Source organism: Oncorhynchus tshawytscha, linkage group LG26, assembly GCF_018296145.1.
Source record: "Oncorhynchus tshawytscha isolate Ot180627B linkage group LG26, Otsh_v2.0, whole genome shotgun sequence".
Lineage (NCBI taxonomy): Eukaryota > Metazoa > Chordata > Actinopteri > Salmoniformes > Salmonidae > Oncorhynchus > Oncorhynchus tshawytscha.
In genome coordinates, this window is record NC_056454.1 from 11,869,283 (window position 1) to 12,013,461 (window position 144,179).

Here is a 144,179-nt window from a genome sequence, read left to right on the forward strand (position 1 = left end):
CATTTGAATGCTTCCATGGGTGAAATGCATTATTTTCAATATTCTACGCTAGTCAATTTCATTTTTTCAAAATTTGTGACACCTAAGACCAAGAAGTTACACACACTAAATCCCTTTGATATTTCGGTGGGAAACAATGTGGGAAACAATCCTCCCATCGCTGGCACCCAGCTGAGATGAGATACAATGGAATTGCCCCAAAGCCAGTCCAAAGGGATTTGTCACCCTCGCCCACAATTACTGATGTTGGTGAATCATTACACAAGGAGGCAAGGAGACATTACCCAGTGCTTATTTTAGACTTAGGTTAGATTACTCGTTGGATATTACTGCATTGTCGGAACTAGAAGCACAAGCATTTCGCTACACTCGCATTAACATCTGCTAACCATGTGTATGTGACAAATACAATTTGATTTCATTTGACTCACTACCTTGTCTCCGTGTGACAGGAATCTCTGTGTTTCTTTCTTCGACTCAGACTCAGACTCATGATATGGCCTTTTGAAGTAGTGGGAGAAGGGGATCCAGTGCCAATTAGGTGGAAGGAGTGAACAGGGGAGATGATTGTGTCTGTCTTGCTGCAATTTGGAGCTGTCAGTGGCGATCGAGATCATTGACTACCTCCACCAATCATCAGAGCTCTGCACCAATCAGCAGGTCTATTGCAGGCTCAGACCTGAGGCATTTTTTTTAGCCATAATCAACACCCTGGAGATGCCCTGTCCCTCAACACTAGTCATTGGTTGCGTCCCAAATGGCTCCCTATTCCCCTCAAATTTAACTCTGAACCTCGAAGCCAGTTCCACTGCTTTTTTTCATTGTTCACCTCTCACCGGGGACTGGTTTAGACGTGGGACACCAGTTGGGTGCAATTAATTATTGGGTAGAACAGAGATTACAGCTGGCTCCAGACATCGTAGGGTAAGAGTTGAATACCCCTGCCCTATACTGTATACTGTACAGGGCCCAGTATGTACAGTGGGGAATATGGTGCCATTTGGGAGACATACTGTACATCAGCAGCAGCTGCACATTAAGGCCTGGGAGGGGCACTTTGGTGATTTGATGTACAACACCATGGGCTATAAATAGCTCTCTGAAACCAGACTGGGGATTCACTGTTTCTGGGTGTAAAGGCGTCAGTCATTGATTCCTATTGCTGCAATTCTTCATGGCAATGTTTTTTTTGACAGACAGCCAGGCCGTGAAGCAAGAATCCTTGATGTGCATGGATTCTACATTTTGCTCTGTGTATACCACCATACCATCAGATCCTCCATAAACCACTGTCTCAAAACAGAAAACTGTCAGAGATTCAGGATGAGATGGGATGCTCTCATGCCACGCTCCAGAGTATTGCTGTACTCCAGAGTATAGCTGTAACAATTCAACATGTCATTTAATCAAATCATGATCTACAAGACAACCAATACACAGTACGATTATCTGTAGCTACTATCCTCCTGTTAATGATGATCATCACCACCCTATAATTATGAATTATCACCAAACACATTACAATTATTAGTTGCATTTCTAGCCCGAATCAGTCTTTGTGAATGAAACCATCAAACATGTCGGCAAAAGTATAGTACTACAGACCGTCTGCATCACAGTGTGAGATCCCCCCCACTAGCTCAGTGACATCATTACAGTGGTGCTTCAGCAGACTGAAAATTGTTCTCTGCTGGATATTAAACTGCTCCACAACATTCTCCTGCGAGCGATTCACAGCAACTCATTCATGAAACAATCAAACTGCGCTGAAGGGGAGGTTCAGTATTATATCCAGAAAAACATACGGCCTACTATTGTGATCTAAATTAGACATCTCAACAAAGTCGCCGCATGATTATGTTTTTTGTTGGAGGAATGAGGCTCCTCTAAAATGGTGTGTGTGTGTGTGTGTGCATGCATGTGTGTGTGTGTGTGTGTGTGTGTGTGTGTGTGTGTGTGGATGTGTTTAACTATACTATTATAGTAAACAAACAAATGTGATCAACTGGGGACATTTTGTTAGTCCCCACAAGGTCAAATGCTATTTTCTAGGGGGTGTAAGGTTAAGGTTGGAATTAGGTTTAGGGTTAGGAGTTAGGGTTAGTTTTAGGGTTAGGAGCTAGGCTTAGGGTTAAGTTTAGGGTTAGGGAAAATATGATTTTGAATAGGACTGAATTGTGTGTCCCCACAAGGTTAGTTATACAAGACTGTGTGTGTGTGTGTGCGTGAGAGAGAGAGAGAGAGAGAGAGAGAGAGAGAGAGAGAGAGAGAGAGAGAGAGAGAGAGAGAGAGAGAGAGAGAGAGAGAGAGAGAGAGAGAGAGAGAGAGAGAGAGAGAGAGAGAGAGAGAGTGTGCACGCATGTCTGTGTGAGATGAGGTTAATTCAAGGATTGGACTATAAAGCCACACTAAGACTCGTCAATAGGCAGAAATGAACGTATTATCAAAAGCAATGGAACGTATAATCAAGTAGGTAAACATCTAGGTGTGCTTTTAGTTTCTTTAGTGGAAAGTCAAGTATAGCAGGGGCACTATTCAATCGAAACCGGCACCCGGTAATTGCCGTTTTCCCATTAATTATATTTTTCTCATGACTCATGATCTACAATTTGAATGTGGCTCCTCACCAATTAGTTATTCAGTGGGAGCTTTACACACACACACGCACTTTCAAAGGCAGTTATAAATAGGTGTGGCGTACTACAGCTGCCTTTTCTTTAATCAACCCTGTCTGTTGAGCCAGTACCTTACCTATTCTCAGCCCTACAAGTTACAGATGCATACGCCCCAATTTATAAAGGAAATTACCAAGTATTGCAATCATTCAAATAAATGAAATAAATGTTTAATAATGCAATAAATGATTAGAATACAATACAATTAAATACAGGAAGAGAGAAGATGCTTTGATGAAAGTAACAAAAATGATACAATCTTAAATCCGCTTTAATAACTGGATGATGCTAAACATAGTTTAGGTTAGGTCAGTTTTCACAACTCATAGTCTACCACAAATGTATTCAGGGTAATCTAATCATCCATCTCTATATGACTACTGGCTGACCATTTCAACTAATGGGTAACACTTCATTGGGTTAACTCAACTTCATTGAGTTACTCAGAGTATAGTGTTGAATGTATACTCACATTCAACCAAATTGACACTTATGTATGAGATACTATTAACATTTTTGTGCTTAGAGGATTTTATCTAGGGAAAATGGCAATATCATGAATTTCTCTGTAATGACTGCCCATCAAATGCCTAATGACATATTATTAGTTTTAAAGACCATTTAACAAACAAAATGTCCTATTTGTAATTAATATGTGAGATAGTGGCTGGGGACTTTGGCCGGAGACGCATCCCGTAGGCTATGCTGCCGTCCATCAATCATAACACATCATAATGGGCCATGTCAAATGCAATTCAGTTAACTCTGATGGGTCGCCAGATTGATTTGTCCTCAACCACCAGGCAGGCAGGAAGCATGATTTTGGAGGAAGTAAAACGACTGTAGTCGCTTTTTAGTTTTAACTCTGTCCATATAGCACAGGGACGCAGGTGGCCTATCAGAATGCAGCAGATTGTGCTGTGGCTTCGTCCTCCTTGGTCTGGGTTGACAAGACAAATCATTTTGTGGAGGTGCTGTTTGGTTCCCCCTGGGGAGCTGGGGGTGGTGCTGATGCCCAGATGAGGTGAGCCAGGAGCAGAACAACAGATGCTTTCACTGAGGGGAGAGAAGCCGCACAATGGTCTATACAGGAACAACTTTATAATGCAGACAGAAAATGAGAAAATGTCAGTCACTGCAGTGCAATAAATAATAGTGTGCGTAAAAATTACATGTATTTTAAACCATCTACACCACACAAAAAAATGTATGTTTATATAATGAATGTAAATAATGTGCATATATGCCTATGTCTAAGACAGTAAGACTGTAATAAAAAAACATCAGTCCATCACTTCAGAGAGAATGAATTGACCAAAGCATGATAAGTCCTAGCGGATTAATGCCATACATTTGTCAACTGATCATGTTTAAGGTCCCCAGACAAATGGTGGTCTAAATTCTCATTTTGGTCATAATGCATATCCTACACCCTACGAATAGTTGGGTTGCATTTAGAGTGTATATATTTCCTGAGCATCTGATATGGAACAAACACAGTCAGGCAGGTTTCCATTAAAACCCAGAATGATCAATGGGACCAGGACGTCACACATCAATTGTGGAAAAACCAACCCTTATCATCACATTGGTTTCAGTGGTCTACCATTAGGCTGCAAGACAACAAGGTGCAAATGTCACACATTCTCTTTCAATGTGCCCTGTCAAATGAATGCCATTTGCACACTTTGAATATAATATATAAAAATGTTTAGTTTGCGATATGAGAATAATAAATAATAAAATTTTTAAAATATATATTGGTGTTGAAGAATTGTTATATTTTGAAAGGCTTTGTAATAACAATGACTTCAATACAATTTAGCAGATGCTTTTATCCAACTTAGCCATACATGCATATATTTTACGAATAGGTGGTCCCGGGAAACGAACCCACTACCTTAGCATTACAAGCGCCACGCTCTAACAACTAGCCCTACTGTAGCTCTGATTTTCACAAATTAACAGTGAGAACAGATTGATGGAAATGCTGAATCAATCAAAAGGAAAAAATCTTGAACATAATTAGGGAATTCATTTATTCTAATAAACAAAGCTAGTGTTGTTGTTGTATTGTTATATCTCCAACGTTCATACATTAACCACTCATTATCTACAATTGTTCAATAGGAAACGCGTTAGGCACACTGATCAAATCATTATACTGTCTTGCATGTATGCAAAAAAACATACAATATGCATTTTTCAAACATTCATTTATCCCCATTGCTTTAGCAATATGAGACAGTATTTGAAGTAAAAAACGATTGTCACTTTGACAAAAGGGCTATAACAATTAGAGAGCGTCTAGATATTAAATTACGTGAGTGTTTGTCAAAAAAGTGAGAGCAAATTTCGGCTAATTATTGGAGATGTGCGTGTCTACAGTGTCTAAGTATAGGCCTGTTCTGTCCTACATTTTTGCAAACTGTCGAGAACAGAACAATAGAAACTGGTTCTTATGTGGATACTTGACCATTCATGTATCTCTGTCTCTGTCTCTGCTGTTGGTGAAAAGTGGATTCATCATCTGCGCATCAGTGGTAGGACAAGTCATTTCGACAAAGTCTCCCAAAGCGCCCTTTAGGCTACTAATATGCCCCAATAATGCCTGCTTCTACCTCTTTGGATGGTCTTCTGTCCGTCACCAAAAAGTTGATCATTCCCTCCGACTTGATGAGAAGATTGCAGCCCAAAAAGAAAATACCGAAAACCACCGTGAGCGATAACACGCACATAACTGCTATCTGGACAACTCTCATGAGAAAGAGACTTCTCTCATCCGGAGTCGCCGCCACGAAGCCATTATCAGTCACCACTGATGAAAAGTTACAGCAAAATATATCTTCAGTCTTATTGAAAAGTCCTGCACTGTCCGTTTGATTGAAAGCGGTAGAATTCATCTCCACTTTTCAATTTTCAGTTGGCACAACCAAAAAGAGCCAAAAGAGCACTTGATTTAAAAAAAATCCAGAGAAATTCCCCACAACTGCAGAAAAAGATGGTTAGTGAGTAAACACCTTTAAATCAGGTAGGACTATATTTGTTCTGGTGTCTATCAGTCTGCTTTGGCGTCGCATTACTAGACGTTTCCAAGTTCCCTCTTCACAGCCTCAGTGCATTTATGATGTTACTTACAGCAACCCGTGGTTATTATACCTGGTTGGGTGAAACCATTTCAGAAAGCACAGGAGACTGCTGTTTTCCAAGAGCATACAGCAATAGCGCCGCCATGAGCATGAACCATGCGTAATTGTATGGCTGAAAACCATTTATTAAAAAAAAAATGTAACTAGGCAAGTCAGTTAATAACAAATTCTTATTTACAATGAGGGCCTATCCCGGACGAAGCTGGGCCAATTGTGGGTCGCCCAATCACGGCTGGATGTGATACAGCCTGGATTCGAACCAGGGACTGTAGTGACACCACTGAGATGCAGTGCCTTAGACCGCTGTGGCACTCGGGAGCCCATCTGCAACTACCCATTCCATCCAAAAAGAAAAAGACATGCAATTTGGTGAAAACTTGAAACTTTGGATTACATTTCCAATACCACTATGATTATTTACAATGTAGTTGAGCAAATATTTATTGTTGCCTACCATCACAGTCTTTACCACTGTCGAACCCGCATTCTTAAACTCTAATTTCAGATGTGGGTACAATGTGCTTGAACTAGCTCGCACGACGCGTCGGGTAGTCAGGGTTGTTGCTTTAATTTCGGAATCATTCCATTGGTCCTAATGGACGTGAAGGCCAAACTCTGTCGTCCCCGCACTTTTGGCACGCTAAATCAAGTGCACGTTATATTCAATACTTTTATTGACATCTAGTGGATGTCATGTAGGATATCTAACATTAATGAATTAATTAAATGTATAAATGTAAATGATTTATAAATCATTTAAGGATTATATGCATGCATTTTCGTTTTCCAATTACATCCAAACGCATCAATTCAAATCAAATCAAATAAATCAAATGTTATTTGTCACATGCCCCGAATACAACAGGTGTAGAGGGGTATAGACCTTACAGTGAAATTCTTACTTACAAGCCCTTAACCAACAATGCAGTTTTTAAGAAAAATAATTGTTAAGAAAGTATTTACTAAAATAAACGGAGGTAAAAAAAAAAAAAAAAGAATAATAATAAAAAGAAGCAAATAGAACAATACAAATAATTAAAGGACAACAATAAAATAACAGTAAAGAGGTCATATACAGGGGGAACTGGCATAGAGTCACATGTACATGTAGGTAAAGTTACTATGCATAGAAAATAAAAAGAGAGTAGAAGCAGTGTAAAAAGGGGGGGGGGTAGATAGTCCGGGCAGCCACCTGACCAGCTGTTCAGGAGTCTTACGGGGGGCAGAAGCTGTTAAGAAGCCTTTTGGACCTAGACTTGGCGCTCCGGTACCACTTGCCATGCGGTAGCAGAGAGAACTGTCTATGACTAGGGTGGCTGGAGTCTGGCAATTTTTAGGGCCTTCCTCTGACATCGCCTGGTATAGAGGTCCTGAATGGCAGGAAACTTGGCCCCAGTGATGTACTGGGCTGTACGCACTACCATCTGTAGTGCCTTGTGGCCGGAGGCCGAGCAGTTGCCATATCAGGCGGTGATGCAACAGGTCATGATGCTCACGATGGTCCAGCTGTCAAACTTTTTGAGGATCTGGGGACCCATGCCAAATCTTTTCAGTCTCCTGAGGGGGAATAGGCTTTGTTGTGCCCTCTTCACAACTGTCTTGGTGTGTTTGGACCATGATAGTTCGCTGGTGATGTGGACACCAAGGAACTTGAAGCTCTCAACCTGCTGCACTACAGCCCCATCGATGAGAATGGGGGCTCGCTCTGCCCTCCTTTTCCTGTAGTCCATGATCATCTCATTTGTCTTGATCACATTGAGGGAGAGGTTGTTATCCTGGCACCACACTGCCACGTCTCTGACCTCCTCCCTGTAGGCTGTCTCATTGTTGTTAGTGATCAGGCCAGTCAGCAAACTTAATGATGGTGTTGGAGTCGTGCGTGGCCATGCAGTCATGTGTGAACAGGGAGTACAGGAGGGGACTGAGCACGCACCCCTGAGGGGCCTCCATTTTGAGGATCAGCGTGGCAGATGTGTTGTTACCTACCCTTACCACCTGGGGGGGCGGTCCGTCAGGAAGTCAAGGATCCAGTTGCAGAGGGAGGTGTTTAATCCTAGGGTCCATAGCTTAGTGATGAGCTTTGTGGGTACTATGGTGTTGAACACTGAGCTGTGGTCAATGAATAGAATTCTAAAGTAGGTGTTCCTTTTGTCCAGGTGGTAAAGTGCAGTGTGGAGTGCAATAGAGATTGCGTCATCTGTGAATCTGTTGGGGCGGTATGCAAATTGGAGTGGGTCTAGGGTTTCTGGGATAATGGTGTTGATCAGCCTTTCAAAGCACTTCATGGCTACAGATGTGAGTGCTACGGGTTGACAGCCATTTAGACAGGTTACCTTAGTGTTCTTGGGCAAAGGGACCATTCTGGTCCGAGCTATGCATATCTTTTAATTTATTATTATGCCCAATGTTTGGACAGAACTATAGCTCTAAGACCTAGCCTACTGTACATTTGCTGTATTGATATGAATGCCTAACTTTTAAAATACTTATAAATGTAATGCGTTTCGGAAGCTGAAAGATTACAAAATCTTCCATTATTGGGATAATATAGACATGAACATTATTAGGCATATTTTAGGCTACACCTCTGGCCATCCCTGGCTCGCAACTACCGGTAAATCATCAGTAGATGGCAGTGTTTTATACTATTTGATGTAGAAAAGTGACACCACTGTTTGTGAACAGAGCTGTGCCAAGAAAGTCTAGGTTGCAAAGCTGGCATACTCAACACATTATGTGTATCAGTTCAGTTTTGTTGTGATCATAATCAATGCCAGAATGAGAAATTATTAATTATTCTGGGTAATATTGGTTTGTAATGTACAAAATGTGTTATATTTATCTAGGTTTAACTGGCATATAATAATTAATATTATTATTCATATGGGCTATATTGACCCATTACTCAGGAAGCACCAAACTACAGTCACACAATTTCAACCAACGGGTTATAACTATTTATTCATGATTTACACAGCCTACATTTTTACAAATAATGAACTGTGTAAAAACTACAGTACTTACATTCTCATATAGCCAACATATCATTCATATTAAACTCAAAATTAGGAAGGTGTATGTACAGTATTTGAGTATTGTGCGTAGGCTATTTCCCATGTGATGGACACGGAGAAAAATACATTTACCATACGCCCTTGGTGCTATGAGCATGGCTTTATGATCGACAAGACTTACAACCAACCACGGATGAGAAAAATTACATTTGCCTGTACTGCTTTCACGTTAGATTGTACCAGAACGTATCGCTTGTTCGTCTGCGGTTACCCGGCTATATATGATTCTTTCGGAGAATAGGTGGATCCAAAGACATCATTTGCGCTGCATATCAAATAGAATGCAAGGGAACTCGTTTACAATGTATCGGTACGGGTCGGGTCGTGACTACTGCAATGCATTCTGAAGAGGGACCAGGAGAAACGTTAATAGGTATCACGCAATAACGGTTGCCAACCAGCAACATCATAGGGACGTGAAATTATGCTCTTCGTTCATATATAGGTTTCCTGTCTGCGGGACCTTTGGATTGATTCTTTGATGTAAATAGAATAATATCGAAGTAGCCTAATAGGCCGATCATTTCAAGCAATCAAACATTATTTGTGAATTAGGCTATTAGTGTTGTTAACCCAATGCAACATGTTGTTGGCAGTAGAGACTTCCATCATTGCATTTATTGATTCACAGAATACGTATTTTCTGTAAGTATTGAAGTTTTGTTATTTTTACTGTAGCCTACAAAATTACATTTTATGAATGACGTGTTTTCATCTTTCAGCATTCGTTTGGGACAGTGTTCCATTTATATATTCAGTCTAGACTCTAGACTGTCTATTAGATATTACAAGACATGTGGGTATTCTTGTTTTATTGAATACTAATACATATTTACAACATTTGTTGTAATATTGTTACTAGCATTCCAATTAGAATATCTTAGTCTTGGCAGAGAAAGCAGGCCATAGTTGTAGCCTGGATATAGGCTACACCTTTACTTCTGCAGCGTTTTGAAGTCAATAGCCTACTCATCCATCACAATGACTGGATTATCGTGGAGGTCAGATATCATGGATAAAATGTAGTATTTTACCTCTAGAGATATAGGTGTGACTTAGGGTTGGGGTCCATTCGAAGTCAGGCAATTCAAGAAGTGATTTGAATTTTAAAACCCGAAAATGGAAAAATCTTGAACATACAGCGCTTTTCTTTTTGAGCTTATTGAACAGTAATTGAAAGTAGATGGCCTTCAATTATTTAATTGGAATTTCAGTTTACTTCCTGAATAGACTGCCTTGTATTAACATTGAACCAAACCCTTCAGTGAGGCATTGGTAACAGTAAAGGAGTTGCAGGGCCGGCGCAGAACGAATCAGTTGGATGGACATTTGATTTCTATGGGCAGGCATGTATTCTTCAAGTGACCTCTTATGTGTGGCACATTTTTTTATGGGTGTTATGGTAAAGACTCAAAGCGGCTCTTGAGTTTCAAGTTTGGGGAAGCTTACAATTTATCCTACCATTTATACCTATCTGCATGCCAGTTATGATTATATTCATATGCGCATTTTTGTGGAACAGTTTCATTTCATTAATAACATTTTCCGTTCTCAAAATCATTGTCACGTGGTGAATCATAAAAATCAGAATTAAAATGATACAAATCTGAAGGTTAAAATTCAACTAATGTAAGAGCACCAGCCTCTACCATATTGATATACCCTGATCCATTGGCGACAAAAGAAATGAGCGCCTGGAACTCAGAGATAGCCTATAGCCCAGGCCAATACAGCAGTAGGCCTATAACTTAGTCAACTAAGCAAAATACACAGGCCTAAAGCAGACAAATAAAAACAGTAGAAAATATCCTGATGAAAATGAAGGTTCTTTCAATCGCATTAATCTCTCTACTCCGCCTGTCTTGCCTCCCTTTCTGTCGGTTTTCTTGAGCTAGCCCTATGTGAAGTGCTACATTGTATCAACCAGCCTATTTTTGTTTCTCAGAGTTTCCCGCGCCAGTGAGCTCGGGACAGACAGCTGTTTTTTTTTTACGACGTTCCACTGAATATAAAGAGACTTCATTGACTTACTGTGTGAGTTGAAGAAAACATCCATGAGAAGCAAAGCATATTAGTTATGGACGTGGTGAGTTAATTAAGACAATCAGGAACCAAATCAAAACTCGTAAATTATGGTTATGAATAAACCCTTCAAACAGCATTTCCACTACGAGAATGAGAATGGTAACATTAAATGACTGTCATTAATACATGTATTAACATAAATTAGTGGAACCAAATTATGGAGATTAATGGTACATTTAGTAAGCCTACTGGTGACATATGTAATGGGGAATTGATCAAAAATAAACAATCAAGGGGCAAACAATTCACACAATGAATGCTCAAGAATTGGTGGGAGACAGCTGAGCCAATTCTGGAGAGCTGAGTGCATGCAATCTGGAGAGAGACAGGCCATATCCTCTTCTTCTTGTCTCAACATTTAAAATTAAATTCAAAGACACATTGTCTTCACACATTAGAGATGCTTTTCACTGACAGCAGCAACTCAATAATCAGCTAGCCATATTGCCACGCACACTGCCCAAATTGCATGCTTCCCAAATAGGCATAGACCTATGCACTTGTGATTTGAAACAATACATAGCAAAAAAAACCATTTGTATTTAAAAAAAAAACATCTCTCCAATTTTGATCTTGCCTCATCGTTGTAACTCTTGTAACTCCCCAAGAGGTGAAGGTCAAGTCATGCATTCTCTGAAACATAGCCCGGAAGCCAGCCGAACCAATCTGTCGGTGGAAACACTGTTCACGACTGAGGTCAGCCTGCATGTGCCCAGCCCACCACAAGGAGTCACTAAAGCGCAATGAGCCAAGTAAAGCCCACCCGGCCAAGCCCTCCCCTTACCCAGACGACGCTGGGCCAATTGTGCGCCTCCCTATGGGACTTCCGATCACGGTCGGTTGTGATACAGCCCGGGATTGAACCCTGGTCTGTAGTGACGCCTTTTGCACAGCTGTGGATGCCCCACAGCTTTATAAGAAGCTAATGATCCTCCATGGCTAAATCATGCTCTCTGGTGAAGTATTTTAATGATTTTATTTAGACAGGAGTAATTATATAATTTTGCCTGAAACCAGAGATCTGTGGGCCTACATAATGCCATTCCATTTTCTGCGTTCTGTCCATTATTATGAGCCATTCTCCCCTCAGCAGCCTCCACTGGTGTACATATATCTTATGCCCATAGAAATGCATTGGACTCAGTCTGGACAGATTTTACGAACAGCGCCCCTCTGTCTTACTATAATATATTATGTAGCCCATGTATCTGATGCTGTCTGGCCAGAAAAAGTATGACATGCCATACTGTTTTTGTCCAGACAGCATCAGATACATGGTACAAGATACAAATATTGAGACAGAGGGGCGCTGTTTCGCTCGCTCCGATGTTTTATCTGAGATTGACGCGTCTTTCTGTCGGCGCCCGTCTCTGTCAAATAAATTGTGGGCCAGGCCTCCTAATGCCCACCCATAACACCGGCCCTAAGGAGTGGGTTGGTTCTAAAATAGGTCAACAAGTTACGTCTCACTTAGCCTATTTTTTATGGACAAGGTGTCTTTAGATCAGTTCAGATGTATAAAATAACAGATGAGAGTCAATATGTTCCCTCTAGTCTCTATCTGTTAGTTGCTGAGTGAAACTTTTTATTTAACTAGGCAAGTCAGTTAAGAACAAATTTTTATTTTCAATGACAGCCTAGGAACAGTGGGTTAACTGCCTGTTCAGGGGCAGAACGACAGATTTGTACCTTGTTAGCTCAGGGATTTGAACTTTCAAACTTCCGGTTGCTGCTCCAACGCTCTAACCACTAGGCTACCCTGCCGCCCAAGGAGTGTGTTCTTGGCTTTCCACCATATCACACCCTGTGGGTTGTCTCTCACTTTATAATGGTTTTAATCAATAGTGATACTATATTTACGTTACACCAAGGTTGACCAACCCTCTTCCTAGAGATTTACGGTCCTGTAGGTTTTAAGTACAACTCTAATAAAGCATAGCCTTGTATGATCATGCTGATCTCACGAGATTACATACATGTCTTTGGCTACAATTTCAACTGTTTTACTGAGTTACAGTTCATATAAGGAAATCAGTAAATTGAAATAAATAAATTAGGCCCTAATCTCTGGATTTCACATGACTGGGCAGGGGGCGCAGCCAAGGGTGGGCCTGGGAGAGCATAGGCCCACCCACTGGGGAGCCAGGCCCACCCACTGGGGAACCAGGCCCAACAAATCAGAATGAGTTTTTCCCCACAAAAGGGCTTTATTGAAGACATAAATAACCCTCAGTTTCATCATTTGTCCAGGTGGCTGGTCTCAGATGATCCCGCAAGTGATGAAGCCGGATGTGAAGTCCTGGGCTGGCGTGGTTACACGTAACATGGTTACACGTGGCGTGGTTACACATGGGCTTAATGAAAAATTCTCTGAAATGACGTTGGAGGCGGCTTATGGTAGAGAAATTATCAATAAATTATCTGGCAACAACTCTGGTGGACATCCCTGCAGTCAGCATGCCAATTGCATGCTCCCTCAAAACTTGAGACTTCTATGGTATTGTGTTATGTAACAAAACTGCACATTTCATTAACCCCAGCACCAGCTTTTATTGTACCTTTGTAATGATCATGATATTTAATTAGCTTCTTGATATGCACACCTGTCAGGTGGATGGATTATCTTGGCAAAGGAGAAATGCTCACTTAACAGGGATGTAAACAAATGTGTGCACAAAATTTGAGAGAAATAAGCTTTTTGTGAGTATTTAAAATTACTGGGATATTTTATTTCAGCTCATGAAACCAACACTTCACATGTTGCATTTATATTTTTGTTCAGTGTATATATACGCTCACCAGATCAGGATGCAGGCGTGCGATAGAACAGCAAAATATACTGCAATTATTTTTTACCATGCTGCTCACCTCAGTTTAGTCAACAAAACAAAAACAATTACAAATGCACCTGGGGGCGACCAGTGGCGCTGTTTCACCTTTCGCCAATCTCAGCTTTAACTAGCTGTTTCGGGTATGTTGGATTAGGGTTTGACTGAACCTACAGGACAGTAGAACTCCAGGATAGGGTTTTGGCAGCCCTGCATACACTAAAGAAGTGTTTCCAATAGATATGACACTAGTGTTCCCTCATGTTCTTTAGTAGCACAGCACACCTCTTCCCTTTGTTATTTAAGCTGTCACAGCAACCCATTGGATTGGAGCGATGGACAGATTTAAGAGTATCAGCCCTATAGTCCATCCTGATAATCATTTCCTGTATCCTGAAGGCCCAACGCTGGATGATTTGTGCTGATTTCTCATATTCTGAAAATTGAGAAAGATTGGGCTCAAAGTGCTCTCTGTCATAATTGCTGACATCAGGTCCCTGTACACGAGAGAAGTTCAGTCTGCTTCTGGATTGTACTCAAGTACTTCAGATAACTGTGTTTGTGATCTAAGAATAAACCAGTCAGAAATGGTAGAGAGTATTAGACCTTAATTGACCCTTCGCTAAGCCCCACCCCCCTTGGTTACTGTTGCAACCTCAGACAACAACCTCAGACAACAACAGGAAGCCCAATTCCCCTTTCTAACCACTGGCAAAATCCCCTCACAATGATCTCAAACTGTGTTTTTAATACACAATGAAATTTAACACAGACTACCCCTGGTATGTTGTGGTGGACTGTCATTACAGTTGCTACACAGGAACCTGATAAAATGAAGGTTGTAGTGTGGCTAGCCACTGGATGGCTCTGAATGCACTGTCAGCACGCAGCCAAAGTTACTAACCACTTTTGGAGCTAAATAGTGCTCTTAAATCATATCCCGATGTCGACAGCAGATTAATGTTGTTTTCATAACATTCTAACATACATTTAGAAAAAACAAGTTATATTAACTGGCTAGCTAGCGTTAGCAAGGTTGGGTGGTCAATAAGACTGAGAACTAGCTAGCTAACTAGCTGAGCTAGCAAACAATGTAACAAAAGTATACTTTTGGATTCTAAAAATACTAAATCAACAGTCTCTGCATTTCAGAAATCACAGTAGCAACTACCCCTGTTGCACTGTTCAATTATTTAGTCATTTCAACAACTTGTTTTTGGATGAAAACTCTTTGATTTTGTAATGCCTCAGTGGCTTTGATGTGATTCAAACGTAAACTTGCCAGAGGTTTTGGACTTGATGACAGTTGCTATCCATTCAAGATCTGTGATTGGTTGCCCAAACTTCTGGGGCAAAGCGAATTGTCAATTGCCATTGTTTGAGCAGCCTTGCTTGATGAGTAGAAGCCTATGGATACTGTAACTGTCACAGAGCCTGAGCTGTCAACCGATGTAACACTTTTGGCTCCGTGGGTAAAGCACCAAAGCTCTGGTGAAGTCAATAATGTTTGATGTTGTTTAGAAAAGTGTTTCAGCTGAATTATGTGCTGTAATGAAGGGCTAGTCTAGAGGCGAAAGAAACGCACGCCTATTTAGGCGAGGTGCTGGCTAGCGGAGTAGAACAGTTCAAAAAATGAAAGGAGAGCCGCACACTCTAGTAATGAAGGAGAGACCTTGTTGCAGTACACTGCTCAACAGACAGGAAATATTAATCTGTGCAGATGGTTGGACTAATGACCCAGCCGCTTCAGAGGGGACTGCTATCGTCACCTCCAGCGTAGTTGGTGGCACCAGACCCAAACATAGCACTCGACAGTACCAAGCAGATGGTCGAGGAGGGACGCAGCAGACATGATCAGATTTTTTGTTAGCAGAAATTACCATCAAATTAAATATGGTGAAGGTAGTGTAAGGTTCCATGCCCAGAGTTACTAGGTGTTGGTGTCTTGGATATCAAGCAGAGTCATGGAGTTTTTTAAATACATGATTAGATTTAGATCTGAATACCTTATCACCAAAATCGATACATGGGTATACATTTGTATGGTTTGGGAAAGTCCTTTGCGACTGATGACAACATTGCACACAAGGGAGTCTTTCTTTTTTTGGACTGTCATTCTCAAAGCCTTTTGGGGGTAGTGTCCAACCTTACATAGCCTACACATCTGGTTAAGCTTTGTAGGCCTACTTATGACAGTTCAACCAAAAGTACTTTGACATTTTCAGTAACATACTGTACTTTTGTTTTTGTTTACGGTAACTTAAATGTAACCTGCTGCCAGTAAGTTCTGGCAGCAGGTTACAGACACCCTGGCTTGTTTTTGGATGAGGCAACAGTTAGCCCAGGGCAGGCTAGTCATCTACTGTGATGGACATAGACAGAGAGCAGAGATGATGCTGGTAGTACAAAGACAACACTACACTGCCCTATGCTGCAGGAGAACGATACGGACATGAAATCAGTCAGATGTCGTGGGGAGGAGCCTAGAAGGGTGTTACAAGAATCACCCATTGGCACGGGGCCTTGAGCATATTGGAGAATGCGGGTAAACAAAAACGCAATGATGCGCACGCACGGGCAAACACACATGCAAAAACACACAAACACGCGCATGCTCACACACACACACATACACAGTCTTGTTTCTGTTTACATGTATTATTTTTGCGTGGTTAGATGATCGAGTTTCTAGAAACTTAATGCACTACAGAACAGTCCAATACTAGATTTTGTGTGTAAGATACAAAATATGATAGTCTACTATGTCATTATGGCCTCCTTGCCTCACCAAAATAAAAATGAAAGACTTTGGCATCATAGATATTACTTCTTTACAATAATGCAAATGTTTCAGTCACACAAGCCTTACTGTACATCATTAAATTGGATTGGAGATTGACATTTTTAGAAGGAAAATATAGCATGCTCTATTTGAGTTGTGATCTAATCAATCACTATCTTGCCGGAGTTGTTGTCAGGTAGCTATGTAATCGTTCATATTACGAGTAATGTCTCCATGCTGTTGTCTTCTGACTGACAGCTGCTTCTTATAGACCTGTCTTTTCCTTTGCCATTTGACATGCACACGGTTTCATACAGGCTGAATTGAATGCAGCTTGTTGCCTCTGACTGTAAGCCTATAATTCCAGTCAGAGAAAGTCATATTCCAGAGGAAATGATGGTGTTTTTCATGTTGAATACTAGTGAGGCATTCATTTAATTCCATTGAGATTTCTGTTCCCCACAAACATTCTCATTGGACTGAAATCTATCTGCCTGGTCCAGGCAAAGCAGCCAATAACACCAGAGAGGATAAGCAGACTCTGAGGGAGGAATTAGCTTGCTGCTTTCCTCTGAACTGGAAAAATACAAAGTCATCGTCAACAGCTATGTTCCATACAAAATGTACAGGTAACTTCCCAAATAATGTAAACACTTGTGTAAATGAGGGATACAAAGTATATTGAAAGCAGTTGCTTCCCGTCACGGCTGCTCCTTCTCCCTCCTCTAAGGCACCCAGGCTGCTCGTTATGGCGCAAACCTGTCACCATCATTACGCGAATCTGCGCCTGATCAGACTCACCTGGACTCCATCACCTCCCTGATTACCTTCCCTATATATGTCAATCCCTTTGGTACCTTCCCCAGGCATTATTGTTTCTGTTTCCTGTCTGCGTTTCTTGTTTTGGTCATTAAATGATGCACTCCCTGAACTTGCTATCCAGCGCACTCGTTACACTTCCACACAGGTGTGGCTCCTGAGATAATTAAGCAGTTAACATCCCATCAGGCTTAGGGTCATGTATAAAAATGCTGGTCAGACCATTATTTTGGCTACCATGGCTATGCCCCCATAGGATAACAATGCCCACATCCACAGGGCACGAGTGGTCACTGAATGGTTTGATGAGCAAACGATGTAAACCATATGCCCTGGCTGTCTCAGTCACCAGATCTCAGTCCAACTGAACATTTATGGGAGATTCTGGAGCGGTGCCTGAGACAGCATTTGCTACAACCATCGACAAAACACCAAATGATGGAATTTCTCTGGAAGAATGGCGTTACATCCCTCCAATAGCCACTTGTAGAATCTATGCCAAGGTGCACTGAAGCTGTTCTGGCTCAACACCCTATTAAAACACGCTGTTGGTGTTTCCTTTAATTTGGCAGTTAACTGTACATCTTCAAAGGAAGTAAGCGGTGGAAGCTGTATGGTGGAATCACTAAATTCAACAAGTCTTGTTCACTTCAGTGTCATTGTCCCAATGTTCAATATTAACATTCCATAAGTGAAGTTTACTTTTGTACGGTTGTTAAAGTTCTCTATCTAACCATGTTGTTTGGTTTTGCTCTCATCTCTATGTAGCGGGATGCTGTCTCTGTGTGCCCCACGCTCAATCTCCCCTCCGCTGGTTTGAGTTGCTGCTCTCTGTCAGGGGCCCGCCTGCTGATTCCTCCCCGACACCACGTCACGTAGAGGGCGATGCGGCGGTTTGTCTACTGTAAGGTGGTGCTGACCACTTCGCTGGTCTGGGTGCTGGTGGATGTCTTCCTGTTGCTCTACTTCAGTGAATGTAACAAATGTGACGACAGGAAGGATCGCTCAATGCTGCCTGCTCTGAGAGGTGAGCCCTGAATTGAATAAACTGTATTAATACCACAGGGGGAAATTGGATTTGTCACCAGCAAGACACAACAACAACAATGCATACTTCAGACACACACAGACAGAGCACTGATGGCTGGTGAAACCAGCACAACTCATAACTTCTATAGAAGCCAATGGATTCAATAGAATATACTTTCCTCTGTAGATATGGGTTGGTGGCCCTGCGAAGCAGTCACCATGACAGATTTGGCAACTCCACATGGTAGTCCAATACAAATGAACACTATTCTTGTGTTATTACATTGTTATTACATTTGGGGAAAGTTTAGAGAACAAATACCACAGTAAACTTCAAAGAAAAGCAACGGATTTACTTGTTGAATCTCAGACTGAGTGCAGAATTAAGATACCTTTTTTCCCTTGAGAGTGAAAACCATGGTTAAGTCTCAAATCCCTAGTTCAGGACCGTTTCTAGCATTTTATTTAGCTAATTTCTTGCAGTTCTATACATTTTGCCATGGGATGGTTAGAAAATGTTGCAGTTTAATGCTGAATTCCTGCAGTTCTACACATTTTGACATGGGATGGAGTGGAATTTTTTCAGTTCTAAAGTAAATGTTCTGCCATTCTACACATTTTGCCATGACTTATGCCATGTTCCTATGATATTTGAGTGAGAGTAACTAACAAAATCATTGGGGGCCCCCTGGCTGTCAGGGCCCTTGGGCAGGTGCCTTGCATGTAATTCGGGCCATGATTATTACAAGGTTTAGATAGTAGGGTAGACTAACTTATAAAATGTTAGCTGACATGGACTAATTGAGTGACAGTCAATACCTGACATAACAAGAGGGAAACTGATGAAGCACTACCAAATTTTGAATTTGCTTCGTTGTGTATTCCACTATCCTCACTAACAGTAAGTTGAGGCCCTTACTTCCTGGTTGGGGGTCCCTAGTGGCAGCGGTGCCTTAAGTGTATATTTATGTCACTTGTGCCTAGAAACAGCACTGCCCTAGTTAATCAACCTTATCCACAGGAGTGTCCTTTCCTTCTTTGGCCCAGCATTTCCTTACATGCCCTTTCCAATAAGCAAGTTTACAAATGGCCCGCTAAGCTGCTTTCAAGGTTGGAATGGGGAGAGAAACTCCAAAAAGAAGCTAAAAATCTGTGTGGCCTTCTGGATTCCAGACTAATTTCCATCACAACAGTGCCTGACGTTACATACGATTTACTTATGCTCTTAGTTCAATTTAAATGGTGTTAGCCGATTTGATACATGTGCTCGGCATTGAGTTCTTTTCAGACTCTAAATATATCAGTGTAAGCTTTTGGGGGAATGGATGGCTTAGTCCTTTGCCAGTCTGTCACCCATTCTCTGATTTACTGTTGCTTTAAGAGTCTCCAATGAACATCGTCAAATTGATTTGGTTGGCTAATGGTTTTTGATCCTTGTATCACAATGTTATTTTTATTTAGCTTAGGCCTTTTTTGCCATTCTTAAAGGGATAGTTCACCAATATGTAATTTTATAATTTGATTGAATCCCTTTAACCCAGTACACTTATGACTAGTAGATTGAAATACTACAGTTTCTGTGTAGTATTATATATTTGATATTCCCTCGTTATGTTGAGATCACAACTTATTTATCTCATGATCACGACATAACAAAAGTTGCTTTGTCGTTATCACAAGATAATTATTTCATGATCATGACACAACAAAAGTTGTTCCCTTTCAGTCAGTCAACTTTAGTACAACATACAATGGGGAGTCGCACTCTTGCGACTTTGGTTGAAAGATCTACCATCATGCCTGACAAGGCCAATGAAATCCGCACCTCGCTGGAAGCCCCGCCTTCCACAGTTGATAAGCTCTGATTAATTCCTTCAATTATTCCGCTCTTCCTCTCAGCGTGAACAGGAGTGATTCTTCAACATTCATTCTTCAATTTGCTGTTGCAATGAGTAAGATGTCTAAGAAAACGACCAAGACGACAATGGCTAAGCCGGGTTCGAGATCATGCCCCCAGTCATCGGTTGTCGTGGCATTTACCACGGACTCCAAGTCAAAGTTAAATGAACAGATGCGGTGACTGCCTGGGCGTGGGGTATGCGGTGGCTGCCTGGGCGTGGGGTATGCGGTGGCTGCCTGGGCGTGGGGTATGCGGTGGCTGCCTGGGCGTGGGGTATGCGGTGGCTGCCTGGGCGTGGGGTATGCGGTGGCTGTCTGGGCGTGGGGTATGCGGTGGCTGCCTGGGCGTGGGGTATGCGGTGGCTGCCTGGGCGTGGGGTATGCGGTGGCTGCCTGGGCGTGGGGTATGCGGTGGCTGCCTGGGCGTGGGGTATGCGGTGGCTGCCTGGGCGTGGGGTATGCGGTGGCTGCCTGGGCGTGGGGTATGCGGTGGCTGTCTGGGCGTGGGGTATGCGGTGGCTGCCTGGGCGTGGGGTATGCGGTGGCTGTCTGGGCGTGGGGTATGCGGTGGCTGTCTGGACGTGGGGTATGCGGTGGCTGTCTGGGCGTGGGGTATGCGGTGGCTGTCTGGGCGTGGGGTATGCGGTGGCTGTCTGGGCGTGGGGTATGCGGTGGCTGTCTGGGCGTGGGGTATGTGGTGGCTGCCTGGGCGTGGGGTATGCGGTGGCTGCCTGGGTGTGGGGTATGCGGTGGCTGCCTGGGCGTGGGGTATGCGGTGGCTGCCTGGGCGTGTGTTGTATGCGTTGGCTGCCTGGGCGTGTGGTATGCGGTGGCTGCCTGGGCGTGGGGTATGCGGTGGCTGCCTGGGCGTGGGGTATGCGGTGGCTGCCTGGGCGTGTGTTGTATGCGTTGGCTGCCTGGGCGTGTGGTATGCGGTGGCTGCCAGGGCGTGGGGTATGCGGTGGCTGTCTGGGCGTGGGGTATGTGGTGGCTGCCTGGCTCCTGTGCACTCTGTCGCCAGTTACGGGAGGCTACTCGAGGTGCACACTTCGATGAAAAAGCAGCCCCCCGAGCACTTGGCTGGAGTAACCCCCAGAGCGAGGGTCCTTGGCACGGGTCTGAATGACCAGTGCTCCCCTCCGCAAAAACAGTACTGTGACAACAGTGCCTCCACGTTTGTTAAACGGGGTACTACATCAGCCATTGCCAGAGCCCCCTGTGCCCGTAAAGGAGGGGGGCTTCATGCAGGCTATACAGTTACCCTCGTTCCAGTGCTCACAGGGTTCAAGGAGTATATCAATCTCCCCAGGGTGAGCGTAACAAGGGGGTGCACCTCCCGCATTAGTGGCTCATTACTGGGATTCATTGCTGATTCCTGCCTTTACCTCACTAGTCCCTATGTGATACAGGGATTATGGACGATTAGTTGTTGGAAGCGGAGTCGAGGGAACGAGCAGGGTTAGACATCATCACGCTATTATCCTACATGTAGTCTCTCTGGTTCATATGAGCACCCAAATGAGCTGTCTGTCTCCAGCTCAACACTTTTCATTCCTATGAATAAGATACAATTTCAAAGAGATGGGGTCCATTTTTCAGAGCTGTCTGTCCCATTCCCAGCTAGGTTACAAGGTGCTTTATCGCCAGTACCTATGTACAGGTCGGCAGGGTAACCCCCATGTTAAAAATAAATTCCCTGGGTCGCTGTGGGCGTTCCAATTCATCCCAAAGGTGTTCGATGGGGTTGAGGTCAAGGCTCTGTGCAGGCCAGTCAAGTTCTTTCACACCAATCTTGACAAACCATTTCTGTATGGACCTCACTTTGTGCATGGGGGCATTGTCATGCTGAAACAGGAAAGGGCCTTCCCCAAACGGTTACCACAAAGTTGGAAGCACAGAATCATCTAGAATGTCATTGTACTTTACTGGAACGAAGGGGCCTTGCCTTAACCATGAAAAACAGCCCCACTCCAGTATTCCTCCTCCACCAAACTTTACAGTTGGCATTATGCATTTGGGCAGGTAGCGTTTCCCTGGCATCCGCCAAACCCAGATTCGTCAGTCGGACTGCCAGATGGTGAAGCATAATTCATCACTCCAGAGCACGCGTATCCACTGCTCCAGAGTCCAATGGCGACGAGCTTTACACCACTCCAGCCGACGCATCGCATTGCCCATGGTGATCTTAGGCTTGTGTGCGGCTGCTCGGCCATGGAAACCCATTTCATGAAGCTCCCGATGAACAGTTATTGTGCTGATCCAGAGGCAGTTTGGAACTCAGTAGTGAGTGTTGCAACCGAGGACACTTGGCGGTCCCGTTCTGTGAGCTTGTGTGGCCTACCACTTTGCGGATGAGCTGTTCTTGCTCCTAGATGCTTCCACTTCACAATAACAGCACTTACAGTTGACCAGGGCAGCTCTAGCATGGTAGACATTTTTCAAACTGACTTGTTGGAAAGTTGGCATCCTATGACGGTGCCACATTGAAAGTGACAGCTTTTTAGTAAGGCCATTTTACTGCCAATTTTTGTCTATGGTGATTGTATGGCTGTGTGCTCGATTTTATTCACCTGTCAGCAACGGGTGTGGCTGAAATAGCCAAATCCACTAATTTGAAGCTGTGTCCGCATATGTATGTATAGTGTATCTGCCGTCTCAAGAAGCAGGCAATCTGAGTGGTCCCTATGTCAAAGTCTCGTTGTTGTTGATCAAACCTACTACTGTTGTGTCGTCTGCAAACTTGATGATTGAGTTGGAGGTGTGCATGGCCACGAAGTCATGGGTGAACAGGGAGTACAGGAGAGGGCTGAGCACGCACCCTTATGGGGCCGCAGTGTTGAGAATCAGCAAAGTTGAGAGGTTGTTTCCTACCATCACCATCTGGGGGCGGCCCATCAGGAAGTCCAGGACCCAATCGCACAGGGTGGGGTTGAGACCCAGGGCCTCAAGCTTAATGATGAGTTTGGAGATTGCATCGTCTGCATCGTCTGTGGACCTATTGGGGCGATATGCAAATTGCAGTGGGTCTAGGGTGACACGTAAGGTGGTGATATGATCCTTGATTAGTCTCTCAAAGCACTTCATGATGACAGAAGTGAGTGCTACGGGGCGATAGTCATTCGCTCCAGTTACCTTTGCCTTCTTGGGTACAGGAACAATGGTGGCCATCTTGAAGCATGTGGGGACAACAGACTGGGATAGAGAGAGATTGAATATGTCTGTAAACACAGCAGCCAGCTGGTCTGCGCATGCTCTAAGGACGTGGCTAGGATGCTGTCTGGGCTGGCAGCCTTGCGAGGGTTAACACGTTTATATGTCTTACTCACGTTGGCGCCACTGAGAAGGGAGTCCTTGGTAGCGGGCCGCGTCGGTGGCACTGTATTATCCTCAAAGCAGGCAAAGAAGATGTTTAGTTTGTCTGGAAGCAAGATTTCAATGTCCGTGATGTGGCTGGTTTTCTTTTTGTAGTCTGTGATTGCCTGTAGACCCTGCCACATACGTCTCATGTCTGAGCCATTGAATTGCGACTCCACTTTGTCCCTATACTGACATTTCACTTGTTTGATAATAACTACACTGTTTGTATTCGCAGTCATCTTTCCATGGTTAAATGTGTTGGTTTGCACTTTCTGTTTTGCACGAATGCCACCATCTATCCACAGTTTCTGATTATTTATTTAACCTTTATTTAACTAGGCAAGTCAGTTAAGAACAAATTCTTATTTACAATGACGGCCTACCCCGGTCAAACCCGGACAACAAAGAGCCAATTGTGCGCCACCCTATGGGACTCCCAATCACAGCCGGATGTGATGCAGCCTGTATTCGAACCAGGGACTGCAGTGACGCCTCTTGCACTGAGATGCAGTGTCTTAGACTGCCGCTCCACTCGGGAACCCTAGGGTAGGTTTTAATAGTCACAGTGTGAACAACATCTCCTATGCACTTCCTTATAAACTCACTCACTGAATCAGCGTATAAATCTATATTATTCTCTGAGGTTACCCGGAACATGTCCCAGTCCGCGTGATCAAAACAATCTTGAAGCATGGATTCCGATTGGTCAGACCAGCGTTGAACGGTCCTTGTCATGGGCACATCCTGTTTGAGTTTCTGCCTATAGGAGGGGAGAAGCAAAATGGAGTCCTGGTCAGATTTGCCGAACGTAGGGTGAGGGAGGGCCTTGTATGCATCTCGGAAGTTAGAGTAGCAATGATCCAGTGTTTTGTCAGCCCGAGTACTACAATCGATATGCTGATAGAATTTAGGTAGCCTTGTTCTCAAATTTGCTTTGTTAAAATCCCCAGCTACAATAAATGCAGCCCCGGATATATGGTTTCCAGTTTGCATAGAGAAGTGGAGTTCCTTGAGGGCGGTGGGTCGTGTCGGCTTGGGGAGGATATACAGTGCCTTGCGAAAGTATTCGGCCCCCTTGAACTTTGCGACCTTTTGCCACATTTCAGGCTTCAAACATAAAGATATAAAACTGTATTTTTTTGTGAAGAATCAACAACAAGTGGGACACAATCATGAAGTGGAACGACATTTATTGGATATTTCAAACTTTTTTAACAAATCAAAAACTGAAAAATTGGGAGTGCAAAATTATTCAGCCCCCTTAAGTTAATACTTTGTAGCGCCACCTTTTGCTGCGATTACAGCTGTAAGTTGCTTGGGGTATGTCTCTATCAGTTTTGCACATCGAGAGACTGACATTTTTTCCCATTCCTCCTTGCAAAACAGCTCGAGCTCAGTGAGGTTGGATGGAGAGCATTTGTGAACAGCAGTTTTCAGTTCTTTCCACAGATTCTCGATTGGATTCAGGTCTGGACTTTGACTTGGCCATTCTAACACCTGGATATGTTTATTTTTGAACCATTCCATTGTAGATTTTGCTTTATGTTTTGGATCATTGTCTTGTTGGAAGACAAATCTCCGTCCCAGTCTCAGGTCTTTTGCAGACTCCATCAGGTTTTCTTCCAGAATTGTCCTGTATTTGGCTCCATCCATCTTCCCATCAATTTTAACCATCTTCCCTGTCCCTGCTGAAGAAAAGCAGGCCCAAACCATGATGCTGCCACCACCATGTTTGACAGTGGTGATGATGTGTTCAGGGTGATGAGCTGTGTTGCTTTTACACCAAACATAACGTTTTGCATTGTTGCCAAAAAGTTCAATTTTGGTTTCATCTGACCAGAGCACCTTCTTCCACATGTTTGGTGTGTCTCCCAGGTGGCTTGTGGCAAACTATAAACAACACTTTTTATGGATATCTTTAAGAAATGGCTTTCTTCTTGCTACTCTTCCATAAAGGCCAGATTTGTGCAATATACGACTGATTGTTGTCCTATGGACAGTCTCCCACCTCAGCTGTAGATCTCTGCAGTTCATCCAGAGTGATCATGGGCCTCTTGGCTGCATCTCTGATCAGTCTTCTCCTTGTATGAGCTGAAAGTTTAGAGGGACGGCCAGGTCTTGGTAGATTTGCAGTGGTCTGATACTCCTTCCATTTCAATATTATCGCTTGCACAGTGCTCCTTGGGATGTTTAAAGCTTGGGAAATCTTTTTGTATCCAAATCCGGCTTTAAACTTCTTCACAACAGTATCTCGGACCTGCTTGGTGTGTTCCTTGTTCTTCATGATGCTCTCTGCGCTTTTAACGGACCTCTGAGACTATCACAGTGCAGGTGCATTTATACTGAGACTTGATTACACACAGGTGGATTGTATTTATCATCACTAGTCATTCAGGTCAACATTGGATCATTCAGAGATCCTCACTGAACTTCTGGAGAGAGTTTGCTGCACTGAAAGTAAAGGGGCTGAATAATTTTGCACGCCCAAATTTTCAGTTTTTGATTTGTTAAAAAAGTTTGAAATATCCAATAAATGTCGTTCCACTTCATGATTGTGTCCCATTTGTTGTTGATTCTTCACAAAAAAATACAGTTTTATATCTTTATGTTTGAAGCGTGAAATGTGGCAAAAGGTCGCAAAGTTCAAGGGGGCCGAATACTTTCGCAAGGCACTGTACACCACAGTGAGAATAACCGACGAGAATTCTCGTGGGAGATAATAAGGACGGCATTTGATTGTGAGGTATTCCAGGTCCAGTGAACAGGACTTGAGTTCCTGTATGTTGTTACAATTACACCATGAGTCATTAATCATGAAAAAATACACCCCCACCCTTCTTCCCTGAGAGATGTTTATTCCCGTTGGTGTGACGCACAAAGAATCTCAGTGGCTGTACCAACTGCGACAGCATGTTCCCAGAGAGCCATGCTTCCGTGAAACAGAGTATGTTACAATCCCGGATGTCTGTCTGTAAAGCCACCCTCGCTCTAATTTCGTCTACCTTGTTATCTAGAGACTGGACATTACGAGTAAAATACTCGGAAGTGGTGGGTGGTGTGCGCACCTCTGAAGTCTGACCAGAAGGCCACTCCGTCTACCTCTCCTGTGGCGACATTGTTTTGGTTCAGCCTCTGGAAACAGTTCAAATGCCTTGGGTGGTTCAAACAAAGGATCCACTTCGGGAAAGTCGTATTCCTGGTCATAGTGCTGGTAAGTTGATGTCTCTCTGATATCCAATAGTTCTTCCTAGCTGTATGTAATATTACTTAAGATTTTCTGGGCTAACAATGTAAAAGTTAATATATAAAAAAACTAAATACTGCATAGTTTCCTAAGGACTAGAAGCGAGGCGACCCTCTCTGTCGGTGCCATCTTGCTCCAGACTTCATAAGAAACAAGAAAAAGAGCTGTCTGACTCCATCTCAGTGCATTCTGTTTCTGGGTCTCGAGCTAGACTCAACTCAACTCACTCGCATAGCACGTTTTTCTATCCCCACGGAGCGTGTTTGGGTTCCGGCTCTGCTTAGACAAATTTTGTCTGGGTCACAAAGTGCGTTTTTGCCAGTGCCTATGCCTACTGGGGATGATGATAGTTGTTCCTGTGGGGCTATTGTTGATATGACCTTTCCAGCGCTGAGTGGTAGCCGCTTACCTGAACGCATCTCACAGCCTAAGCCGGTTGCTTCGAGTGTCCCTGTTAAGGCTACGGGCCATGGCCCAGTGTTGGGACCCTCTGCTATTGTTAGGGGGCACCCATGGAATGAGTTGTATCCCGCAAAGTGATCACGACAGCCACATCCCCCCATGGGTGGGGTGCGCTGCACGAAGGCACCTCGATTCGAGGGTATGAACACTGGTGCGGCGCTCACTGAATGTCAATTACCAGGAGTATCTGACGCTCAGGCGCTTCCCCCTGTTTTTGTTGGGCCGGCTTGTGCTGTTAATGTTAGTGAAATGTAGGAATTAATAAATTGGGTACATTTCTTTAAATTGACAATTCTGTGAACTGTCTTGTGCATGTTTTAAATGAACACCTGTTAGCAAAGGTGTCAGTTAGGCCAGCAGCATACCACCCTGCATCCCACTGCTGGCTTGCTTCTGAAGCTAAACTGGTCCTGGTTGGTCTCGGGATGGGAGACCAGATGCTGCTGGAAGTAGTGTTGGAGGATCAGTAGGAGGCACTCTTTCCTCCAGGACATTTCCCTGTGTAGGGTGCTGTCTTTTGGATGGGATGTTAAATGGGTGTCCTGACTCTCTGTGGTCACTAAAGAGCCCATGGCACTTATTGTAAGAGTAGGGGTGTTAACCCTGGTGTCCTGGCTAAATTCCCAATCTGGCCTCATACCATTACGGTCACCTAATCATCCCCAGTTTACAATGGGCTCATTCATCTCCTCTCCCCTTTAATTATTCCCCAGGTCGTTGCTGTAAGTGAGAATGTGTTCTCAGTCGACTTACCTGGTAAAATAAGGGTAAATGAAATAAAACATGGCTTGCAGGGATTAGTAGCCTTGCATTATGTCTACTTTGATGCTAATTAGCATTTTCGGATCAGAGTAAATAGAGCCGAATATATTGATAAAAGTCACCTTTTCCGAGAGAGATTTACATCGTCACGCCAGATTAAGCCTACACGAACCACAGACCTTATTTGAAGTGTTTCTAAAATCTGCTATGTGAAAAATAAATGGTGGGAAAAGGAACCATTTCCCTGTTTGATCGCTAGGTTTGCCTTGCCTGGTTCACCAACTACTTTGCAGACAGAGTTCAGTGTGTCAAATCGGAGGGCATGTTGTCCGGTCCTCTGGCAGGCTCTATGGGGGTGCCACAGGGTTCAATTCTCGGGCCGACTCTTTTCTCTTCATATATCAATGATGTTGCTCTTGCTGCGGGCGATTCCCTGATCCACCTCTACGCAGACGACACCATTCTGTATACTTCTGGCCCTTCCTTGAACACTGTGCTATCTAACCTCCAAACGAGCTTCAATGCTATACAACACTCCTTCCATGGTCTCCAACTGCTCTTCAACGCTAGTAAAACCAAATGCATGCTTTTCAACCGTTCGCTGCCTGCACCCGCACGCCCGACTAGCATCACCACCCTGGATGGTTCCGACCTAGAATATGTGGACATCTATAAGTTCCTAGGTGTCTGGCTAGACTGTAAACTCTCCTTCCAGACTCATATCAAACATCTCCAAACTAAAATCAAATCTAGAGTCGGCTTTCTATTTCGCAACAAAGCCTCCTTCACTCACGCCGCCAAACTTACCCTAGTAAAACTGATTATCCTACCGATCCTCGACTTCGGCGATGTCATCTACAAAATAGCTTCCAATACTCTACTCAGCAAACTGGATGCAGTTTATCACAGTGCCATCCGTTTTGTTACTAAAGCACCTTATACCACCCACTGCGACCTGTATGCTCGAGTCGGCTGGCCCTCGCTACATATTCGTTGACAGACCCACTGGCTCCAGGTCATCTACAAGTCCATGCTAGGTAAAGCTCCGCCTTATCTCAGTTCACTAGTCACGATGGCAACACCCACCCGTAGTACGCGCTCCAGCAGGTGTATCTCACTGATCATCCTCAAAGCCAACACCTCATTTGGCCGCCTTTCCTTCCAGTTCTCTGCTGCCTGTGACTGGAACAAATTGCAAAAATAGTTGAAGTTGGAGACTTATCTCCCTCACCAACTTTAACCTCTTGCACTTAGCCATCCCGGATCCGGGATCGTGAATACAGCCTCAAGCTCATTACCATAACGCAACATTAACTATTCATGAAAATCGCAAATGAAATGAAATAAATATGCTAGCTCTCAAGCTTAGCCTTTTGTTAACAACATTGTCATCTCAGATTTTCAAAATATGCTTCTCAACCATAGGAAAACAAGCATTTGTGTAACAGTATTCATAGCTATTCATAGCTAGCGTAGCATTTAGCATTAGCAATTCAGCAGGAAACATTTCCACAAAAACCAGAAAAGCATTCAAATAAAATCATTTACCTTTGAAGAACTTCAGATGTTTTCAATGAGGAGACTCTGTTAGATAGCAAATGTTCAGTTTTTCCAAAAATAATATTTGTTTAGGAGAAATCGCTCCGTTTGGTGCGTCACGTTTGGCTACCAAAAAAAAAACGAAAATTCAGTCATCTAAACGTCGAACTTTTTTCCAAATTAACTCCATAATATCGACTGAAACATGGCAAACGTTGTTTAGAACCAATACTCAAGGTGTTTTTCACATATCTCTTCAATGATACATCGTTCGTCGAAGTGTGCTTTCCCTCTGAATCCCAGGAGAAAATGCCCACAACTGAAGATTACGCGCTGATTTACACAAAGGACACCAGGCGGACCCGTGGTAAATGTAGTCTCTTATGGCCAATCTTCCAATGATATGCCTACAAATACGTCACAATGCTGCAGACACCTTGGAGAAACGGCACGAAGCTTAAGCTCGTTCATGGCACATTCACAGCCATATAAGGAGACAATGAAAAACAGAGCCTCAGAAATTCTGCTGATTTCCTGTATAAGGTTTCATCTTGGTTTCGCCTGTAACATGAGTTCTGTGGCACCCACAGATAATATCTTTGCAGTTCTGGAAACCTTAGAGTGTTTTCTTTCCAAAACTGCCAATTATATGCATAGTCGAGCATCTTTTCATGACAAAATATTGCGCTTAAAACGGGCACGTTTTTTTATCCAATAATGACATACTGCCCCTAGAGGTTCAAGAGGTCTGAGCAGCTAACCGATCACTGCATACTGTTTTTATTTATTTACTTTTCTGCTCTTTTGCACACCAGTATCTACCTGCAACATGACCATCTGATCATTTATCACTCCAGTGTTAATCTGCTAAATTGTAATTATTAGCCTACCTCCTCATGCCTTTTGCACACAATGTACTGTATATAGATGTTTTTTTCTACTGTGCTATTGACTTGTTTATTGTTTACTCCATGTGTAACTCTGTGTTGTTGTCTGTTCACACTGCTATGCTTTATCTTGGCCAGGTCGCAGTTGTAAATGAGAACTTGTTCTCAACTAGCCTACCTGGTTAAATAAAGGTGAAATAAAAAAATAAAACAAATGAAAAGGTTTTATGGGTATTATGACACCTCCACTGTGGGGCTCTATTGCTGGGGACCAGTGCGCACATGCTTTCACTTTGGGTAAGCATGTCCCTGGTTGCCTCAACTCCGGTGCATATCTTTTATCCAGATGGGACCCTCTCTCTCTGGAGTGGAGGATCTCCCAGGTATGGGCCATTTTCGTCAGTGCCGACGTAGATATTTAGATATTTGATTGGTGGTTGAATGTTCGTGGGCAAGGAATAATTAACTACATCATCTCCACCCCTCAGCCAGTATTCTACAAGAGCTCTGACACAAGGGACAACAGACACACCGGTCTCTACGTTGCAGATGAGCTGAAGGCAGTCATCAATGACCTTGGACCACAGAAGGTATATACACTGGTGACAGACAATGCTGTGAACATGAAGGCTGCTTGGTCCAAAGTGGAGGAGTCCTACCCTCACATCACACCTATTGGCTGTGCTGCTCATGCATTGAATCTGCTCCTCAAGGACATCATGACACTGAAAACAATGGATACACTCTACAAGAGAGCCAAGGAAATGGTTAGCTATGTGAAGGGTTATAGCAGCAATCTACCTCACCAAGCAAAGTAAGAAGAATTAAGAGCACCACATTGAAGCTGCCCAGCAACACCCGTTGGGGGGGTGGTGTCATCATGTTTGACAGTCTCCCAGAGGGGAAGGAGTCTATCCAAGAAATGGCCATATCACAGTCTGTCGAAATGGACAGCCCCATCAAGAGGATCCTCCTGGATGATGTATTTTGAGAGAGAGTGGTAAAGCAGCCTGAATTCTATAGCAGTAGCCATTGCACGGGTTGAGGGAGACAATGCCATCCTGTCTAATGTTCAGACTCTGCTTGCAGATGTAAGAGAAGAAATCCGTACTGCCCTTCCCACTTCACCGTTGCTCCAAGCAGAGGAAACTGCAGTTCTGAAATACATCAAAAAGCGTGAAGACTTCTGCCTGAAGCCCATACATGCCCCAGCGTACATGTTGGACCCCAAGTATGCTGGTAAGAGCATCCTGTCGGGTGCAAAGATCAACAAGGCCTATGGTGTCATCACTACCGTGTCTCGCCACCTTGGTCTGGATGAGGGCAAGGGTCTTGGCTGTCTGTGGAAGTACACTTCCAAGCAAGGGGTTTGGGATGGAGATACAATATGGCAGTCGTGCCAACATATCTCATCAGCCACCTGGTGGAAGGGACTTTATGGATATGAGGCTCTTTCCCCTGTTGCCTCTATCATCCTGCAAATCACACCAACATCAGCCACTTCAGAACGCAACTTGTCCACCTTTGGGAACACACACACACCAGAGCACGCAACAAGCTGACCAATACAAGGGTTGAAAAATTGGTGGCCATCCTGGCAAATTTGAGTTTTTTTTTAGCCTGACAACGAGTCATCCTCAATATTCTCCAAAATGTGCAACCATAGTCAGGAGCCTATAAGACGGCCGCTTTCCAAAGCTGCACCATTCTTTCAAACACAACATATAAAAGTTTCCATTGCGCATGGGATTCAATGAAAGTCTGGTTCATCCTTGGGAGCAATTTCCAAATGCCTTAAGGTACCACGTTCATCTGTGCCAACAATAGTACGCAAGTATAAACACCATGGGACCACGCAGCCGTGATACCACTCAGGAAGGAGAAGTGTTCTGTCTCCTAGAGATGAACGTACTTTGGTGCGAAAAGTGCAAATCAATCTCATAACAACAGCAAAGGACCTTGTGAAGATGCTGGAGGAAATGGGTACAAAAGTATCAATATCCACTGTAAAGAGTCCTATATCGACATAACCTGAAAGGCCGCTCAGCAAGGAAGAAGCCACTGCTCCAAAACCGCCATAAAAAAGCCAGACTATGGTTTGCAACTGCACATGGGAGCAAACATTGTATTTTTTGGAGAAATGTCCTCTGGTCTGATGAAACAAAAATAGAACTGCCATAATGACCATTGTTATGTTTGGAGGAAAAAGGGGGAGCCTTGCAAGCCGAAGAACACCATCCCAACCGTGAAGCACGGAGGTGACAGCATCATGTTGTGGGGGTGCTTTGCTGCAGGAGGGACTGGTGCACTTCAAAAAATAGATGGCATCATGAGGGAAGAAAATGATGTGGATATATTGAAGCAACATCTCAAGACATCAGTCAGGAAGTTAAAGCTTGGTTGCAAATGAGTCTTCCAAATGGACAATGACCCCAAGCATACTTCCAAAGTTGTGGCAAAATGGACAACAAAGTCAAGGTATTGGAGTGGCCATCACAAAGCCCGGACCTCAATCGTGTAGAAAATGTGTTGGCTGAACTGAAAAAGTGTGTGCGAGCAAGGAGGCCTACAAACCTGACTCAGTTACACCAGCTCTGTCAGTTACAAACCTGACTCAGTTACACCAGCTCTGTTATTGTGGAAGGCTAACCAAAACATTTGACCCAAGTTAAACTATTTAAAGGCAATGCTACCAAATACTAATTGAATGTATGTAAGCTTCTGACCCACTGGGAATGTGATGAAAGAAATAAAAGCTGAAATAAATCATTCTCTCTACTATTATTCTGACATTTCACATTCTTAAAATAAAGTGGTGATCCTAACTGACCTAAGACAGGGAATTTTTACTATGATTAAATGTCAGGAGTATTGAAAAACTGAGTTTAAATGTATTTGGCTAAGGTGTATGTAAACTACCGACTTCAACTGTAGGATGAGCGATGTTGAGAAAGTGTAAGCAGTGTAAGTACTAAGCCAGCGGTGTCAAACTAAATTCCTGGAGGGCCATGTGTGTACTGGCTTTTGTTTCTTTCATTTCGTGACCAATTAAAACCTAACAACCAAGTAAGGGGAGTTCCTAACTAATCAATGACCTTAATTCATCAATCAAGTACAAGGGAGGATTGCAAACCCACAGACACTTGGCCCTCCAGGAATTGAATTTGACACCAATTGAGAGTGAGTTCACTGTAAGTGCTATCCCTGAAACAAACAGTAGAAGTGCATTGTTGTACTGTTATGCAGTGGATTTGGGCTTGGGCTCTTGTGATCCCCTGCCCAGTAGGATCTGCACGAATACATGACCTGCCAACTGGGTCAAACAGGGAAGCAGGAGGCAAGGGAGAGAGAGGAAGGACAGGAGGAGGAGGGGAGCTGCCCCAAAAACACAGCGTCTACAAAACATTATGAACACCTGCTCTTTCTATGACGTAGACTGACCAGATGAATGCTATGATCCCTTATTGATGTCACTTGTTAAATCCCCTTCAATCAGTGTAGATGAAAGGGAGGAGACAGGTTAAAGAATGATTTTTAAGCCTTGAGACATGGATTGTGTATGTCGGCCATTCAGAGGGTGAATGGGGAAGAGAAAAGATTTAAGTGCCTTTGAGTATGCTAGGTGCCAGGCGAACCGGTTTGTGTCAAGAATTGCAACGATGCTGGGTTTTTCACACTCAACAGTTTCCTTTGTGTATCAAAAATGGTCCACCACCCAAAGGACATCAAGCCAATGTGGCACAACTGTGAGAAACTTTGAAGTCAACATGGGCCTGCATCCCTGTGGAATGCTTTCAACACCTTGTAGAGTCCATGGCCTGAAGAAGTGAGGACGTTCTTTGGGGGGGTTCATGTTTTTATACTCAGTGTATGACCGAAATCGAAGCCTATTCCCTTTATAGTGTGCACTACTTTTGGCCAAAGCCCTATGGTCCTTGGGGAAAAGTAGTGCACTATATAAGGACTAGGGTGCCATTTGAGATGCTCCCAGTCTCTAACTCACCAAACCTGAACAGGCCAAACTCCCCTTCCACTCTCTTCTGCAAAGTAAATTAAGCATAGAAATGGCTTGAGGATGTGGGGAACTAAACTAAAATAATCAGATAATATAATCAGAGCCGGCTGCAGATCAATGTGATCTCCCACCTGGATTGAGCTTTTGCTCAACGAAGAGCAGCAAACCCTTGCTCGTAAAACTGGATACCTCTGTATCCCGGCAACATCGGTTCCATGAATAGCCTAACTAGGATATTCTATTCGCAACAGACACACTTGCGTCATTAGCGAAGAGAAAGAGCAAGCAGGCCAGCATGAGAGAGGAGAGGCAGGCAGAACCATGCCCATACTGTATGTCTTGGTAGTCTGCAATGCCTTAAATTGTCTTGCATGCCTCGCAAATTCACCAAATTAGCCTACCGTTTGCCTCTTTCTCTCTGGTTTTATTTAAATTACACACCTTTCCCCAGGCCTTTATAGCCATATAGTCTACTTAGGCTATAAAATGTATAAAATGGAAAATAATGTTTTGTGATAACTGCACTATGATTTGAATGTTTTTCTTAACATTAAGGATTGTCATTTAAACATTCACACCCCTAATTCATACTTATTTTTCAATTTAAAATACATATTTAATAACTCACAGAAGTTAGGCTAATTGATCTCCATTATTTATGTCCCCCCCCCCCAAAACTGTAAAGATATGGTTTACAGGAAACAGGATTGATAGAGCACTCTTGTTTTAGCTCAACACTATTGACCATGACTCTACAGACCCATTATATATGAGGGTGAAGACCCTATAATATAATTTCAGACAAAGTCACTGGACAGGACCAGGGCATAAGACCTATCTGGCCTTAGAATAGAGTTACTGTTGTCGTGGCCCATGTCAGGGGATCAGTGATGTGTTTGTTGGGCTGAAGAGCCAGAGAAAGGGAAGATACCAAAGTCTTGTTATTTCTAAGCTCGAGGATACGATTGAGGGTATGCTGCAAAGCAGAATCAGTAAGTTACAGTAGCCAGCTAATTTGCCTAAATATTCTGAAATAGCTTTACATTGTTTACAAAGAAAAGATGGAAATGGGCTTGGTCTAATTGACTCAACAACCAAAAACAGATTAGATTTCTTAATGAACCTGAAAATCTGTAGATATTTTTGGTTGTTTATCAATGTAAGCTGCCTAACTCATTAATTCTGCTTTGTAGTATACCCCTCCGTTCACTTGAACTTGTGAGGAAACTGTGCATGTTTTCATTTAGAAATCACAAGACATTCACCTGAATATTCTCTCTCTCTCTCTCTCTCTCTCTCTCTCTCTCTCTGAATTGTCCCCCATGGAAATCACTCTGCTTGAGATTATTGGAGAGCGGAGCATAAATCCACAGAGGTTATTTACCTTTGGATCATTGTGAAGCGGTGTAGAGCGGTGTGCAACAGATGCAGCTTGGGATGGTGCCGAGTGATCAGATTATGAGCTGATATTTCTTAACAGCAGAGGGCAGCTGTAATAATGTTCTCTCACTCCTCCATCAATGACCGAGAGGAGGGCTAGCCCCAAGTCCCTGGACAAATATGGGATTTTCCAACAGACCTAGATGATACTTGACATTTTAGTCGTTGAGCAGACCTTATCCTCAGCGATTTACAGTTAGTGCATTCATCATGAGTCAGCTAGGTGAGATAACCACATATCAGAGTCATAGTAAGTATATTTTTCCTACATAAAGGGGTTATCAGCAAAGTCTCTGCTAGTAGGAAATGTTATGTACAAACAAAATTCAGGGGGATGGAGGGCAGGGGGCATGACTGTATGGCAAGTGTAGTCAGGGTCGGACTACCGCATTTGGGGCCCCGGGGCACCGACGTTTTTGGGTAAAACGGATAACACATTTTGTGTTGATAAAAAGTGCAGTTTTATAATGCTATTCTACACATTTTGTTATGAGGTTACGACAACATTTTCAGTTTTAAAGCTAATTTCCTGCTATTCTACACATTTTGCCATGAGGCTCAGAAAGAATTGAGCAGTTTTCAAACAAATGTCCTCCAGGGGGACCATAACCTTAAAAAATGTAATTGCTTGGGTGCCCACTGGAGGTTCGGGGGCCCAGGGGCACATGCCCTGTGTGCCTGTTCGGTAATCCGGCCCTGAGAATAGCATGGTTAATGGAAACAGAATACTTGGGGAAGCTGCACCAGTGTCTGACTGATCAGGATTTCATTTGCTGTTTGGGACATTTTAATGGCCTCAGCATTCAAAGCCTGATAATGTGGCCATAATCTCCCACTGATCTGAGGCCAGTCTTTCTCTCTTAGACACACTCTATACCATGGTTCATTTGCTCACGGTTCATGTTTAAGTTCATGGACTTTCCACAGTACTGTATCTTTATTAATAGATACAATAAAATAGATCTAGCTGCATTTAACAGATTTCTTTCATCTTATTCGGTAGCTGGAATTGTATGTGTGACCTTCTGCTCCCATTGAAATAACTGTGAAATCACATCGTGAGTATTAAATATGTAACATTTCTCCCCATTGTATTGCAGCGGTCATATCGCGGACCCACGAGGGCCCAGGGGAGATGGGGAAGGCGGTGGTTATCGCAAAGGACGAGCAGGAGAAAATGAAGGAGCTCTTTAAGATTAACCAGTTCAATCTGATGGCCAGTGACATGATTGCGCTCAACAGGAGTCTGCCGGATGTGAGACTGGACGGGTGAGTGAGCTTGACCTTTTCCCAGACACGCACTCTGAATCGCACTACTGACCTCTTTACTCGGCACGGCACGCACCACCCACTTTAACAACGCTGTAACCTTCCACCGCTACCTCTCAGAAGCTTTGATACCGGTGAGACCAAGTCACTATTATTCTAGTCATAAGCAAGTCACAAGGTCTGAGTCTCAAGTCGAGTCCCAAGTAGAACGGGTCGTGTCTCGAGTCGTGTATTCTGAGAGCAAGTCGAGACAAGTTGAGTCACAAGTTTTTTCCAAGTCAAGTCTCAAGATAAGTAAAACAGAAAAATCTATACGTGCAATGACTTGTTCAACTACTAATCTCTGTCTGGTTTTGAGGCAACCAGGCAGCCCTTTTCATTATTTTGTCTTCAACACATTTTGGTTATGTAATTGTGAAATAGGTACCTTGCAGTCATAGTAAGGGAATTAAATCAGCAAAAGGCAGGTTGACATGCTCAGTGTAGATTTATTTACAGGTCTTGGCAGTGCAATGGTGAAAGCGAAATACCATATAAAATATGAGTAGATTTACCAATTAGGCACCGGCAATAGCCCAAAGGATATAGCCTCATTATCATTATCTTATTCTCATTATCTGTCCTAACTGAACGAACACAGGTAGAGGGCCAAACTGAACAGCATCTGCTGGAGAAACCAAATCAAATCTGTCTAGCAGGACCTCAAACAGGTACATACATGTATTAGTACTTGGCCCCTTCCCAGGACCATACAATTACCCATTACTCAAGTGGCAATTACAACCAATAAACTGGTTCTATAATGTAAAAGGCATTTTCCACATCCATTGATACATTCGTCTTAATCAGACTTACTGATTATTAATGATATTTCCTCACCATTCATACATGGAACGATCATTTTTCTCTTACTCAACGTACTGACTCAGAAAGCGTGGCGCGCAGGCCACGTAGCCTATTTCTATGTGCACTGAGGCGCACACACTCCTATTACGCACAAACAAAATAGAAAAATAGGACACATGCTGCGTTCAAAAATCTCAGACTTCCGATTTCAGTGCGTTCAAGACAACTGGGAACTCGGAACAAAACGAGCTTCGACTGGGAAAAGTAGTTTTGAAGGCTCATGCAAGGCTTTTACTTACCAGAGGATAAAAAAATGTAAATGTATTGTATGAAACAGAAATGTCAAAGTGTTGCAATAAACAGTATGGAAGGGGGGATACCTAGTTAGTTGTACAACTGAATGCCTTCAATGGAAATGTGTCTTCCGCATTTAATCCAACTGAATCAGAGAGGTGCGGGGGGCTACCTTAATCGACATCCACGGCGCCCGGGGATTCAGCTCGGGGATTCGATCCAGCAACCTTTCTGTTACTGGCCAAATGCTCTAACCACTTGGCTACCTGCTGCCCCCATGGGAATGGAATGATGGAACACTACCAATTATTGTAAGATGGAAAATAGATTTACCACATATGCATTTAAACGAGTGAAAGAGTTTGTTCTTAACTGACTTGCCTAGTTAAATTTAGGGTTAAATAAAAATATTAAAAATCAACAGCAAACATTTCAACAAGATGGCACCTATGGTGCATCTACACCAGAGTAATAATAGATTTTTGACATAGCAAAGACCATGATAGTAGTTGTTGTTTGATGCCCCCTTGCTGTTGAGCTGGTAAAGTAAACAGTTAATATTCTTGACCACCACTTCTCTCCCTACCATTTGACATTTTATCTGCACCTGATTCTATAGCTGTACAGCAAATCAGCAATCTGGGCAAGGCTGCGGTTACCATCTTGGGCTGCGTGGTGAGTAATCCAGGGAGACTCTAGTCTGTTGCCGCGTTCACGTGCTAGTCGGAACTAGGAAAATCTGAAATTTCAGACTTGCTAATTAGTTGACCGTGGCATGTGTATAACTACAACCAGTTAGCAAGTCAGAAATGTCAGTTTCCTAGTTCAGACTAGCACGTAAACGCGGCATGTGCCCCAAAATGAGTGACAGAACCTGGCTAGATAATTTCGTTATCAGTTTCAAGCCAAACTCGAGTCCCGAGTCTTGAGGCTTAAAGTCTTGAAGTCCAAGTCAAGTCTGAAGTTATTTTATTTTCAATCAAGTCTTAGGTCATCCAATTTGTGACTCGAGTCCATGTCATGTGACTTGAGTCATCAACTCTGCCCACTTCACATGGCAACATATTCCTGTTATCAAAGGGCTGCCATTTTGGATCTACTTTCTGCCTCTTTTTATTTTACTCGTTGTTTGTTTAGTCTAGAGACTTCAGCAAAATTCAATGAATTCAAGAAAGCACAGCTGACAGCACAATGTTGACAATAACAGCATGGGGTTCCTTTTAATGTTAGGAGCAGCCGCAAGCAGAGGATTAACAGCAATAAGAGACTATCTACCAAATAACTAAGATCCAACAGAACATTTTGATATAGTCCAGAACCAACCAATTTGTTAACTTTGATGAAAAAACCCTTTTAAGTCCTCGGATTCATTCCATGATGCAACATGCTCTAATTCAATGATGGCTGGTGAGGGGGACGAGGGGCCATAGTTTTGCCCGGAATGGAACAGCATCTAACTCAGGGAAACCATGTGTTTGATGTTTTTCCTACCGCGCCATTCGTTCCGTTCCAGCGATTTACTATGAGCTCGTCCTCTGATTTTAAAGTGCCACCAGCCACCACTGCTCTAATTGAAGAATATTAGACTTACTCTTTAGCCGTGTTGGATCCATCACAATCTTCGTGGGTTTACATCAGCCGTGACAGTCTGAATGGGAGAAGGGCTTTGTTTACTGTCACCCAAGACCTACTGGAGCTGGATAATGAAAACCCAAAGAGCAATTTGTGTGAAACATGACCCACATTCGTCTTGAGCAGCTGATCTAGAGGCAGTCTCTCCTGGCGACATCGCCGTGATTCATGTTTATGTATTTCTACAGAGCATTTCTTATCAACTGTTCTTTACAAAGTGCCCTGCGCTGCAGTCCCAAGGTCTCTCATGTTGGAGGAAAACAGGAACATTTTCAATACAACAATATAAATAACGTTGCAGAGAATATAAACATATGCCAATGCTGTCAACATGGTCTGTATGTTTAATATATTGAATGTGTATTGGTGCCTACTGCCTTGACACTCAATTGTATGACTATCCATCATGGGTTTTTTACATTGGATTCAAACTGAGTTGATAAAGACACATGTAAAACACTGCATGCACTCCATTTCACACATCTACCAGGATTGTGCTAAGCACGATGCTTGTAGTCATATCTAATGACAAATTCCACGTAAATACAAACTAGTGTCCCATATTGAAGAATTTGTACAAAATGGAGAGCAAACAAACAATACTGTAGATCTAAATAGTGATTTTATTTCACCCCAAAAGTGCCATGCTGCGTAATTGTACTAATTGCATCTCTACATTTTCCTCAAACGACTCGCCAGTACCCCTTGGAACGTTATAAAAAATCAAAATAAATAAAAAGCTTGACGTTGAAAAAAAACGTGAACTTCTGTGAGAGAGTGCCGTGTGGTGTAGTAGCCAGTTGTGGAGAGAAAGAAGAGGTTTGTTCAGTTGCTAGTAGCTAGCTACCCTGGTGCCCCGTCTGTCCTGTCACCCGTAGTGGGGCGAACAGGATACCCGTGCTTTCCGCTCCACCATATAGGGAATGTCATTTATCTCACTGTAGTCAGAGGTTGTTGCGGGTCTATATATTTGTTGTATTTTTAACTTATTTATGTTGGAGGGATCATACTCAAATGAGCTTTGTGTTATTGTTGATGTCGTTGATGTTAATTGTTGTTATTGGGAATTTTTATTCTGACACCTGTTATTTTTGTTTTATTCGATTGAATATAAGGTTGTTGTCTGACGTTCCCTATATGATCCCTGGTCAAAAGTAGTGCACTATGGAAGGAATAGGGTGCCATTTGAGATATAGCCTGTGTGTGTGGAGCAGCATGCCGATGACCACACCATATAAAGTCTTGTCAATGTTGGTTTTGTTTTTTGAAGCGGTTTGTTGTGTTCCGGTGCTCTAATGTTCAACCACGTATAGTAGGCTATACTGTATGTACAGAAATATCACACAACTATGCTCAGTCTTGATCGAATTCCAATGTAGACAAGCGTCAGGAGTAGCAGCACATTTGATCTCCTTAACCAGAGCTCTCGTTGTCTGTCCATCAGTTGCAAGACCAAGGTGTACACGGACGATCTCCCCAACACCAGTATAGTGATTGTGTTCCACAACGAGGCGTGGAGCACCCTGCTCCGCACCGTCCACAGTGTCATCAACCGCTCGCCACGCCACCTACTGCAGGAGATCCTGCTGGTGGACGACGCCAGTGAGAGAGGTACTGTAGCTGGGTCCAGCCTAAACTTAAACCTTTCGGATGGGATGTTGAAATGGGTGTCCTGACTCTCTGTGGTCACTGAAAGATCCCATGGCATTTATCATAAGAGTAGGGGTTTTAACCCTGGTGTTCTGGCTAAATTCTCAATCTGGCCCTCGTTATGGCCTCCTAATCATCTCCAGATTCCAATTGGCTCATTCATCCCCCCTCCTCTTCTCTGTAACTATTCCACAGGTCATTGCTGTAAATGAGAACGTGTTCTCGGTCAACTTACCTAGTAAAATAAGGGTTAAATAAGTGTCAAATAAATCAAATAAACCCATCAACTCACTAGCTTTACTGGGTTTAAAGGTGCAATCTAGGATTAGTTAATGTAGTTCTTAGTATTGGGTTATAATATAACCAAATAAGGAAGTTCTTCAGGAGTTTGAAGCATGTCCTCTCCTCCTTCTGTCAGACTTCTTGGGAAAGAAGCTGGAGAACTATGGTCGGACCCTGGAGGTTCCCGTGCGGGTCCTGCGGATGGAGCAGCGGACGGGGCTGATCCGGGCCAGGCTGAGGGGGGCTGCGGCCACACGGGGGCAGGTCATCACCTTCCTGGATGCCCACTGTGAGTGCACCACGGGCTGGCTGGAGCCTCTGCTGGCCAGGATCAAAGAGGACCGGTAAGGAGCTCAGTGTCATCACCACCCCTCAATGTAAATGGAACAGGCAGCAATGGAGAGACATGGCGGTGCTGATGCTTGTCACAAATCATCTCCGCGCTGTTCTGCTCTTGCTGCCTCAGTGGGATGCGATTTTCATCTGAAAACTGATCTGATGTTAAAGGGAAAATAATCAAAAGATGTATTTTTGATGTAAGCCGGCATGTTATAGAAAGGGTCCAGACATTTCTTTGTGTGATTTGGCTTGGTTTTGAGAACTTTATCTGCAACGTTATGATCCATGTTGGTCGAGTCGCGCTGTTTCCCCCCTCCCCAATCAGCTGTGCAGGCCAAGCGTGTCCCTACACGGACACAGCCCGCGCAGCATGGCTGGTGAAAGAAACGTCTCGTTCGGAATGACAAGATTTCATGTGTACAACATGTGAAGACCTACATCACTACACTGACAGCGTTTCTGTTTCTAAAAGGACGTATTTGGGTGTTTTTGGAGATTTTGTTAATGCATTTTGCACGCCCTGATACTGCACAACGAGCAATGAGAAAGTGACTGAGGTAAATTGGGGTACAGTATGTTTCTCAAAAGTAAGCCAAATCATTTTTAAAAAAAAGTGTCATGCAGCCATAGCTGAATGGGAGACGTTGCAACTTGTTTTGTCACGACGCTGTCTAGTAGTACATACAGTGGAATGTGATTCCACGGAATAACTTAATGATTGCTATTTTAAGTGACAGCAGGGTTTAAAATCTATTATCTGGTATCTGTGGTAATTGTTATCCTGTAATGGTGGGGTAATTCTAATCCTGTTTCAGGATTGCACTTGCTTGTTCGGTGGGTGAAGGGTTCCTTCCACGGAAAAGGGAGACGTTGCAGGTGATGACTAAAGATGAATGCACCCCCCCCCCCATTATCTCTGAAAACTGGGGTCAGACATTCACCCATTTTGCCTCAGGTGCCAGGCAGAAATTCATATTGTAAAACCAAGGAGATTATATTATAGAGCCATTACACCTTTATGCCCCCTGCACGTTTATTGATGTGTAAAAGGATGTGCAGGAGCATAAAAGTGCACGGAGACTGATTTGATTTAGACCAGGAAGTGAAGTGGATGCTGAGAGAGGGGGATGTGTCGAATGAATCGCCTGCAGCACACAGAGCCTCCCAAATGGCACCCTATTCCCTACGTCAGGGGTTATCAAAACTTTTGGGGCCCGGGGACCCCTTTTGTCATAGCAAATTCATCAGGGACCCCTTCATAATCAGAACACAGCTCGAATGAGATTTTAAAAAAAATAGCTTACAAGGAGTTTTAGTATGACTTCGGCAGTGCATGGCACGAACTAACCAAGTCTCGGCCCTGAGAAGGAACATTTTAAAGGCCGCGTCTTGGCATTGGAGACAAAATGTTGCCCTTTTCAAACTTATTTCCTGCAATTCAACACATTTTGTCATGGGGCAGAGAGAATTTTTGTTGTTGCAGCTTTAAAGATAATATCCTGCATTGACAGTGCATTTCTGTAAAAAAATATTGTAGATTAATACAATTTTATTGTATTACACCCTCTAAAAACTTATACCACATATCCCTTTGCCAAAATGTGTTTAATCTGTTGTCAGTACTATTCATTGAAAGAATGTAATGTAAACAGGAAAAAAACTAAGATTAAAACATACTGTATATATATTTTGGGATCTGGCCGCAGACACCCTGCAGTACCTTATATTGGCCTTGTCAAAAGTAGTGCACTAGGAAATAGGGTGCCATTTGGGATGCAGTTTTGGGTTATCTATCACGTTTCAGGTAAGACCCAAATTTAGACTGTGTTGAAAGTAACAGTGTTCATTACATCAACAGGGGCAGGCAAACGAAAGGTCAAGACAGGCAGAGGTCGATATTCCAGAGTAGTTGGGCAAGGGTACAGGACGGCAGGCAGGCTCAGGGTCATGGGTCGGCAGAGTGGTCAGGCAGGCGGGCTCAGAGTCAGGACAGGCAACGGTCCAAACGAGGAGGGCGAGATAAAGAGAGACTGGGGAAAAGCAGGAGCTGAGACAAAACGCTGGTTATCTTTTCAAACAAGACTAACTGGCAACAGACAAACAGAGAACACATGTATAAATACAAAGAGGATAATGGGGAAGATTGTCTCCACCCCCCTCCAGGTGTTGCCTATCACAAAGAAAGGTGAAACAGATCAGGGCGTGACAGTTATCCATACATTGCCATTGTCAACATAATCTACATGGATATTTTCAATTTCCTTTGACTGTATGTAGCTTCTCACTAATGCAATATGTTACCTCTGGTCATTGCTATTAACCTAATGGATATGTTTATAATGCGTATGGACCAGCCAATGATGGACTAATATTGAAATAATCTCATAATGAAGCCAGGAATAATGCCACCGCTGTAGAAATGCGTGGTCAGCAGTTAGTTAGCTACTTTCATTTTTTCTCTGCGCTCACCTGAAGAAACAACGGTTAGGGGACCATTACCTTTGTAAATTATTTATTCATTTATTATTCATTGCTTGGATGCTGTTGTCTCTGCCAGCCAGCCATTAAACCAATCAGTTTAATATAATCAGATGTGGAATGTTATCAACGGAAATAACACAAAGTTTTAGCGTTTTAGGGAACAAAGGGAATACATTTTGGAGAGTGCATAAGAGTTCTACAAAGGGCTTTCTTCCACTATTTCCTGTAAAACTAACTCTTCTGATTTCTCCATGGTTAGTCTCTCACTGTGTTTCTTGTTAAATTAAAGCCTTATGGTCTCCATGGTTGTTTAGGAGATCTGTGGTGTGTCCTATAATCGATGTGATCAGCGACGAGACGTTTGAATATATGGCAGGCTCAGACATGACCTATGGAGGATTTAACTGGAAGCTGAATTTCCGTTGGTATCCCGTGCCTCAGAGAGAGATGGACAGGCGCAAAGGGGACAGGACACTCCCTCTCAGGTGCACACAAGATACATACCTTCATCTGTGGCCGTGTTGAAATGCATTTCTTTGTACTGAAAGAATTGTCTACGTCCCAAATGGCACCCTATTGACTTTATAGTGCACTACGTTTTGTAAAAGTAGTGCACTACAGTATATAGGGATTCGGGTACCATTTGGGATGCATGCTTTGTTATCACAGTGCTGCCAAGCCAGGGGCTGGTGGATCAGAGTCAGCAAGGAGAGGACAGTAACATTAAAGAACAGTTTATTGAGAATCTCATCAGACAAAACAAATGTTAGCTCTAGCGTTGTCATTTCAGCTGAGAATAGGTTGTTTGAAATGCCTGGGAAGCTGCAGAGTTGACATCATTGATGTGGATTTCTTTAGAAGCATTTTCTTCTGATAACTGCAGCTTTGATGGCTTTCATTTGCAGATAGAAATGGATTGCATTTCTGTCCATTTGTTTTTTTGTTTTATTATTTGATACAGTAGCTATATTTGTAGTTTCATGTTGCAACTAGTTCCATTGTCAAACACGAAAATACTAAAGCAGGACTTAAATGGAGCCGGTGCTGCAAAATATTGACTAAGTTCTCCATCGATCATATTACATTGGACAGAGCAACAACATGGTGTTTACGATGGTGTCACTCAATGCTTCATAAATCTGATTTCTATTATCGTTAAAGGATTATCTCCAAGGCCTAGCTGTGTCTGTTTGCTTTTCTTTAGCAGAATGAAAATGGCAGAGAGTTGTTCAAACAATGAGGGTGGTTTTGCACTGAGATTGTCTGTTCCACGGCATCCATGTCTTTTAACTGGGCCAGTCGAGGTCAGGCTTGTTCGTGTGAAAGAGTAGTTTCCAAAGTGCCCATTCGTTTGATGAAAACATTTAAACAATTGTGCAGCAAGGTGATTTAATCATGCCTTGCTAATCAAACCATAGTTCCTCCCCCCAGAAATTATTATATTAATGTAACATTACTGTATGCCATAGATATTGATTATTTGCGAGCTGACATGTTTCTCAATGTAAGATATGTCTCTTGCAAGATGTATTTCTTTATCCACACTCATAATTTTTCTCCTACAGAACCCCTACAATGGCTGGAGGGTTATTCTCTATTGACCGGACATATTTTGAAGAAATAGGCACATACGATCCAGGGATGGACATTTGGGGCGGAGAGAACTTGGAGATGTCTTTCAGGGTGAGTGATTGATAATAGAGGGCTGAGCTCTGCTTGGTTATTATGACAATGAAAGTGCCATGTGTGTGTGTGCGTACTTGCATGCATGTTTGTTTGTGTGTGTGTGTATTGTGTATGTGTGTGTGACCTCTTGCTGTTGTGTGTGCAGATCTGGCAGTGTGGCGGCTCTCTGGAGATTATCACTTGTTCCCATGTGGGTCACGTGTTCCGAAAGGCCACCCCTTACAGCTTCCCTGGGGGCACGGGTCAAGTCATCAACAAGAACAACAGGCGATTGGCCGAGGTGTGGATGGACGGCTTCAAAGACTTCTTCTATATCATATCACCAGGTACGCTATCACGCCTCCATTTTAATCTGTTGTTGTCTCTCAGCGGGTGGGAATACATATGGACTGGACTGGGAATGCAGACCTGGGTTCAAATAGTATTTGAAATAATTTCAAAAACTTAAGCTGGGTTTAAGCTGGAGTTTCTTGGCGCAATGGAACCAATAGAATTGTTGGAAAATGGTACACCCCACCCACCTGGGACTCCATGCAGACTAAAGCAAATGGTAAAGGGATTTAAAAGATTTCAAATAGAAGTTCAACACAGATCTGATGGAGTGGCAATGCCTATGGCCTCAGTGTAAATCGCTGAGTTCAAAGGATGTACTTTAAGTGTGGAATCAGTCCCTGCCTATCATGTTGGGTATAAGTGGCATGTGGGTAGTTGACATGAGGCCCCTGTTTTTTGTCCATGATGGCAAACACAAATATAACTTCACTTAAATTGGCTAAAATTGTGATATAATAGTAAAATCTTTGAGTAAATTCATGCAGTTTATCATTTGTTTTCTTACGATTTTGAACCAAACGTGGCAATTGTCCAGTGGTGTAACTGTCCCAGGTAAGGTTGTGGAACTTTGAACTTAAGTAATTTAATGAAAAAAATGAACAAAATTCCATTCGCCTACTCTTTTAGCTATAACACAGAAGTTTATTTCAAGAAACAATAGTCTATTCATGATATTTCCAAATAGTTCTGATTGATTACATGTCCCTAAAAGCAATGTCCACTTGGTGTGACCTAATTCTGTGATTAAACAACGAGCCAGCATTTGGGCACCGAGGAGGGTTCTCTTGAAATGAGCACATGGCCTTAACAGATTGTAAGTGTCATCAGAATTTTTTATCAATATATTGCACCTCTGCCATTGCCATAAAGGTGGTCAGTTTCTTAGTCCTTTGGTGTGATGCCTTTTGAATGTATACAGTATACAGTGTCTTCGGAAATTATTCAGATCCCTTGACATTTTTCAACATTTTGTTACATTACAGCCTTATTCTAAAATTGATTAAATTGTTTTTTTTTCCGCCTCATCAATCTACACACAATACCCCATAATGACAAAGAAAAAACTGATTTGTAGACATTTTTGAAAATGTATTAAAAATGCAAAACTGAAATGTCATATTCACATAAGTATTCAGACCCTTTACTCAGTACTTTGTTGAAGCAGAGATTACAGCCTGGAGTCTTGTATATAACGCTACAAGCTTGGCAAACCTGTATTTGTGGAGTTTCTCCCATTCCTTTCTGCATATCCTCTCAAGCTCTGTCAGGTTGGATGGGGAGCATTGCTGCACAGCTATTTTCAGGTCTCTCCAGATATGTTAGATCGGGTTCAATTCCGGGCTCTGGCTGGGCTACTCAAGGACATTCAGAGACTTGTCCCGAAGCCACTCCTGCGTTGTCTTGGCTGTGTGCTTAGGGTCATTGTCCTGTTGGAAGGTGAACCTTCGCCCCAGTCTGAAGTCCTGAGCACTCTGGAGCAGGTTTTCATCAAGGATCTCTCTGTACTTTGCTCCGTTCATCTTTGCCTCAATCCTGACTAGTCTCCCAGTCCCTGCCGCTGAAAAGCATCCCCACAGCATGATGCTGCCACCACCATGCTTCTCCATAGGTATGGTGCCAGGTTTCCTCCAGACGTGACGGCAGGCATTCAGGTCAAAGAGTTCAATCTTGGTTACATCAGACCAGAGAATTTTGTTTCTCATGGTCTGAGATTCTTTAGGTGCCTTTTGGCAAACTCCAAGCGAGCTGTCATTTGCCTTTTACTGGGGAGTGGCTTCTGTCTAGCCATTCTACCATAAAGGCCTGATTTGGTGGAGTGCTAAAGAGATTGTTGTCCTTCTGGGATGTTCTCCGATATCCACAGAGGAACTCTAGAGCTCTGTCAAAGTGACCATCGGGTTCTTGGTCACCTCCCTGACCAAGGCCCTTCTCCCCCGATTGCTCAGTTTGGCCGGGCGGCCAGCTCTAGGAAGAGTCTTAACAAATTTCTTCCATTTAAGAATGATGGAGGCCACTGTGTTCTTGGGACCTTCAATGCTGCAGACATTGATACCCCTGCCTCAACACAATCCTATCTCGGAGCTCTACGTACAATTCCTTTGACCTCATGGCTTGTGGGAACTTTTATAGGCAGGTGTGTGCCTTTCCAAATCATGTCTAATGAATTTAATTTACCACAGGTGGACTCCAGTCAAGTTGTAGAAACATCTAAAGGATGATCAATGGAAACAGGATGCGTCTGAGCTCAATTTCAAGTCTCATAGCAAAGGGTCTGAATACTTATGTAAATAAGGTATTTCTGTAGATTTTTCTATTTAAATACATTTGCAAAAAATTCTAAATATCGTTTTTTCGCATTGTTATTGTGGGGTATTGTGTGTAGATTGCTGAGAAAAAAATCATATTAAATCAATTTTAGAATAAGGCTTTAACGTAACAGAATGTGGAAAAGTCAAGGGGTCTGGATATTTTCAGAAGGCACTGTTTATCCATATTTTTTTATAAAGTACAAAAAGCAATGAAAACATGTTGTGGGGACATCATATAGGTTTACTGTTAACAATAAGGCCCACATTGGACCATACTGCCTGAGATTTCCAACGGTGTGACAGCTTTTTTCCCTTGGTGTGACATGAAGATGTGTCACACCAGAGGAAATAGCGGTCATTCCAGGGGACATAACCCATTAATAAACATACAGTACCAGTCAAAAGTTTGGACACACCTACTCATTCAAGGTTTCTTATTTCTTTTTTACTCTTTTCTACATTAAATGATAGCGAAGACATATCTGTGAAATAACATACATGGTACCATGTAGTAACCAAAACATTGTTAAACGAATGAAAATATATTTTAGATTCTTCAGAATAGCCACTCATCTCCTTGATGACAGCTTTGTACACTCTTTGCGTTCTCTCAACCAGCTTCACCTGGAATGCTTTCACAACAGTCTTGAAGGAATTCCCACACACACTTGTTGGGTGCTTGTCCTTCCCTCTGCCGTCAAACTCATCCCAAACCATCTCAATTGGGTTGAGGTTTGGTGAATGTGGAGGCCAGGTCATCTGATGCAGCACTCCATCACTCTCCTTCTTGGTCAAATAGCCCTTACACAGTCTGGAGGTGTGTTGGGTTATTGTCCTGTTGAAAAACAAATGATGGTCCCGCTAAGCGCAAACCAGATGGGATGGCGTATCGCTACAGAATGCTGTGGTAACCATGCTACCACAAGTGTGCCTTGAATTCTAAATAAATCACCAACAGTGTCACCAGCAAAGCACCATCACACCTCATGGTGGGAACCACACATGCAGCGATCATCTGTTCACCTACTCTCTCACAAAGACACGGCGGTTAGAACCAAAAATCTCAAATTTGGACCAAAGGACAGATTTCCATAGGTCTAATATCCATTGCTCGTGTTTCTTGGCCCTAGCAAATCTCTTCTTCTTATTTGTCTCCTTTAGTTGTAGTTTGCAGCGAAGGCCTGATTCACACAGTGTCCTCTGAACAGCTGATGTTGAGATGTGTCTGTTACTTGAACTCTGTGAAGCATTTATTTTGGCTTCAATTTCTGAGGCTGGTAACTCTAATGAACTTATCCTCTGCAGCAGAGGTAACTCTGGGTCTTCCTTTCCTGTGGTGGTCCTCATGAGAGCCGTTTCATAAGAGTGCTTGATGATTTTTGCGACTGCACTTGAAGAAATGTTCAAAGTTATTGTAATAATTCGGATTGACTGACCTTCGTGTCTTAAAGTAATGATGGACTGTCGTTTCTCTTTGCTTATTTGAGCTGTTCGTGCCATAATATGGACTTGGTCTTTTACCAAATAGGGCTGTCTTCTGTATACCACCCCTAGCTTGTCACAACCCAACTGATCGGCTCAAACACATTAAGAAGGAAAGAAATTCCACAAATGAACTTTTAACAAGGCACACCTGTTAATTGAAATGCATTCCAGGTGACTACCTCATGAAGCTGGTTCAGAGAACGCCAAGAGTGTGCAAAGCTGTCATAAAGGGTGGCTACTATGAAGAATCTCAAATATAAAATTTGTTTAACACTTTTTTGGTTACTACATGATTCCACATGTGTTATTTCATAGTGTTGATGTTTTCACTATTATTCTACAATGTAGAAAATCGTAAAAATAAAGAAAAACCCTTGAATGAGTAGGTGTCCAAACTTTTTTCTGGTACTGTATATCATGACCTTTTTAGACCTATTTTTCATGAAGTAACACTGAATTAGACTATTTGTATCCTCTTGCAATTTTGATACTTTTAAGTGATTCTGAGGTCAATATTTATGTATTCATTCTCCCACGCCTGGTTTCTCACTCTCATCATGTGAACATTGTTCTGGCGACCTCTGGGTCTGTCTCTGCCCTCTAGGGAGGGTCTAGTTATTTTACCTGGCCTAGTGACGATGCAGACACATATTGGGGGCTGGCTGTGGTGCTCCCATTCCTGGTTCTCATCCATCTCCTTAGTCCCTCTATGTCTGTCCTAACATTTTCACTCCTCCTGACTGATGGGCATACGTGATCCACCCTGGGAGGGCCCCCATTAGCCGTGCCTCTTTTGGAGACTGTTCCCCCTCCCCTGCTCTACCTGGTTGATCCTGCCATATTCTTGTCCCAAATATTAAGCCATACTAGTGGGTATGTACACATGGTCGATGCAGTGAAACCGAATGGCTCATTAAATCCAGTTATGGTTTCATGAATCGCTCCAATGTTACTTGGATAACTGTGGCAATTCTAGTGCTAAAATATGCCAACAAGTCCCGACTTTTGGGCACACGTGCATTTATCAGACTCAAAACCCATACAGGTGCTCCGGACCGTGGCACTGGTGTCTCATTCGAATGTCTGCCCTATCATCTTTGGATTGTAGTTTCTGTGCCTACCATGGGTAACGGAGAATCCGAATTTGATTTCCGGAGAGTCTGAGTCTGAGAAACGGCTACCACATACAAGGAAGGCAGCAGGCACACAAATGATCAACTCCTGATTCGCGGAGGTAGTGATGAAAAATTCTGTATTTAACTTTTATTTAACTAGGCAAGTCAGTTAAGAACAAATTCTTATTTACAATGACGGCCTACCAAAAAGCAAAGGGCCTCCTGCTGGGACGGGGGCTGGGATAAAAAAATGATAATACAGGACACTTCAAGTCCGTGTAATTAAAACTAGTACACTTAAAATCCTTTAATGAGGATCCATTGCTGATGTATAGAACTAATGTTAAGAAGCATTTTTAGTCAGAAACTTCTGAAAGTGTCCCATTGATTATGTTTTAACAGTAAAATGTGACTGCCTGTTGTGTATTATCCATCGGCGTGACATAATGTCCTATGGGGTGACGCCAACAAATGCAAGGGAAAAAAGTTTATTTTTATCTAGATTTAGTGAAGTTGCTGTGAATCATACCCAAAATGTAATAGCGAGACACTTAGTTATCATCATTATACAAGGAAATTGTATTTCATGTGAAATGCAAGAATATGATCAATGATTTTTAAAGACATGTCTCTAAATAATGAGTCAAAATATTTTTCTTGTTTATTTTGGAATCATTAAACCTTTATAATATTAACATGAATTGTAATGTCACACCAGCAGGCAAATTCAAGGCACTAATACATGAAATGTTTCATTAAATTGGATATGAACTCAAAATTGAAAGTGGCCATTTAACATTTTGAGTTGTTTAGACATAGTTTATTGTCACTGTTTTTTTCAACCTTAATTTTAAGGGAAATTATTATACCCACGTATTTATGTGGGTTCTGAAAATAGACTGCTCATGTCGTTTTGCATTCACCACATGACTTATTCCCCTGCTTACACACACAGAATATAAAATATTTGCCTATATTGGCTAGTGTAGCCTCCTATGCCAATACTATGCGTGTTAGGCACCATAAGACCTATCATTATGTCTTATAGGAATATCCTCCAGAATCTTCATTCCACAGTCATTTCCTCATTACTGTATGTTCTTCAGGATAGGGTCATTTCTCCTCTGGACTGTACTGTATGCCGTGAGCTCTGTAACTAGATTATATGTAACAAATTGGTTTGAAAGGGAAGCAACCTGTACTGTATCTTGCTCTAATCTACCTCTACTCTGGTTCACGTTTCTTCTCCTCATTGTCTCACTGAGTCTCATGCCTTCACTCTACTGTTCTTTGCGTTCGTCTTCCATTGAGTTTTGATGTTGCTCTTGACGTGCAGGACAAGGCATTTGATCTTTTATTCATACGAAAGCGCTGTACTACTGTGAGTATCTTTCAAGACTGGTGCTTTTCTGAACTTGAGTTCCCATATTCATGCGAGATGTTGTTTATGACATGGGTTGGAGATCTCACGGGAGACTCGGAACAATGCTGTCACCACAGCTCAGTATTCATTTGGCTGCCTGAGCCAAGTAATGTTCTAGGATCCTCAAAAAGTTATACAGCGGCACCATCGAGAGCATCTTGACTGGCTGTATCACCTCTTGGTATGGCAAATGCACCGCCCTCGACCGCAAAGTGCTACAGATGGTGGTGCGAACAGCCCAGTACATCACTGGGGCCGAGCTCTATACCATCCACTACCTCTATATTAGGCGGTGTCAGAGGAAGGCCTGAGAAATTGCAAAATTCTCCAGCCACCCAAGCCGTAGATTGTTCACTCTGCTGCCGTCCAGCAAACGGTACCGGAGCATCGGCTCTTGGACCAAAAGGCTCCGAGACAGCTTCTACCCACAAGCCATAAGACTGCTAAATAGTCCGGGTAACCATTTAATTAAATATCTGCACTGACCCTATCTTGCACTGACTCTATGCACAGTCACAAGACTATACTGTACAATGAGTGTACAAAATATTAGGAACACCTGCTCTTTCAATGAAAAACAAACCAGGTGAATCCAGGTGAAAGCTATGATCCCTTATTGACATACACTCAACGAATTGTATAAGGCCATAAGAAAACAAGAAAATGTTCATCCAGAAGCCACGCTCCTAGTGGCCTAGGACTTTAATGCAGGGAAAATTAAATATTTTTTGTCTAATTTCTACCAGCATGTCACATGTGCAACCAGAGGGGAAAAAAAACTCTAGACCACCTTTACGCCACACACAGAGACGCATGCAAAGCTTTCCCTCGTCCTCCATTTGGCAAATCTGACCATAATTCCATCCTCCTGATTCCCGCATACAAGCAAAAACTAAAGCAGGAAGTAGCAGTAACTCGCTCAATGCTACACTACAGGACTGTTTTGGTAGCACAGACTGGAATCAATGGCATTGAGGAGTATACCACCTGTCACCGGCTTTATCAACATGTGCATCGACGACGTCATCCCCACAGTGACTACGTACATATCCCAACCAGAAGTCATGGATGACAGGCAACATCCGCACCGACCTAAAGGCTAGAGCACTAATCCAAAAGAAATCCCGCTATGCCCTCAGACGAACCATCAAACAGGCAAAGTGTCAATACAGGACTAAGTTTGAATCCTACTACACCGGCTCTGACTCTCGTAGGATGTGACAGGGCTTGCAAATTATTACGGATTACAAAGGGAAACCCAGCCACAAGCTGCCCAGAGCTAACTTCGGGGTGTTCTGGACGACTGTGTGATCACGCTCTCCGTGGCTGATGTAAGCAAGACCTTTTAAACAGGTCAACATTCACAAAGCCACAAGGGTGTGTCTCAAAGCATGCGTGGGCCGACTGGCAATAGGTCAGAGACCTGGCAGTGTGGTGCCAGGACAACAACCTCTCCCTCAATGTGAGCAAGACAAAGGAGCTGGTTGTGGACTACAGGAAAAGGAGGGCCGAACAGGCCCCCATTAACATCGCGAGGGCTGTAGAGGAGCGGGTTGAGAGTTTCAAGTTCCTTGGTGTCAACATCACCAACAAACTATCATGGTCCAAACACACCAAGAGAGGTGTGAAGAGTGCACTACAACACCTTTTCCCCCTCAGGAGATTTGGCATGGGTCCCCAGATCCTCAACGTTCTACAGCTGCACCATCGAGAGCATCACTGCCTAGTATGGCAACTGCTCTGTATCTGACCATAAGGCACTACAGAGGGTAGTGAGTACGGCCCAGTACATCACTGGGGCCAAGCTTTCTGCCATCTAGGACCTCTATACTTGGCGTGTCAGAGGAAGGCCCCAAAAATGGTTAAAGACTCCAGTCACCCAAGTCATAGGCTGTTCTCTCTGCTACCGCACGGCAATTGGTACCGGAGTGCCAAGTCTAGGCCCTAAAGGCTCCTTAACAGCTTCTACCCCCAATCCATAAGACTGCTGAACAATGAATCTAATGGCCACCCGGACTATTTACATTGACACCCCCCCCCCTGTTTTTACACTGCTGTTACTCGCTATTTATTATCTATGCATAGTCACTTTACCCCTACCCACATGTACAAATTACCCCGAATAACTTGCACCCCCACACATTGACTCGGTACCGGTACCCCCTGTATATAGCCTTCTTATTGTTATATAATTTTCTTGTGTTACTTTTTATTACATTTTTTACTTTAGTTTATTTAGTAAATATTTTCTTTACTCTTTTTCTTGAACTGCATTGTTGGTTAAGGGCTTGTAAGTAAGCATTTCACAGTAAGATCTACATCTGTTGTATTCGGCGCATGTGACAAATACAATTTGATATCACTTGTTAAATCCACTTCAATCACAGAAGGATTTTTAAGCCTTGAGACAATTGAGACATGGATTGTGTATGTGTGCCATTCAGAGGGTAAATGGGCAAGACAAAAGATTTAAGTGCCTTTGAATGGGGTATGATACTAGATATGATACTATCATACCCCATTCAAAGGCTCTTATCTATGATAATGATAGATGCCAGGCGCACCGGTTTGTGTGTGTCAAGAACTGCAACGCTCCTGGGTTTCACAGTCGACAGTTTCCTGTGTGTATAATGAATTATCCACCACCCAAAGGACATCCAGCCAACTTGACACAACTGTGGGGAAGCATTGGAGTCAACACGGGCCAGCATCACTGTGGAACGCTTTCGACACCTTGTAATCAATGCCTTGACAAATTGAGGCTGTTCTGAGGGCAAAAGGGGTACAACTCAATATTAGGAAAGTGTTCCTAATGTTTTGTACACAGTGTATATACACACACTCACTCACACACACTACAATGACACTCTCACACATTCATATACACTACATACACACACAACAACATATTCACTTGTCTTTATTATCTATCCTGATGGCTAGTCACTTTACCCTGCCTTCATTTACATACTGTATCTACTTCAAATACCTCATACCCCTGCACATTGATCAAGTCTACACCTGTTGTATTCGGCGCATTTGATAAATAAAATTGTATTTTAAGTGTTTTGCATGGAAGGCAAGGCACCCTTTCTAGGTTTCCAGAATGCTCTTCAGTCTGTCTGCTGAGGGTTAGAGGCAGGCCCAGTACCTAAGTCATTTTTGGAAAAGCATGCTCGCAGTATCCTCTGAAGGCTGCAGCCAGGCAGGCAGTAGAGAGAGAGAGAGAGAGACAGTGCTGAGGCTGTGATAGATGAGCCACCCTGTCTAGTGTAGCCTGGTCGACATTCAGTCTGCCTCTCCAGGATATTAGAGGGGATGATAAGGTCAGAGCAGCTCCACTGTTAGTATGCATTCCAAATTGCACCCTATTCCCTATATTAGGTGTGGGCAAACCTTTTGGTTCTAGGGCCACATCGGGATTTCAAAATTCAAACAAGGGTAGCTCAGATTTGTTTGTCAAAATCAATTTCCGGGCTAGAAAAAGTTATTTGAAAATATGTAGGTCCATTATACATTTCTACAGACTTTCTCCCTAGTTTTAGGCATTCAAGTGTAACCAAAATGTTTGTGGGTATAACTGATGGTGGCTCCCGATGGTGGCTAATATTAAACATGAAGTTAAACTCAGACATATCAGAATTACAAGCAGACTGGCAGCACCATAAGTCCCAGAGTGGTGGGGCAATTGTTTCCCCCTGGGGCCCAGAGTTTTTCCTTATCTGTTAGCCTAACCAGAAAAACTCTGGACCCGATAAGGTATGACAGTGATTAATCAGTTGTAAAATGGTTATATATGGGCTATGATGGGGACCAGTTTTTCCAAATCAGGTCACATGTTTTTTTTTTAATCCTGAAAAAAAATCCTGGCCCTGGGGGGGGATGAAAACTCTCTCAAACTGCAGCAACCTTATACTTGTTTATATTAATTTTATTTAGACTAGATTAAGAGTTGGATTTCCTCTACACAGAGGCAACAACGGATAGACAATAGAACTCACATGGCTGAGCTTGCTTTATGCATGTTTGCATCATGCATGCCTATGCAACTGTAGTTCTAATTAAACATTTACTCACAGTCTATGTCGTCACTATTATGTTGATTGACTTTGAATATAAACCACATTTCATCACATTCACATTTTCTCCTGACACACAAATGGATTATACATTTCCAATTTGTTTACCCTGACCAGATGGACTGGGTGCATAGGCTGTTTGCAGCTGCTATTATTAGTAGCCTACAGTTGATCAGACTGAAAATTCGTCTTGTTTTTATCCCATCTTCAATGGTTAGGTGTAGCCTAAGCTGCTGCAACATTTACAGTTGAAGTCGGAAGTTTACATACACTTAGGTTGGAGTCATTAAAACTTGTTTTTCAACCACTCCACGAATGTCTTGATAACAAACTCTAATTTTTGCAAGTCGGTTAGGACATCTACTTTGTGCATGACACAAGTAATTTTTCCAAAAATTGTTTACAGACAGATTATTTCACTGTATCACATTTCCACTGGGTCAGAAGTTTACATACACTAAGTTGACTGTGCCTTTAAACAGCTTGGAAAATTCCAGAAAATTTATGTCTTGGCTTTAGAAGCTTCTGATAGGCTAATTGACATAATTTGAGTTAATTGGAGGTGTACCTGTGGATGTATTTCAAGGCCTACCTTCAAACTCAGTGCCTCTGTGCTTGACATCATGGGAAAATCAAAAGAAATCAGCAAAGACCTCAGAAAAATAATTGTAGACCTCCACAAGTCTGGTTCATCCTTGGGATCATTTTCCAAACGCCTGAAGGTACCACGTTAATCTGTATAAATACCATGGGACCACGCAGCCGTCATACCGCTCAGGAAGGAGGCGCATTCTGTCTCCTAGAGATTAATGTACCTTGGTGCGAAAAGTGCAAATCAATCTCAGAACAACAGCAAAGGACCTTGTGAAGATGCTGGAGGAAACAGGTACAAAAGTATCTATATCTACAGTAAAACGAGTCCTATATTGACATAACCTGAAAGGCCGCTCAGCAATGAAGAAGCCACTGCTCCAAAACCGCCGTAAAAAAGCCAGACTATGGTTTGCAACTGTACATGGGGACAAAGATTGTACTTTTTGTAGAAATGTCCTCTGGTCTGATGAAACAAAAATAGAACTGTTTGGCCATAATGACCATTGTTATGTTTGGAGGAAAAAGGGGGATGCTTGCAAGCCAAAGAACACCATCCCAACCGTGAAGCACGGGGGTGGCAGCATCATGTTGTGGTGGTGCTTTGCTGTAGGAGAGACTGGTGCACTTCACAAAATAGATGGCAACATGAGGCAGGAAAATGATGTGGTTATTTTGAAGCAACATCTCAAGACATCAGTTAAAGCTTGGTTGCAAATGGGTCTTCCAAATGGACAATGACCCCAAGTATACTTCCAAAGTTGTGGCAAAATGGCTTAAGGACAACAAAGTCAAGGTATTGGAATCAAATCAAATCAAATCAAATTTTATTTGTCACATACACATGGTTAGCAGATGTTAATGCGAGTGTAGCGAAATGCTTGTGCTTCTAGTTCCGACAATGCAGTAATAACGAGCAAGTAATCTAACTAACAATTCCAAAAAAAACTACTGTCATACACAGTGTAAGGGGATAAAGAATATGTACATAAGGATATATGAATGAGTGATGGTACAGAGCAGCATAGGCAAGATACAGTAGATGATATCGAGTACAGTATATACATATGAGATAAGTATGTAAACCAAGTGGCATAGTTAAAGTGGCTAGTGATACATGTATTACATAAGGATGCAGTCGATGATATAGAGTACAGTATCAACGTATGCATATGAGATGAACAATGTAGGGTAAGTAACATTATATAAGGTAGCATTGTTTAAAGTGGCTAGTGATATATTTACATCATTTCCCATCGATTCCCATGATTAAAGTGGCTGGAGTAGAGTCAGTGTCATTGACAGTGTGTTGGCAGTAGCCACTCAATGTTAGTGGTGGCTGTTTAACAGTCTGATGGCCTTGAGATAGAAGCTGTTTTTCAGTCTCTCGGTCCCAGCTTTGATGCACCTGTACTGACCTCGCCTTCTGGATGGCAGCGGGGTGAACAGGCAGTGGCTCGGGTGGTTGATGTCCTTGATGATCTTTATGGCCTTCCTGTAGCATCGGGTGGTGTAGGTGTCCTGGAGGGCAGGTAGTTTGCCCCCGGTGATGCGTTGTGCAGACCTCACTACCCTCTGGAGAGCCTTACGGTTGAGGGCGGTGCAGTTGCCATACCAGGCGGTGATACAGCCCGCCAGGATGCTCTCGATTGTGCATCTGTAGAAGTTTGTGAGTGCTTTTGGTGACAAGCTGAATTTCTTCAGCCTCCTGAGGTTGAAGAGGCGCTGCTGCGCCTTCCTCACGATGCTGTCTGTGTGAGTGGACCAATCCAGTTTGTCTGTGATGTGTATGCCGAGGAACTTAAAACTTGCTACCCTCTCCACTACTGTTCCATCGATGTGGATGGGGGTGTTCCCTCTGCTGTTTCCTGAAGTCCACAATCATCTCCTTAGTTTTGTTGACGTTGAGTGTGAGGTTATTTTCCTGACACCACACTCCGAGGGCCCTCACCTCCTCCCTGTAGGCCGTCTCGTCGTTGTTGGTAATCAAGCCTACCACTGTTGTGTCGTCCGCAAACTTGATGATTGAGTTGGAGGCGTGCATGGCCACGCAGTCGTGGGTGAACAGGGAGTACAGGAGAGGGCTCAGAACGCACCCTTGTGGGGCCCCAGTGTTGAGGATCAGCGGGGAGGAGATGTTGTTGCCTACCCTCACCACCTGGGGGCGGCCCGTCAGGAAGTCCAGTACCCAGTTGCACAGGGGGGGGTCGAGACCCAGGGTCTCGAGCTTGATGACGAGCTTGGAGGGTACTATGGTGTTGAATGCCGAGCTGTAGTCGATGAACAGCATTCTCACATAGGTATTCCTCTTGTCCAGATGGGTTAGGGCAGTGTGCAGTGTGGTTGAGATTGCATCGTCTGTGGACCTATTTGGGCGGTAAGCAAATTGGAGTGGGTCAAGGGTGTCAGGTAGGGTGGAGGTGATATGGTCCTTGACTAGTCTCTCAAAGCACTTCATGATGACGGATGTGAGTGCTACGGGCGGTAGTCGTTTAGCTCAGTTACCTTAGCTTTCTTGGGAACAGGAACAATGGTGGCCCTCTTGAAGCATGTGGGAACAGCAGACTGGTATAGGGATTGATTGAATATGTCCGTGAACACACCGGCTATCACAAAGCCCTGACCTCAATCCTATAGACAATTTGTGGGCAGAACTGAAAAAGTGTGTGCGAGCAAGGAGGCCTACAAACCTGACTCAGTTACACCAGCTCTGTCAGGAGGAAGGGGCCAAAATTCACCCAACTTATTGTGGGAAGCTTGTGGAAGGCTACCCATAACATTTGACCCAAGTTAAACAATTTAAAGGCAACGCTACCAAGTACTAATTACTAACAAATACACCATGACAGCGCAACACACAAGGGGTGGAACAGTGGCAAAGGTACCCTCAGGACCAACAGAATAATATTAGTCTGAGGAGAGATTAAATAGTATTAATACAACAAAATATAATTCAAAGTGAATGTAAACTTCTGACCCACTGGGAATGTGATGAAATAAATAAAAGCTGAAATAAATCATTCTCTCTACTATTATTCTGACATTTCACATTCTTAAAATAAAGTGGTGATCCTAACTGACATAAGACAGGGAACTTTTACTAGGATAAAATGTCAGGAATTGTGAAACTGAGTTTAAAAGTATTTGGCTAAGGTGTATGTAAACGTCCGACTTCAATTGTATGCAATGAGTTGTTGCTTGTGTCTGTCCGGATTGATCATCTTTGCTAAATAAATACTGAAGGAACTTGGAAAGCCTACTTGAGCGCGTGTGAAAAGATGTGTTACATCAACCTCGCTGTAATCTCACTTTTAATGGATGATGCGATGGAAGCTATTAAATCATTCTGAATTGATTTTGACATCCCAGAAAAGACAGTCGAAAGTTCCATATGTTCAGAAAGTAAAGCGTTGTGATGTGCAATTACCTCTGCAAGCTCCTTGTAGTTTCCCTTGTTAGCAGAATGTTCCCTCTTGTCGTGTCCTCTAAAAGCCAATACTTGCATGCCCTAAAATGCAGTGGTGTCGATAAACCACTTGAGAACATCCCTGTTTTTCTTACTTTCTCATTTGAAGACGCAGAGCTTTGTATGTTACATTATCGAATAAGCTTTATCCCAGAAGCTTGAATCTGATGTGGGCATTTACCGTGCATTCGGGAAAGTATTCAGATCCCTTGATTTGTTACAGCCTTATTCTAAAATGGATTAAATTGCCCCCCCTATTTTAAAATGGATTACCCCCCTTTATTCTAAAATGGATTAAATTGTCAAAAACAAGAAACAACAAAACTAACGTGAAGCTGACTAGGGCTATACAGGCCACTAACAAAGTCAACTACCCACAACTAAGGTGGCAAAACAGGCTGCCTAAGTATGATTCCCAATCAGAGACAACGATAGACAACTGTCCCTGATTGAGAACCATACCCGGCCAAAACATAGAAACAGAAAACATAGAAATAAAGAAACTAGAATTCCCACCCTAGTCACACCCTGGCCTAACCAAAATAGAGAATAAAAGCCTCTCTATGGCCAGGGCGTGACAATACCCCATAATGACAAAGCAAAAACAGGTTTTTAGAACATTTTGTCAAAAAACAAACTGAAATTTCACATTTACATAAGTATTCAGACCCTTTACTTTGTACTTTGCTGAAGCACCTTTGGCAGCAATTACAGCCTTGAGTCTTCTTGGGTATGACGCTACAAACTTGGCACACTTGTATTTGGGGAGTTTCTCCCATTCTTTTTTGCTCTCTCAAGCTCTGTCAGGTTGGATGGGGAGCATCACTGCACAGCTATTTTCAGGTTTCTCCAGAGATGTTAGTACGGGCTCTGGCTGGGCCACTCAAGGACATTCAGAGACTTGTACCGAAGCCACTCCTGCGTTGTCTTAGCTGTGTACTTAGGGTCGTTGTCCTGTTGGAAGGTGAACTTTCGCCCTCAGTCTGAGGTCCTGAGCGCTCTGGAGCAGGTTTTTATCAAGGATCTCTCTGTACTTTGCTCCGTTCATCTTTGCCTCAATCCTGACTAGTCCCTGCCTCCGAAAAACATCCCCACAGCATGATGCTGCCCCCACCATGCTTCACCATAGTGAATGTTTCCTCCAGATGTGATGCTTGGCATTCAGTCCAAAGAGTTCAATCTTGGTTTCATCAGACCAGAGAATATTGTTTCTCATGGTCTGAGAGTCCTTTTATAGGTGCCTTTTGGCAAACTCCAAGCGGGCTGTCATGTGCCTTTTACTGAGGAGTGGCTTCCATCTGGCCATTCTACCATAAGGCCGGATTGATGGAGTGCTGCAGAGATGGTTGTCCTTCTGGAAGGTTCTCCCATCTCCATTGAGGAACTCTGGAACTCTGTCAAAGTGATTGTAGGTTTCTTGGTCACCTCCCTGACCAAGGCCCTTCTCCCCCGATTGCTCAGTTTGGCTGGGCGGAAAGCACTAGGAAGAGTCTTGGTGGTTCCATACTTCTTCCATTTAAGAATGATGGAGGCCACTGTGTTCTTGGGGACCGTCAATGCTGCAGACATTTTTTGGTACCCTTCCCCAGATCTATGCCTTGACACAATCCTGTCTCGGAGGTCTACGGACAATTCCTTCGACCTCATAGCTTGGTTTTTGCTCTGACATGTATTATCAACTGTGGGACCTTATATAGGCAGGTGTGTGGCTTTCCAAATCATATCCAATCAATTGAATTTACCACAGATGGACTCCAATCAAGTTTGAGATACATCTCAAGGATGATTAATAGAAACAGGATGCTCCTGAGCTCAATTTCGGTGTCTCATAGAAAAGGGTTTGAATACTTATATAAACAAGGTATTTCTGTTGATCTTATTTTTAATACATTAGCAAAAAATTCTAAAACCATTTTTTCACTTTGTCATTATGATGAGGAAAACATTTAATTTAATCAATTTTAGAATAAGGCTGGAACGTAACAAAAGGTGGAATATTCAATGTGTCTGAATACTTTGCGAATGAACTGTATATGCTCCCATCTTTTGTTTTGCTATTTAGCTAAAAGATCGATGTTCTTCAGGTCACTGTACTCAGACTTTCCTAAAAGCAGGGAAGGCCAGCAATACAGGTGGCTTGATGAAAGGCTCCCTGTTAACCAGTTACCCTTTTGATACCAATTGGTATTGAACGCCCTCACCTTTTCCTCCTTCTTCATGAAACTGATCTCAGGCAGAGGTCGACCCTGCGTTTTAATTCTAACCTTTTGTTTGTTTGTTTTGTTTTAATTGTTTTAATCAATTATTTGATGACAATATATTTAGTATTTAGTATAGTTTTATCTAAAAAAAGTATAATTTTTAAATGTTTTACTATTTTTATTTTTATGAAATTTCACTGAAAAGGATGGTCCTCTCCTTCCTCTGAGGAGCAGCCTCCAGTGGTGTAGACTAGGCAGCCATTAAACATGTAACGATGGATAGGTCCCTCTAGTGTACAGCTTTGGCAGTGCAGTCAGACAATAGATGCCAGAGTACTAACTTCATTGGTGTTTCAGCCACAGCTGCCACACCCACCAATCAAACGTTGTTGCTTGTAAGCGATAAGGGCTCTTGTTGTCTTTAGCTGATATTTCAATGCATGTGTCCCCGTACTTGCACCAGGTGCTGTATGTATCAATCATAAAGTAAAGGGCTAATCTAGGATCAGGTCCCCTCTGTCCATTCATCATAATCTCAAATGTAAAAACTGATCCTAGCTCAAAAACGGATCCACTACTAGTCTGACATGCTCGATACACATGGCTCCGTGGTCTTGGTTTGTGTTGCAGGTGTGGCCCGGGTGGGCTATGGAGACGTGTCCTCTCGTAAGGCCCTGCGTGAAGCTCTGCAGTGCAAACCCTTCTCCTGGTACCTGGAGAACATCTACCCCGACTCTCAGATCCCCAGGCGATACTACTCACTTGGTGAAGTATGAAGCATTTCAGATTCTACAGCCCAATGTACCTCTCATGATTGTGTATGCATCCCAAATGGGACTCTATTCCCTATATAGTGTACTACTTCTAACAAGGGCCCATAGTGAATAGGGTGCCATTTGCCCTACTTCTCTTTAAAGTAAGTCAGGGACGATAACTGGCGTCATCGGTTTAGTTGTTGACCCAAACCCAAGCACGGGCTAGAGTTAGCTAACAACATTCTGGATAACAGGTTAGCATGAGGCAAAGAGGGGAATGTTCTTGATAACATATGCAAATAAAATAGGAAGGCCATGATTGATAGAGAGCCTGTTAAATGATGTGACGGGTTGGGAGTTTGGAGAGGAGGTTGTAATCCCCAAGATTAATTCTGCTGAGGCTCCATGATTTTACAGCCTGCATCCAATGTACTGCAGTAAAAGCTGCCTATGGCAGGGAACTGCAGCAGTGCCCTCAGTCTTCCCTTTCCTGCCCTCCCGTCTGTTCCATGATTAACTCACTCCACAGCACACAGCACACAGCACACATCCCACTTTTCACAGCTCCAGTCATTAGCTTTTATATCATTTAATTATGAACGGTACCATTCCTGCATAGTAAGCACCTTATCCAACACCTAGCACATAGAGCATGCCTCTAGGAGTATATTAGTTAGACATTAGATGGCTCATTGGATTATGGAATCATTAAGTAAGAATTTGGGTTGGGAACATAGATCACAACAGGTCTGATGTATGCAGCCATATGCGTTGCTAAGCAAGGTCCCGCATCATGAGTTACATCGCCGGTGAGCTAATGAGTTTAGATTGCTAGTTTTATTGAATAGTAAATATTGAATTAGATTTGACATCTGGGCAACAGATTTTGTCACCTGGAAATGATGTGCCAGTGTTTGATGAGCGGGACTTCATTTCTTCCACCTCTATAAGCAGTAGCTTTTGTCAGTTGTAAATATGCCAAGTTGGATTGAAGGATGGGAATTATGAGTAAGCATGAATCCAATGTTGAATCTCTCATTTTATTCCTTTCTACCCCTAGATCAGAAATGTTGAAACGAACCAGTGTGTGGACAACATGGGCAGAAAGGAAAACGAGAAAGTTGGCTTCTTCAACTGCCATGGCATGGGTGGGAATCAGGTAAGGAGACTGCAGTAGAGAGCAGAGAGCTATGGACTTTCCCGTATTTCCTATGTTTTCCCAGAAATCCAGTTTGGAATGGAGAGAATTAGCAGTAAATCCAGAATCCTCCAGCCAGGATTTTGGAAAATTACCTGAATTTTGCAACACAAGGAGAGAGCTATGGACGAGTAGATACAGTAAATGTCTTGTTCTCTCTGCTAGGTGTTTTCCTACACAGCTGATAAGGAGATCCGGACAGATGACTTGTGTCTGGACGTGTCTCGTCCCCATGGACCTGTGGTCATGCTGAAGTGTCATCAAATGAAGGGGAATCAGATGTTTGAGTATGATGCAGAGGTAAAGATCAAACTCAAGACTCCTCCTGTACTGTGTGAGTCATGACAGGAGTGCAATAACTTGTGATTATCATATTTTTTGAGATTATGTTATTTAACCTTTATTTAACCTGGCAAGTCAGTTAAGAACAAATTCTTATTTACAATGACGGCCTACCCTGGGCCAAACCCGGACGACGCTGGGCCAATTGTGCGCCGCCCTATTATGGGACTCCCAATCATGGCCGGATGTGAATCAGGGACTGTAGTGATGCCTTTTGCACTGAGATGCAGTGCCTTTAACTGCTGTGCCACTCGGGAGCCCACACAACTTTGCCACACACTGATTGTCCAGAGTAATTTCTGCACTATTACATAGGAAGATTTTTCATGTGAAAATGACACACCTGTACAAATACATCTATAATTCTTCAAAAATGGTTGGATTATTTTAAGCCACCAGATGGTGCTACATGTCAGGAGTCAGGCTTCCTGTCAAATCCTGTACAGTAGCCATCATTCTGTAGCTCAGTGCACATTGCAGCCCATAATTTCCCCCATTTATTCAAATGTTCTTCTCTCATGTAGTATGTTGGCAAGTGGGAATATGATTTTGAGGTAAGCTTTCTGACCTGGCGCTCGTGAATGTCGTCATCTAGTCGACGTAGACAGTGTATAAGTCCTGTCTTTGGTAGGTAGTAGTATCTTGTTCTTAGTGGTTGTAAGGCCTGCGTGTTTTTTTTCTCTCTCAGTAGTCTACAAAGTCCTCTGTGAAATTGTGTTAGTAGTTTATAGGTTTTAATGCTCTGGGGAATGTGACTCGTTAGCCAGACCTGTGGACCGAACAGACTCCACTGTCCAGTTATGAGCCTAATGACATGTCAACTCAGACATAGAGTTGCAAAATTCCAGTAACTTTCCAAAATTCCCTGGCTTTCCAGAAGTCCTGGGTGGAAGATTAATGGAATTCTTGGACATTTTGGGAAAGTTGCTGGAATTTTGCAAGCATATTAGACACTACTGAATGGTCCATGATATTCCAACAGATTTGGTTTTCATTTCAATGATCCAGGACTTGATGAATTGAGTACGCTTCTAGATATCTCCATAATATTTATATCATGCAAATCATCTATGCCAGTACAAGTGCCATTTTGATGTGCATCAGACTTTGAAACAAGCACAGCATACTAGCACAGCATACTAGCACAGCACATACAATAAAGCATATACATTAACACAGGGAAACTGTAGCATACAACAATTGTGTATTCTCAAAGCAGCCTTAATATTAACAATTCATATCGTTATATTTCTTCCACGGGGACATATGAGTCCTTATCCCAAAAAATGTGTGATGGAAAAACACTTTCAGAGTAAAATGAAACAACTAAAACCAGATATAAACAATGTAAAAAATGATGCTATATATTTCTTTTAAAATAATATCATCTTTGAGAACTAACAATCACCAAAATAAAAACTAGACAGTCAGAGAGAATTTAAAGTTCAACAACAATTAACTTTGCATAATAACAAAATATATACTGCTAAATAACACTGCATTAGTGTAACATCTGCTTCCAACTTACACCCTCAAACAAATAGATCCCCTGAACGCAGCTCACTTTCCAGCTCACACTTTCAAACACCTAGATCCCCTGAACGCAGCTCACACTTTCAAACACCTAGATCCCCTGAACGCAGCTCACTCTCCAGATCCCAATCATCTGAATTATAATTACCTGTTCACACACCTGTATGCCATTATCATACACTATTTAGTTCAGTTCTGTGCATCCCATCACTGTGAGGTATTGTTTGTTTTGTGGCACACATCTTTCAGAGCTCTGTGTTTCCCGTGATTTACTCCTCCCGTGTATGATAGTTTTTGCCTGCATCACTAACGGTGCCTATTCCCTGCCTGTACTTTAGCCTATTGGATTTACTGTTATCTACCTATTCCCTGATCTCCTGGACTATGTTACTAGCCTTCTCCCTGCCTGTACTGTTGCCCCTTTGGACCCCTGTGTATGACCTTCTGCCTGCATCTGGACCCAGCTACCTGCCTCCTCCTGTGGTCCTTTGCAATAAACACCTGCTGCGCCCTGCACTTAAACCCAGCTCTCTGTCTCCCCTCATGTTCATTACAATTAGCCATGGCAAAATGCGTAGAATTGCAGAACATTTGCTTTAAAACTGCAACATTTTCTCTCAGCTCCATTGCAGAATATGTCAAATCGCATAAAATGTTCTTTGAAACTGGAACATTCTCTCTCAGCTTAATAGCAAAATGTGTAGAACTGCAGGGAATTGGCATAAAAAATATCTCTACGGGGGCCTCTAAAATGTCCTCTACAATTCAGCCACGCAAACGCCCGATTGCGCCCCCTGCTACCTGCTCCAGTATGGTGTCACCTGTCATTGATTAAGATCTCTCATGTCACTGTCAACTTTGAAAAGCCCCCAGGCTCATCTATTCCTGTACACACCCTGGGAGAGATCCAGGTATTACACTTTATGCTTTAGTTAAATATGTAATATGAAAACATGAATAATTCATGCGTTAGGAAATGTCCCTGACGTATACAGCAGTGTGGTTTCAATGCCTCTGTCAACGGCCTGATTATTTTTAGGAACAGTGTGACAGGCGATACTACTGATCCCAGCCGTGCCATTAACATTTCATATGGTCATCATTTTCAGCATCTGAGAGACAGAGAGAAATACCTGACTTTTACATCATCTCCATATTCCAGGTGGTCAGAGTCTGGGCTTGAAGTGGACTGAAATAGCTGTCGGTAGTCATTTTGGGTACCTATTTATATTTAGGTGCGGGTACTTTGCAATATTTTTAAGCCAATTTTCTTCAAGAGGTACTGGTACTCGAGCAGTAACAAATTCAAGGTGCCGGTACTCAGTACCAGTGTGTAACAGTCCAATTCAAGCACTGGTCAGAGCCATCTCTCTAGTCACCTCCTATTCTCAATCCCTCCCTGCTCTTCCTTTCATAAGACTATAGAATATCAGTGCTGATATAGAATCAGTGCCACCATCCCACCAAGTCCCATCCACTTTTATCAAACTAGGAAATCTGGTTGAAGATTCTGATTGTAGGCAAAGGTGGTTCCATTCTGAGCAACACTCCAACATAGTCCATTTACCCTTTAGATGGGTTGTGTGGCATTGTGTTTTTTTGGAATATAAGTCTACAGTACTGTTGGTGATCTTGTTGTTGGGCCTGTCTGGCCTGAGTCTGGCTCTGTCCTAGCGTTTCTCACTCACTACTTCCATCTCCTCATGTCCATGCATGACATCCTCCATCCGGATGTCCATCCACAGAAGCACACGTTCCTCCACATCATCACCCAGTCGTGTCTGACCATCAGCAGGCTGGAGGATGGCAGCTGGCGCCCCACGGTGGAGTACTGTAATAATAGCCCCCTGCAAGCCTGGGTCCTGAGGAACTTCACCCGGCTGGAGGTGTTTAGGAAGCTGTACTACAGCCCCACTGATTACTTTCTGTAGGGGCTGTCTTCCTGCATGGGCCACCACAGGTCAGTAACTTACTGTACAACCAGACCTTGTGGAGGCCCTAGTGTGCAGTAGTGTAGTGTTCTAGTGTGTAGTGTTCTAATGTGTTGTAGTCTAGTGTGTAGTATGTCGTCTAGTGTGTAGTGTTCTAGTGTGTAGTGTGTAGTGTTCTAGTGTGTGTAGTGTTCTAATGTGTAGTAGTCTAGTGAGTAGTATGTCATCTAGTGTGTAGTGTTCTAGTGTGTAGTATGTTGTCTAGTGTGTAGTGTTCTAGTGTGTAGTATGTCGTCTAGTGTGTAGTGTTCTAGTGTGTAGTGTGTAGTGTTCTAGTGTGTGTAGTGTTCTAGTGTGTGTAGTGTTCTAGTGTGTAGTGTGTAGTGTTCTAGTGTGTGTAGTGTTCTAGTGTGTGTAGTGTTCTAATGTGTAGTAGTCCAGTGAGTAGTATGTCATCTAGTGTGTAGTGTTCTAGTGTGTAGTATGTCATATAGTGTGTAGTGTTCTAGTGTGTAGTGTGTGTGTAGTGTTCTAATGTGTAGTAGTCCAGTGAGTAGTATGTCGTCTAGTGTGTAGTGTTCTAGTGTGTAGTATGTCATATAGTGTGTAGTGTTCTAGTGTGTAGTGTGTGTGTAGTGTTCTAATGTGTAGTAGTCCAGTGAGTAGTATGTCGTCTAGTGTGTAGTGTTCTAGTGTGTAGTATGTCATATAGTGTGTAGTGTTCTAGTGTGTAGTGTGTGTAGTGTTCTAATGTGTAGTAGTCCAGTGAGTAGTATGTCGTCTAGTGGTGGCTGGTGGTCGGAGATATCGGAGGAAGGGTTTATTGTAATGGAATTCCAACCTTTGAAATTAGCCCGTCCTGCTTTATCTCTGCTCACCAGCAACCAATGGTGTAGTTGGCGAGTGTGCAATCGTCTAGTGTGTACTGTCTAGCCTGCAGAGCTGGAGTTGTATGACTGTGGCGGAATATGCGTTCAACTTTGCTTTAGTAAGTAGCTCCTTTACCTCACGGTATGTTTGTGTTCGTTTCCTTTACCTCCACTTTGAGATGTTTTTGGAGCTGCAGCTTGTTGCGATGCTGGACTTTTCCAACGTTAGTAAAAGTCTGCCACGCAAAGAAGTTTCAGTAGCGATTACCAGTGGCCTTTTGATGTGAATGCATAACGACAGGAACACAGAGGCACACCGGGCAATAATAAACGTCCCTCGACAGCTTTAGATGGTGCTGTAAACACGAAGCTATCTGCAAGAAATGTATACAGCCTTCACCAAATTTGATCTCATTTTACATTTATTTTCATACATCAATATTTAATTTTAGATGCGAAAATTCACTGGAGGCCCTCATTGGATGAGAGCTGAGGAGGCGAGGTGGTTTTAGGTTTAGCTGATTATCTATGCGATGGGCAAATTGAAATGGGCTCGCCTTTGTTTACAAGCTCTTTTGAAGTGATCCCTCATTGTGAGCTGTGCTTTCATGGCTCTGGCCTTGGGAAAGTGAGGGCTGCATTTTGAACACACTCCTATGGCCTCATAACAGCTGTGTTCAGCACACAGCGTGTTCTCAGTGTCTGAGGGTTGAATTTTAATCACCACTCATTTCCATTTTACCTATATACATCTACTGAATCGAGTCTGGATGCTCGCTTGCAAGAAGCTACCGGCTTCTGTTTGATATATGAACAGTATTTCTATTTGTCATTCCCTTAACTTTAGCCAGTTACCTCTTTACAGTACCTCTGTAATTCATTGGAGTTTATTTGTCTGTTAAGCAGTTGACGTTTGCCTGGTAAAGAACATATTCATTGCTGTGTGCTCTCCTTTTCGGAATACTGTTGGTTAAATTGGGTGAGTTGCGCTCAGGGTTATTGTTCTTTGTAAACCTGACAGTGCTAGAGCAGCCTGCTGTCAGATGGCCTCATTCCCTGTTCTGTTCCTACCGTAGTCTCTGTCCTTGAGATTAACACTGCACGACGCTCTCTGAACAGACAATATTGGGACCACAATTAGACAGTGGGTGTGTCCCAAATGGCATGCTATTCCCTTTATAATGCATCACTTTTTTACCAAAGCTCTATGGGCCCCAATCAACAGTTGAGCACTATAAAGGCAATAGGGTGCCATTTGGGATACACACTTGGTCAATCTGTACTGAACAGCCACACTATCTAACCGCCGTGGCTCCTTCCAATGGCAGAATGCCAAGAAACACATTTCTATTGAATCTGTTGGTACTGTGTAGATTTTTTGTTACACGCCAGACTCTGTTTTTAAGCGTTGTTAGTGTCAGCACAAACACACATTTAAAAGGGATCCTGCATCTGTCAGCAAGTCAGGTTGCCGCCGACTCTTTGAGACATAGAGGATAAATGTTCCTCACCCTGTGCCGGCTCTTGGAGACCATCTTCATTTAATTAGCAGGTCTCAGCTGTGCACACACACGGCACAGAGCTCATGAGCCACACTCTGGGACTGCAACAGCTGTAATGGGAGTTTTTACTGCCACTGAGGAGCAATGAAATAATTATGAGCAGAGAGGACACGTCCCTCACATGTCTAATATTTTCATTAAATATGGATTGGTTTTCCTACTCTCTTATATTTTCTTCATGCTGTCTTTTCTGCACTGAAGTATGGCAGGATCTTTCAGGGATGGCAAAAATAGCATCTCCATTATTGCCCCAGACATGTTCTTATGATTAATAAATAAGCTTTAGTGTAGTGGAGGTTCATAGGCCTATTTACAGGTACAGGACTATAATGGCAGATACTACAATTTTGGCTTGTTAGTGTAATACTATTTGGACAGCTATAGTTTTGAGGACATAAATACATGAATTTGTTTTATACATTTTAAAAGCAGAACGTTGTATTTTTTTAAACCTTGGCACGAAAACCTGCCTAGGTGGTTGGTTTTACTGTAATGCTCAGGTCATCTCCCCCTCCAGTGAAGTAATGGTGTGTGTGTGTGTGTGTGAGAGAGAGTGAGTGAGTGAGTGAGTGAGAGATGCTCTGTGTGATGCCTTTAAAAAGTATTGATACCCATTTGGCTTATTCCACTTTTTTTGTGTTGCAGCCTGAATTCAAAATTGATGAAATATTTTTTTTCTCACCCATCTACACACAATATCCCATAATGACAAAGTGAAAACAGACATTTTTGAAAATGAAATACAGAAGTAACCATTTACATAAGTAATCACACCCCTGAGTCAATACATGTTAGAATCACCTTGGGCAGTGATTACAGCTGTGGGTCTTTCTGGATAAGGGACAGTACGTTATTTATAATGAGGGATACTGTACCTGGAGAAAATCGTACCTATCTGAAATTAAAATGGGTGACCCTCCCTTCAGTAAAATACATTTTTACCAATGTTCCCGGAACATTTGGAGAAAAAACAAGTGACCTTCCCCTATACCCAAAATAATAATTAAAACATAAAGTGTATAGCAGAGAAAATTCCTACCCTTTACCCTTACTCCAAGGCAGTGGACATTTTAGCATGTGAATCTTGGTGGGGATGAATTCCAGCAAAGCCACTACACAACACTAAACAATACATTAATTGCACTTTCACGGTGCCAAACGGTGCCCATAAACTGTTAGGGCCGACATAAAGCTGTCCCAACAGCAGTTCCAACATCTTACCACTGCTATACCTGGCTATCAGCGGAGCCTTGTCTGGCAGTGAAACAGTTAATTCAACCTCATTTCCTGCCTTTAAAATAAACATACCTGATATGGCTGACTTGCTTAAACAAATGTCGTTTCTATTGACAATTGAGATGTACAAACTATGGCATAAGGGGACGATAATAGGCCATCCAAAATTTTGATTAAGACATTAATGAGGGAGCGACGGCGGACGTAGTCAATGTAACAATTTGTTAAGAACTTTTGAAATGAACAGCGATAGAATTCAGAACATGGACCCTTCTTACAGTGTTCTCCCTGTACACCAAGTCACAACCGTTGGATAAATAAAGGGGGCATATAAGCTGACAATGAAAGCTCTTACAAAAATCAATGATTACATTTCTAAAACAGGTTATAGGCTACATGTGCACAACCAAGTCAGAACAGTCAGACCAGTAGTCAGAACTGTAGGCAAAATAGACCAAATTATTAGGGTGAGGCATATGGTTTACTAACAGCTTACTACACCACATACACTTAGTATTATTTTCTTAGCTACAGTATACATATCTCCCTGGCATATTACATAATTTATGCAGCAGCATACAAGACATTTTTGGACTCACCTTGTTGTGATGTGCTCACTTGAACATGAAGGTGGTCCTTCGTGGGCAAATGTTGTCATCAAAGTCTGGCATTCTCTGGATTTATGGTGCTTTCAAGACAACTGGGAACTGTCTAATCATGATGATGTCATTGATCTTCAGGTTGTAGCTCTAGAAAGTGGCCCGAGTTCCTGATATACAATTCCGAGTTGGATGATATTTGATTGATATTTTTTATTCTATATTTATATTTTATATTCTTCAAATAGGGACTCTCCTTAGTTAGCATACTCTGCTTCCACTGAGCATTCCACTGATGTCAAAACTCGGTCCTCCAGAAAGTGGAGAGCATTAGCAACACTTATGCAGTTCTTCGTGATATCTTTAAAAACTCTGGCCTTTTGTTTTATCTTATTGTCCTCCTGAAATGTGAATTTGTCTCCCAGTGTCTGTTGGAAAGCAGACTGAACCAGGTTTTCCTCTAGGATTTTGCCTGTACTTAGCTCTATTCCATTTGATATTTTTTTACTCCCTAGTCCTTACCGATGACAAGCATACCCATAACATAATGCAGACACCACCATTTTCCCTAAACATAATGCCTTTTGCATTCAAGACATATCAAATGAATCAAATCAAATTTAATTTGTCACATGTGCCGAATACAACAAGTGTAAACCTTACCGTGAAATGCTTACTTACAAGCCCTTAAGCAACAATGCAGTGTGAAGAAAATAAGAGTTAAATAAACTAAAGTAAAACAAATAAAATAACAGTAACAAGGCTATATACAGGGGGTACCAGTACCGAGTCAATGTGCGGAGGTACAGGTTAGTCAAGGTAATAGAGGTGATATGTACATGTAGGTAGTGGTAAATTGACTATGCATAGATAATAAACAGCGAGTAGCAGCAGTGCAAAAAAACTAAAAACTAAAGGGGGGTCAATGCAAATAGTCCGTGTAGCCATTTGATTAATTGTTCTGCAGTCTTATGGCTTGGGGGTAGAAGCTGTTAAGGACCCTTTTGGAACTAGACGTGGCACTCCGGTACTGCTTGCCGTGCGGTAGCAGAGAAAACAGCCTATGACTAGGGTGGCTGGAGTCTTAAAAATAAAAGTGGGCCTTCCTCTGACACCGCCTAGAATAGAGGTCCTGGATGGCAGGAAACTTGGCCCCAGGGATGTACTGGGCCAGATGGCCAGTATCCTCTGTAGCACCTTATGGTCAGATGCCGAACGGTTGCCATACCAGGCAGTGATGCAACCGGTCATGATGCTCTCGTTGGTGCAGCTGTATAACTTTTTTAGGATCTGGGGACCCATGCCAAATCTTCTCAGTCTCCTGAGGGGGAGTAGACATTGTTGTGCCCTCTTCACGACTGTCTTGGTGTGTTTGAACCATGATAGTTTGTCGGTGATGTGGACACTAAGGACCTTGAAGCTCTCGCCTCTCTACATTGCATCCCAATCGATGTGAATGGGGGTGTATTCAGTTGTCCTTTGCCTGTAGACCACGATCAGCTCCTTTGTCTTGCTCACATTGAAGGAGAGATTGTTGAATTATATGCTGTCTCATCATTGTTGGTGATCAGGCCTACCACCGTTGTGTCGTCAGCAAACTTAATGATGGTCGTGCTTGGCCACACAGTCGTGGGTAAACAGGGAGTACAGGAGGGGACTAAGCACGCACCTCTGAGGGGCCCCCGTGTTGAGGATCAACGTGGCAGATGTGTTGTTGCCAACCCTTACCACCTGGGGCGGCCTGTCAGGAAGTCCAAGATCCAGTTGCAGAGGGAGGTGTTTAGTCCCAGGGTCCTTAGCTTATTGATGAGCTTTGTGGGTGCTACAGTGTTAAACACTGAGCTGTAGTCAATGAACACATAGGTTTTCATTTTGTCCAGGTGGGAAAGGGCCGTGTGGAGTAAAATTGAGATTGCATCATCTGTGGATCTGTTGGGGCAGTATGCGAATTAGTGACTAGGGTTTCCGTGATGATGTTGTTGATGTGAGCCATGACCAGCCTTTCAAAGCACTTCATGGACTACAGATGTGAGTGCTATGGGGCGGTAGTCATTTAAGGCAGGTTATCTTGGCGTTCTTGGGCACAGGGACATGTAGGTATTACAGACTCGGCCAGGGAGAGGTTGAAAATGTCAGTGAAGACACTTGCCAGTTGGTCCGCGCATGCTCTGAGTACACATCCCGGTAATCCATCTGGCTCCGCCACCTTGTGAATGTTGACCTGTTTAAAGGTCTTGCTCACATCGGCTGTGGAGAGTGTGATCACAGAGTCATACGGAACAGCTGGTGCTTTTCCTGTTAGATGGTTTGTCTGAGGGTATAGAGAAATTTCATATAAGCGTCCAGATTAGTGTCCCACTCCTTGAAAGCGTCATCTCTAGCCTTTAGCTCAGTGCGGATGTTGCCTGTATTCTACAGCTTCTGGTTGGGATATGTACGTACGGTACCTGTTGAGACGATGTCATCGATGCACATATTGATGAAGCCAGTGACTGATGTTGTATACTCCTCAATGCCATTGGATGAATCACAGTCTGTGCTAGCAAAACAGTCCTTTAGCGTAGCATTCGTCTCATTTGACCACTTCAGTATTGAGCGAGTCACTGGTACTTCCTGCTTTAGTTTTTGCTTGTGAGCAAGAATCAGGAGGATAGAATTATGGTCAGATTTGCCAAATGCAGGGCGAAGGAGAGTTTTGTATGTGTGTCTTTGTGTGAAGTAAAGCTGGTTTTTCTTCTTCTGGTGGCACATGTGATATGCTGGTAGAAATGAGGTAAAACAGATTTAAGTTTGCCTGTGTCGTGACGTGACTTTGATTAATGTGGTGATTTTTATTTATCGAATCAACCAACTATATTTAATTGTTACTTGATTAAATTAATCATGTAACAATTAACTCAATAGGAATTTGGGGCACCACAAAAGAAGTTATCATCTCCCGAATTAAACTCAAGAGGATATTTATAAGATATGTCGATAGCAGTAGTTTATTAATCGTTACCTCATATCAGTCTCATTCTGAACTTCGCAGACTGCTTGAATCTGCAAGAACCCCATCCTTTTCTCATTATTCAGTTCTACACAAATGTATTTAAGGATTTAAGGATTTATTTACTAACTAACTTAATAATAACACAGAACACACATACACATGCAAATGTCCCTAGTGGACTGACAAGATATGACGGCTTATTATACAGAGATGGAAAAGGGGATGGGGAAAAAAGAGAGAGAGGGAAAAAAAGGGACATTTATCGTACAGTTGAGGAACTACGCTCACAGTAACCATAGACCTTACACAAGCCACCACTCATTTGGGTAAGAAATGAAATGTATTTACGTGTAGATGTCTTTGTTCTCTGTTGAAACCAATCAATCCTTCTATGGGGATTGGCTCGATAGGTGTAAGGCTTTGGTTGTCCACCAGAGGTCACAATGTCTTTCTTCTTAGTGATCCGGTCTCCAATGGTGATGATTGTAGTAGGATAGTCATTTAGATTCACTTTTCTCGATGTAAGACAGCTAATCGGATGTACCATTGATTGTCTGAAGTGAGCTTTTCGCCTCTTTTCTTCCTCGGGTAGATAGTCAAGTTTCTAGATCACTTTACATGCACAGCTGTGTGTAAAGTGAATTTCTCTTCTACACCTCGTGTTGAGTTTGAGTTTCCAACAATTTCAACGTGTAGCCACAGCTGCACGCTTTCTGGTCTGGGAGTTTCAAGCATTTGTAACGTTTAGCTCACGCTTCACGTTTGCTGGTCTGATATGTTAATTCTTAGCGAGTCCTTTTAAGCACTCTGGTCGAAAAGGACGGTTCCATCACACTGACATACTCTTCTGACCTCATTCGGGGCGTGGCTTGGTTAATGTGCAAGACACATGAAAACTAGGATCTCGTTAGAAAAATAAAATCACATTCCTATCTTAATTAAAAACAGTTTCATTGTTCTTCATATTTCCTACACAACGTAAAGGATGTAAACCTGACATGCAGTGTGAAAGCTCTTCAAGTTAGAGTATTTTTGTTATACAGTTTTTAATGACATCACAAAATGAACAACAATATGACATGATTATTCTTTAGATCCCCACTGACCATTCCTAACATTCCCATCTTAGAAATATTGTTCCACTATTCACTTTTTGAGCGGGTAACAGTCTCTCTAGACAAAGGCATTCCTTTGGTTGATACTGAAGAGCAGGCAAGAGTTCTCTGCTGCATAAGATTTACGATTGGCGTGAGGTGTCATAAAACCGTCCCAGCCCCCCTCTCCTCTTCTGTGGGATAGAGATGGGTATGGCTCAGCCATTTGCCAAGCTGATCTGAGGCCTTGGATCCTCAACCAGGAGAGTCATGACACCTGCATTGAAGTCCCTGGCCACTAGGAGCACCGCTTCTGGATGAGCATTTTCTTGTTTGCTTATGGCTGTATACAGCTCGTTGAGTGCAGTTTAAGTTCATAAAGTTAACTTCTATGACAAATTTTTTGCAGTTTTACTTTAGTGCGAACAGGATGCATGTTTTGGAATATTTTATTTGGAACAAGCTTCCTTCTTTTCACTCGGTCATTTAGGTTAGTATTGTGGAGTGACTACAATGTTGTTGTTCCATCCTCAGTTCTCTTATCACAGCCATTAAACTGTGTAACTGTTTTAAAGTCACCATTGGCGTCATGGTTAAATCTCTGAGCATTTTCCTTCCTCTCTGGCAACTGAGTATGGAAGAATGCCTGTATCTTTGAAGTGACTGGGTATATTGATACATCTTCCAAAGTGTAATTAATAACTTCACCGTGCTCAAAGGGATATTTAATGTCTGCCTTTTCTCTTTTTACCCTACTAATAGGTGCCCTACTTTGCTAGGCATTGGAAAAACTCCCTGGTCTTTGTGGTTGAATCTGTGTTTGAAATTCACTGCTAGACTGAGGGACCTTACAGATAAATTTATGTGTGGGGTACAGAAATTAGGTAGTCATTCAAAACTCATGTTAAGCTATTGTTGCACACAGAGTGAGTCCATGCAACTTATTATGTGACTTGTTAAGCACATTTTACACTAGAGCTTATTTAGTCTTGCCATAAAAAAAGGGGTAGAATACTTGACTCAAGACATTTCAGCTTTTTAATAAACATTTCTAAAAACATAATTCCACTTTGACATTATGGGGTATTGTGTGTAAACCAGTGACATTTAATCCATTTTAAATTCAATCTGTAACACAACAAAATGTTGGGAAAGTCAAGGGGTGTGAATACTTTCCAAAGGCACTGTAGGTAGAGTAAATGCGAGACACCCTTCTGTGTATTGTTGCATTGAAGGAAGCACAAGCTCAAATATGCACACACATACAAACCATCTTGGTTTGTGCTACCCATTCAAAAAAATAAAGGCTGTATATGGATCTGAAAATGTCCTATACAGCTTCAGGACAAACTTACCTCAAAGCAGTGGCGATGTATTCATGGATGCCAAGGGAAGCCAGGCTTCCCCAAAAAAAGTAATTTAAAAAAGAAATTGGGCTTTCTGTCTTTCATTAAAAAAAGTCAATTCACAAGAGGCTGTATGTATCTCATTGGAGAAAGCATTCGAACGAACAAAACAGCACCCCTCTGTCTCAGTATGTGTAGAGTGTCTATCTGATGCTGTCTGGTCAGAAAGTGTATGGCATTGTTGCCGCTCGTAGCATTGAATGCAAGGGAAGCCAGCGAGCATTTGGCCTCACTTTATAAAAATATATAAAATAATAGCCAATCAGCATTGAGCTAAACTACGTGAGCTCAGCTGTGAATGGTCCTGGCGCACCAAAAAAAAAAAAAATAGTCAAGGGAAGCCAGTTTGGATTTGGTTTAAGACCAATCACATCACAAGCCAAACATCCTTATTGACAGAAAAAAATGGAATTGTTGCATCTTGTTGTGTTGTTGTCCTCATCCCTTTCCTAAATTAACCACCGTTGGAGATAGGAACTTGTGGTTTTACATAAGCCTTCGTACTGCCAATGATTATGATGGCAATTCTGATCCAACCATAAATTCATACATTGTGCCCCTGGCCTGAGAAGATGGAAGTTCAACATGTAGCTAGATGTAGTAGGCTAATGTTAACTAGCTGGCCTGGCGTATCGTTGACCATGAAAAGAAGTTAGGCTAGCGAGCAAGTATTTTAGCCTGGTAGCTTAGGACAACAAAAACTAAAAGCGTGTACTGTATGACAGAGTCATAGACCGTTTAGGCAACATGAAAGAGGAGGATGGCATTACCGTTTCTCTGTAAGTAGGGTGAGTCAACATGTTTTTTCTACTTGCATGCACTCACAACACACACTCACACTCACACTCACACAAAAATCAGTGCCATGGACAGCCACATATTTAGCTTACGTTGATTGGACTGAATAGTTTTTGGTATCTTTTAGTTGTCACTGTCCTAGACTAAGCATAGGTGATTAGATGTTGAAATGTTGAAGTTAAAATGGTGCTGGAGTAGTGGAGGCAGCTCCTGTTTTCTTTACGACTTGCCGTAAACTCTAACTCAATAGCTGTTTAGTAGTCTGAAAATGTCGGAAACATTAACTTGCTTGACCATGCTGTAGGTCATGTAACTGTTTGTTACATGCAATATTTTTTTGGGGGGTGGACTTCCCCGGATAAATGTTGCTCTCCGGTTTTGTAATGAAACAAATGTGTATTATTAGAATTTATTCTGCCACTGCGTCGTCTTATTGTCTCGGCCTTAGGCCTATATATATCACGGTGTTTAAGGTATAGGAACTAACAGATTATAGAGCAAACAACGCAGTTATCACAACACACAGGTTTTATTTAATATGGCTTTTTTTTCTGGATTGGCTTCCCTGGTGATTTTACCCACGCACCGCTACTGCCTCAAAGTCAAAGACAATCATTGCTGCAAAGTCTACGTATGAACCATTTTATATCGTTGAATCAGTGTGTTCTTAGTCATGTGCTGTATTCATTTATTGATTATTACTAAAACCTCATATTACTAATGATTTTTCATTTAACTTGGCGGTAACAATGCTTATGCCTCTCAGTTACACTGCAGGAAAGTGTATTAATTCATTAATTAAATAGATTTTATAAAGCCCTTTTTACATCAGAAGTTGTCGCGCAGTGCTTTACAGTAACCCAGCCTAGACCCCAACGAGCAAAGCAGAGGTAAGAGCACAATGGCCAGGAAAAACTGCCTGGAAGGAAACTCATTGCATTTAATCAAACCCTTAAGCAATAGGAATGGGGAATAAGGATTCTAGCATTCTGTCAACCTATAATACAAAATCAATCCTCATTGGTCTCATTGGTCTCAAGGTGTCACTTGGATTTAGTGTGTACCAGTCGCACATTGTTTTGGAAAACACCTCCTGGGATGTGTGAATGATGTGCCAAAAGAAAAGAAAATAGTCCGTCTTCCTATTAAAAGTTTAGCTATTGATGCCAAACACTCTATTACCTTAAAGTTGCGAGCTCATCTGATTGCTATTCTACTGTACGGTACACAAGGAGGGACAGATTGCAGATTGAGCATTCTCTACTGTACTTCTACAATGGCTCTGCACGACGACTGGTGTCCCAACGCACACAGAGCTGTATCACATGAACACACACACACACACACCTGCATCACCTGACACCGTTCAAGTCGGTCTGATTCCCAACCATTTCCTCCCATCTCCTCTCAGTAGCCTACCTATTGATTTTCAAATCAATTGCCCCTCTCATCAGAATCTGTCCGTGTGAAATTGAGTATGTGAGAAGAACAAGAGAATCAGCCTCATATGCCATGGGCTTACAGGCCAGAACACAAGGTGTAAATGGGGGGAATCCCTCTCTGTTACCAATAGGTCATCTTATGAGAGAAATTGGCCTGAATTTAATTGAAATGGTGATAACAAGAAGAAAACACAACACACAATGAGCTGGAGATTCATAATGGGGAAATCTGTTCTGATGGGTTACACTACTAGTTGGGCTGTTGCCCCCCCCCCCTCACAGACCTACATACTTTTTTGATATCGTTTTACAATGTATGTCATGGCTCTTGGAAAGAGAATTGCAATTTCCGTCCTTAAGAAGTAAAACGCGGCCATAACGGTAAGAATTGGATTCTGCCGTCTGCACTCTGTATGGTCATTATGACAAGAGTAATGACCACCAACGGAGGTATAAACTGGCTAAGTACATTACCTCTGAGAGAGAGTGGCCATAAGTGGTTAATTAAGAGCTTTTATGTCTCCTCTCCTTGCCATTCGTTTTGGGGCTTAGGTATCGACGTGGGGAATACAGGCATCGTTGTGACGGCACTCAAAAGATTGATTTCTACCAAACGAATCCTCCTGAGGTGAAAGTCCTTGGGTACATTCAGGAGCATCTGTTTTTTTTAATCACAACATTTATTTTGAAAGGTTTGACACTTATTTGGCCGAACAGTCTGCATCATTTCAATACCCAGTGATGACGTTTCTGTAAATGAAGTGTAATCCACATACAAGCTGCTGGGGAAGATACTGCAAAATCTGTATGAGTGGGTGGAAAACATCCATTTTAAAATTTGTTGAAGTGGTGCTCATCTGTAATCTAATCTACCCAGAAACCATCTCTCTGGCTGCAGGTGGAGCAGAGGCCAGAATCTCGGCTCATGTTTTGCAGTGCCCATGTGTTTAGTGCGTAACGCTCATTCACCCGTATGTGTGTGTGTGTGTGTGTGTGTGTGCCTGTTTCTGCCTGTCTGCCTGCGCCTCTCTCCCCAGCGGCTGACCTTGCTGCATGTCAACAGTAACCAATGTCTGGACATGCCTACTGAGGAGGACAAGATGGTGCCCACCCTGAGAGACTGCACAGGCAGCCGCTCCCAGCAGTGGCTCCTCCGCAACATGACACTGACGCTCTGATCTGACCCAGGAGTAGGACCTCCACATTCACTCACCACCACACCGGCCCGACTCGCCCCCACCTAAACTGGCCACGACCTCACCTCACTCCACCAGGTGTCTTTTGTCATGCACGTGTTCCTGCCTCCTTCAGCACTCGCGGGTGGGGAAGAAGCAGGCAGGCAGCAGCCTGTAGTATTTTATTATGGGGCTTCTGAGGCTCTGCAAGGGCTTTATCTGAGATGCTGCTCCTCCCATTCAGTCAATATTACACAGTGGTTGCCTAGAGGTTGACCGGCACACTCTCAGCCAGAGCTCTCTGTATGGTTGAATCATCTGGGCGCGTCTGTAGTGACGGTGACTAACACTTTTACACGTGGAGGAAGCTGGAATCAGTGATACTGTATATGTCTGATGGCTATCAGGGCTGGTCATGTGTGAGGTCAGAGTTCAGACTTTAGTACAGCAGAAGCACCAGTAGCAGGATAGCATTTCCTAGACAGAGCGTTGTAGTATGCGTCTGTGGGGCCTCATGGACAATCTACTCTGGCTCTGTACATAAGTGTTTTGTTTAAAGTGCAACCCTGCAAGGTCGATTATTCTGTTCTGTGATATTGGACACCCCCAATTCATATTTATGTCAGAACCACCTGTAAATCTGAGGATGAAGGGTCTAAGGGTAAGGGTTGTTGTCAGTGCCATGCACAGATCTTTCAGGGAGCAGGTGCTCAAAATGAACAAAGCCCCCCACCCAACCCCCTCTCACCCCAAATATAAGACTTTCATAATTCAGATCTCAAAATTAATAACAAACATTTTTGAGCATAGGCCTATTTATTTCAGCAACACACTCACCCATCACAAATTGTAAGCGAGCTAGTTAGCTACAGTGCCTCCGAAAGACATTTGCCATCGGGAAAAGAGGGATGTTGATGATTGATGTAAATCTGCTAGTTAGCTACCTCAATTATTATTTTTTACAAATTGTGATTTATCTTCAATGCTCTTAAATAATAACTACATAATATAATATATATAATCTAACGTGATGTACACTGAGTGTACAAAATATTAGGAACACCTTACTTATATTGAGTTGCACACATTTGGACTCAATTCGCCAGGGCTTGGACTCTACAAGGTGCCGAAAGCGTTCCACACGGACGCTGGCCCATTTTGACTCCATTGCTTCCCACAGTTGTGTCAAGTTGACTGGATGTCCTTTGGGTGGTGGACCATTCCTGATACTCACAGGAAACTGTTGAGCGTGAAAAATCCAGCGACGTTGCAGTTCTTGACACACTCAAACCGGTGCGCCTGGTACCTACTATCATATCACATTCAAAGGCACTTAAATATTTTGTCTTGCCCATTCACCCTTTGAATGGCACACATACACCATCCATGTCTCAATTGTCTCAAGGCTTAAAAATCCTTCTTTAACTTGTCTCCTTCCCTTCATCTACACTCATTGAAGTGGATGTAACAAGTGACCTCGATAAGGGATCATAGCTTTCATCTGGATTCACCTAGTCAGTCTGTCGTGGAAAGAGCAGGTGTTCCTAATATTTTATACACTCAGTGTATTGCTGGCTGGCAAGGTGGTTTGTGTGTATATTTTAGTATATGGTGGTCAGCCAGATTCTATACTACCTGTGTTCAGTACTTCATTTGTCAATCTTGAGGTGCCGGAGCAAAAAGTGAGTGCGAGAGAGAGGGGTGAACAGTGGAACTCTGAAGTACCGGAACTCATGAGAAAAAGAAAAAAAAATTCACCTTTATAATAAAGCATTGCATTACAGAAGTCAAGAGGGGACATATTAATCAAAATAAAGAATTCCCTTCTATGTCGCGATCACTACTTACTTATCTCACGATCACTATATAACAAAAGTTGATTTGTCGAGATCACGAGATAATCGGAAGTACCACGCATCACCCATTCATTTGTTCAGACGCACAATCAGTGGCACCCCCAGAAATTGTTCATAGGGGTGGGTGGCCGGTTGGGGCCACTGAAAATCTTGGGGTGGCACACCAAAACCAAAAGCCGTAACTGAATTTCAGGAATTCTATTATGCTGTTGTAGTATATAGGCTAGTTGGAAACTATGTCAATATTAGAGTTAAGGAATCGCATACTGATATACTTTGGTTTCTTATTTCACAGTTAAATGTTACTATTTATCTGATGCGCATAGACTTATACCAGTACAGTTAACATTTTAAGTTCCACAACAATCCTGTTTTAATGTGTTCTGTATCTGTATATACATGTGCTAGGCGATTGTTCTTCAAATGGGCGAGTTGCCCTTTTCCTTAGAAAGACAAATATACAGCTTTAATTTGAAATCAGTACATTGATTGCAAGGAGCAAAACATTTACTGGGAACAAGCCTACTCAGGTTTAAAAACGCCACAGAGACACCTACAATTATTTTCTATACAGATTTATTTGGCTGTTGCTGTGTCTTTGTTATAAACAAAAATATTAAATGTCCAAAAATGAAAAACAAAAAACATAATTATGGACAACAATATACATTTTACTATAGCCTACTCACAACCTATTCATATCCCTGCTTTATTACGCTACATTATTTTCAATACAGATTTATTTGCCTGTTGCTGTGTCTTTTGGCAAACACATCCACAAAATCCTCAAGATTTATGGCCCTCGCCCTTCTTGACTCTACAACCCCAAATTGCTCAAACCCTCGTCACTCGTTGTATTTCTCAAGACGGTCTTGGAAAACTGTGCTCACATGCTACAGTGCTCACAATGCAAGTGTTATTTTGCAGTTTAAACATATTGTGGAACACCTCCCTAAATGGCTCAAGGAAGACTGTGAGCTCTTAAAACGGGTTGGTGTTTCCAAGCCACTAGTTTGCTTCCTATCAAGAATTCGCTTAAGCTGAGGGATCTCATATTCCAGATCCTCAGTGCTGCAGTTGTATTGTGAGGCAAATGGAAACACTACATTTTTCTCAGAAAATGTGTGACTGCAGAGATTCAAGGCTTGCACCCCTTGCATGATGAAACAATTTTCTTGAGGAAATATTCTCTTCACCTCAGAGAGAAGCACATCAACAATTGGAATGAATGAACCTGCCGGAAATGACTCCTTATCTGTGTTGACCGGACTTTGAAATATTGGAGTGGGAATGTGAGGCCCATCAAGCCTAGAGCTTGGTGTGACCTGACGCCCTGGGATGGCCTGGAGGTGCAACATCCGATGTATCAATGTTCAAGGTGTCAACAAGAGAATCAACAAGGGTAACAGCCGTGCCCAAATTTGAGTTGTGGGGACTGTAAAATGTCTGACAGATGTTTAATCTCACCAAAAACATTGGTGACTGTTACAAGGAGGCCAATAATCTAGATCTATTTGGGCTAATAGACCTCTTGCCTCTACGGCTCTGTCACCATTTCTCTCTTCAGATATTTCTTTCAGTAGTCTGTATGATGGCTGGCAGTCTGTGCCCTCACGGTCTTGCAAGCATTGTACCTACATGCCCACCGTGTCTCTATCAGCCTTTGTAACTCTCTCGGGGCCCCCTGAAACATCTCCCTCTGTACTTCTTGCCACCTTTGTGGCACATATGACCCTGACCCAAAGACATACATTTTCTGCAAAAGAGAAAAGAAACAATATGCTTCAGGGATGCATTTCACACAACTAATACTACAGTTAAGCAATGTGCATTGCAGTGAACATACAAGGCTATTGGGGCCTCTATTTAATGGGTGCTGGCACACCTGTGTTGTTTCCGCTCATGACAGAGGCACCATCATATACTTGCCCTACTAGGTGGTTTCTGTAGTCAAGGCCATACTTCTGCAGTAATTGTACAAATTCCGGTGAAAGTGCTGCAGCATCCAGACGCTCTGCTGCTTCAAAGGTGAGAAAACGTTCACATATTGACCCATTGTAATTGCAATTCGATACTAAGGACATCTGTTCCTTCTTGCTAATGTCTTTGATCTCGTCAACCATAATGCTGAAAGCCTCACTTTGTGCAACTTCACTAATTATTGAGGTGCGGACCATTTCGGACCAGGCAATCAATTATTTTGTTTTGTGTACTATGCCCAAAGTATGTTGTATTTCTTTGACATTTCTTTGATTTCTTTGACTTCATTTTTCTTTTGACTGTGTGATCATGCTTGGCTAGCAGTTCCATAATAGAGAGGGAATGTCCTTTATTCTGACCTTCCGTTTCTTTATGTGCTCTCTGTGTAAAGTTTTGCATAGCTGTGAGGAGCAGGGTTTCTCCAACAGTTTTAAATGTAATCTCTATTTTCCCTCACTACTTTATCATACTCTGCATTTAAGGATGGCTGAGAGAGAGCATTTGATTGCAGTCGACTTTTCATATTCTGCCCATGTTAACATAGCATGTTATTCTGATTGGGCATGGCCTACAAATCCCTCATCTTTGTAAGTTGCTTTTTTCTAATTTCTTAACCCCTCTTCAGATTGTAAACACCGAATCACCTGAGGAGGGGAGACTGAAGTGCCGGCAGGCATAGAAGTAGACAGTCTTTAGTCTGAGAGTATTCCAGCCATTTACAGTGCCTTGTAAAAGTATTCATCCCCCTTGCCGTTTTACCTATTTTGTTGCATTACAACCTGTAATGTAAATACATTTTTATTTGGATTTCATGTAATGGACATACATAAAATAGTCCAAATTGGTGAAGTGAAATGAAAAAAATTACAAAATATAAAACGGAAAAGTGGTGCGTGCATATGTATTCAACCCCTTTGCTATGAAGCCCCTATATAAGGTCTGGTGCAACCAATTACCTCCAGAAGTCACATAGTAAAATAAAGTACACTTGTGTGCAATCTAAGTGTTACATGATCTGTTACATGATCTCAGTATATATACACCTGCTCTGAAAGGCCCCACTAAGCAAGGGGCACCATGAAGACCAAGGAGCTCTCCAAACAGGTCAGGGACAAAGTTGTGAAGAGGTACAGATCAGGGTGGGGTTATAAAAAAAAGTGCCACCCACCAAAATTCATGGACCAGGCAAGGAGGGCATTAATCAGAGAGGCAAAGAGACCAAAGATAACACTGAAGGAGCTGCAAAGCTCCACAGTGGAGATTGGAGTATCTGTCCATAGGACCACTTTAAGCCATACACTCCACAGAGCTGGGCTTTATGGAAGAGTGGCCAGAAAAAAAAACATTGCTTAAAGAAAAAGGTAAGCAAACATGTTTGGTGCTCACCAAAAGGTATGTGGGAGACTCCCCAAATATATGGAAGAAGGTAATCTCGTCAGATGAGAGTAAAGGGAAACGCTATGTCTGGTGCAAACCCAACACCTCTCATCATCCCGAGATCACCATCCCCATGGTGGAGCATGGTGGTGGCAGCATTATGCTGTGGGGATGTTTTTCATCTGCAGGGACTGGGAAACTGATCAGAATTGAAGGAACGATGGATGGTGCTAACTACAGGTTTCAGGTTACAGTCTTCCAGAGATTTGAGAGGTGTTGGGAGGTTCACCTTCCAGCAGGACAATGACCCTAATCATACTGTTAAAGCAACACTTGAGTGGTTTAAGGGGAAACATTGAAATGTCTTGGATTGGCCTAGTTAAAGCCCAGACCTCAATCCAATTTGAGAATCTGTGGTATGACTTAAAGATAGCTGTACACCAGCGGAACCCATCCTACTTGAAGGAGCTGGAGCAGTTTTTCCTTGAAGAATGGGCAAAAATCCCAGCGGCTAGATGTGCCAAGCTTATAGAGACATACCCCAAGAGACTTGCAGCTGTAATTGCTGCAAAAGGTGGCTCTACAAAGTATTGACTTGGGTAGTTATGCACGCTCAAGTTCAGTTTTTTTTGTCTTATTTCTTGTTTGTTCCACAATAAATAAATAAAATTGCATCTTCAAAGTGGTAGACATGTGTAAATTAAATGATACAACCCCCCCAAAAATCCATTTTAATTCCAGGTTGTAAGGCAACAAAATAGCAAAAATGCCAAGGGTGGTGAATACTTTCTCAAGGCACTGTATGCTTACTGTACCACTCTTTCATGAAGCCCCATATGCTATCCCCCCGAAGGGTCCGAGCGAAAAACATCAGATGTGGCTGTTTGGGCCTCTCTGCTCTTGACTGGGATATATCTCGGATGAAACGAGGCAAAATCAGTTAGTCTGATTTTATAACAATAATAATTATAACATGAGAAACTGTTGTTGCTGCCTGTTCTGCACTTTCGTGCCATGCTGCTGTCTGTTGTTCTTCACTGTGCTCTGTCACTGATGCTGCCTGTGCCTGTTCGGCGCTGTCATGTTCTGCCTCTGTTCTGTCATGCTCTCTTGCTGCCTCCACCTGTTCATTGGCTTGCTCAATGATGTTATCATCATCATCTTCGACTGCATCCTCACTAACGTTAACCCTCTGCTGCTGCTCCCCTGTCGGCTGAGTCTCCCCTGTACTACTCTTCTTCTTAAAGAAAGAAGAGATATCTGTGGACTTTTTCATTGTTTGCAAGTTTATATAGCTTACTAGCTACGATTAGTCACTGTAGCTAACGCTATACCAGCCCGTAACGTCAGCTAGCTAGATGCTCTGGCAGTCCTAAGTTCATCAAGTGGTTTGACAATCATTCTAGAAAGCTACGATAACTCTAACTGTAGAGTTAATACTCTCTCTCTATGCTGCAGAGTAACCTTAATGTATAAACTAGCTAGCTAAGCCCCCCCAATACCTAATTTAACTAGCTAACTTAGCTAGCTAACTAACATAAGCCTCAACCATACTGTCCATCTATCATCAATACGTCCACTCCTATTTATAAAGTTTCTCGTGATCTCGACAAAACAACTTTTGTTATGTAGTGATCATGAGAGAAATAAGTTGTGATTCTCGACATAGAGGGAATTGCTTTTTATTCATATGTCCTCTCTGGACATTTCCCTAGTGGCATAGAGCAGTAGAGTAGAGGTGCTTACAGAAGCTGCACACATGGGGAAATTTTTTTAGTAACGTAGTGTCCGAAAACAATTGGGCCTTTTTATAAATGCATGTCATCTATGTAAATTTACATGACTGGAGACTTTGGCAGAATCTTTTTTAATTCCGCACAAATGACCAAAAGACAGGCTACTTTTGACACTGACAAACAGAATCTGAGCTCAATAAAAACAACTTTGTCTTTGTCATCAATAGCCTGGGCCTAGGTGTGTGGAGACACATATATTTACTATATGGGGAGGACATTATAGTCCTAAAAAAGCTTTCCAGTGTCATTGACTCACCCAATGATGCACCGCTCACTCACCGGCAATGGCTGATGCACTCGTGCTAAAAGCTGATCCCTCTCTTGTAAATAATGTTTGCTCAAATGGCCTATTTGCAAGTTAATAAAATGGTGTGGTAGCCTACAGCAGACAGATTTGAGTATTCTCTTTTCAGCAGGAGCCATTTGCTTTCCAGCCTGTGTTTCCCGCAATTGTATATGCTGTTCACAGACAGATTTGCAGCGCGTTCCTGACTGTAGACTATGACTGGGCTACACACAATCCACAGCTAAGCAATTTTTTTTTAAAGTCATTGATCCTTTGTGGCTAAATTATAGGCCTACTCTTGGTGCAGTAGGCTATTCTGAATTATTTCTGAACAGACAGCAGTAATTCTAGAACGTTGCCAAATGTATTTCAATTTATCAGGTGTCCTGCAGCACCTCCAGCACCCTTCCCGTGGCTATGATTCTATGAGGAAATAAATGATGAACTGCTGCTGCATATAAGCCAACCAGACCGAATATTGATGATGATGTAAATCAAGCGATATCAAGTGTTAATCAAATGTTATGCTGCTATGGTGTGGCAGTACTGTCGATATTTAAACTAGATAGCTTGCTACACCCAATCGACTGGTGAGCCGCATCACAAGCCATGCATGTTTGGATACCGGGCGTGCGCAATATCCGTACAGGGTAGTCTGGGTAAAATGCACAACCAGGTGCACGTGAGCTCCGTACAGGGCAGACCAACGGATGGGTGGGGGGTGGCGAACTTGACGACTTGGGGGCAGTGGGTTCAGAACAACAACCACAAGAACTGTATACAAAAAAAAAGAATGAGTGACCACCCAATATTGAGTGGAAGGGCAAAGTCCCAGGGGTCTGACATAGGTATACCCCTACCTGTGCACATGCCTCGTTGTTGTTGATGGGTACATTAAGAGGATGAAAAAAACTCTAAACATTGGAGGTGATACAGAACTCATGTATGGATGCATGTAGCTGCCAAGAAAATCAGCTTGCTTTCCCTCAATAAGTCAAGTGGAGTATTTATCACAGAATGCAGTTATTTCTTTTGACCATTTTTACATAGAAATATTTAGGATTTTTTTTTTCTAATATCATTGTTAGCTCCCCGAAATGTTGGATTATTTATTTGTTCTATTTTATTTGGGATACATTTGTCTGTTTTAAGGTTTGCTTAAATGTATACATCATGTTCATCACTTATATTATCATAGTTTACATCATCATTAGCACGATTCTTTATGGCAAATCTTTTGCCCGATCGAAACAAAGCAAAAATTACCCTAAGACATATAAAGGTAGTGAATTCTTTTAGAATGTTGACTGAATATCAAGTTTCTAGTTGATTGAATTAAGCTAGTGTGAAAATGAGTCATATTTAGTATAAAGATCTCCGAAACATCGAGCATTAGTGAATAAATCAATATGAACGAGGTCAACAGTATAATGGTATATAAACTCATCATATTATTTAACCACTTTACTGTACCATTTTGATCATCAGTCAAACATGTGTATCCTAAATCGTACCCTATTCCCTATATATCACACTACTATTGGCCAGGTCTCATAGTAGTGCACTAATAGGGTGCCATTTGGGACGCACACAAAATGGCTTGATATGGGCAACGTGTTAGCTCCTTTAAGAAAGTGGAACAACTATTTGTTCTTCAATGGATTGTCGACCTGGAGCAGCTGACATGTGTACTGTAAATAACTAACGCTGTCAATCATCATAGTAACTGTACATACAGAACCAGTTATTTTTCTAACATGCTGTAAAACTTGAAAGCCCCATTGAAATGTAAAACGTGGCATGGTTATGTATTTGAAGGCATTGCTGTGCGCTGTTTAGAAACATATCAATGAAATACGTAATGCTTTCTTGGGGTTTATGAGGTTCATCAGCTCTCCCATCAACACAAACCCACAAATGACCTAATGGACATTACTGTACACGAGAGATTATTACTCTGTTTCATTTGTTTTTATGTTGAAACTATATCAATGCTTGAACACTGTCATATCTATGCCTATTGTTTGTTTGGCATTCAGACTCGAATTGAATGAACTTCATATATTTTGACCTACTGTAGGTTATATTTATGTGCATGGTACTACAATAGGAATGTACTACAGATTGTGTTTCAACTTTGAACTGTTACACTGTACATTTATTGTGTGATGCATGTTACCTGTTCGTACATTTTTGTAAAATAAAAAGCAGCAATAAAAAAATGTTTAAAAAAAGGCTAGATGGAATCACGCATTTTGTTATTGGCGATGATGCGTATGAATAAAACTGTGAACAACAATACATTTGTTGTTGATTAAACCTTTGTTGAAACTTTTAAGGCCCCAGTGTGTCTTCCTTCTTATCTCTAATCTACTGGGAATGCATTCACAATGGCATCCTATTCCCTATATAGTGCACCAGATTTGACCAGGGCCTATAGGAATCTAGTTCCTGGTCAAAAGTAGTGCACTATATAGGGAATAGAGTGCCATTTGGGACCCAGCCCCTAATATCTGCTACTAGGAAGCTGGCAGCGCTTTTAACCATGGCTCAATAATAGGCTCATTATACTGTAGGTGTTAGGTCAGGGCTAGGGGTTAGGCTTTGGATGAAGTCCAGATAAGACTGGGGCCGGGACAACAAATCTCTTGACAACAAACGATTTCACACTAATTTGGTTTATAGAGGCCGTTCATGGCTGTATAACTGTCTCAAAGCCCATTTGCATAATTTTTATGTAACATTTCGATGCCACAACTTAATTGCTTTACGGTATATTTCTATTTTCCCCGCCCACATCAGAGAAGGGGAGTTAAAAAAAATAAACATTAGTAAACCTCTCCAAGGCAACCACTCCAGTGTAATTAACGACTCCTCATGGGGCCCAATCGGAGTTAGGCTGAGCAACACTTCAGCACCTCTGCACAGCGGTAGGCAGCAAGGCACTCTGAGGCAGGCACACTAAGCCATCAGCAATCAGCCAGGCTCACACCTTTGGGCAGCTGCAGGGCCTGGACAGACAGATCTGAACATATGGGGATAAGATAGCCACACAGGGACCAGGGCTGCCAGTCCATTACAGGGTGAGATGGTTTAAAATAATGGCCTAATGGAAACGTTATCTGACTGGGCTTGCTGTGGCTCTAAGAGGTAGAGCATTTTTCATTTAACTAGGCAAGTCAGTTAAGAACCAATTCTTATTTTACAATGATGTCCCTCCCCGGCCAAACCCTCCCCTAACCCGGACCAATTGTGCACCGCCCTATGGGACTCCCGATCACAGCCAGTTATGATACAGCCAAGGATCAAACCAGGGTCTGTAGTGATGCCTCTAGCACTGAGATGCAGTGCCTTAGACCGCTGCGCCACTCGGGAGCCACTGCATGATCAGTGCCCCTCACCATGGAGACAGCCATTTTCCGTTTGTCTCCTGTACCATCAGGGAATTACTAACACAGAAAGGATTGCAATTCTGACATGCCTGCTTTGGAAAAGCCTCAATACTCACGATTCATGGACCATTATACACCAACTTCCATGGTTGTGATGATAGAGACATTTCACATCCAGTGTCCTGAATATCATATCAAAATCAAATCAAATGTTATTTGTCTAATGCTACATAAACAACGGGTGTAGACGAACTATGAAATGCTTACTTAGGGGTCCTTTTCCAACAATGTGTAACGCTTGTCGTCGGTGGAAGGAAGAGTGGACCAAAGTGCAGCGTGGAAAGTGTTCATGATCTTTATTTACAAGAAACACACAAACAAAAGTAACAAATCCAAACATGAACGCGAACAGTTCCGTCAGGCACAGACACTAAACAGAAAATAACACCCCACAAAACCCAAATGGAAAATCACAACTTATATATGATCCCCAATCAGAGACAACGATAGACAGCTGCCTCTGATTGGGAACCACACTCGGCAAAACAACAAAGAAATAGAAAACATAGATTTTCCCACACGAGTCACACCCTAACCCAACCAAACATAGAGAATAAATAAGGATCTCTAAGGTCAGGGCGTGACACAATGCAGAGATAAAGAAAAAAGCAAGAAATAGTGACACAAGGAATAAATACACATTGAATAACAAATAAAAATTATGATTAAAAATAACATGGGTATATACAGTACAGGAAGTATGTACCAGTATCGAGTCAATGTGCAGGGGTACGAAGAAAGGGCAGTGTATTAGCTACTACAGCACTCGACTACTAGATTCACCATCCCCTTTCCCACATAGAAATAACTAGATGCTTGCTTCTTTTTATAACAAGTGCCGCTATTCACATGATTCATTTTATTTTCTTCCAAACATCAAGTAGGTGTAATGACTAATGTATGGAAGGACAAATACATCCTTATAATTTAATGTATGGAATGAAGGCCACAGTCCTATACAATGGCTTGCGAAAGTATTCACCCCCCCTTGGCAATTTTCTATTTTGTTGCCTTACAACCTGGAATTAAAATATATATTTTTTGGGGGGGTTTATCATTTGATTTACACAACATGCCTACCACTTTGAAGATGCAAAATAGTTTTTATTGTGGAACAAACAAGAAATAAGACAAAAAAAAACGAAAACTTGAGCGTGCATAACTATTCACCCTGGCCCCCCAAAGTCAATACTTTGTAGAGACACCTTTTGCAGTAATTACAGCTGCTTAGGGTTATTGTCCTGTTGGAAGGTGAAACCCCGTCCCAGTCTTGAATCTCTGGAAGACTGAAACAGGTTTCCATCAAGAATTTCCCTGTATTTAGTGCCATCCATCATTTCTTCAATTCTGACCAGTTTCCCAGTCCCTGCCAATGAAAAACATCCTGGGGATGGTATTCTCGGGGTGGTGAGGGGTGTTAGGTTTGTGCCAGACATAGAGTTTCCCTTGATGACCAAAAAGCTAAATTTTTGTCTCATCTGACCAGAGTACCTTCTTCCATATGTTTGGGGAGTCTCCCACATACCTTTTGGCGAACACCAAATGTGTTTGCTTATTTTTTTACTCAAGCAATGGCTTTTTTCTGGCCACTCGTCCGTAAAGCCCAGCTCTGTGGAGTGTTCGGCTTAAAGTGGTCCTCTGGACAGATACTCTAGTCTCCGCTGTGGAGCTTTGCAGTTCCTTCAGGGTTATCTTTGGTCTCTTTGTTGCCTCTCCAATTAATGCCCTCCTTGCCTGGTCCATGAGTTTTGGTGGGCGGCCCTCTCTTGGCAGGTTTGTTGTGGTGCCATATTCTTTCCATTTTTTAATAATGGATTTAATGGTGCTCCATGGGATGTTCAAAGTTTCTGATATTTTTTTATAACCCAACCCTGATCTGTACTTTTCCACAACTTTGTCCGTGACCTGTTTGGAGAGCTCTTTGGTCTTCATGGTGCCCCTTGCTTAGTGGTGTTGCAGACTCTGGAGCCTTTCACAACAGGTGTATATATACTGAGATCATGTAACAGATCACGTGACACTTAGATTGCACACAGGTGGAGTTTATTTAACTAATTATGTTACTTCTGAAGGTAATTGGTTGCACCAGATCTTATTTAGGGGCTTCATAGCAAAGGAGGGAAATACTGTACATATGCACGCACCACTTTTCCGTTTTACTTTTTTAATTTTTAATTTTAAACAAGTTTTTTTTTTTTCATTTCACTTCACCAATATGGACTATTTTGTGTATGTCAATTACATGAAATCCAAATAAAAAATGCACTTCAATTACAGGTTGTAATGCAACAAAATAGGTAAAACGCCAAGGGGGATGAATACTTTTGCAAGGCACTGTATGTGTTTGTCCTCTCTATCTCCTTGTGTCTGATATATGCTTGATTGTGTGTGGGTCTGCCAGCCTCTCTCTCCCTGCTGGTGCTCGATAAATGGGATTCTATTCAGGCAGAGAAGTGAATCCAATAATGGGGAGAGTAGAGGGATAATCAGTGCCCTGGATGGCCCCTTTCTTCTCACAGAGGACCAGTGGAGGAAGCCTGTCCTTAATTGTTATGGGGACCTGCGCTTCCACTGTGCCCGGAATGAAAAGTAGCTTTAATTAGAGATGGTGAGGCTAGACTCTGTGGGAGACTAGGGAGACTGATCCATTGCCACAGGAGAGGTGTCTCTCTGTAGTAGTACATCAATTAAAATGTACAGAACTTGGCTGCGTCCCAATTCAAATGGCCTATAGGGCTAGTGCCATGGACCCTGGTCAAAAGTAGCACGCTATATAGGGGAATAGGGTTGCCATTTGGGACACAGCTGCTAGATAACCTGCAATTTAAGTGGTTTTGCAATCCTTGGTGCAATCTGGATATTGACATGTTGAATGGAAGTGATCATAACGAGGAGCCTTGTGATCATAGCCATTTTAACAGTAAAACAGTGATTAAGGAATAACCTTGGGATCATAGCCATTTAAACAGTAAAACAGGAGGAGGAGCCTTGTGATAATAGCATTTAAACAGTAAAGCAATGATTAGGCAGTGAAGTCATGCTTCTAACTACAGTTATTGTGTGGTATTCAATCGTCAATCAACAGTGCCCAGTTTTTCAAAAGTTATCTGATCAGATTTTGTCATTCAAATAGGATTAAATTCATAGAAATAAAATTAAAAGAACCGGAGTCCCCATTCAAGAGAATGATGCCAAGGTATATTCATTCTATTTCTATGCATTTAATCCTATCTGACTGCTGAAATCCGAACAGATAACTAAAAAACTGGGCCCAGAAACTGCTACATTAGCAACAAGCCCTGTGCTGATATTGTAGAGAATGACCAAATCCATATACGACGAGCTGTTCCATACACGACTAGCTGTTCCATATATGACTAGCTGTTCCATATATGACTAGCTGTTCCATACACGACTAGCTGTTCCATATAAGATTAGCTGTTCCATATATGACTAGCTGTTCCATATATGACTAGCTGTTCCATATATGACTAGCTGTTCCATATATGACTAGCTGTTCCATATAAGACTAGCTGTTCCATATATGACTAGCTGTTCCATATAAGACTAGCTGTTCCGTATATGACTAGCTGTTCCATATAAGACATCCCTGCAAAATGACTGTTTACTAAAGTATGATTTCCTTTAGTATCATCCAGGGTTTTTTATGTCTTGATACAGTCTTTTTGTATGATAACTGATATATGAAATCGATATATGAAACGTAAAATGTATCTTATTTCAAGATATTTTTCAAGATAGTTTACCTTAGTCGTCACATTAAGATGAAATATATTGAAACAGTTATTGAAATAAAATAAATGACTTGCAAAACAAAATCGTCTGCAAATGATGCTAGATAATTTAGCTTTGGTAAGAAAAAACACACAAGTACCTCAAATGATAAGCTAATTATCCCTCAATATAAGATATGTAGTCTTGCTTAGATATCACTTTTTTGCAGTACAGTAATTATTCACTGTATTCAACAATGCATACTATATATAGCATATTATGCATGATGTTATGTTAATGAAGGATGGATGTTCTATATAACTAAATCCAACTCTCCCAACTCTTGGACATATGTTATTTGATAACCACAATATGTTGACAGCTTCTTGTCTGTCTCAGTTGCTTTATCCATTTGACCCAGTTGTGATGCTCCATGGAATCACTCAGGGATACTATAGTATCCACCACATGCTCTCATGTTACATGACAGAAGAATGTGCGATGGCCTATTATTGCTTCCATATGGAGTGGCCATGGCTACATCCTAATTGGCACCCTATCCCTAGGTAGTGAACTACTTTTGACCCGGGTCCACAGGGCTCTGGTCAAAAGTAGTGCGCTATGGAATAGCGTGACACTCGGGATGGAGACTATGTCCTAGATAATGTTAAAACGCTGTCTTCGCTGAGAAAATCACAGACCATTTTTTTTCATGGATAGAGGATTTTTGATCAACCTTGAGCTCCATTAGGAAATCAATATTGTCCCAACGAAAAACAAGGTTGTATAGTATTTCAAATAGAGGTAAACGGCAATGGTGAGAAACAAGGCTCCAAATCCATCAACCAGCGAATATTAAACCAGCAACACGGCCCATGCAGTGTCCCTGATCGGAGAGATTATGGGGTGAGATGGGAAATTAGAGAATGTCTTGTGAAGTGATTGGCTGTTCTTCCCAAGCGAATGACCTCAAGTGCCATCTCTGCTGATATAAAGTGCACAATAAGTGCATCTCCCCTACGTCTCTCTGATTAGATTATTAAATCAATCCCAGCCCTCCTATCAGGCCTTGCCCAGGCTATTTTTGTTAAATGGGTTACACAAGAACATCAAACTCCCTTCAATCAAACTCTGATGGGAGACGGTATATTGGCCCCAAAAAAATCGAAGTATCTTCAGTAGCAAGAATAACATACCCTCACAGGATTCCTCAATGATGTGAATCTGAAATACCAACCCTGATATCAATCATCTTTTTATATGTGCGATCACAACTAGCGAATGTTTTTCTCCGTCATTCTTGCAATGTGCATTACTCTCAACCCATCACCCATCTAGGATCATCTTGAGACGAGAACAAGTCTGCACATCTTCCAGTTAAGTGCACAATGTTGTACATCTCTACAGCCTTTCAGTGTGTTCTGTGAAAAGACTCGGATCAACCTCTAACCCACATGTTCTAAGTACTTTTGAGTGACGTGCAATGTGAAACTTAAAATTGAAAACGAATCGTGTGAGTGTGAGGGTTCAAGGGACTGCTCACAATTAAAGGGATTATTCAGACAGGCATTTTCAAATTGTTCCTTTGTCACTGATCTAGCCGGGGCCAGGCCATAAATAGCCATGCAATAGCAGACTCCCTTGCACCACAAAGCCAATGCTAGCTGTGTAATTGACTTGCGTTGATTCTGATGTCTGTGTGGTTAGAGTAAATCCTCATCCACGAGCAGATGTTTTATCCTAACACAGTCTGAATTGGACAGAAACAATATGACAGAAGAGGGTAACACTTCACAGTCTTCTTATTCCTGCTAATGATCATCTTACTGTGTATCTATTCTTACACAGTGTAACAAATATCATGATCACTGTTGATACACTGTACAACAACAGTTACACAGTAATAAGAACACAATAGGGTAAAATAGTGACTCAATAAACAAGGACTCACATTTATCCAGTTAGGCCTATGTAGCATGTTGTCTACTAAAAGTGTAGACATAGTCAAGACAGTGTAAGGATGTCTGGCCTAATTTTAGCTGTGTCTGAAAATATAGCAATTAAAAATCTCTAGCTCACAGCACGGAGCAGATGTTGTCCAGCCAAAGCTAATGCTTTGGTCTTTTCACAGAAAAGCATTTAAGTAGCCTATTCCTCATAATGAGGGGAAGAATATGTCACCCCATAGTCATTATAAAACGACTGAATGCTGCAGTTAGCTTGTCTTCTTCTTTTTCTTCTTCAAATCAAATCAATTCAAATCAAATCAAGCTTTATTTATACAGCATATTTCAGACACGGAATGCAACACAATGTGGTTTACAGGGGAGGAAAACGAATCAAAAGCAATGAAAATAAAAGCTGAAATATTTACTACACAACAAACATAAGATAAACAATCTTCTTCATCTTCTACCTTGGTATAATGAAGACATTGGTGGCTGCTGACTAGACTCGAGAGGCTTGAACTATTGCTTCGGACACATGCTGCTATTGTAGGCACATTATAAGTGCACTGACATACAGATCCGGCCCAGTGTTAGCTGTTACAAGTGTTACAGTGGCTTGCGAAAGTATTCACCCCACTTAGCATTTTTCCTATTTTGTTGCCTTGCAACCTGGAATTAAAATAGATTTTTTTTTGGGGGGGGTTGTATCACTTGATTTACACAACATGCCTACCACTATGAAGATACCAAATATTTCTTCAGAACAGGTGTATATATACTGAGATCATGTCACAGATCATGTGACACTTAGATTGCACACAGGTGGACTTTATTTAACTAATTATGTTACTTCTGAAGGTAATTGGTTGCACCAGATCTTATTAAGGGGCTTCATAGCAAAGGGGGTGGATAAATATTCATGCAACACATAACATGTCCGTGACATGAAATCCAAATAAAAATCCAATTAAATGACAGGTTGTAATGCAACAAAATAGGTAAAACACCAAGGGGGATGAATACTTTTGCAAGGCACTGCATGTTGGTGTAAGGCAGCCCCAGGCTCTGTGCTGTTTTTAGAATGTGCTCATTTGTAATATAACGAGGTGTATGGAAAGACGTGTTAACATACTGTACATTCATAGAATGTTTTATACCAGTAATAGTATTTTTGATATCGATATCAATAATTCAATGAATATATGTTAAAATGGCATTCAATTCAAATGGTTAATTTTTCAAAATCAGTGGCGATTTTAGCATGTAAATCTTGGTGGGGCAAAAACAACAATGTCGGATGCATGCCAGCAAAGCCACTACACAACACAACACTAAACAACACATTAATTGCACTATAACGGTGACAAATGGTGCCCACAAACTGTTAGACCCTACATAAAGCTGTCCCAATAGCAGTCGCAACACCTTACCACTGCTACACCTGGCTATCAGCGGAGCCTTGTCTGGCATCGAAACAGTGTATTTAGACTCGTTTACTGCCTTTAAAAAAAATATAGCTGATATGGCTGACTTGCTGAAACAAATGTGGTTTCTACTGACAATTGAGATGTACAAACTATGGCATAAGGGGACGATGAGCGGATAAAAGGCAATCCGTTATTTTGATTAAGACAATGAGCGCGTGACGACGGATGTAGTCAATATAACTATTTGTTCGGCACTTTTGAAATGTACAGCGACAGAATTCAGAACATGGGCTGTTCTTAAAGTGTACTCCCTGTACACCAAGTCAGAACCGTTGGATAAATAAAGGGGCTAAATAAGCAGACAATGAAAACTCTTACAATATTCTATGATTACATTTCTCTAAAATAGGTTATAGGCACCACCAAGTTAGAACAGCAGGCAAAATTAATAGGTGAAAATAGACCAAATTATTATGGTGAGGCACATGGGCTACTAACAGCTTACTAACAACATACTTTCTTAGCTACAGTATACATACAGTGCCTTGCGAAAGTATTCGGCCCCCTTGAACTTTGCGACCTTTTGCCACATTTCAGGCTTCAAACATAAAGATATAAAACTGTATTTTTTTGTGAAGAATCAACAACAAGTGGGACACAATCATGAAGTGGAACGACATTTATTGGATATTTCAATTTTTTTTAACAAATCAAAAACTGAAAAATTGGGCGTGCAAAATTATTCAGCCCCTTTACTTTCAGTGCAGCAAACTCTCTCCAGAAGTTCAGTGAGGATCTCTGAATGATCCAATGTTGACCTAAATGACTAATGATGATAAATACAATCCACCTGTGTGTAATCAAGTCTCCGTATAAATGCACCTGCACTGTGATAGTCTCAGAGGTCCGTTAAAAGCGCAGAGAGCATCATGAAGAACAAGGAACACACCAGGCAGGTCCGAGATACTGTTGTGAAGAAGTTTAAAGCCGGATTTGGATACAAAAAGATTTCCCAAGCTTTAAACATCCCAAGGAGCACTGTGCAAGCGATAATATTGAAATGGAAGGAGTATCAGACCACTGCAAATCTACCAAGACCTGGCCGTCCCTCTAAACTTTCAGCTCATACAAGGAGAAGACTGATCAGAGATGCAGCCAAGAGGCCCATGATCACTCTGGATGAACTGCCACAAGCCACCTGGGAGACACACCAAACATGTGGAATAAGGTGCTCTGGTCAGATGAAATCAAATTGAACTTTTTGGCAACAATGCAAAACGTTATGTTTGGCGTAAAAGCAACACAGCTCATCACCCTGAACACATCATCCCCACTGTCAAACATGGTGGTGGCAGCATCATGGTTTGGGCCTGCTTTTCTTCAGCAGGGACAGCGAAGATGGTTCAAATTGATGGGAAGATGGATGGAGCCAAATACAGGACCATTCTGGAAGAAAACCTGATGGAGTCTGCAAAAGACCTGAGACTGGGACGGAGTTTTGTCTTCCAACAAGACAATGATCCAAAACATAAAGCAAAATCTACAATGGAATGGTTCAAAAATAAACATATCCAGGTGTTAGAATGGCCAAGTCAAAGTCCAGACCTGAATCCAATCGAGAATCTGTGGAAAGAACTGAAAACTGCTGTTCACAAATGCTCTCCATCCAACCTCACTGAGCTCGAGCTGTTTTGCAAGGAGGAATGGGAAAAAATTTCAGTCTCTCGATGTGCAAAACTGATAGAGACATACCCCAAGCGACTTACAGCTGTAATCGCAGCAAAAGGTGCCGCTACAAAGTATTAACTTAAGGGGGCTGAATAATTTTGCAAGCAGAATTTTTCAGTTTTTGAATGGTTAAAAAAGTTTGAAATATCCAATAAATGTTGTTCGACTTCATGATTGTGTCCCACTTGTTGTTGATTTTTCACAAAAAAATACAGTTTTATATCTTTATGTTTGAAGCCTGTAATGTGGCAAAAGGTCGCAAAGTTCAAGGGGGCCGAATACTTTCGCAAGGCACTGTATTTTCTTGGCATATTACATAATTTATGCAGCAGCATAGAATACATTTTTGTGCTGTGCTCACTTGAATAGGAAGGTGGCATGGAGGTCCTTCGTCGGAAAATGTTGTCATCATACTTTGTCATCAAAGACTGGCATTCTCTGGATTTATGGTGCTTTCAAGACAACTGGGAACTCGGGGGGGGGAAAAAGGTTGAATCATAATAAAGTCAGTGATCCTCAGGTTGTAGCTCAAGAAAGAGGCCCGAGTTCCCGATTTACAATTCCGAGTAGGATGAAAGTTCAAAACGTATTTTCCCAGTCGTAGCTTGTTTTTCCCGAGTTCCCAGTTGTCTTGAACTCACTAAAGTCTGATTTTGCAGTTCCGAGTTAACAGTTGTTTTTAGTGCGTCACAAATCATGCTTCATTGACAGCATGGCCAATGTTGAATGTTTATAATTTTAAACTTGGAAAAGAGACCCTTAATCTTAGACAGCCACTCCACTGAATAGCAGGCTAATGATTGCTTTGCAATGCTTGCAGTTAGCCACTGATTCCTTCCAAACCGCTCATTGTTGAATTTGCGATTTCCAACTTGTTGTGTAATGTTATTGTCCAATGGCCGATGAGCACCGATACGTTTTATCTGTAATTTCTCTTCATTATTTCTATTCATATGACAAGGATTAAAACGGATTCTCCAGTTGATTGTCGACTTGAGTCATGATGATGACTGCTAGCTAAGATTTTAAAATTATGTCTAATCAAAGCTAATGTAGATATACCGTGATTTTACGTCATTTTATCTGGCTCCAATGACCTATAGCCTTCTTGGATGGGCACTTCTAATGTAACTCTGTGGCAGCACTCAATGGGCTAGAATTTGAAAGCTCTACCCTTAGACTTGGCCGTGACGTAGTGTCCCCATGAGTGACAGAAAACTGACCCAATTCCGGCGCAACGCTCCGTATTTTCTGCTGGCTTGCCCCACCACCACAGAAAGCACTGAACTAGGCTGAATCACCTGCATTTTGGAGTTGCCTGACTCAAGAAAACAAAAAAGAGATGTTGTATGTTTCTATGCGGCTTTATTAACTCAAATAATCAAGTTTTTTTTGCAAACTCTCAGAGAAATCGGTATACTGCTAGGTTTTACACAGTATAATGAAACAAATAACTACAGTATTAATAAAGACATTTACAAATGATACATTTGTGACATCAATATAAAAAACAATTGTATTCCTCAATACAGCAATATGAGATCTGTATGTAAAACATTTACATTTCACATTTTAGTCAAGAAGATGTTCTTTACCAGAGCGACTTTCCATAAGTGCATTCATCTTTAAGATAGCTAGCTGAGACAAATATCACAGTCAAATATACAGGATATGAACATTCCATTCCAGCTATGTATGAACATTCCATTCCACTTTAACATGGTGTCTCTTTTTCTGAATAGCTTTTCTTTTCCAAAGGGTTGTACAGTATATATGGCAGTTTGGCTCCGTGTGTGGTGGTGCCAGTTTGCATGTGTGCGCATGTGTGTGTGCCTGTGCGAGTCTGTGTGTGCGTGCACTCGTCCGTGTGTGTGTGTGTGTGTGTGTGGGGGGAGTGATATGAGCAGTGCATCAGTTTTGAATAGTGACTTCTGTTCCCTCTATGTTCTCCGTCTCTGGGGAACAATAGTTTGCAATGAGTTTCAGCAGGTGGTGTTGTCTGCATAACCTGTTACTCTTTCCAGATTAGGAAAGATATCCGCAGCTCTTGCGAGGAAGAAAAGCTATCTGGGAATAAAAGTGGAAAGGATGGGGTTGAGGGGGGGTGAGGGTTTGTCAGTGCCTGTTAGTGGAGTTGACTGAGAGTAATAGCGAATGGAAGAGATATCAATCATTGTCTCCCAAGACCAAGTACATGTAGAGATCAGGGCCTCAGGGTATTTGTCATGCACCTCAGAGTATAGTGCTGATCTAGGATCAGGTCCTCCCTGTCCATTATGATATAAAAGGTTCTGAGTCGCTGAATACACTCCCAGGTCTGCTTTCCAGTTAGCTAATAGCTACAGTGTGACTGGAGAGAAAGAGACATTCCACAGAGTTTTTTCATATCCTCATTTATCCTTGTTAAATCCCAGACATTACAGAGGGTTTGTGTGAATCTAAAATGTAAATGAATTCAGTGTATCGTATGTATTATATAACACAATTGTGAAATGGATCCATTTTCTTCTATCAGATAGCACATAAATTCCGCCTGCACTGATCTGTCTCGTATCTCGCAAAAGGTAATGAGATAGCTCAAAAGTACTCTGGCTACAATGGGCTGCCATAACATTTGAAAATATTACCTAGGTGACATCGCCTTATGACCCAAATTTCACCCTCAAATCGTCCAAATTAATATAAATCAAATCAAATCAAATGTTATTTGTCACATACACATGGTTAGCAGATGTTAATGCGAGTGTAGCGAAATGCTTGTGCTTCTAGTTCCGACAATGCAGTAATAACCAACAAGTAATCTAACTAACAATTCCAAAACTACTGTCTTATACACAGTGTAAGGGGATAAAGAATATGTACATAAGGATATATGAATGAGTGATGGTACAGAGCAGCATAGGCAAGATACAGTAGATGATATCGAGTACAGTATATACATATGAGATGAGTATGTAAACAAAGTGGCATAGTTAAAGTGGCTAGTGATACATGTATTACATAAGGATGCAGTCGATGATATAGAGTACAGTATATACGTATGCATATGAGATGAATAATGTAGGGTAAGTAACATTATATAAGGTAGCATTGTTTAAAGTGGCTAGTGATATATTTACATCATTTACCATCAATTCCCATTATTAAAGTGGCTGGAGTTGAGTCAGTTTCATTGTCAGTGTGTTGGCAGCAGCCACTCAATGTTAGTGGTGGCTGTTTAACAGTCTGATGGCCTTGAGATAGAAGCTGTTTTTCAGTCTCTCGGTCCCAGCTTTGATGCACCTGTACTGACCTCGCCTTCTGGATGATAGCGGGGTGAACAGGCAGTGGCTCGGGTGGTTGATGTCCTTGATGATCTTTATGGCCTTCCTGTAACATCGGGTGGTGTAGGTGTCCTGGAGGGCAGGTAGTTTGCCCCCGGTGATGCGTTGTGCAGACCTCACTACCCTCTGGAGAGCCTTACGGTTGAGGGCGGAGCAGTTGCCGTACCAGGCGGTGATACAGCCCGCCAGGATGCTCTCGATTGTGCATCTGTAGAAGTTTGTGAGTGCTTTTGGTGACAAGCCGAATTTCTTCAGCCTCCTGAGGTTGAAGAGGCGCTGCTGCGCCTTCTTCACGATGCTGTCTGTGTGAGTGGACCAATTCAGTTTGTCTGTGATGTGTATGCCGAGGAACTTAAAACTTGCTACCCTCTCTTGCTACTGTTCCATCGATGTGGATAGGGGGGTGTTCCCTCTGCTGTTTCCTGAAGTCCACAATCATCTCCTTAGTTTTGTTGACGTTGAGTGTGAGGTTATTTTCCTGACACCACACTCCGAGGGCCCTCACCTCCTCCCTGTAGGCCGTCTCGTCGTTGTTGGTAATCAAGCCTACCACTGTTGTGTCGTCCGCAAACTTGATGATTGAGTTGAAGGTGTGCGTGGCCACGCAGTCGTGGGTGAACAGGGAGTACAGGAGAGGGCTCAGAACGCACCCTTGTGGGGCCCCAGTGTTGAGGATCAGCGGGGAGGAGATGTTGTTGTCTACCCTCACCACCTGGGGGCGGCCCGTCAGGAAGTCCAGTACCCAGTTGCACAGGGCGGGGTCGAGACCCAGGGTCTCGAGCTTGATGACGAGCTTGGAGGGTACTATGGTGTTGAATGCCGAGCTGTAGTCGATGAACAGCATTCTCACATAGGTATTCCTCTTGTCCAGATGGGTTAGGGCAGTGTGCAGTGTGGTTGAGATTGCATCGTCTGTGGACCTATTTGGGCGGTAAGCAAATTGGAGTGGGTCTAGGGTGTCAGGTAGGGTGGAGGTGATATGGTCCTTGACTAGTCTCTCAAAGCACTTCATGATGACGGATGTGAGTGCTACGGGCGGTAGTCGTTTAGCTCAGTTACCTTAGCTTTCTTGGGAACAGGAACAATGGTGGCCCTCTTGAAGCATGTGGGAACAGCAGACTGGTATAGGGATTGATTGAATATGTCCGTAAACACACCGGCCAGCTGGTCTGCGCATGCTCTGAGGGCGCGGCTGGGGATGCCGTCTGGGCCTGCAGCCTTGCGAGGGTTAACACTTTTAAATGTCTTACTCACCTCGGCTGCAGTTAAGGAGAGACCGCATGTTTTCGTTGCAGGCCGTGTCAGTGGCACTGTATTGTCCTCAAAGCGGGCAAAAAAGTTATTTAGTCTGCCTGGGAGCAAGACATCCTGGTCCGTGACTGGGCTGGATTTCTTCCTGTAGTCCGTGATTGACTGTAGACCCTGCCACATGCCTCTTGTGTCTGAGCCGTTGAATTGAGATTCTACTTTGTCTCTGTACTGACGCTTAGCTTGTTTGATAGCCTTGCGGAGGGAATAGCTGCACTGTTTGTATTCGGTCATGTTACCAGACACCTTGCCCTGATTAAAAGCAGTGGTTCGCGCTTTCAGTTTCACACGAATGCTGCCATCAATCCACTTAGGGAATGTTTTAATCGTTGCTATGGGAACGACATCTTCAACGCACGTTCTAATGAACTCGCACACCGAATCAGCGTATTCGTCAATATTGAATTGGCTTCCTATATCCAATTTTGAAAACAAAAGTCGAATTGAAAACATTATTGTCATTGTTGAATTCGATTTTCATAATAGCAAGCTAGGACAGATGGTTTGGTTAGCTAAACTGACAAATATGTTTGTTTGGTTACCACGGCAACTAATTACTGTAACTATCTTGTAAACTTGGTAGCTACTTCAGTGGATGTTAAACACATTTCTACCGGCAAATGAACACATTTTACATAGACCCTCATTCATTATCCCTAACTTATGCAAAATATTTTCATAACTAACCCAAGAGAGTTCATCTGTGTCGTTTACAGTGTTAGCAAATGAAGCACAGTCAAGAAGAAGCCAAGAAGCCAAGAACAAGATAGTAAGATACTATTGGCACGTTGTAGCATGTATTTGCATATTTCCATTAGGGAACACATCCTCTGTGAAGTGCAAGTATGCACAAACTCAATTCGACCTTGCACTCCTTCTGAACAAGGCAAGTCTTTAAATGTAGTGCACCAGGGCTGCCAACTTTTGAAGAAAGCTTGGAGTGAGATTTGCTATGTGAATTTCATTGCCCCCTGGCACTACCCCTAGACACATATTTATTTATTTTTTCAACTCATTTCTTGCAGTTCTACATATGTTGACATGGCTTAGGCCCATGACCAGGGTGGAACATTAAAAAAATTAAAACTACACCAAGGCTCTGCACAGGACATTTTAATATTAATGGCAGTTGGCAACCAAATCATATATCCTTGTCAATAGACTGATTTCAAGGTAAGGTCACAAACATTTTGTAATTTGGGTGAACTATGTCTTTAAAAATAGGGATGGAAGAAAATTCTGCTTGTTCTCCTTGAGGGTTGGCCACCCATAATCTATGATTCCCAAGTGCTGAGTGTTTGAAAATGTTCTTGTTATAACAATTCATTTCTCAAAAATCTAATGATTATCAATATTCAGCTGGTTTATGACTACTAGTTGAAGATCCTTGTCATCATCTTACTCTACATAGACTAAATATGATGCGTTTATGAGTTGTGAGTCCCCCTAAAATATCAGGAAAAAAATATTTGATTCCTGGAGCATTTAATATCCAATGCTTATTTGTAGGATTTATACAAAACTGTCCATGAATGGCTGCAAATACATAGCGTCATCTAATACATTTTCAAAGACACAAGTATCAGATTTCAAATACAGTGCATTCGGAAAGTATTCAGACCCCTTCCCCCTTTTGTTACGTTAGTCTTTTTCTAAAATAGTTAAATAGAAAGATTTTCCTCATCAATCTACACGGCACAACTTCCGCCTTAAGTCGGCTCCTCAGAAGCTCCGCCCCTGTGCTTTCATCTCGAAGAAGCTCAGCCCGGCGGAGCGGAACTATGATGTGGGGGACCGGGAGCTGTTGGCTGTAGTTAAGGCTTTGAAGGCATGGAGACATTGACTTGAGGGGGCTAAACACCCTTTCCTCATCTGGACTGACCACTGCAACCTGGAGTACATCCGGGCAGCTAGGAGACTGAATCCTCGTCTGGCAGGGTGGGCCATGTCCTACAGACCAGGTTCCCAGAATGTTAAGGCAGACACACTATCCCGGCTGTATGACACAGAGGAGCGGCCCATGGATCAGACTCCCATTCTCCCGGCCTCCTGCCTGGTAGCGCCGGTCGTGTGCGAGCTGGACACGGACATTGAGCGGGCGTTGCATACTGAGCCCGCTCCACTCCAGTGTCCCGTCGGACTTCAGTACATTCTGTCTGCTGTCCGTGACCAGTTGATCTATTGGGCCCACACATCACCCTCCTCTGGTCATCCGGGGATCGGTCGCACGGTGCGCTGTCTGTCTGGGAGGTACTGGTGGCCCACCTTGGCTCGGGACGTGAGGGTTTATGTTTCCTCCTGCTCGGTGTGCTCCCAGTGTAAGGCTCCTAGACACCTGCCCAGAGGTAAGCTACATCCCTTACCCGTTCCACAATGGCCTTGGTCACACCCGTCGTTGATTTTCTAACGGATCTTCCTCCCTCACAGGGGAACACCACAATCTTGGTCGTTGTGGGTCGTTTCTCTAAGTCCTGTCGTCTCCTCCCTCTGCCCGGTCTCCCTACGGCCCTACAAACTGCAGAGGCCCTGTTTAAACATGTCTTCCGGCACTACGGGGTGCCTGAGGATATAGTGTCTGATCGGGGTCCCCAGTTCACTTCGAGAGTCTGGAGGGCGTTCATGAAACTTTTGGGGGTCTCGATTAGCCTTACCTCGGGTTTCCACTCCGAGAGTAATGGGCAGGTGGAGAGAGTGAACCAGGATGTGGGCAGGTTTCCTATTGCCAGGACCGGCCGGGGGAGTGGGCGGCGTTCGTGCCCTGGGCAGAGATGGAGCAGTACTCGCTCCGCCACTCCTCCACTAACCTCTCCCCCTTTCAGTGTTTATTGGGGTACCAGCCGGTTCTGTCACCATGGCATCGAAGTCAGACCGAGGCTCCTGCGGTGGACGAGTGGTTCAGACGCACGGAGGAGACCTGGGAAGCTGCCCATGGTCACCTCCAGCAGGCCGTGCTGCGCCAAAAGACCAGCGCGGACCGTCACCGCAGTGAGGCCCCAGTGTTCGCACCAGGGGACAGGGTCTGGCTCTCGACCTGAAACCTGCCCCTCCGCCTGCTCTGCCGGAAGCTGGGCCCGCGGTTTGTGGGGCCGTTCAAAGTCCTGAGGAGAGTGAACGGTATGTTACAGGTTACAGCTTCCCCCCGATTACCATATTAACCCCTCGTTCCATGTGTCTCTCCTCAGGCCGGTGGTGGCTGGTTCGCTCCAGGAGTCTTAAGGTACGGGAGGTTCCTCCGCCCCCTCTGGACAACGAGGGGGCCCTGGCGTACTCCGTCCGTTCCGCCCTGGATTCAAGGCGTCGGGCGGGGGGCCTTCAGTACCTCGTGGAGTGGGAGGGGTACGGTCCGAAGGAGAGGTGCTGGGTTCTGGTGGCTGATGTAATAGACCCTGAACTACTACGTGAGTTCCACCGTTGCCGGCCGGATCGCCCTGCACCTCGCCTTCCGGGTCGTCCCCGAGGCCGGTGTCGAAGCGCCGCTGGAGCCACGCGTCGGTGGGGGGTGGGGGCTGGGGTACTGGATTCAAGTCGGCTCCACTCCTTGTTCGGGCGGCGTTCGGCGGTCGACGTCACCGGCTCTCTAGCCATCGCTGCTCCATTTTTCATGTATCCACTTGTTTTGTGTCTTGTTCCCTGCACACCGGGTTTTCAGTCCCCAATCGATCCATACGTATTTATTCCTCTGTTCCCCATCGTGTCTTTGTGTAAGATTGTTTGTGTTATGTGTATTTTGGAATTGTGGATATTGTTATGCGCATTACTTTTTGTCTATGTTCCGTGTTTGGGCACATTTTATATTACTTTGTGCTGTCATTTTGGACCGGAATAAAAAGTGTGACTGTTCACTACACTCTGCTCTCCTGCACCTGACTTCGCCTCCAATACACACTCCTAACATGATACCCCATAATGACCAAGTGAAAACAGTTAAAAAACAAAACATTTTAGCAAATGTATTACAAATAAAAAACAGAAATACCTTAATTACATAAGTATTCAGACCCTTTGCTATGAAACTCTAAATTGAGCTCAAGTGCATCCTGTTTCCATTGATCATCCTTGAGAGGTTTCGACAACTTGATTGGAGTCCACCTGTGGTAAATTCAATTGATTGGACATGATTTGGAAAGGCACACACCTGTCTAAATCAAATCAAATGTATTTGTCAAATACACATGGTTAGCAGATGTTAATGCGAGTGTAGTGAAATGCTTGTGCTTCTAGTTCCGACAATGCAGTAATAACCAACGAGTAATCTAACCTAACAATTCCAAAACGACTACCTTATACACACAAGTGTAATATGTACATAAAGATATATTAATGAGTTATGGTACAGAACGGCATAGGCAAGATGCAGTAGATGGTATCGAGCACAGTATATACATATGAGATGAGTAATGTAGGGTATGTAAACAAAGTGGCATAGTGTAAAGTGGCTAGTGATACATGTATTACATAAAGATGCAGTAGATGATATAGAGTACAGTATATACACATACATATGAGATGAGTGATGTAGGGTATGTAAACATTATATTAAGTAGTATTGTTTAAAGTGGCTAGTGATATATTTTTACATACATTTCCATCAATTCCCATTATTAAAGTGGCTGGAGTTGAGTCAGTGTGTTGGCAGCAGCCACTCAGTGTTAGTGGTGTCTGTTTTAACAGTCTGATGGCCTTGAGATAGAAGCTGTTTTTCAGTCTCTCGGTCCCTGCTTTGATGCACCTGTACTGACCTCGCCTTCTGCACGATAGCGGGGTGAACAGGCAGTGGCTCGGGTGGTTGTTGTCCTTGATGATCTTTATGGCCTTCCTGTGACATCGGATGGTGTAGGTGTCCTGGAGGGCAGGTAGTTTGCACCCGGTGATGCGTTGTGCAGACCTCACTACCCTCTGGAGAGCCTTACGGTTGTGGGCGGAGCAGTAGCCGTACCAGGCGGTGATACAGCCCGACAGGATGCTCTCGATTGTGCATCTGTAGAAGTTTGTGAGTGCTTTTGGTGACAAGCCAAATTTCTTCAGCCTCCTGAGGTTGAAGAGGCGCTGCTGCGCTTTCTTCACGACGCTGTCTGTGTGGGTGGACCAATTCAGTCTGTCCGTGATGTGTATGCCGAGGAACTTACAACTTACTACCCTCTCCACTACTGTCCCATCGATGTGGATAGGGGGGTGCTCCCTCTGCTGTTTCCTGAAGTCCACAATCATCTCCTTTGTTTTGTTGACGTTGAGTGTGAGGTTATTGTCCTGACACCACACTCCGAGGGCCCTCACCTCCTCCCTGTAGGCTGTCTCGTCGTTGTTGGTAATCAAGCCTACCACTTTAGTGTCGTCCGCAAACTTGATGATTGAGTTGGAGGCGTGCATGTCCACGCAGTCGTGGGTGAACAGGGAGTACAGGAGAGGGCTCAGAATGCACCCTTGTGGGGCCCCAGTGTTGAGGATTAGCGGGGTGGAGATGTTGTTACCTACCCTCACCACCTCGGGGCGGCCCGTCAGGAAGTCCAGTACCCAGTTGACCCAGGGTCTCGAGCTTGATGACGAGTTTGGAGGGTACTATGGTGTTAAATGCTGAGCTGTAGTCGATGAACAGCATTCTCACATAGGTATTCCTCTTGTCCAGATTGGTTAGGGCAGTGTGCAGTGTGGTTGAGATTGCGTCGTCTGTGGACCTATTTGGGCGGTAAGCAAATTGGAGTGGGTCTAGGGTGTCAGGTAGGGTGGAGGTGATATGGTCCTTGACTAGTCTCTCAAAGCACTTCATGGTGGCGGAAGTGAGTCGTTTAGCTCAGTTACCTTTGCTTTCTTGGGAACAGGGACAATGGTGGCCCTCTTGAAGCATGTGGGAACAGCAGACTGGGATAAGGGTTGATTGAATATGTCCGTAAACACACCAGCCAGCTGGTCTGCGCATGCTCTGAGGACGCGGCTCGGGATGCCGTCTGGGCCTGCAGCCTTGCGAGGGTTAACACGTTTAAATGTTTTACTCACGTCAGCTGCAGTGAAAGAGAGTCCGCAGGTTTTGGTTGCGGGCCGTGTCAGTGGTACTGTATTGTCCTCAAAGCGGGCAAAAAAGTTATTTAGTCTGTCTGGGAGCAAGACAATCTGGTCCGTGACGGGGCTGGTTTTCTTTTTGTAATCCGTGATTGACTGTAGACCCTGCCACATACCTCTGAGCCGTTGAATTGTGACTCTACTTTGTCTCTATACTGACGCTTAGCTACTGACCTCTATATAAGGTCCCACAGTTGACAGTGCCACAGTTGACAGTGAATGTCAGAGCAAAATCCAAGCCATGAGGTCGAAGGAATTGTCCGTAGAGCTCCGAGACAGGATTGTGTCGAGGCACAGATCTGGGGAAGCCCGGCCAAACTGAGCAATCAGGGGAGAAGGGACTTGGTCAGGGAGGTGACCAAGAACCCAATGTTCAATCTGATAGAGCTCCAGATTTCCTCTGTGCCGATGGGAGAACCTTCCAGAAGGATAACCATCTACGCAACACTCCACCTATCAGGCCTTTATGGTGGAGTGTACAGACAGAAGCCACTCCTTAGTAAAAAGGCACATGACAGCCCATTTGGAGTTTGCCAAAAGGCACCTAAAGGACTCTCAGACCATGAGAAACAAGATTCTCTGGTCTGATGAAACTGTAAGGTTCTGCTTTTCTTTTCTTAGTCAACCTTGTGTACTTTTTCTTTGTGTTCTTGAACATAGCCCTGTCTTTCATTTTTGTTAATTGATGTCACCTGTGTTGGTTTCTCACCTGGTCTCATCAGCTCCCTATTTAGTTCCGTTCTTTCTGTTTGTATGCTTGTGAGGTGTTGTTTGTTTTTGACTGCCTACCTGTGTTTGACCATTGCCTGCCTGTGACCACGATTCCTCCCTTGTGCGAAGGCTTACTAAACATCTGCTGCGCTCTGCGCGTGAATCTACACCTTTTTCTCCCTGAGTATTCATTACAGAGACAAAGATGTCTAAAAACGTGTTTTTGCTTTGTCATTACAGGGAATTGTGTGTGGATTGATAAGCAAAATATTTTATTGTATCCATTTTGGAATAAGGCTGTAACATAACATTTGGAAAAAGTCAAGGGGTCTGAATACTTTCCGAAGGCACTGTATGTGATTACATTGGCGAAATTGTGAAGAAGTGGAATAATAAAATAAGTTTGAGTAATAACAGTAGTGTTCTTCCTGACAAGCACAGTAATTACCCTATATTTTAGCCCACTGTTAAGAATGAGAATTGTTCCCCAGATCAGACTAAATAAAGTAAATAGGTAATACAATCTCCTGAAGACAAGATGACATACATTTGTGCCTACACCCTAACCGAATACGTTGTCTATGTATTGCCCCCCTTTAGAAACAAATTTAGGGGACTAGTGCAAGTGTGGATTAAATCGACTTTAGTACATGTAGTCAATAGGCTGCATTCTACAATAGGCATGAGAGTAATAGCAACCTAATTGTGTTGACAACATTGTACATAAAACAGCGCTAACGTGCTGCTCTTTGTACACTTTTATACACTCGGCAGAGAACGTTCTCTCTCCATTCAACTCAAAGCTAATCCTAAGGGGCGTTCCTTTAAAACATGCACCAATCTCCTTGATCCTTTACATATCTAGACCAATCATGTGCTTCAATTGGTCGCGGCTCTCAGTGCTGTGGCAAGACAGGACAACGATAGAGGTTCTGCTCGTGATGTTTAATTTGCAGGCGCATATGCTCCGATTTCAAAACGAGCACAGTTGAAAAGTTAACGCGCTGACTATACAATGGACGAATTAGAAAAATAAAAAACAGTACTTTTCAATGTGTGAGATATAGGAGGTTTGCCATGAGAGTGTGAGAAGAGGGTCAAATGCGTGTGTCTCACGGTCAATTAATAAATGGCCTGCTCTGTTGAACTGTGTTCGTAACAGATCCTAGTTTTTGGAACAGAAAAATGAATTGAGAAAACGTTTTAAATGGATGCTTCAGCTTTATAGCCCCTGTGATATGTCTGGGTTAACCCCTTCTGTCCGTGTTTATACATGTCGTTGTTGAATACTCGTTTCTGATTGGCTTGAAGGGGATTCTAGAGTGGATTATTTCCCTATAAAGCACGGTATATCAGCATGATAGAATTCAATGGCTATTGCTTATGAAAGCAAAAGTGATTTGAACACATTTGAAAACATTTCTAGTCACACATTTGTAAATGCATAGCTCTTGTATAAAATGGATCATCATCTCGAGGCTCTATGTGTTCTCTGGAAAATAATGCAACTTTGTGGAGGATTCCACCACCCCGCAAGTGCGTCATGGAACACATCTTCCACGTCGTTCATTATTTTTCATAGAACGCATAGCCCCTCCTTGATTATCCCTTACATAATTGTCTATCCCACCATCTATGTACCACTAAAGAAAAATCAGAACTGGTTAAAAAAAAAATCAATGGCACAGTAGCCTGCTCTAAAACGCGTTATTCAATGGTAGGCTGATTTGAATGGATTGAATTATATATTGGCAAACTGTGTTAAAGTAAATTAACTGCATACCTCTTCCCTCATTCTTCTTCCAAACTGTATGTCTATTTAGTACCGGTAGGCAATAGTGAGTGTATCATAGCATACGGAACGTGCAGTGCGCGCAGGAGCGGCGAAGGGGAAAATCGAGGGGAAAGAACGAAGCAGATTCTTATTGCCGGATTCTTATTGCATGCGTCCACAAGAACACCAGTAAAATTCCACCAGAAGAGGAACAGGGGGACAGGAAAGACAGCGTGCAGGCATCATCGTTAAGGGGAACCACATAAGTATGACCGGACAGTAAATTGTTCCACGAATCCATTATTTCCCATCATATTCCACTGTCAATGAACTGAATGCAGATCCTATGTGCGCACGCAGGAGCACAAAGCGGAGGTTTGGGAACCAAATTGTGTCCAACACCAACACTGACATCGGTTGTGCAGCATGTATGGACCGGTTTCATCTTGACCACGGCTTATAATCACAGTAACCAACGGTTAATTTATTACCTACAACATCTTAATTGCTTGATGGGGCGTGGAAACAATTGAAACTTTTAACCCAAGGTGTGGACTTCACAGATGAGGACAGTGTTGACCCAACCTGCATTGATTGCTCTCGCCTGGGAGGGCGATGATCAGCAGCGACGCACCAAATAATAAACTGTTCAAAACCTGAACTGCGACGGACGCGTTTGGTTAGAAGATGATCCTGTGCGTAATTGTTTTTTAGCAGACTGCTTTTCGGATGAAGATCTGTTTGTAGTGATTGAAGTGACATTATCCCTCTCTATTTTCATGGATTTGAAGTGCAGTAGTAGTAACAGTATGTGGAGAGAGGGGACAGTGCATGATTAGTTCGTTACAGAACGCACTTTCCACGCCGTATTTCCAATTCCGGGATATTGCCCACAACATAAGGCCAATTACTGCAACTACAACGAAGTCCTGTACAGAAATAGACTTTATATTGAACCCTTCAGATTATTTCTCTCGCGGCTGTCATCGTAGTATGTCTGCACTTCGAAAGAAATTTGGGGACGATTATCAGGTAGTGACCACCTCATCCAGCGGGTCTGGATTCAACCAGCCGGCACCAGAGAAGAAGAAGAAGAGGCAACGCTTTGTGGACAAGAACGGGCGATGTAACGTCCAGCATGGAAACCTGGGTGGTGAAACCAGTAGATACCTTTCCGATTTATTCACTACGCTGGTCGATTTGAAATGGCGCTGGAATTTATTTATCTTCATCCTAACATACACGGTGGCATGGCTCTTCATGGCATTCATGTGGTGGATCATAGCCTACATCAGAGGAGACCTCCATCGAACCCACGATGACAAGTATACGCCATGCGTTGCCAATGTCTACAACTTTCCCTCCGCGTTTTTATTCTTCATAGAAACGGAAGCCACAATAGGATATGGCTATAGGTATATCACGGACAAATGTCCCGAGGGGATCATTCTCTTTCTTTTCCAGTCAATCCTGGGATCAATCGTTGATGCTTTTTTGATTGGCTGCATGTTCATTAAGATGTCCCAGCCCAAAAAAAGGGCAGAGACCTTGATGTTTAGTGAACATGCAGCTATTTCGATGCGAGATGGAAAACTAACTCTCATGTTCAGAGTCGGCAACCTGCGTAATAGCCATATGGTGTCCGCACAGATCCGCTGCAAATTGCTGAAAGTAAGTGTCACTTCTACGGCCCCATGCACAACAATATTTGTGTATCTAAACGTTAGTACCCCATTTACTTCTGTCATGTGAGTGTAAGTTATTCGTTTTCTTATTGTTTAATTACGCCATAGTTACACATCAAATACTTAGAGGAGTATTATAAAGTTTATTATTCTCTGCTGATATTACATTTCAATACCAGTATTGCTCTTTTATCGCTTTAGAGACATTTATATTGATATTAATGTAGGCCTAATTAAACATAGATTAATGGATTTCTAGAGCCTACTTTTATGAACAGTCGTTTTTTTCACTTTATTTGCAAAGAAGCCTACCAATGTGAATTAACACATAAAGCAATTGATTCCAGGGAAGTTTAGTGGCAATGCTATTCATATAGAAATACACATTTGACCATTATACAGGCCCCCTGAAGTAGAAGAGAGTCACTGGGTCATTATTATCATACATGTGCCTTTGATGTGGCATGATGTGCCTGATTAGCTATAGCCAGAGCAATATATATGGCTCTGGCTATAGACATTGATTTACTAACTCTGTATATTTACTGATGATTGGTTTCTTTAATTGTTCACAAAATGTGGATAGCTTTCAGTATGGCTCACTGGGTTGCAGTAGTTAAACTGTCCCCCCCAGCCTCTCTCAATCTCTCTCTCTCTCTCTCTGTATACTTCCATAGTCTCGTCAGACGCCCGAAGGTGAGTTTCTTCCACTGGATCAGTTGGAATTGGACGTGGGCTTCAGTACCGGGGCGGATCAGCTCTTCCTCGTCTCACCACTCACAATCTGCCACGTGATTGACACTAAAAGTCCATTCTACGAACTCTCCCAGAGATCCATGCAAACAGAGCAGTTTGAAATTGTGGTCATATTGGAAGGAATAGTGGAAACCACTGGTAAGTTATCACAAATACCTTGTTTTTCTTTCTTGCAGTATCGGGCCTATTGTATATCTATGACCTGAGATAAACTAGTGGAGAATGTTTGGCTCTGGCTAAAGTATATGACAGCAAAATAAATGCACCAGTATGAGTGTTTTAATGATGTGAATCAGTATAACGTGAAGTTGCAGGTGTATACTGTAAGTTGACCCAGATGGGCCTCTCCATTGACCCCTGGATGATAGTGGATGCCATTGATTGCATGCTATTGATGTTCTGTTGCACAACTGGATAGGTTTATAAATCATATATGTTCTGATTGATTTTACGTTTGCAGTGGAAATGGCAAAAAAACAAATTGCATTTGGATATGCTCAATCTCTTTTGAATTTGGTTGGCCTGTGTTTAATACAGTACATCAACATGGCATGGGATTCAATTATGTTTAGTTTATCTAAAGAGCCAGTCCCTTGATAGATTTGTACAAATCATTTTCAACATTTTTTTATGAGATCTCCTAAAATAATTGCTGTCTAGGGAACAGTTTTGCTGTTTTACAATACAACTTCATGCTCTTCTGGGGGTATACTTTGCTTTCCCAATTTCCTTCTGAAATTGGAAACGTCAATTCAATAAAAACAGTAATGACACTTGAGAAACATTTTGGTTGCTGTGATCATATTTCAAATTCAACTGTTTCATTTGAGACCGTTAATAAATGGCTGTAGGGAGTACTTTAAGATTGTGGAATGACATACCAGTCCTGTCTGATGCAATACAGACCACTGCAGAAAACAGTTATGTTCAAGATGAAATAGTTGGTCCTGTACTGTACTGTACGTATGTGGCAGTGGCATACGGTTCACGTCATGTCATTATATTACATAACTCATATAGTATATGAACATTTAATTGGACTATTTTATTTATGAGGGCTTACATATTGATGTTATATAGACAAAAAGGTGCAGAGAAATGGCTGTATGATAAGTTTGTCATAATGGTGCTGCCTTGTAGAATATATCCTTAGAACTAGTTATGTCATTGTCTTTTCCCAAAGTTCTGATTAATTGGTCAGTCGTCAACACGGAAAATTCTAGAATGCGGATAAGAATTTCAAAACATACACTTTGGAGGTAAAGGTTCACATGTGTCATATGCATTGGGCACAACAACCAAATTAGACAGCAGACACATTTTGTCATTGTAATTGAACGTGTTTTTGATGTTTTCTCAATGTCAAGATGAATTCTAGATACAGTAGTAGTGTAATCTCGACCGTGTCAATGCGAACATACGTCGGTGGTCGGGTTAGGTTAAAAAGCATGAAGAGAGATGTCGATGTGAAAATAATATGTGGTTAAAAATGTATGTACAGTGAAAGTCTAATCCTCAGACACTTTCATTTCGGTCCAATGTAACTCTGTTTCCATGGCAACCCCTCTTTGAGCGTTCTGGATTTCAGCACTGCACCTGAACTTACATTTTATGCCTATGGTATGGGGGAAAACTGTAATGCAATGCAGTTGTCAGTAATACACAAGTGAACATGTGGTAACCGTACACAAAACAAGAGGTCTACTGACAAAATAACCTGATATTAAGATAACTACTTTTCTGCGATCAAATTACGAGGTGGACTCGTGAGAGCTACCGTGAGGTGTTACAAGGCTTAATGGTTGCCAGATAGAATGTTTATAAAATATTAATTCATAGACATTTACTGGTGTTAGCTAACATCAGCATGTCCATGTTTTACATGTACATTTTTTTTTTTCATGTTCATAGAAAATCAGCTCTCTTCATATTCACACAATGAGCTTTTCAAATGACATCATCATCCCAACCTCTCATGATATCATAAACTCAAAGTCAGCTCCACATGGCTTCCCATCTGTTACGTTGTCAGAGATTTGAACATAGTCACTGCATGCATGAAAGTATGATATGAGAGTGTTACAATATAATCATATAAAGGACAAGGAAAAAACGACACTTTTCATATGATTTAAATACCTTTGTTATGATGGCATGTTCAGCAGAACAACGTTCTTAAAATAAATAAAAAAGGTTTCTACATATCCTTCATTAGGGACTACTGATTCAAGTGTTATAACATTGTTATTTACATATTTGCAATTGATATAACAGATAGGATTGTTTAATCCAAATTGTTAAGGTTTAGTTAACTGTTCCTTCTATAAATGTTTTTTAAAAAACATTCCGGGGGAACACCATACTGAATCACTGAGTTGCAATAACATTTTCTTTGTAATATGCAAAAGTGAAATTGCTCAGACTGCAATTGATTTACCACTCGTCTGTTCAAATGGAATGCCAATTATACACAGCACATCTAACATGCAATTTTGTACTTTTGTCCCGTTCTCCATCTTTGATCAGCTCAGTTACATGACAAACAGGGCTGGGATTTTAATTTCATGGCAAGCTGACTTTGAATGTGTGATTGACTAGAGGAAGACTGCTGTCACCAACACGTTTCTCCCTGAAAGGTTGTGTGTCGTTCTTTATTAACAAGACGCTTCACAGTTCAGCAAAAAAAAATAAAAAATTTGTGAAGCACTTCATTTAAGTTTCGTGTTCACTCATCAATTATGTTTATAAACACAGTGGCTGGCACATCAGCAGAAAATGAACTCTGTGAGAAGACTGCGATGTGACTATCATGCAAATGCTAATGATTGATGGGCTATTGGGAACATGCTGTGGCATTTACATGACGCTAACAAGGCGTTTACAAATATTTTCCCGAACAACTCCAGCCGAAAGCTACAGTGGAACATTTTGTGACACTATTTGAAAAGAGCAATCCCCATATTGCGCTGGTCAAAAGTAGTGCCCTACATAGGGAATAGGATGCCATTTGGGACACGGATCCATAACTAGTTAGCTGTGCATTGAAGTGGCCTGTTGTCTTGGCTTCCTCTCTGCCTCCTCCATGACAGTCCGAGCCTTTTTCACGATTCACTGGTACTGGAGAAAAATAGAATCTCCCTTGTTATTGTTTTTTTTTGCTATTTGTTCATGCTAAGACGTGTGGGTGGCATGAGACTGTTGTGGACTTGAATTGATTTAAAGTGCATTTGATGTTTATTCATGTGTATCTGTGAGCATATAAATACAGTATGTTTGTCTGTGGAAATTCTAGTACTGGATAAAGAAAGTGTTTTTCGAGTTACACGTAGTCTCACGGTTGGGCTTCTCCTGTACCAAATATTTTGCCAGATGAATCATTTCAGAGTGTTGGACTAGTAACCGAAAGGTTGCAAGTTCAAATCCCCGAGCTGACAAGGTACAAATCTGTCGTTCTGCCCCTGAACAGGCAGTTAACCCACTGTTCCTAGGCCGTCATTGAAAATAAGAATTTGTTCTTAACTGACTTGCCAAGTTAAATAAAGGTAAAATAAAACTACTTTAAAAAACAAGTATAATGCATTGGATTTGGACACCTTGGGAATTATGTTATTATCATGTTTTAATATACATCATGATTTATGAGCCTCTTGAAATATATTGCTGTATTTGCAATGGATTTTCCCATCTTTGGCTCAATGTTGAATATTAAACAAAAATGCTGCATATTGGACAAAAAGTATGAAAAAAAGAAATGCGTAACGCATAACTAAGACAGAGTGGGCATATTGCATGACATCTCACGTCATGTCGCTGGCTGCTCTGTCCCGCGAGAGCCCGCGTCCCCCAATCTATCCAGACTGACTTGCTGCAGTCTGGTCGAAGCGATGACCATTTCTACGAGAGCCCGCGTCCCCCAATCTATCCAGACTGACTTGCTGCAGTCTGGTCGAAGCGATGACCAGTTCTACGAGAGCCCGCGTCCCCCAATCTATCCAGACTGACTTGCTGCAGTCTGGTCGAAGCGATGACCAGTTCTACGAGAGCCAGCGTCCCCCAATCTATCCAGACTGACTTGCTGCAGTCTGGTCGAAGCGATGACCAGTTCTACGAGAGCCAGCGTCCCCCAATCTATCCAGACTGACTTGCTGCAGTCTGGTCGAAGCGATGACCAGTTCTACGAGAGCCCGCGTCCCCCAATCTATCCAGACTGACTTGCTGCAGTCTGGTTGAAGCGATGACCATTTCTAAGAGAGCCCGCGTCCCCCAATCTATCCAGACTGACTTGCTGCAGTCTGGTCGAAGCGATGACCAGTTCTACGAGGGCCCAGGGAGACCTCATCCCAAAACATGGTGACCACGCCATTTGGGGTGGAAGAGCTAACATACCCAGGAAAAATTGGGAGATGCCGTATGTTTTCCCTCATCATCTTCGAGCACCTCGATGACAAGTGGATTTCCCCAGACGGCAGTTACAAACCTGCTTATGACCAGTCCTGGCAGCTATCGTCATGCAGGGCTTATACCACACCGAACAAAGCAATTTTCTATCTTCACCCGGATGCATAGAATAAAAAGGAAAGAGCCAGGCCCGCGACTCTTGAAAAACAGTGCCAACCCCTTATGCATGCTCTCTGTTTTACAGTTGGTGCGTCTTTTCGTGGAGAAGTGGTGTGAATCTGTTTTTCCATGGTCCTATGCTCCGTGCAGGATCTTGCTCTACTAGCCACTGTTCGCGCCCTCAGACTGAACATGTTTTTCCCCCCCAGGTTAATGTGCCTATGGCTTTTCACTTGTCGCCTTCCCTAGAAGGGCGCCCCCGTCGTTGTCCAGTATGTGCAGTGGGCGTCTACCTGGCATGTAGGAGAGCTTGGGCAAGAGTGTCATGCTCTTCGCTGATCGGACAACTACCCTCAGAAGATATCCGACAGATATCCTGCCGGATCATGGGGACTATTATACTGATTTATAATCGCGAGGGTGACAACCTTCGGGCCCTCTCCCACATAGGAGTTTACCTATTGGGCACTACTTTGGGGACATGAAAAGAAGCATGCTTGAGAATAACCGGAGGGCCGGAGAGTGGCTCCTTTTAAGGGAGGTGAGGCTCTCACCTCATTTGCCACTCTACCAGTCTGTCCCCAACAGAAGCTTTTGTTTGGTCCTTCCGAGAGTAGGCAATCCTTAGCGAATCCGCCACATGTGAGATATCGCACTCTTAATATCAGAGAACCGGGCTATGCAAGTTTTGCGAGGGCATGGCCTAAAAGCAAACGAAGTTGTGTGTCTCTTTTTTAAATATTTTAATTGTTGTAATTAGATATTAATAGTATCCACATACTGCATTATGATAATACGTTTCCATTATAATCTTGAAAGTAAAACAAGTCAAAGAGGAGTTTGTCGTGCGCAAAGAGTAGCAGCAGAATAATGAATTCAGAGAAATGGATACATCTCATGTAGCAGATTTGCTGAGAAGTCAGAGGCATGCGTTGGTCTGAGGTAAAAGCTGTCAGAACGGAGCTTGTTATTACACACCACTGTGAAAGGATAGACAAGGCCCCTGGAGTAAGTGACCATAATTAATTAAGAATGATCACACTCAGAGCATGTCCGACATGATCCCCGCTCTCCATTCCGCCCCACACTCAAGCACTCTGCGTTTCAAGGGTTAATGTGGGTTCAGCCGGGGGAAGTCGGCCTTCTAAGCAGGTGAGAGCAGGAGTCTCCGATTAAATCTAATGTGCCCAGGGTCAGAGCACGGCAGAGTCACGCCCCCCCCCCCACGGTTGCGCTGATAGGACACTTATTTAAAATAGCCTTCTGTTCTCCAGTGGTTTACAGGGTTTTTTATTAATTTGTTTCATTTAACTTTTTTATTTTTATTTTAACGACCCGTCTCACACATTTCATTGCATTAAGAAGCCGCGTTGAAGCTTCATGTTTTTCCAACGCAAATTTTAATTGTGATTAGCGACCAAATTTAGTGCGATAATCTTTTTGGAATGTCATTTTTTTTCTCAGTTTACAGTATAGAACATACACTCGGTAGTACATACAGTACTGTACGTATCATGCTGGAATTCTAACTCAGTTGAGGTACTGTACTTTCTGTAATAGACTAAATGTATATTGTGTCGAATTGCACATGCCCAGTTTGCATTAAGAGATATACCTAGAAACCAAAAATAGGGTTATTTAAAAGGTTACCCTATGGGACAGCCCAATAACCATTTTAGTTTCTAGATAGCACCTTTTTATTTCTAAGGGTGTATAAAGGGTCAGTTAAATGGTTGATTATGGTATCATGCTGCTCCTTTTGTCACCCAGAACTAAAAGGAAAATGACAAAGATCTTGGCTATATGAAAGACTCACAAAGGATGGGTAGGCTAGAGCTTAGTTTTACGGCACCCCTGGAGTAAATTAGGGTTAAGTGCCTTGCTCAAGAGCACCTCGGCAGATTTCCACCTTGTCAGCTTGGGTATTCGAACCAGTGACCTTTCGGTTACTGGCCCAATGCTCTAATTGCTAGCCTAGCTCTCAGCGTTTTGGTCACTGTGCAGCATTGATTGATAGTGTCTGAGTGTCCCTGAAGTGCACGTTAATCGATCTAGGTCTAAACAGACACAGCCACATTGACATTTTGTCTTTTGGATGCGCTTCTAGCGAGACAATCCTTAGGGGGATGCGTGCTTTCTATTTCAGTCCCATTGACATGCTGTGGGGTATTGGACCTCACTCAAACCATAGTGAGAAAACACAAGCTTAACTGAACATGCGATATCCCTTTTTAAATGGCCACACTCCGAGTGTGATTTCTCTGCCCACCATTAGTTGGTGTTTGGCTTCAAGGCTATCGATCGTGTGCCCCTCCTCCTGCTCCTCCCTCTCCCACTCCTCACCCACCATCACCACCAACACCCTCTTTCCTTCATAATGTCCCCCCCGCTGCTTGTTAATGGTCTTACTGTTGTGTAAGAGCCGTATGTTCCTGTGCCTGGTCTGTCACCTCACCCTGTGTAGAGGCTTGGCAGGCAATGACACTCTCCTCTCTCTCACACACACAGCCTCTGCTCTGCTCCTCTCTGCTCTGCTGTTTACCTCCACACTGATGTTATTGCCTGAGTATTCTGGCTCCCTCAACACCCATCCCCCATAGCAGTACATTTCTACACCATTTTTTTTCTCCGGCAGTATATTTCCTTCTCTGTGTTTTTTCTTCTTCTTTTTTTGCGCACATTTTGCCTACCGCAATGTCATATAATGTGGAATAAGCTCGGGATGCAATAAGCTCGGGATGCAATAAGCTCGGGATGCAATAAGCTCGGGATGCAATAAGCTCGGGATGCAACCTTAACAAATTGATTGAATTCTTAAATAGCATTACAGCTGAGGAATGTTGTATTCATCTACGACGAATCAAAGAGGGAAAAAAGCAGGCCTCTAAAAAGAATACCGTGTTTCATCTCAGTGTACCGTTTGATGGCGGTCACCATAGCAACAGATTGTCTGTCTTAGAGAGGACTTGTGCCCATAACAGATGTATCTGTATCAAAATGAGCGAAACATTTCTCATATCCTCTAATAGACACAATTTGTTGTGGCCTTTCAGGCGTTTCATGGAAAAATGTGTATAATCAGTTGTTAGGAACCCAAAGTACCGTACTCAGCACAGTATTATTGCTGTACTGTATGTCCTGTGAATTCAAATGTTCCTTCTCCATTAAAGACGACATCTCTTGGATGCTTATTCCCTCTCTCTTTTGTCAGTTGTCCTCCGTGCTGCTCGAGCTCAGTGCCGTCTCTTTAATATTTGATACCACTGGGCCAAAAAGCAGTCAAGCAGGGATGTATTCTTCTGCTTTTCAGCAACAACCTTCCACATGATGCATTGTTAGTTAGCTGCTGCTGCTCACCGTTTGGTAAATAATTCAAGCATTCATATGTTAATGTGATTTGTTCACAGAAAATAATCTTAACGGTGCAAGCATTAGAGGGTTGACTCATGATTCTCTGTATTCACTGTCCAGAGCGCTGATTCACAGTCTTGCTTCCGCCACTGTTTCCTTCACAGATAATGCTTCTGTCACGCCCTGACCTTAGTTATCTTTGTTTTCTTTATTATTTTGGTTAGGTCAGGGTGTGACGAGGGTGGTATATGTGTTTTTGTCTTATCTAGTTTTTTTTTGTATATCTATGGGGTTTAGGTATTGTCTAGGTAAATGTAGGTCTATGGTGGCCTGAATTGGTTTCCAATCGTTGGCTCTGATTGGGGATCAGTTGCTTCTAAAGCCTGTATACTGTGTTGATAGCCATATTCTGGTGAGTGAGGTTGCATGGATGTGTGTTTGTTGTATGCATAAATGATGTTATGCTGCTTTTAGCGATTACCATTTCCTCCTGATTCGGCACACACCGAGGCGCGAACTAGAGGTCGACCGATTTAATCGGAATGGCCGATTTAATTAGGGCCGATTTCATGTTTTCATAACAATTGGTAATCGGCATTTTTGGACACCGATCATGGCCGATTACATTGCACTCCATGAGGAGACTGCGTGGCAGGCTGACTACCTGTTATGCGAGTGCAGCAAGCAGCCAAGGTAAGGTGCTAGCTAGCATTAAACATATCTATTAAAAACAATCAATATTAACATAATCACTAGTTAACTACTCATAGTTGATGATATTACTAGTTCATCTAGCTTGTCCTGCGTTGACTATAATCGAGGCGGTGCCTGTTAATTTATCATTGAATCATAGCCTATTTGCCAAACAGGTGATTTAACAAGCACATTCGTGGAAAAAAAGCACTGCCGTTGCACCAATGTGTACCTAACCATAAACATCAATGCCTTTCTTAAAATGTGTACACAAGTATATATTTTTAAACCTGCATATTTAGTTAATATTGCCTGCTAACATGAATTTCTTTTAACTAGGGAAATTGTGTCACTTCTCTTGCGTTGTGTGCAAGCAGAGTCAGGGTATATGCAGCAGTTTGGGCCGCCTGGCTTGTTGCGAACTGTGAAGACTATTTCTTCCTAACAAAGACAACCAATTTTGCCAAACGGGGGATGATTTAAACAAAAGCGCATTTCGAAAAAAGCATAATCGTTGCACGAATGTACCTAACCATAAACATCAATGCCTGTATTAAAATCAATACACAGAAGTATATATTTTTAAACCTGCATATTTAGTTTAAAAAATTCATGTTAGCAGGCAATATTAAACTAGGGAAATTGTGTCACTTCTCTTGCGTTGTGTGCAAGCAGAGTCAGGGTATATGCAGCAGTTTGAGCCGCCTGGCTCGTTGCGAACTAATTTGCCAGAATTTTACGTAATTATTACATAACATTGAAGGTTGTGCAACGTAACAGGAAACTTCTTACCTGGGAATATTGAAAACTCATGTTAAAAGGAACCACCAGCTTTCATATGTTCTCATGTTCTGAGCAAGGAACTTAAACGTTAGCTTTTTAACATGGCACATATTGCACTTTTACTTTCTTCTCCAACACTTTGTTTTTGCATTATTTAAACCAAATTGAAAATGTTTCATTATTTATTTGAGGCTAAATTGATTTGATTGATGTATTATATTAAGTTAAAATAAGTGTTCATTTAGTATTGTTGTAATTGTCATTATTACAATTAAAATGTTAAAATTGGCCGATTAATCGGTAGCGTCTTTTTTGGTCCGCCAATAATCGGCAGCGGCTTTTTTTGGTACTCCAATAATCGGTAACGGCGCTGAAAAATCATAATCGGTCGGCCTCTAGCGCAAACCTAGGACCTCTGCCTTGCTGGAACACCTGACCACCCCCCTGCGTCTTACCAGTTGGCGCCACGAGAAAAGCTAGCCATTCGCTGACACAAGTGGGGAAACTTCAGGCTGAGGAGTAAGTTTCACACATCCCCATGTGCTACACTTGCGTGCTTGCAAGTGTTTGTTTGTGAGAGGGTGTCTTACATCTGCAGATCCTTGTCTGTGAGAGAATGGAGAGGTCGGGGAGGACTTTTTACGCCCACCATTCTCCCAGTGACTTGGACTGTGGGAGTCGAAGTGCAGAGGAAGGCTAATCTGAAAAACGGGCAATCAATCATTTGCATAAATATGTAAATGCGTTGCTCAATTTGCATTGCTCTATTTTCCAAAGAGTTCAGGTGGTTGTGAGTGTTTTGTCAAATAAACTGTTTTCTGAAGTCAAATGATGTGTATGGATTTGTTGATATGTAAGAACTGGATTGAATAAAACAGGCATCTATCTAAAGCCGGGATGCAGGACTCTGGTCCTTGAGGTGTGGAGACAGTGGAGTTGTGCCTGATCTCCAGTATACGACTGAGCCATGCAGCAAACGGATATAATCCTCTGCTCCTGTGGCTTCTATATCCTTGATAAGCTTACGTTCAAGACTCTCTGCTCCATGAATGCCAGTAAGTTTTGTGAGCCACCATCAAGCAGAAACTATTGGCAAGCTTCCTCCTAGTTTATGTTCCATTCCTGCCACCCAAAGAATCAATTTTATCTCCCTGTCACCTTAGCGACTTGGCTGCGTCTCGACTTTGTTATTGGAAACACAAGAGAGCTCAGTATTATCCTGCTGTGCTAGCTAGCTTCATTTACTCACAAAGTACTAGCTTTTGATAGACTCCCAAACATACAACCTCAGCGAGATCAATGTCCTTTGCCCTTAATACTCTCTCAATGGCAACACGTTATTGCATGAGAAATATAGTGTATATTCAATTTGAAGAGCAAAATTCCTTCGGTACATTGTAGATTTACCTGCTGTAAAAAGAAGGGAAATTGAGTCTTGTTTGCAGCTCAGTTTTCTTTACTAATAATCTGATATTTGAAAATAGTATGTGTTTTGCAGGGCTTTCACGCTTCAAATCCCGTCTATCTGATTTCACCATCTAATTAAAGTTAAATATTTCGCAACATCCAGTCTTATGGCGCAACATCCAATTTATACAGAGAAGGCACGATATAAAGTAATGTTACCAATCTCCTGAGATGATCTCGAAAACAAACTGACACCACTATAGGTGTTTCTGTCTCTTAAGACTTGTTTGGATCTGGTACCACAGGAGGTTGGTGGCACCTTAATTGAGGGAGGACAGGCTCGTGGTAAAGACTGGAGCCGAATTGGTGCAATGGTATCAAATACATCAAACACATGGTTTCTATTTGTTTAGTGCCATTCCATTTGCTCCGTTCCAGCCATTATTATGAGCCGTCCTCTCCTCAGCAGCCTCCGCTGTTGACTGTGCTCATCACGCAGTACACATTACAGGGTATACATTAGAACATCAAAGAGAGGTCTGTACACAAAGCACAGTCTGTGTCCCGGGAGGATGAAAGAGCCAGACAGACGGTACTAAAGGTACCTTTCACTGTGCTTATTAAATATGGTATTTGTAATATGAGCTCACGTCAATGATAAGGTACTACATAGGATTCGATCAAAACAAATACACTTTGAGGAGCAGTGATGTGCTGGAAAGGGTCAGGGGCATACAGGCATTCAAACCAGTTCACTGTGGTCAGGAACTAGGGGTATAATGTATCATCCAGTATTGAGTGATAAAACCAGTGGTTTTATGGATGGTTGTTTTGATTGGGATGGCCGAAGACAAGAAATATACTTTTGTGTGTCCTGTAAATGCGCCACATTTGCCTCGAGTTGCACTCAAAGGTGACAATCCAAATAGACTTCATATGGTGTGTTTATTTATTTTTATTTTATTTTTTTATTTCACCTTTATTTAACCAGGTAGGCTAGTTGAGAACAAGTTCTCATTTGCAACTGCGACCTGGCCAAGATAAAGCATAGCAGTGTGAACAGACAACACAGAGTTACACATGGAGTAAACAATTAACAAGTCAATAACACAGTAGAAAAATTTGTAAAAATTAAATTAAATTAACAAATGCTCACGTACCATTGGTAGATTTGGTTTCCATAGGAACACACCATTCCAGCCAGGTATGACGATTACGTGGTGTTTTATGCCTGTTGGTACACTACATGACCAAAAGTATGTGGACATCTACTCGTCGAACATCTCATTCCAAAATCATGGGTATTAATATGGGGTTGCCCCCCCCCCCTTTCCTGTCTTAACAGTCTTCACTCTTCTGGGAAGGCTTTCCACTCGGGACTTGCTTCCATTCAGCCACAAGAGCAACAGTGAGCTCGGGCACTGATGTTGGGTGATTAGGCCTGGCTCGCAGTTGGCACTCCAATTCATCCCAAAGTTGTTAGATGGGGTTGAAGTCAGGGCTCTGTGCAGGCCAGTCAAGTTCTTCCACACGGATCTCGACAAACCATTTCTGTATGGACCACGCTTTGTGCCCAAACTGCTGCCACAAAGTTGGAAGTACAGAATCGTCTAGAATGTCATTGTATGCTGAAGCGTAAAGATTTTCCTTCAATGGAACTAAGGGGCCTAGCCCGAAACCATGAAAAACAGCCCAAGACCGTTATTCCACCTCCACCAAACCTTACAGTTGGCCCTATGTCTTCGGGCAGGTAGCGTTCTCCTGGCATCCGCCAAACTCAGATTCGTCCGTCAGACTGCCAGACAAGTGTGATTCATCACTCCAGAGAACGCGTTTCCACTGCTCCAGAGTCCAATGGCGGTGAGCTTAACATCACTCCAGCTAACACACGTCATTGAACATGGTGATCTTAGTCCTATGTGTGGCTGCTCGGCCATGAAAACCTATTTCATGAAGCTCCTGACAAACAGTTATTGCGCTGACGCGCTTCCAGAGGCAGTTTGGAACTCGGTAGTGAGTGTTTCAGCACTCGGCGGTCCTGTTCTGTGAGCTTGTGTGGCCTACCACTTCGCGGCTGAGCCGTTGTTGCTCCGAGACATTTCCACTTCACAATAACACCACTTACAGTTGACCAGGGCAGCTCTAGCAGGGCAGAAATTTGAGGAACTGACTTGTTGGAAAGGTGGCGTCCTATGACGGTGCCACGTTGAAAGTCACTGAGCTCTTCTGTAAGGCCATTCTACTGCCAATGTCTGTCTATGGAGATTGCATGGCTGTGTGCTCGATTTTATACACCTATCAGAAACAAATTTGAAGGGGTGTCCACATACTTTTGTATACAGTGCATTAGGAAAGTATTCAGACACCTTTACTTTTTCCACTTTTTTGTTACATTACAGCCTTATCCAATATTTGATTGAATTGTTTTTTCTTCTTCTCATAAATCTACACACAATAAAAAATACACCATAATGACAAAGCCAACGAATTTTTAAAATTATTTTATTTTAACAAATGTATATAAAGAAAAATATGAAATATCACATTTACATAACTATTCAGACCCTTTACTCAGTACTTTGTTGAAGCACCTTTGGCAGGGATTACAGCCTCGAGTCTTGTGTATAACGCTACAAGCTTGGCACACATGTATTTGAGGATTTTCTCCCATTTTTCTCTGCAGATCCTCTCAAACTCTGTCATGTTGGATGAGGAGCGTCGCTGCACAGCTACTTACAGTTCTTTTCAGAGATGTTCGATCAGGTTCAAGTCCGGACTCTGGCTAGACCACTCAAGAACATTCAGAGACTTGTCCCGAAGCCACTCCTGCGTTGTCTTGGCTGTGTGCTTAGGGTCTTTGTCCTGTTGGAAGGTGAACCTTTACCTCACGATGTCCTGAGGTCCTGAGCGCTCTGGAGGAGGTTTTCATCAAGGGTCTCTCTGTACTTTGCTCCGTTCATCTTTCCCTTATTCCTGACTAGTTTTCCTGTCCCTGCCGCTAAAACATCCCCACAACATGACGCTGCCACCACAATGCTTCACTGTAGGGATGGTTTCAGGAATTCAGGCCAAAGACTTCAATATTGGTTTCAATCAGAGCAGAGAATCTTGTTTATCATGGTCTGAGAGTACTTTTGGTGCCTTTTGGGAAACTTCAAGCCGGCTGTCATGTGCCTTTTACTGTGGAGTGGCTTCTGTCTGGCCACTCTTAACACAAAGGCCTGATTTTTGGGAGTGCTGCAGAGATGGTCGTCCTTCTTGAAGGTTCACCCATCTCCACAGAGGAACTCTGGAGCTCTGTCAGAGTGACCATCAGGTTCTTGATTACCTCCCTGACTAAGGCCCTTCTCCCCCGATTGCTCAGTTTGGCCGGGTGGCCAGCTCTAGGAAGAGTCTTGGTGGTTCCAAACTTCTTCCATTTAAGAATGATGGAGGCCACTGTGTTCTTGGAGACCTTCAATTCTGCAGACATTTTTTGATAGCCTTCCCCAGATCTGTGCATTGACACAATCCTGTGTCAATAGCTTTATGGACAATTTATTTAACCTCATGGATTGGTTTTTGCCCTGACATGCACTGTCAACTGTGGTACCTTATATAGACAGGTGTGTGCCTTTCCAAATCATGTCCAATCAATTGAATTTACCACAGGTGGACTCCAATCAAGTTGTAGAAACACCTCAAGGACGATCAATGGAAACAGGATGCACCTGAGGTCAATTTCGTGTCTCATAGCAAAGGGTCTGAATACTTATGTAAAAAAGGTATTTCTGTTTTTAATTTATAATACATTTGCAAACATTTCTAAAAACCTGTTTTGGCTTTGTCATTATGAGGTATTGCGTGTAGATTGATGAGGGAAAGCATGTATTGAATGCATTTTAGAATAAGGCTGTAACATAAATGGGAATGGGTCTGAATACTTTCCGAATGCGCTGTATATAGTGTAGCTTATTATACTCATCTAAAACGCACAACAAAGCTTTTTGGCTGTGTTTGATCGTAGTCATATCACCTCCAAGTTTCCAAAATGGTTATGATAGCAATTTGTCTGTAATTGGGGCTTTTCCCTATGGGTGAAAAGGAAAGCAACAGAGCAGCCTCTTCAGTGAGACTGTCGATGGCCTTTAGTGTATGGATGCAGGAATGTACCCACTTATACCTCACCACTTTACCTTTTTGCCATGCTGTCGATGGTGCTATTACAAAATTGCTGGGCTTTCCTCCAATACGAGGCCGCTCAATAGGATGCAGATCAGAAAATAGAGAGCTACCCAACAGGGAACCAGAAGTTGATTATCTGATTTCAGATGAACTGTGCGATTATCCTTATGTGTGCCAATTTCTATAGATCACTGAATATGATTATGTTGTGGAGTTAATGGAGGAAAGTTATATTTTGGTAAATTTGTGGTAGAATTAATGGAGGAAAATTCTATTTGTGTTCATTTGTGCTAGAATTAATGGAGGAAATGTCTGTTTCTTTGCTTTAATAATCTCCTGTCATGCTCCGGGGCAGTTCTGTTGAACTTTGTCACAATATTTGAATATCCTCTACTGATTATTTTCCATTGAGTGGTGTGCGATATTGACTTTTAATATGTTCTGTGTGTCTCTGGCAGTCTTTGGGACGTGACTCTTAGCCCACTTCTGACTAAAATAGCAGAGAGGCTCAGTTGGTAGAGCATGGCGCTTCCTACACCAGGGATGTGGAGTCGATTCCCGATTCCTGTCCTCGATGCACTTATTGATAAAGCCAGTGACTGATGTGGTGTACTCCTCAATGCCATCGGAAGAATCTCGCAACATATTCCAGTCTGTGCTAGCAAAACAGTCCTGTAGTTTAGCACCTGCTTCATCTGATCACTTTTTTTTATAGACCGAGTCAATGGTGCTTCCTGCTTTAAGTGTTGCTTGTAAGCAGGAATCAGGAGGATATAATTATGGTCAGATTTGCCAATTGGAGGGTGAGGGAGAGCTTTGTACGCGTCTTTGTGTGTGGAGTAAAGGTGGTGTAGAATGTATTTCCCCTCTGGTTGCACATTTAACATGCTGATAGAAATGAGGTCAAACCTATTTAAGTTTCCCTGCATTGAAGTCCTCGGCCACTAGGAGCGCCGCCTCTGGATGAGCGTTTTCCTGTTTGCTTATGGCGGTATATACAGCTCATTTAGTGCTGTTTTAGTGCCAGCATCGGTCTGGGGTGGTATGTATACAGCTACGATAACAGGCACGCCGTTATTGGTGGTAAAATGATACAAGAATTACTGAGGGTTTAAGCAAAATACCAGTGTAGTAGAAGTGTGCTTTTGCATGTGTACACCAATACTCGACCTTTGAGCTATGTAGTATATGCCTGTTGGTCAACATGTCGTGTGACTATATGCTTTGGAAGATTTTTGCAGTGTGACAAATTCATGATACAAAATGACTACAAGATTCCCTGCAGTTAGCCTCAATTGGCTTCTCAACCTCAAGTCCCTATTATTACTGTGGACCCCAGTCATTGAAGCATATTTCCATATGCCGAGAGCACTCAGAAGTGCAGAGCGATAGGGCTGAAATAATGCCCAGAATACCCTGACCGTACTCAATGTTAATAACTCTGGCACATCTGTGACTTGACTGTGGCTGTTAAAAACTGTTATCAGCGCATTATTCTATGGACCTTGGAAACTGTGGCAGAAACAAAGATGATCATAGCTTCCATTAAGATTAGCAATACCTAGTGTACCATGATCTTTAGTCCCTTTGAATGCTTATGCTTATGATTCATTTATTGCTGCCATGGCATTATTACGCTAGCAATTAGTATATGTGGTATTTATATCAGGGCAACCACTCAGCTTTTAATGGACTTCAACAGACCTTCAAGAACACAAGTGCCTCCAGCTTTGTAACAGCTTGGATACTTAGTTAAAAGGAAATAGGAAGACGTGGCTCAGTTCAATGTTCTGGACTGACAGATGATAAGCCGTGCATCTCATCTCTGTTAGAATTTGTTTCTATTGATTCATGAATTGTGGGGCGGCAGTGCAAAACGCTGCTTTCAGCAGCCACGTTTTCCTAGACATTCCAAAGAACAAAAGGTTTGCATGGAGCTCCGCGGAGGGTGGATTGATACACTGCAAGTATTCAGATCATGTAACAGTAATTACGATATAGCGTCTGCCGAATAACAGATGAGAGGGTTATCACTGAAGATGAACCTGTAACTTTTATGTAAAACAAATTCATGTTGTTGCTCATTAATTCATTCCTCATCATTTGACTAATTGTATTAATTTGTTTTATGGGTAAACTGGTGGAGTGTTTGTTAAGCATTCATTTCATTCAACGTCTCCAGTAACAAAACAAAAAAATGAATGCCTGGTGCTCATGATCGAGTGTATCTTGTTTAATCTATGGAAACAAACCTTATGAACTTTGAACTTTCCTTCACAGACCTTGACGGGCAACATGGCTGATCACACTGACCTTGCTAAAAGAGTATCCCACAAAGCTCTCTTATTTTAACTCCATCTTATCTTTTGTTATTGTATCTTCTTTTCTTAAATGCAACTTTTAAGGAAAAAATAAATAATGCATGAAATCTGCTTTGGTCAGGCTGACATTCTTCAGGCAGCACTATGATGACCTAATTAACCACTTGTCATAGGCACTTTAACATTTTGAGACCAAACATGTTATGTAAACAGGCTTTGAATTGGAAGTCCCATAGATGGTGATGAATATTTGTTTTTCAAAAAGATATATGAGTTGTCAGGAAAGCCCATTGGACCCATTGCATCCTTATCTTTGCTAAGCCTCCTCTGGTCCGTCACTCAAGTCATTTGATTATCTTAATCTGCTCTTTTGTCGTTCCTAACCAAGGTTACGATGTGGACTAAATTCCCAAGTAGCTAAAGACCCCGGGTGGCTTAGATAAAAGACATCTTACTTATTTAGGAAATTGTTTTTAAAGTGTCTTAACATGATTCAGTGCCTCCGAAAATAGCAATTGTTTCCCTGTCAATGCCAGACAAAATGAAAACGGTATTTTATGAATAAAGATGTAGAGGCATCTTGTTTATATTGTACTCCGCCAAAGACAATGAATCCCACTCGTGTGCACTGTACTGTATGCATTATGTATTAGGTGAATGCTTGTAGTTTCTTATTTTCATGCTCCCGGTACTGTTGCTCGTACACTGATGAGAACAAGGAGCTGGATTGATGCCTGTTGCAGAATGTGCATAAAAGCGGCACCTTTAGGAGTTGACAATTTTAGCACTGACATAGTGACTTAAAAAAAAAACAATAACAGAGGTAAAACACTGTGCTTTTTCATTTTGTTACAGTGGTTTGGGAGAGAAAATGGTTTAGTTATTTTTCTCATCAGACCAAATCTATACAGGAATAGATCGCCGAAGGCAAACGGTGTTTTACATTGTAGCGCTTTTCATCTCAAAACTAATCGCTGAATGCACTCGCTCAGCTATCCCCTGCGTCGTTCTCAACCTACTGAGGAACTTGCTCATTAATGTTGTATGGAATCGGAAAATAAATGAAGTATTTTTTGAGGCCACTTTCTGTGTTTATATGTACTTATTCATCACGTCAGTTTGTGAGGGATATTGTTTGTTGAAGGAAAATAATCTTTGAGGAACACTTCACTCTTGTGACTGAGCTGAGGGCACTTCGTCAGCCATGTAATTGAATCAGGGTTTCTCTTTGATTCTGAAGTGTTTGTTTATATATTTGACTAGCATAGCATTCATCTCCATAGCATTAGCCTTGTCTGCCTTGTCCACAGGCAATTGTGCATAATTCCCTGCATAGAGTCAAAGTCGTCAATTAAATTTCCTGAAATAAAGACATGGAGACAATCAAGCCAATCATACATGATCTTTTTTTGTTTTTGTTGTTTTGTCTGTGTTCGACAGGGATGACTTGCCAAGCGAGGACTTCTTACACTGAGGACGAGGTTCTATGGGGACATCGTTTCTTTCCAGTCATCTCTCTGGAGGAGGGGTTCTTCAAGGTGGACTACTCCCAGTTCCACGCCACGTTTGAGGTCAACACCCCCCCGTACAGCGTGAAGGAGCAGGAGGAAAACCTGCTCATATCCTCTCCTCTCATGGCCCCGTCCCTGTGCAACAGCGGCGAGGGGGGGAAGAACAGCTCCATGGACTGCCTGGAGACCCTGGAGGACAAGGAGAGCACCACCACCAAGCTGCCATCCAAGCTGCAGAAGATGCAAGGGGGCGGCTGCGGCCGGGACGGACTGCCCATGCCTAGGAAGCTGCTGAGGATGAGCTCCACCACATCGGAGATGATCTACCCCGGGAGCATGGGGGAGCTGCCCATGAAGCTGCAGCGCATCAGCTCCGTCCCCGGCGTCTCCGATGAGAAACAGGTGAACAAGATGGCCTCCAAGATCAGCTCCGATCACATCAGCCAATCCGTGGCAGACTTGCCCCCCAAGCTGCTAAGGATGCAGGGGGGAGGGGGAGTAGGGGGCCGAATGGACGGACACCTTCCCCCGAAACTCAGAAAGATGAATTCCGACCGCTTCACGTAGAATGGGCGACCAGTTTTAACTTATTACACCCCAACCCTTTATTATTTCTAATTTATTAAAGGACATGATTCTTATATTCAAGAAAATGTAGTATATAAATACGTACAGATAAAGTATACCTAGATAGAATACCGCAGATTTGTTCCTGGATATAAGTATACATGCTATGATGAAAGACAATGTATATGATAAGCACAATCTGGCACGTACGATACACTAAGTGCATGTAAAACATAGTTTCTTTCATTTCTGGCATGATTTTTATAGATATATTATTTTACAGAGATGATTTGAGCAGGGATGTTACTTCCAATGGATCTGAACAGTTGCACAAAGCCATATGGTTTACAAAATGGAAAACCTACACAACATGGGACTAATTTGCGGTGAAGAAGGGTACATACATTCGATATGAGTTGGCTGCTTTTGTTGTTTCATGTAAAATTGTGTGGCAATGTTCCGTTAAATGCATGCTACTTTTATTGACTTAGCTATACAAAAGGTAATAGACACAGATGTTTAGCCTTAACTATATTACCTTGTTTCCATTTCCACGATTGTTCACAGCTGTATTTTTGGTATTTTCATGTATAGGATGATATTTTACCATGTGCAATTTTAAGAACTTCTTAGTTCAGCAAGCGTACTGTATGTTGCTGGATGATGCAATCTATATTTGAAAATGCATGATCCATATCATATGTTATATTGGAACTGGGCACAATCTTATTAAGCAACCTGGACTCACTTTTCAAGGTAACTCTTATGTTGAAACGGCCAGTACTATCAATCAAATTCAATCAAATGTATTTATAAAGCCCTTCTTACATCAGCTGATGTCACAAAGTGCTGTACAGAAACTACAGCCTTATAAGCACAACACTACACTGTTTATGGCAGTAAGCATTTATGGCTTTTTGACATAAATGTCCTGAACAGTACTGTAAAAATGACTCTCTTACATGGAAGGAAAACAACTAAATCCATGGTCACGCATGCCTTATTGAACAGTACTGTAGTTTGGAATTTCAAATGATTATTCATTCTACATTTAATTCAACGAACATGTGCACCAAAATTTCAACTTAAGTGTTACTGCAGAAATATAGATTTAGAGGTGGACCTATAGCATATTTAGGAAAAAGTCACCACCTTTGTCTTAAGAGTCCATATGCTCCCTGTTTAACTAAAGCAATAATGTTATAATGACTATAATCTTTATATAGCCACAGGGTCTGCAGCAGCCCAATAACCATTATATTTACCGAATCCTTGGAATCTGGTTCAACTAAAAGCACCAATGATATTGTATGATCCTTATACTCTTCAGGAATAAAGATCTAAGATCAGTTCTTGACACGTTGATTTAATTTGACACGGGTAGCTAGCTTTTTGTGGACACTATCAAAGAAATGAAAAAGCTTGTATAGAAGACAAAAACATGACAAAAGCCCTACTTGTTATGGATATGACATATGGTGCATTCGGAAAGTATCCAGAACCCTTGACTTTTTCCAACTTTTGGTACGTTACAGCCTTAATCTAAAATGGATTAAATACATTTGTTCCCCTCGTCTACACACAATACCCCATAATGACAAAGTGAAAACAGATGCAAAAATTTGGGGGTAAATTTATTTACATAAGTTTTCAGACCCTTTGCTATGAGACTAGAAATTGAGCTCAGGTGCATCCTGTTTCCATCGATCATCCTTGAGATGTTTCTACAACTCGATTGATTGGACATGATTTGGAAAGGCACACGTCTATATAAGGTCCCACAGTTGACAGTGCATGTCTGAGCAAAAACGAAGTCGTGAGGTTGAAGGAATCTGTGCCTCGACACAGGAATGTCTGCAGAATTGAAGGTCCCCAAGAACACAGTGGCCTCCATCATTCTTAAATGGAAGTTTAAGAATGGAAGTTTGTAACCTATAAGACTCTTCCTAGAGCTGGCCGCCCGGCCAAACTGTGCAATCGGGGATGAAGGGACCTGGTCAGGGAGGTGACCAAGAAACCAATGGTCACTCTGACAGAGCTCCAGAATTCCTTTGCGGAGATGGGAGAACCTTCCAGAAGAACAACCATCTCTGCAGCACTCCACCAATCAGGCCTTTATGGTAGAGTGGCCAGACAGAAGCCACTCCTCAGTAAAAGGCACATGACAGATCGCTTGGAGAATTCCAAAAGGCACCAAAAGGACTCTTAAGACCACGAGAAACAAGATTCTCAGGTCTGATGAAACCAATATTGAACTCCAATTTAATCAATATTGGAATAAGGCTGTAATGTAACAACAATTTCAAAAAGTCAAGGGGTCTGAATACTTTCCGGATGCACTGTAATAATATCTAAAGGTATGTTTTGAATGTATGAATAAGCACGACTGGCTTTATTTTATGAAGTGACCTAAAATGCTTTATTATATACAGTAAGTCAATGCAGTATCATATCAAGCTTGCCATTGGATTAAGTCTGTTCTCTATCCAGAGATAAGCTTTAGTTCAGAATCTTAAATAAGCCTATGTGACATGGATCATAGTATCAGAGCTCCAGGTGCCATTATCCTCAGTTCTCCTGAAGTGTAGACTAAATCCTCATAATGCACCTTAAATCAGCACTTACCTCAGCTGAGCCAATTTCCCTTTGCCATCAAGGAAATCTTTGCACCAGGTGATATTTGCCTTGATCATCTGCCCTCAGAACGCCAGTGTCGCTGAGATCTCTATCCATTAAAGGTTTCATAACTGCACCCAGAAAAACTGCACCCACACCGTAGTCCTTGACTTACTGTATGTGAACTTTAAAGACGTACATCTTTGTCACATGTTCTCTTTTTCCTACTGTAGGAGAGGCAGGTAATAGCAGAAACTCTGACTTATAATTCTGCTCAGATGTGTTGGTGGAATTAGACTAAGCAGAGCAATATGAATTGAATGGCTCTGCTGATGTGTCTCTCCTTGTTTCATTGACATTGCCTGTATCTGTTGGTACTAACTGTAAAGAGGGTACTACAATAAAATGCAAAATGCTTGTTGACATCTGAAGAGTTAAACATGTGAAGGCATTATGGAAATGCTTTTTCGTACTATATCCTGTAAAGTGAGGCTGCCTATTGCAAGGACATGGCAGTTATTAGCAGCTGATCATCCAAATAAATTACATTTAGAACTGGCTGGTAATGCACTTAAAATGACTACATTCTCCAGTTGCATCCATCTGCGGTTCCATAGAATCCAAACGGAACTAAAGTAAACACCCTTCCCCGATCTATTTGTTTGCTAAATAACATAAATGTTCTTGCGTTCAGCCATTTGCAATTAGGATCCCACTTTGTTTTCATATCACAACAACAGTGGCACGGAGTTGAATATTCCATGCTAAATATAGTCTGTTGACTTATGAGGACTGAATGCTTGCACAGCTCTCTCTCTCTCTTTCTCTCTCTCTCGTGAGTGACAGCCAAACAGACACTTTGTGAATTTTAAATATACAGTACCAGTCAAAAGTTTGGACACACCTACTGATTCAAGGGTTTTTCTATATTTTATTATTTTCTACATTGTAGAATAATAGTGAAGACATCAGAACTATGAAATAACACATATGGAATCATGTAGTAACCAAAAAAGTGTAAAACACATATATTTATATTTGAGATTCTTCAAAGTAGCCACCCTTTGCCTTGATGACAGCTTTGCACACTCTTGACATTCTCTCAACCAGCTTCACTTGAAATGCTTTTCCAACAGTCTTGAAGGAGTTCCCACATATGCTGAGCACTTGTTGGCTGCTTTTCCTTCACTCTGCGGTCCAACTCATCCCAAACCATCTCAATTGGGTTGAGGTCAGGTGATTGTGGAGGCCAGGTCATCTGATGCAGCACTCCATCACTCTCCTTCTTGGTCAAATAGCCCTTACACAGCCTGGAGGTGTGCTGGGTCATTGTCCTGTTAAAAAACAAATGATAGTCCCACTAAACGCAAACCAGATGGGATGGCATATCGCTGCAGAATGCTGTGGTAGCCATGCTGGCTAAGTGTGACTTGAATTCTAAATAAATCCCGACAGTGTCTCCAGCAAAGTACCCCCACACCATCACACCTCCTCCATGCTTCATAGTGGGATCCCAAGCCTTACTTATGATTCAGTACTACACAAATTGGTTCAATTATTTATTTACTGGCTAATTAAATGGTAACACAGAATAAACATAAACACTATGTTAAAAACAGATCCCTAGCGGGAATGACAACAATATGGCTGCTACTCTCACATACAGTAATCATATACTTTGCACACGAACCACCCTCTGAGTAAGAAATCATGAATGTATTTATGTGAAATTCCAAATCTCTCTTGATGGACAGGGCTTTGGAAAGGGGGCCTTTTTACGGCATGCTTGTAAGGTTCGGAATGTCCCAAAATGCAAGCCTTCTACTGTTGTTCTTCTCTGTAGATGTCCGATATCCGATGACTTGTCATGTAGTCCTGAACAGAACGATAGAGTTTATTTTCCTTCCATTCGCTCCTGAAGATGCCTCTTTGAAGATAGGCTAGCCAGCCAGGTCGATGGTTCCCAGTGGGGTGAGGAGAGCAGCGTAATTGAGCAGAGTAGTAGAATGGTCTCACTTAAATTCACTTTTCTAGATACTTTACTTAGGACAGCTAAGCAGCCATACCAGTGATTGTCCAGGAGGTGAGTTTATCGTTTCTCTACCTCGTGTTGATATTCAAAGTTCAGACCACTGCAGACCACTGCAGACCACTGCAGCTGCAGCTCAATGCTTTTCTGGTCTGGTATGTCATTCTTAACCCATCATTTTATACAGTTTGTTCGAAACAGCGGTTCATCAGGCTGACACTCTCTGACCTGACTTGTCAATGTGCAAAGTTTTTTTTTTTTTTTAACCTTTATTAACTAGGCAAGTCAGTTAAGAATAGATTCTTATTTTCAATGACGGCATAGGAACAGTGGGTTAACTGCCTGTTCAGGAGCAGAACGACAGATTTGTACCTTGTCAGCTCAGGGGGTTTGAACTTGCAACCTTCCGGTTACTAGTCCAACGCTCTAACCACTAGGCTATCCTGCCGCCCAAGTGTATGTAAAGCAATTATCTCGAATGGCTCCTAAAATCACATCCCTTTCTTAACAACTACACTTTCATTATTTTTCATATTACATGCACTACACGCAGGATGGAAACTTTGCACATGTAGTGGGTATACTTTCCAAGTTACAGTATTTTCTTTCTAATAGTTTTATGACAACACAAAATAACAAACAATATGACATTAGATCGCCTCTGACTATTCCCCATGTTCTATGCTAGAAATATTGTTCCAGTATTCGGTTTTGAACGTGTTAGAGTTTCGTCGGGAAAAAGTATCTTGAAACAAAGCACATTCCTTTGGTGAATTTGGAGAGGGAGAACATAATCTTCACTGTTTGATTTACAACAGCACTTGAGTTGTTAATCCCTCCTAGTTTTTTCCTCCCCCCTTCTACAGGTGAGAGGGGGTCTGGTTGAAGTTATTCATTGCAAACCTGATCTGACCTATTTGGATCCTCACAGGACATCATGACAAGACCAAAGGACAGATTTCCACCGGTCTAATGTCCGTTGCTCGTGTTTCTTGGCACAATCAAGTCCCTTCTTCTTATTGGTGTCCTTTAGTAGTGGTTTCTTTGCAGCAATTTGATCATAAAGGCCTGATTCACGCAGTCTCCTCTGAACAGTTGATGTTGATGTCTATTACTTGAACTCTGTGAAGCATTTACTTGGGCTGCAATTTCTGAGGCTGGTAAGTCTAATGAACTCTCACTACTTGATTTCATACAGTTGAAGACAGAAGTTTACATACACTTAAGTTGGAGTCATTAAAACTTGTTTTTCAACCACTCCTCAAATTTCTTGTTAAAAAAAACTATAGGTTTGGCAAGTCGGTTAGGACATCTACTTTGTGCATTTCCAACAATTGTTTACAGACAGATTATTTCACTTATAATTCACTGTATCGCAATTCCAGTGGGTCAGAAGTTTACATACACTAAGTTGACTTAAACAGCTTGAAAAATTCCAGAAAATTATGCCATGGCTTTAGAAGCTTCTGATAGGCTAATTGACATAATTTGAGTCAATTTGAGGTGTACCTGTGGATGTATTTCATGGCCTACCTTCAAACTCAGTGCCTCTTTGCTTGACATCATGGGAAAATCAAAAGAAATCAGCCAAGACCTCAGAAAAAAAATTGTAGGCCTCCACAAGTCTGGTTCATCCTTGGGAGCAATTTCCAAACGCCTGAAGGTACCTTGTTCAAACAGTACAAACAATAGTACGCAAGCATAAACACCATGGGACCACGCATCCGTCATACCGCTCAGGAAGGAGATGCGTTCAGTCTCCTAGAGATGAACGTACTTTGATGCGAAAAGTGCAAATCAATCCCAGAACAACAGCAAAGGACCTTGTGAAGATGCTGGAGAAAACAGGTACAAAAGTATCTACGTATATCCACAGAAAAACGAGTCCTATATCGACATATCCTGAAAGGCCGCTCAGCAAGGAAGAAGCTACTGTTCCAAAACCGTCATAAAAAAGTCAGACTACGGTTTGCAACTGCACATGCGGACAAAGATCATATTTTTTGTAGAAATGTCCTATGGTCTGATGAAACAAAAATAGAACTGTTTGGCCATAATGACTATCGTTATGTTTGGAGGAAAAAGGGGGAGGCTTGCAAGCCAAAGAACACCATCCCAACCGTGAAGCATCGTGTTGTGGGGGTGCTTTGCTGCAGGAGGGACTGGTGCACTTCACAAAATAGATGGCTTCATGAGGAAGGGAAAATTATGTGGATATATTGAAGCAACATCTCAAGACATCAGTCAGGAAGTTAAAGCTTGATTGTAAATAGGTCTTCCAAATGGACAATGACCATACTTCCAAAGTTGTGGCAAAATGGCTTAAGAACAACAAAGTCAAGGTATTGGAGTGGCCATCACAAAGCCATGACCTCAATCCTATAGAAAATTTGTGGGCAGAACTGAAAAAGCTTGTGCGAGCAACGAGGCCTAGAAACCTGACCAGCTCTGTCAGAAGGAATGGGCCAAAATTCACCCAACTTATTTTGGGAAGCTTGTGGAAGCCTACCCGAAATGTTTGACC

The 144,179-nt window shown here is 42.4% G+C and overlaps 3 protein-coding genes across 3 annotated transcripts; 2 read left to right on the forward strand and 1 right to left on the reverse strand.

The window, feature by feature from the left end:
* Nucleotides 1-3,737: 3,737 nt before the first annotated feature.
* LOC112225167 (protein reprimo A) lies at nt 3,738-5,808 on the reverse strand. Its single transcript, XM_024388849.2, has one exon. It carries the CDS (start codon nt 5,576-5,578, stop codon nt 5,267-5,269), a length of 312 nt encoding a protein of 103 aa, XP_024244617.1. The 5' UTR covers nt 5,579-5,808; the 3' UTR covers nt 3,738-5,266.
* Nucleotides 5,809-9,083: 3,275 nt separating this feature from the next.
* LOC112225168 (polypeptide N-acetylgalactosaminyltransferase 13) lies at nt 9,084-83,640 on the forward strand. Its single transcript, XM_024388850.2, has 12 exons — nt 9,084-9,543; nt 18,181-18,439; nt 37,147-37,315; nt 41,532-41,698; nt 42,156-42,363; nt 45,154-45,324; nt 46,405-46,522; nt 46,671-46,851; nt 64,158-64,297; nt 65,343-65,441; nt 65,646-65,780; nt 82,322-83,640. The coding sequence occupies exons 2-12, from the start codon at nt 18,298-18,300 to the stop codon at nt 82,460-82,462; spliced, it is 1,671 nt and encodes a 556-aa protein (XP_024244618.1). The 5' UTR covers nt 9,084-9,543; nt 18,181-18,297; the 3' UTR covers nt 82,463-83,640.
* Nucleotides 83,641-115,108: 31,468 nt separating this feature from the next.
* Nucleotides 115,109-138,362, forward strand: LOC112224992 (G protein-activated inward rectifier potassium channel 1-like). Its single transcript, XM_042306984.1, has 3 exons — nt 115,109-116,886; nt 117,578-117,794; nt 136,373-138,362. Exons 1-3 carry the CDS (start codon nt 116,047-116,049, stop codon nt 137,008-137,010), a joined length of 1,695 nt encoding a protein of 564 aa, XP_042162918.1. The 5' UTR covers nt 115,109-116,046; the 3' UTR covers nt 137,011-138,362.
* The last annotated feature ends 5,817 nt before the right edge of the window (nt 138,363-144,179 follow it).

Bases quoted from the DNA above. Each gene is read 5' to 3' on its own strand.
- LOC112225168 (XM_024388850.2), top strand. From the start codon at position 18,298: ATGCGGCGGTTTGTCTACTGTAAGGTGGTGCTGACCACTTCGCTGGTC. The intron at 37,316-41,531 runs GTGAGTGAGCTT...TCTGTCCATCAG, and splicing joins CCGGATGTGAGACTGGACGG to TTGCAAGACCAAGGTGTACA. The intron at 65,442-65,645 runs GTAAGGAGACTG...TCTCTCTGCTAG, and splicing joins ATGGCATGGGTGGGAATCAG to GTGTTTTCCTACACAGCTGA.
- LOC112225167 (XM_024388849.2), bottom strand. From the start codon at position 5,578: ATGAATTCTACCGCTTTCAATCAAACGGACAGTGCAGGACTTTTCAAT.
- LOC112224992 (XM_042306984.1), top strand. From the start codon at position 116,047: ATGATTAGTTCGTTACAGAACGCACTTTCCACGCCGTATTTCCAATTC. The intron at 116,887-117,577 runs GTAAGTGTCACT...ATACTTCCATAG, and splicing joins TCCGCTGCAAATTGCTGAAA to TCTCGTCAGACGCCCGAAGG. The intron at 117,795-136,372 runs GTAAGTTATCAC...TGTGTTCGACAG, and splicing joins AGGAATAGTGGAAACCACTG to GGATGACTTGCCAAGCGAGG.